General features: G+C 35.9%; 3 protein-coding genes, 1 long non-coding RNA gene and 43 other non-coding genes across 48 annotated transcripts; 45 read left to right on the top strand and 2 right to left on the bottom strand.

The window, feature by feature from the left end:
* Nucleotides 1-8,333: 8,333 nt before the first annotated feature.
* On the bottom strand, nt 8,334-9,310 carry LOC109185185. 2 transcript variants are annotated; one of them, XM_019335167.1, is made up of 2 exons: nt 8,571-9,310; nt 8,334-8,480 (listed from the first exon to the last, which is right to left on the bottom strand). In XM_019335167.1, exon 1 carries the CDS (start codon nt 9,231-9,233, stop codon nt 8,589-8,591), a length of 645 nt encoding a protein of 214 aa, XP_019190712.1. In that variant the 5' UTR covers nt 9,234-9,310; the 3' UTR covers nt 8,334-8,480; nt 8,571-8,588. The 2 variants fall into 2 exon arrangements, with proteins under 2 accessions (XP_019190712.1, XP_019190713.1); XM_019335168.1 differs by having other exon boundaries at nt 8,334-8,476.
* Nucleotides 9,311-28,333: 19,023 nt separating this feature from the next.
* Nucleotides 28,334-40,586, top strand: LOC109185189. Its single transcript, XR_002054954.1, has 3 exons — nt 28,334-28,412; nt 28,819-29,157; nt 40,576-40,586. It is a non-coding gene; the product is annotated as an uncharacterized LOC109185189 (long non-coding RNA).
* A 1,537-nt stretch (nt 40,587-42,123) lies between these two features.
* Nucleotides 42,124-42,196, top strand: TRNAA-UGC. The gene has a single exon. It is a non-coding gene; the product is annotated as a tRNA-Ala (tRNA).
* A 6,543-nt stretch (nt 42,197-48,739) lies between these two features.
* Nucleotides 48,740-48,812, top strand: TRNAA-CGC. The gene has a single exon. It is a non-coding gene; the product is annotated as a tRNA-Ala (tRNA).
* Nucleotides 48,813-49,496: 684 nt separating this feature from the next.
* On the top strand, nt 49,497-49,569 carry TRNAA-UGC. The gene has a single exon. It is a non-coding gene; the product is annotated as a tRNA-Ala (tRNA).
* Nucleotides 49,570-52,714: 3,145 nt separating this feature from the next.
* TRNAA-CGC lies at nt 52,715-52,787 on the top strand. Its single transcript has one exon. It is a non-coding gene; the product is annotated as a tRNA-Ala (tRNA).
* Nucleotides 52,788-53,472: 685 nt separating this feature from the next.
* Nucleotides 53,473-53,545, top strand: TRNAA-UGC. Its single transcript has one exon. It is a non-coding gene; the product is annotated as a tRNA-Ala (tRNA).
* Nucleotides 53,546-54,061: 516 nt separating this feature from the next.
* On the top strand, nt 54,062-54,134 carry TRNAA-CGC. The gene has a single exon. It is a non-coding gene; the product is annotated as a tRNA-Ala (tRNA).
* A 685-nt stretch (nt 54,135-54,819) lies between these two features.
* TRNAA-UGC lies at nt 54,820-54,892 on the top strand. The gene has a single exon. It is a non-coding gene; the product is annotated as a tRNA-Ala (tRNA).
* A 516-nt stretch (nt 54,893-55,408) lies between these two features.
* On the top strand, nt 55,409-55,481 carry TRNAA-CGC. The gene has a single exon. It is a non-coding gene; the product is annotated as a tRNA-Ala (tRNA).
* A 683-nt stretch (nt 55,482-56,164) lies between these two features.
* On the top strand, nt 56,165-56,237 carry TRNAA-UGC. Its single transcript has one exon. It is a non-coding gene; the product is annotated as a tRNA-Ala (tRNA).
* Nucleotides 56,238-57,445: 1,208 nt separating this feature from the next.
* On the top strand, nt 57,446-57,518 carry TRNAA-UGC. The gene has a single exon. It is a non-coding gene; the product is annotated as a tRNA-Ala (tRNA).
* Nucleotides 57,519-58,901: 1,383 nt separating this feature from the next.
* On the top strand, nt 58,902-58,974 carry TRNAA-UGC. Its single transcript has one exon. It is a non-coding gene; the product is annotated as a tRNA-Ala (tRNA).
* A 1,971-nt stretch (nt 58,975-60,945) lies between these two features.
* On the top strand, nt 60,946-61,018 carry TRNAA-CGC. Its single transcript has one exon. It is a non-coding gene; the product is annotated as a tRNA-Ala (tRNA).
* Nucleotides 61,019-62,982: 1,964 nt separating this feature from the next.
* TRNAA-UGC lies at nt 62,983-63,055 on the top strand. The gene has a single exon. It is a non-coding gene; the product is annotated as a tRNA-Ala (tRNA).
* Nucleotides 63,056-63,567: 512 nt separating this feature from the next.
* On the top strand, nt 63,568-63,639 carry TRNAA-CGC. Its single transcript has one exon. It is a non-coding gene; the product is annotated as a tRNA-Ala (tRNA).
* A 684-nt stretch (nt 63,640-64,323) lies between these two features.
* Nucleotides 64,324-64,396, top strand: TRNAA-UGC. The gene has a single exon. It is a non-coding gene; the product is annotated as a tRNA-Ala (tRNA).
* A 1,209-nt stretch (nt 64,397-65,605) lies between these two features.
* TRNAA-UGC lies at nt 65,606-65,678 on the top strand. Its single transcript has one exon. It is a non-coding gene; the product is annotated as a tRNA-Ala (tRNA).
* A 1,383-nt stretch (nt 65,679-67,061) lies between these two features.
* TRNAA-UGC lies at nt 67,062-67,134 on the top strand. The gene has a single exon. It is a non-coding gene; the product is annotated as a tRNA-Ala (tRNA).
* A 1,971-nt stretch (nt 67,135-69,105) lies between these two features.
* TRNAA-CGC lies at nt 69,106-69,178 on the top strand. The gene has a single exon. It is a non-coding gene; the product is annotated as a tRNA-Ala (tRNA).
* A 14,035-nt stretch (nt 69,179-83,213) lies between these two features.
* On the top strand, nt 83,214-83,286 carry TRNAA-UGC. Its single transcript has one exon. It is a non-coding gene; the product is annotated as a tRNA-Ala (tRNA).
* Nucleotides 83,287-83,802: 516 nt separating this feature from the next.
* Nucleotides 83,803-83,875, top strand: TRNAA-CGC. The gene has a single exon. It is a non-coding gene; the product is annotated as a tRNA-Ala (tRNA).
* A 765-nt stretch (nt 83,876-84,640) lies between these two features.
* TRNAA-UGC lies at nt 84,641-84,713 on the top strand. The gene has a single exon. It is a non-coding gene; the product is annotated as a tRNA-Ala (tRNA).
* A 520-nt stretch (nt 84,714-85,233) lies between these two features.
* TRNAA-CGC lies at nt 85,234-85,306 on the top strand. Its single transcript has one exon. It is a non-coding gene; the product is annotated as a tRNA-Ala (tRNA).
* Nucleotides 85,307-85,957: 651 nt separating this feature from the next.
* Nucleotides 85,958-86,030, top strand: TRNAA-UGC. Its single transcript has one exon. It is a non-coding gene; the product is annotated as a tRNA-Ala (tRNA).
* A 1,210-nt stretch (nt 86,031-87,240) lies between these two features.
* TRNAA-UGC lies at nt 87,241-87,313 on the top strand. The gene has a single exon. It is a non-coding gene; the product is annotated as a tRNA-Ala (tRNA).
* A 516-nt stretch (nt 87,314-87,829) lies between these two features.
* Nucleotides 87,830-87,902, top strand: TRNAA-CGC. Its single transcript has one exon. It is a non-coding gene; the product is annotated as a tRNA-Ala (tRNA).
* Nucleotides 87,903-91,082: 3,180 nt separating this feature from the next.
* Nucleotides 91,083-91,155, top strand: TRNAA-UGC. The gene has a single exon. It is a non-coding gene; the product is annotated as a tRNA-Ala (tRNA).
* A 7,295-nt stretch (nt 91,156-98,450) lies between these two features.
* Nucleotides 98,451-100,713, bottom strand: LOC109185321 (trans-resveratrol di-O-methyltransferase-like). Its single transcript, XM_019335295.1, has 2 exons — nt 99,875-100,713; nt 98,451-98,852 (listed from the first exon to the last, which is right to left on the bottom strand). Exons 1-2 carry the CDS (start codon nt 100,652-100,654, stop codon nt 98,544-98,546), a joined length of 1,089 nt encoding a protein of 362 aa, XP_019190840.1. The 5' UTR covers nt 100,655-100,713; the 3' UTR covers nt 98,451-98,543.
* A 6,704-nt stretch (nt 100,714-107,417) lies between these two features.
* Nucleotides 107,418-107,490, top strand: TRNAA-CGC. The gene has a single exon. It is a non-coding gene; the product is annotated as a tRNA-Ala (tRNA).
* A 650-nt stretch (nt 107,491-108,140) lies between these two features.
* TRNAA-UGC lies at nt 108,141-108,213 on the top strand. The gene has a single exon. It is a non-coding gene; the product is annotated as a tRNA-Ala (tRNA).
* A 1,210-nt stretch (nt 108,214-109,423) lies between these two features.
* Nucleotides 109,424-109,496, top strand: TRNAA-UGC. Its single transcript has one exon. It is a non-coding gene; the product is annotated as a tRNA-Ala (tRNA).
* Nucleotides 109,497-110,012: 516 nt separating this feature from the next.
* Nucleotides 110,013-110,085, top strand: TRNAA-CGC. The gene has a single exon. It is a non-coding gene; the product is annotated as a tRNA-Ala (tRNA).
* A 651-nt stretch (nt 110,086-110,736) lies between these two features.
* Nucleotides 110,737-110,809, top strand: TRNAA-UGC. The gene has a single exon. It is a non-coding gene; the product is annotated as a tRNA-Ala (tRNA).
* Nucleotides 110,810-111,325: 516 nt separating this feature from the next.
* On the top strand, nt 111,326-111,398 carry TRNAA-CGC. The gene has a single exon. It is a non-coding gene; the product is annotated as a tRNA-Ala (tRNA).
* A 651-nt stretch (nt 111,399-112,049) lies between these two features.
* TRNAA-UGC lies at nt 112,050-112,122 on the top strand. The gene has a single exon. It is a non-coding gene; the product is annotated as a tRNA-Ala (tRNA).
* Nucleotides 112,123-112,638: 516 nt separating this feature from the next.
* TRNAA-CGC lies at nt 112,639-112,711 on the top strand. The gene has a single exon. It is a non-coding gene; the product is annotated as a tRNA-Ala (tRNA).
* Nucleotides 112,712-113,362: 651 nt separating this feature from the next.
* TRNAA-UGC lies at nt 113,363-113,435 on the top strand. Its single transcript has one exon. It is a non-coding gene; the product is annotated as a tRNA-Ala (tRNA).
* Nucleotides 113,436-113,951: 516 nt separating this feature from the next.
* On the top strand, nt 113,952-114,024 carry TRNAA-CGC. Its single transcript has one exon. It is a non-coding gene; the product is annotated as a tRNA-Ala (tRNA).
* Nucleotides 114,025-114,675: 651 nt separating this feature from the next.
* On the top strand, nt 114,676-114,748 carry TRNAA-UGC. Its single transcript has one exon. It is a non-coding gene; the product is annotated as a tRNA-Ala (tRNA).
* Nucleotides 114,749-115,264: 516 nt separating this feature from the next.
* Nucleotides 115,265-115,337, top strand: TRNAA-CGC. Its single transcript has one exon. It is a non-coding gene; the product is annotated as a tRNA-Ala (tRNA).
* Nucleotides 115,338-115,988: 651 nt separating this feature from the next.
* TRNAA-UGC lies at nt 115,989-116,061 on the top strand. Its single transcript has one exon. It is a non-coding gene; the product is annotated as a tRNA-Ala (tRNA).
* Nucleotides 116,062-117,271: 1,210 nt separating this feature from the next.
* TRNAA-UGC lies at nt 117,272-117,344 on the top strand. Its single transcript has one exon. It is a non-coding gene; the product is annotated as a tRNA-Ala (tRNA).
* Nucleotides 117,345-117,860: 516 nt separating this feature from the next.
* Nucleotides 117,861-117,933, top strand: TRNAA-CGC. The gene has a single exon. It is a non-coding gene; the product is annotated as a tRNA-Ala (tRNA).
* Nucleotides 117,934-118,584: 651 nt separating this feature from the next.
* Nucleotides 118,585-118,657, top strand: TRNAA-UGC. The gene has a single exon. It is a non-coding gene; the product is annotated as a tRNA-Ala (tRNA).
* Nucleotides 118,658-119,173: 516 nt separating this feature from the next.
* Nucleotides 119,174-119,246, top strand: TRNAA-CGC. Its single transcript has one exon. It is a non-coding gene; the product is annotated as a tRNA-Ala (tRNA).
* Nucleotides 119,247-135,573: 16,327 nt separating this feature from the next.
* On the top strand, nt 135,574-136,833 carry LOC109185273. The gene has a single exon (XM_019335253.1). The coding sequence runs from the start codon at nt 135,574-135,576 to the stop codon at nt 136,831-136,833; it is 1,260 nt and encodes a 419-aa protein (XP_019190798.1).
* The last annotated feature ends 7,346 nt before the right edge of the window (nt 136,834-144,179 follow it).

The following is a 144,179-nucleotide window of genomic DNA, read 5'->3' as shown; positions in this document are numbered from 1 at the left end:
ACAGACAATACCCCTTCACTCCATCAGCATATCCCAAGAAAAACCATTTTTTTGATTTTGGATCAAGTTTTAATGTTTCTTGAGTGTTGTAAATCACATATGCCGGACTCCAAAATGTATGCAAGTGAGAATAACTGGATGGCTTACCAGTCCACATTTTCATTGGCATTTTCAGATCAATTGTGGTTGATGGTGACCAATTGATCACATAACAGGCGGTTTTGACTGCTTCAGCCCAAAATAAATTTGCCAAATTTGTCGTCCTCAACATTGCCATTGTTCTTTCCAATAGGGTTCTGTTCATCCGCTCTGCCACTCCATTTTGTTGTGGAGTATACGCCACAGTGAATTGCTGTTTGATACCTTCTTGCAGACAGAATTTATCAAACTCATCACTAGTATATTCTCCTCCATTATCCGACCTCAAACACTTGATCCGTTTCTCGGATTCAAGTTCCACACGCACTTTGAAGAATTTGAAAACTTCAAATACATCTGCCTTTCGCTTGATTGGATACACCCAACATCTCCTCGAGTAATCGTCTATGAAGGATACAAAACACTTTGCACCTCCCAGGGATATAACTGGTGCTTGCCAAACATCAGAGTGGATTAGCTCCAAGATAGTCTTGCTCCTTGCTTTAGAGCTATCGAACTTTAATCTATGCTGCTTAATTGTAACACAATACTCACAAAAAGGTAATGAAACCTTTTTTAACCCCAGAAGAAGATGTTGATCAGCAAGAATCTTTAGACCTCGTTCCGACATGTGGCCAAGTTTTTGATGCCACATCATTGTTGATTCCTCTATAAGATTGTCTGATGCAACATCTACTTCTCCTTGTAGTCGTTTTTCTCCTTTAAGCATGTATAGATTGGCCGCTATCTTTTCAACTTTCATCACAACAAGCGCGTCCTTGATTACTTTGATGATCCCATCCTGAATGTGAATTTTACATTCACGACTATCTAATTGTCCTAAAGACAATAGATTTTTCTTCAGGCCTTTCACGTGTCGTACCTCTTGGATAGTGCGAACCGTACCATCAAACATTTTTAGTTTGATAGTACCAATGCTAGCAATCTCTAAGGCATGATCATCTCCCATGAACACTGATCCTCCAGAGACAGGTTCATATTCATGAAACCATTCTTTCCGTGAGGTCATATGCCATGTTGCTCCTGAGTCCATTAGCCAGACATCAGCTAGACTTTTCCTACCTTCAACAATTGTTGCGGCTTCACCAATTAAAATTTCGCCTCTATCCGATGTACTCACAACACATCCTTGAGCATTTGATGTCTCAGGATTTTTGCCTTTGGCCCCATCCTTCTTGAGCTGCTGACACTCACTCTTGTAGTGCCCCTTTTTGCCACAGTGAAAACACTTGACATTCTTCTTACCCCTTGACTTTGATCTATCTCGGTTGTGACTCCCACTGGAGCCAGGCTCCGTTGATCTTCCTCTTGTCACTGTTAACGCCTGAGTTTATTGTGAGATTCCAACTTTATCTTCTTTGTTTTTGCGCCGACTTTCTTCTTCAAGAACCACATCTGCAATATCGTCGAAGATAAGTACATCCTTGTTGTTGACTAAATTGATAATGAGTTGATCATATGAATCTGGTAGACTTTGGAGTAAGATTTCAGCACGTTCATTCACTTCTATTTTATAACTCAACGCCGAGAGTTGTGAAAATAGAGTGTTGAGAGTGTTGATGTGCTCAGTTACTGAGGATGTCTCCATCATCCTGAGAGTGTATAACTTCCTCTACAAGAAGATCTTGTTGTGCAGTGATTTGGCCTCATACAAATTTACGAGTATCTCATATCTCTTTTTCCGTACCTTTTTCTGCCACACTTGACAGAACTTCATCAGCAAGTGCTAAGTGCAGATTGGCAATAGCGTTGCTATCCATTTCTGTCTACTTCGCATCATCTGTGAAGTCGGTTGGTCTTTCTTCAATTGCTGCAACGCAGTTATCTTTCCTGAGAACTGCTTTCATTCTCATTTTTCGAAACGAGAAATTGTTTCCATTGAACTTTTCAATCTCGTACTTTGCCGTCATTGTAAGTGGTGTTCTTGATCCTGAACAATATATCTAAATATTATCGTATAATAGAACACTACTGGTCATGTGAACAGTACACCAGGAAAATATTTCTAGAGAAAAGAGGTGAGTCACAAATGGACTGCTTAAATACCAAGTCTTAACCAGAGCTTTTCCTAGACATGTACAATCACTTTACCAGTATGAGTTCTAACATAAATGATACAGTACAGATATATCTATGAACCAACCTAGGGCTCTGATACCACTTGTTAGGAGCGATACTGTTCACAACACCAAAATATAACAACTTGGACCGAAAATAATGAGAATATCTCTAGTGTAAGATTTAAAATAAATCATACACACAATAAAGGTAATTTGAAGAAGGATTTTCTGTATTGACAAAATGATATTACAATAGGAATTACAAATATAACTCTCTATTCTAACTCTATATTTTTGCTATGCTAATGGGATGATTCCTGATGGAATGGGATGAGATGAGTTGAAGAGGAGTTGCCTATTTATAGCAAACCCACTCCTGCAAATTCCTCTTGCTCTTTCTCAAGAATGAGCACCTTGCTCTTTCTCAGAAATGAGCACCTTGCTCTTTCTCAAGCCTAAGAATGAGCAGGCATTTCTAGTCTGCTCTTACTTAAGCTTAAGCTTTTCTTCTTCAAGCACAAACCTTAGCTCTTAGCCCAAGTATTTGCTCCTTCAAGCACAAACCTTAGCTCTTAGCCCAAGTGTTTGCTCCTGCTCAAACTTAAGCAATCCTCCAAAACTCATCCCAAGGATTCTGCCCATTTCCACATTTGACTTTAGTATTTACAACTTGTATTGTTGTCAAGTGTATTGATGAATTTTTCCAATTACGATTCTTTTTTCATAAAGACATTTTTTTTTTAATATTGAACTCTTTCGTACCTATTTCAGTTGGTAAACTTTAAATTTGCTATACTGAGAAAATATGTTGAACCCTGACTTAGATAGTTCTGTCAACTGTAATTATGATTATATTGGATATTAATACATCCACTAGAAGACCTTAACACATAAATTAAAGTGATGGATATATTATGATCGGAGCAAACCGACCCAAAAAAGCAGAGCAAAAGAGTATGGAGTGGACCCGGGGCCTCGAGGTTGAGCCCCGTGCTCGGCCTAAGGCACCTCGGCCCTATGAACTCGACCATGCTGGACTCGGCCATGGTGAGCTCGACGATGGTAAGCTCGGCCATGTGAGCTTGGCCATATTAAGCTCGGCGCGGCTGACCTCCGGACCCGGTTCCAAGCCGAGACGCGGTCAACGCGGAAATGCAACCGCCCCCAGTTTAGATAGGGCGGTTGGGGGTTTATTTCATGTCCCATATTTTGTCCCATGAGGACACTACACATTTTTCTTACAAACTCTATCTATTTTGTCCTAATCTACAGTTATAATAGCGTTACATTCACCTTGTAATAGCTCGTTTATAGTTATTTAATACAATATCCGGTCCTTGCGACCTTACGACATCGTTTTATTCTTTTTACATATCTATTTCCTATATACGTTCTTTATCGGGTTTAGTGATTGGGATTATCCGGATAATTAAATCCATCATTAAGGTTTTCCGTTGGATAGCTCTTATACTTAGCCAAATTGATAGATCTTCTGTTGAATTGAGATTACTTGATTATTTATTGGAAATGTCCTTCTGCTGAAAGGTTCTATCGAATGATCTGTCATGTTCTACTATATATAATAATTTCTACTATTGTCTGTTTTAGGATTTTCTAGATAACTTCTATCAAAGTTAGATATCTATTGTAACAAGATCTTATGCTCATGCCTCATGGGATCTTTCGATCAAAATATCCTATAAAGAACTTTGAATGAAGATACTAAATCCTAATTTGACCTTTACAATTAATCCCATCAAAACAATATTTACAACAACAAAAAAAAAAAAAAACAATAATTGCAACAATTTTTTTTTTTTAAATACTCATAATTCTTTACAAGTTAGTATCTGTTCAACAATAATTGTAACAAAATTTTAAAATTTTAAAATACTTATCTTTACAAATTATTAACATTATTAAAATCTAAATATCATTATTCTTAACACCCTGATCCTGTTCGAGTCTTAGTGGAGGCGTTATTGGTTCTTTGTGTTTCAGTAGGTTGAGAAAGTATATGAACAGATACTACAATGTAATAGAGCCAATAGCTTTTCAAAAAAAAAAAAAAAAAAAAAAAACACCCTGACCCTGTTAACCACACCCCCAATGTTTCTCATCATCGCCAGGAAAGTCGAAGAAAACCGTAGAAAACAAATTTTAAATAAAAATAAAAAAAAACAATAAAGTAAAAGGACACGAAGCCAACTACCTCCTTCTGAATTATGATTTGGCAAGAGACAACACCCTATCTTTGGCCGGTGGTGAGAGATAAGAATAAAAGGAGAAGGAAAGCTTGTCATAGTTTCTTTTCTTGATGACTAAGGGTGTGTTTAGTTCCCATATGGGAATTGAATCTGAATCTGAATTTGAATCTGAATCAGAATGGAAATTAAATACTTGGTAATAATAATAGGTTTTGGTAAAAGTATTTTACATGTTTGGTAATAGGGATAGAATTGAAATGATTAGTAATATTGATGTTTGGTTATGTATAACTTTGGGATAAAAGTTTTGAAAATACAAAAACAAAAAATCAAGACAATTGATCATAATATAATGAAATTCAAAACACTAATAAAAACAAAAAATCAAAACAAATCCCATAATTGTGTTTTTAATTAGAGAGGAGGATTTGTCAATGTATTGGTTCTCTCGAATTGTCAGGCATTGTGCAATTTAATTAATGGGTTCTTGACTAATTTCTCCTATGTAGCTGTGTGATCAATGAGTACAAAAGTTATCAAAAACACTTTGAAGTAATGTCCTTTAATTATTATTTTTTTTAAGGATCTAAGTTTATTCCTAGATCAGTGAATAATTCTGTTCATGCTTTGACAAGGGCTGCTCGTTCTCAAACTGGTCATTCTATTTGGATTTCTTCTATTCCTTCCTGTATTGAACACTTGATTTAATGAAGTTATGGTTTTCATTTCAAAAAAAAAAAAAAAAAAAAATTAGAGAGGAATAAGATGAAATGATACCCGTTTTTAATTAGGAGATATGATTTTTAATTAAAAATGTAATCAAATCTCATAGTTGTGTTTTAAAAAATTGTCAATCAAACAATAACTATGATTTTGATTAACATTCCTGGTGTGCAAACCCATGAACCAAACACACCCTAAATATGTTTAAATATTGCATTAGTCTTTGAACTAATGCAAAATGTTTTTTATTTATTTCTAATACTAAAAAATTGGTTGCTTTAGTTCTTGACTTCTTATACTCGTATTATTAAAAGGGTGATTTTTTGTGAGATGAGTCGGGTCTAGATAAAAAGTGTAATTCTTATGATGGGAAGAGTAATACTCTTTGGAGATAAATTGATTGTTATTTATGAGATAAAATTTAATATTTTTAAATATATATATATAATACTTTTAAATCATAATATAATATTTCGGCGTTGAAGGGTTTCTTATGAGAAAAATATGTCATATTAGATATGGATAAATTGATTGATTGTTATTAAGAATGGAAAATGTAATACTAATAATAATTGAAGCATGTGTTCCATCTCAACTAAAAGCTTATATGCTCAACACGCGTGCGGGCCGTTACTTTTGATGGGCTCCAAGAAACACGTGGAACTGAGATTCGAACCCAACACGTGGAGCTAAGATTTGTTTGAACCCATGACCTTTAGCATGACTCTGATACCAAATTGAAGCATGTGCTCCATCTCAACTAAAAGCTTAAACTGATAGCTGGATTGCACATTAATGGTTATATGCTCAACAATAATGAATAAATGGATTGTTACTTATAAGAAAAAGAGTTAATCACCATTTTGGCCCCTCAATTGTTTTCCAACTGTTAATGTAGTCCATAGTTTTCAATTCCAATTAATTTGATCCTCGAATTGTTTAGAATTTCGTCAATTAAACCATTTCAGGAACCAAAATGGAGATTTCCACACTTTTAAAATTTTGTCCCTGAAAGGGTTTAATTGACGAAATTTTAAACAATTCGATGATTAAATTTGTTGAAATTGAAAACTATGGGGGATTGATAGTTGGAAAATAATTGAAAGACTAAAATGTTGATTTCCTGTGAAGAAAAATGTAATACTACTTTTGAAAAATAATGTAAAATTTTAAAATCAAAATATAATATTTAGGCTTTGAAAAGTTACTTATGAGGAAAATTGTAAAACACATCGAAGATAAATTGATTGTTACTTATGAGAAAAAAGTGCAATACTAATCACTAATAAATTAGTTGATTATTACTTGAATGGAAGATGTAATACTTACGAAAAAAAGTGTGATACTTAGAAGGATTTTGACTCATCTCACAAATGATTATCAATTATACGATTTCATAGGAGTTTTTAATTTGTCCAAATATATTAACTTACAGATTATACCAATTTTAATGTACCTTCTTTCTGATGTTACATTTATTTTTTATTAAATTCGGAATACTTGTCTAATTTTTATCCGTTGAGTATGCGCTTAATTTGGGTCAAAGTACCTACTAGGTCCATGTACTATTGCGTTTTGTTCAATTTAGTCCTTATACATTTATATTGTTCAATTTAATCCTTGTACTTTCAAAAGTGGTGCAATTAAGGACAACAGTTAACAATGTTAATATTACCGTTAACTTAGGGTATGTGGCGCTGAGGGATGTTTATATTCCTACTCATACTACTTTATAAATATTTAAAATTAATTATGTTTACCACCAATATATTAAATTAATATGTCCAAAATAAATAATTACAACCATATTTCTAAAGAGATTTGGACAATCGTCCTTAGTTTCACCACTTTTTAAAATAGAGAGACTAAATTGAACAGAACAAAGGTACAAAAACTAAATTGAACAAAACACCATTGGTACTTTGACCCTTAATTGATGATATTAGTAATCTGCTTTATTATTTAGTCTAAAATATTATAAACTAACGAATCGATTGTGTCAGCTAACCTTGGATTGCTTGTCGGATAAGGTAAAATTAAATACAAATGATATTGCCTTAACTCTCTACAAATTTATACTTGTAATCTAGACATCTAGTACTAAGTTTTTTTTTTTTTTTCTCTCTCTAAAGATAATAGCATAGAATACCATATTTAGAACTAGTTTCTTTAACAAAATAAAAGAAGAAAAGAAAAGAAAAAAAAGACAACCTCTTTTCCCCATAATAATTTAATATGAGCAGAGCTACATATTAGAATAGAGCAGCATGACAGATACAATAATCCCCACGGAAATGTATGCCTATAACTTTAAATTTTGCTTAGAAATCCACAACACGAAAATGACACTGCACTGCAAACCCCTTATCAATAGTATAGTACTCCACCCATAGCTACTCTATAATTCTTCTTTCTTCATCACTTTCAGCATCATCATTACCACAATTTTTCAAAAAATTACGGAGTATATAAAAACAAGAGATTTTTCTATCATATTTTTTTTTTGAAAAGTAAAGAGTTTATACTATTATCACGGGTGCTAATAATATTCCATAGTATGCATTGACCCAGAAAAATTTATAAAATATAATTTTATTCTCTATTGTATTAAACATAAACTGATAAAAGTACCAAGGTGAAAATTATTTTTTTTTTTAATTTTAGTTCAACTTTTTTTTTTTAAATACTACGGACTCTATTACAATGTAGTATCTGTCCATACATACTTTTTCAACCTATTGAAACACAAATAGATTTTTTAAGTTGTTCAAAAGCTCTATTATGACAGGTAGTACTGATAATACTTTGTAGTATGCATTCTATGGTCTTGAGTGGAAGTTGGAAAATGGTCAAAGTCAATCAATTGGTAGCTAGAGAATTTGTTGGGTAGAGGCCAATGGAGGTTGAAGTTTAGCGCCCTGCCTCTCGAAAATGTAATATAATGACGTAGTGATAAGCGTTTGATGATAACAATTAATACAGAAAGTCCATACAAATTAAATAATTCTATTCTTTACTTTATTAAATATAATAAAAACACTGGTGAAATTTTAGGTTTTTTATTTTATTTTATTTTTATTAATTCAACTTAATTAATATCTAATCATATAACCCTTCATTTAATTCAATTTACAAAAATGACTCTCCATCACTAAAAGGCAAAAAGTCTAAAAACATGTCCAGGTTTAATCCCAGTTCAAGCAGAATGAATTAATCAATCTGTAAACAAAATCGTCACAATAAGGTTGAAAATCAAGGAAAGAAAAAGCATGCCATACACATAAACAATATATTTATATATAGCAGATTATATATATATATATATATATATATATATATATATATATATATATATATATATATATATATATATATATATATATATATATATATATATATATATATATATATATATATATATGTTATTATTATTTGCCTGTCATGGTGATGATGAGCTGCATCCAAGCCGAAGCTCGAGATCTAGCTCCTCTACAATGGCGGGCTCTCTCCTTTGAGTCCCAAAACGGTAATTTTTGATGTTGGTGTTGTCATCGGAGACAGATGGGTGGAGAGGTGAGGTTATACGGCACGGAGGCGTCGCCGGAAAACTATTAGTCGTGAAAGGCGAAACGGAGAGAAGGCGCGGGGAAGAATTTGCGGAAGGTTTCGTGTAGGCGGGAGAGAAGGCGGCGCCGCCGTTAGGGTTTGGTGGCAAGGAGTAGAGGAGGCGGCAAAGGCCGGCGCTTGTGGTGGTGGGGAGTTGGAGGCGAGCACGTTCCCGGCGGTGGACGTTCATGTGGCCGCCGAGGGCTTGGGCGGAGCGGAACTCCCGCCGGCAAAAGGTGCAGGGGTAAGACCTCGGCGGCCATGTAGCATTGCTAGTGTCCTCTTCAAACGCTTTAATCTCCCAAGAATCGTCCTCCTCTTCCTCCTCCGCCGCCGTGTTTCTAGGGTTCCACATCCAGTATCCAACCGTCGAGGCGGAATCCGGCGGTGGCGACGGCGGCGCTGGGATGTGGTGAGATTGAGCAAAATTTTGGAGTTGGGAATGGGATAGGGAAGCAAGGCCAAGGTGAGCAGCCATAGATATGCTAATAATAGTGTTCCATTTAATGATATAGATAGGTTGCAATTGAAGGTGATGTGAAAAAATAACTTTTGCCAAAGAGGGTTAAAAAGAGGATGGGATGTGGGTAATACTGACAAAAAACCCTAGCACCTCTGGAGATATCAACAAAGTTTTCTTCAAGTACCTATTTGGATTTAAATGATGACATATTGTTATATCTTTTAAACAATATATCATAATTTTTTAAATTAAAAATACTTTTTTCTCAATTGCTCATTGTTAGCCGTTTTAGCCCTTAATTGTTTACCATTACAATACACACCACTAACTCTTCAAACAATTACAAAACGTTTGGTTCACGGAATGAATTTTGAGGTAATAGGAATATTATTCCATAAGGAATGGAATATGCAAGGAATAGAATAGGAATTCTACTCTATTGTTTGGTTCGCGGAAGGAATAGACTTTAGGAATTATATTGCAGTGTTTGGTTGACTTAAGGAATAGAAATGAAATATGTTTTAAAAGACATAAATACCCTTATAAAAATATGTGATTGTGGCGATGGTGGCGATGTTTTTTGGCTCAATTTATATGAAGTATTTCTCTATCTACCACTATTTTACAGAAATACCCTTATAAAAATATGTGATGGTGGCGATGGTGGTGGTGGTGGCGGCGGCGATGGTGGTGATGGTGGCGGTGGCGGCGGCGATTGTTGCAGTGGTGGCGATGCTGCCGGGGTAGTGGCGGTGGCGGTGGTGGTGGCTATAGTGGTAGTGGTAGTGGTAGTGGTAGTGGTGGTGGAGGCGGCGGCGACGGTGGTGGTGATGGTGGTGGTGGCGGCGGTAGTGGCGATGGTGGTGAAATAGAAAATAAATTTAATTGGAGGGTAAAATAGAAAATAGAAACTTTAGACTATTCCTGAGAACTCAGGAATAGCCTAATACCAGGGCCCCCCTAGGAATCTCTATTGCCTTGCAAGGGGAATAGGTCATTCCCGGGAACAATGTTCCTGGGAATACAAGTGGTTACCAGAGGAATAGACCTATTACTGGGAATGCTATGCCATTCCAGGCCTATTCCGTGAACCAAACAGCCCATTACAATTTTAATCCATTAGGAAACAAACTATAACTCAATTAAAATTCTATCTAGTACAAGGGTATTTTAGTACTTTTAATTTTTTTTAAATTATAATCTTCTTTAATTTAGTCTTGATATTTTATTTATAAAATAATAATAAAAAAACGATTATAACAGGTTCGTGTAGAAAAAATATGGACAATGTACCATAATTGAAGAATAAAAATTTAGAGAAGAAGGTTGTCAATTCTCTATTTTGCATATGAAATACCAAAACTGAAACCGTTATAAAGAATAAAGATAATAAAATTTTAAAATATGCATGTACTAAGTAAAATTTAATAAAGTTTAATAATTTTGTTGCTTTAGGGGTTAAAATTTATAACTTTTTTTTTTAAAGAATCACGAGTGTATATTGCAATAGTAAACAATTAGAGACTAAAATGACTAGCAAAGAACAATTTAGGGATCAAAAATTCATTTTTCTCTATAACTTTTTATAATAATTCTAGACCGTTTAATGTACAAATTACATTTTCTTTTTTCTAAACTATGATATTGTATGAATTCAATTTTTTTGGCACTAATAATTTCCTTTTCTGGGTAACAAGGAATATTTGCCGCTACTACCGATTTTTTTATTGGATGAAGCCCGCTCCTATTTAGTAGCTTTAGCCTAGAAATCACACAGGAGATGTAAATTACAGTAGGAAAACTTAATACCCCGGAGTCGACCTACAGGGACTATTGGCCAGAATCGAATTCAACTTTCTGGTACGAGTAGTTCCATTTACATATATACAAACATTTTCGTACGTGTGATGAACAAAAATCATGTCCAATAGTAAAATATTGTTAAATAAAAATAATAAAAAAGAATTAGTTCAAAATTGCATTTCACGATTCCTTAATTTGATAAATTTTGCATATAGTGGTCTGTCCAATTAAATATCATACACTCCATTTGGTAATCTCGAGTGAAATGGATACTAATATCATAACTCCATTTGGCAATCTGTAGTGAAGTTTAGATTAACAATTAAGATATATGATTCACTATTCCATGCCATCTCATACCATTTTTTCTGTCACTATATTGATGCAAAATGATTCTGATCTATAGAAAAGAAACTTTTTTTTTTTTTTTTAAATTCTCTTAGACCAAATTAAATTGACTGAATAATAACAATTCCATTCTTCATGCATTACTGTATTTTAAAGTTGTATTATATTGACTTTTAGCCACTCCATTTAATAATTTAGATTTTCAGTTGTCTTATATTTACTTTCAATTTTGCAAAAGTGATTTGTTGGAGGGTTATTGCCATCTTAACTTTATTTTCTCATCTTCAATTTTTCACCACACTCCTTTCCTCCTAAAATTTTATCATTCACTTCTCTTATTTTATAACAACAACAACAACAACAATAATAAAATGAAAAAGGATCCGTAATTCAGTGATGGATACCCAACATGGGTACCAGTCGGTACCACCTAGCATGCAACCGAGCATGACACTCGAACTCAACAGTTAACGCTTGGGATATAATCAGTCAGCCTGTCTCCCTAATTATCTTTAAATTCCATAACCTCAAATCCCATTAATTAGAACCTTAATCCCATTAATCATAGCCTTTAATCCCATAATTACAGTCTTTAATCCAATTAAATATAGTATTTAATCTCCTTTGTTATCCCAAAGGATCCGTAATTCACTTATTAATAATTAATAATAATAATAATAATAATAATAAGGTTAGCAATAAAAAGGGAAAATGAAAAAGAATCCGTAAGTCACTTTATAATAATAATAATAATAATAATAATAATAATAATAATAATAATAATAATAATAATAATAATAATAATAAGAAGAAGAAGAAGAAGAAGAAGAAGAAGAAGAAGAAGGTTAACAGTCAAAAAAAAAATGAAAAATGATCTGAAATTCGAGAAGTCATAATGTTCAGAAAAATTACTAATTAATCTAATGAATATGAATATAAGGAGGATTGTGCAAAAAAAAAAGGAAAAAATTGATTATTAATAATTTAGATTAAAATTACAAACCGTTACTTTACTATTAATCTAATGAATATAATAAGGAAGATTTTGCGAAAAAATGGAAAAGAATTGGTGATTAATAATTTATATTAAAATTACAGATACTTCCTATCCTACTACAATTCTACTTATTAGTTTACAGAATCTCCAAATTATAAAATTGATTAAAATTACACTATAAATACTTTTCTAAACTTAATACAATTCTACATGAAACATGCCATCGCAAATATAATACTTTCCTAACCTTAATATTTTCACACGTACTAATTATTTGCGCAGAGAATCTGCAAAATCATCCTTGTTTCTACAAATGATAATATTGAAATTGCACTATAAATACTCTCATAATCTTGAACAATTTTACCATTGATTATTTTCTATTCTTCTATGGTATTTATGCTATTTTTCCTTATTGTTTAGTAATTGGTGTCTATTTTCATCTCTGCTTTCAACCTATCCCCAAGACGAGCAAAAGCTCTATAAGGCTCCGCTTGATGCGTTGTTATTTGTCCAGAGAATATCAACGATTTTCAGTCAACCAACAAACAATCAAGTGCTTATTCCATGACTTCCATGTGAGTTTCTCCCTAATATATTGTTATACTTACTGATTAATAAAATATAAGTGTATCTCAAGATTTTGCAATAACTGAGAAGCAAGTAATTAAATTAATGATATATAAATGGATCAACAAGGCAAATTATCTACATATTGCATTTATAGACTTATTTTAGAACCATATCTCGCAAGCTCCGGGTTTTGTTTTAAAATTGAATTTTTGTGCATGTTCCCAATTTGTATATTTCACTCGTATTCAATGAAATCTATACCTCCTCCAAGTCTTTGGTATAAGTTATTACTAATCAGTATTTTTTATTTTTTTTGCTCCTTCTTTTGAATATAATATTGTCTATATTTGGATGGTCGTGTATATGTAAAAATGCCTAGGTAGTACGATTGTGCATTCGTGTGTGCTGATTGTGCAACCTAGTGTTGTAAGTTGTGCACCATAGGCTAGAGAGTTGTGCATTATAGCACATAGTTTAGTGCATCGTAGGACATTGAGATGTCCACTGTAGGATTGTTTGGCGGGGTTTGAATGCACAGCAATAAAGTTATCGATGCACAACACTCAGTATAGAAATGCACAACATTTTGTATAGGAATGCACATCTTTTAATAAGACTAATTTACCTTAAATTTATATATTTTAATATTTTAAAGGGATTTGTTTCTTTAATCCGTATGATTTGTTTCTTTTAATCTCAGGCATTACATCATTCTGATTTAATGGTCTAAATTAGTCCTCACGTTCTCACCTAAGATTAGATCCTCACCTGATCCGGACTATATATATATTCACACACTAAATCCCGAATTTCCTAACCTGAAATTTAACAATTGCTCTGTCTCTAATGTTTCTCTTGGGGTTGTTGAGTCTACGACGTTGTCCGACACGAATACGTATGTGAAGAGGTTTGTTTGGTTTGGACTTATTTTAGATTGAGAAATTTAAATATGTACGATTGACCTGTTGTTTAGATTTTGAAATTTAAATTATTAGTGAAAAGAAGTAGATAATTATACCTGCAAGAGAATTAGAGAATATTTACATTCTCATATTGAACCGAACCAAATCCGAACCGAAACCAATCTTTTCCAAATCGTACTAAAATTTAAAACAGAATTGTTTCCTTTTTTATTATAAACTAAAAAATCAAAACTGAATCGAGCCAAAAAAAAGTTGAACCCAAAATCGAAACGTCGACCCCAACTAAGATAACTAATCGCCATCGACAAATTTATTTATATTTATTTACGTTTTGGGCATATTTACTTGTCATGGAATGCGACTTGTTTTATGACTTTATCGTCTTTAAACATATGATGTGACAAGTTGCAATTCTAGCGGACAACGTTGCTATAAAATGTTTAATGCAAATAATGATGATATCAGTTAAATTTCTTCGATCTTCTTTTCTTTATTTTAATTTTTAATTTTTGAATAATGTTATTTTACAGCCTTACAGGCATGTTTTAACTGTCGCGGATTCCGTTCTGGTTCTTGCTCCGTTGTGCAAAAACCAGCGGACTCATCAATGCTTTTGGCTTTCTAAGACCAATTATCATTGTTTGATTCAGTTTTGATTGGGAGCTGTATACAGCAATTGTTTTTTAATATTTTATTCCAGCAATGTAAATAATGTTTAGTCTAGTGATTGTGGTGACTTCTTTAAGTTGGTGATTAAAATCCATCTATAATTAGCAACCTATTTTTTTTTTTTTTGAAATATTTATGATTCTTTACAAAGTAATGACCCTATTTGATAAAATAGTTAGCATATTAATCAATTTTAACTTATTTGACTACTATTAATTGTTTGACTTGGTTAAAAACTTAGTATAAGGCTATGTTTGGCAAAGCTAGCTGAAAAGGTAGCTGAAAGTTTAAAAGGAGCTGAAAAGCTATAAGCTAAGAGCCGAAAAGCTATAAGCTAGGAGCTGAAAACTAAAGAGCTGTTATGCTTGAAAGTGTTTGGTAAAATTAGCTTTTTGATAAGATGATAAATGTAAAAAGACAAAAAAGGATATCTTCATAAAATTTAAATTAGTTTGTTTATATATTAAACTTTAACATCAAGACTATGTGGTCTAATGGTACCTGGGTTGGACTTTCATTTAAAAGGTTGTGAGTTCGAGCCTTCAACCTTTAATAGGTTGAGAAAGTATATTATATAGAGTCTATAATATACTATTGTTTAAACAATGGGAACTGAACTATAAAATAAACATAATGAGAATTGAAAATACTAATAATATACAAAAGTCGCTAATTCAAATTTTTCATAAAAAGTAGCCACCAAACTCCATGTCCCTTGGACTTCATGCATGTGGCCACTAGAATTTCCCTAATAATATATCTTATATATTAGGTCCATAGACAATGGGAACTATAAAATAAACATAATGAGAATTGGAAATACTAATAATATTTAAAGCTAATTCAAATTTTCCATAAAAAGTAGCCACCAAACTCCATGTCCCTTGGACTTCATGCATGTGACCATTGTTCTATTATTTTCTCAATTCTTGTTCCGCATTATTCTCCCTTGGTTGCGAAGGACTCGTCCCGAGTCCTCAAAATGTAATGTTACATCCTCGGAGTAATATGTAAGAATTTCCCTAATACTAATAATATTAGGGGAAATAGACAAAAGTCTGTTTAAATAGACAATGGGAACTATAAAATAAACATAATGAGAATGAGAATTGGAAATACTAATAATATTTAAAGCTAATTCAAATTTTCCATAAAAAGTAGCCACCAAACTCCATGTCCCTTGGACTTCATGCATGTGACCATTAGAATTTCCCTAATAATATATATTATATATTATATATTAGGTCCATAGACAATGGGAACTATAAAATAAACATAATGAGAATTGGAAATACTAATAATATTTAAAGTTAATTCAAATTTTCCATAAAAAGTAGCCACCAAACTCCATGTCCCTTGGACTTCATGCATGTGACCATTGTTCTATTATTTTCTCAATTCTTGTTCCGCATTATTCTCCCTTGGTTGCGAAGGACTCGTCCCGAGTCCTCAAAATGTAATGTTACATCCTCGGAGTAATATGTAAGAATTTCCGTAATAATATATATTATATATTATATATTATATATTAGGTCCTTAATTAAGTGGTGCAAGTAGACTAGACTTATTAAGTGGTCTGGTTAGACTGTATAACTAGAAGTTGTTAGTCCACCAAAATCTGTGCCTAATATAATCCTGGATTGATGGATACAGGATGATTGATGATAGCACATTCCGTTATGGTACTCATACTGCTCAATAGACACCAATACACCATCTAAGGTTCTGAGTCAGGTATGAGGCAAATAATGGCTAACGGTCTACCGTTAAGAGGCAACACAACAGGAACATCAACTGTGGCTGGAGATCAACATGGCTACGCTTCCGCTCTTATATGAGGTCAGGTCTCTCGTATACTATTGTTCAGTATTAGTTAGATTATTTACATCTAACATAATATAAAGTCCTTATGAGGGCCTTCAACTTTTTTTTTCGAACCTTATAATAACCATATCTCCTCAAACTCAATTTGTGAAATGTTTTCGTGAACACATGATCATTATGGATAAAGACCATAACCTTTTCACCCATTTTAAATATTTTCTTATGCTGCCTTTTGTTAGCCTAGGCTTTATACCTTGCATTGGTAGCATCAAATATAGCCATAGCTTCATCCTGAGCTTCAAGAACACAGCTTTTAGATTTTACATCTCCATAATACTTTTGGAACAGCGAGATAAAGTAGTTAATAGCATGCGTAGGTTGTTTCTAATAAGTAGTAAAATTGTCTATGATCACTAATTTCTTAGTGACTTCATAAATTTGACAGAATGCATGCTCATCATTTTCTTTGGAAATCTCTATTTCGTCTTCACAATCATTTTCTTCCTCGATATTTTCATCTCCAGGATTAATAAGCCTTCGAGCCCAACCTTCATCCGAATAGTAGTTAGGTTCTTTTCTCTTCAAACATCTCTTAGTCCCAGCCTCTTGTGTGAGTGGTGGAGGTTGAGATTTATGAAAGTGAATAGCCTTGATTCTATGTGTAGGTTGGCTTTTAATCTCAACAAGTGTTCTTGTAGGAAGAAGGGAGTGTTTATTTGGAGTAACTTCAGTCAACAGATTTTCAGCTTGAAAGTTCATATTAAAAGATTTACCTTGTGTCCACAATGGAGCTACTGACATTATTAGTTGTTCTTTAACCTTGATGGCAGTCTGTTGCTTAGGAGTTTCTTGGAGTTGTTTGTAGCATGCTGGAATCTCACATGATCTCATCCATAACATGTCCTCTGCATATCTACTAACATTACGATATTTTTGAAAGAAATGTACCTGGTAATCCTTGGGCAAAAACTGTTCCATAAGAAGGTTTCTCATTTTCCTCCATGTTTTCATTGAGTGTTTACCTTGTCTTGTTATGTTGTTTTGAATAGTCTTCTACCATGCCAGAGCTCTTCCACGCAGCATATTGGCAATAAATTTTGCTTGCTTATTTTCAGGAACTTCAAACATGCCTAGGTAGTTATCAACTTCTGAACACCAATCCAAGAAGGACTCTGAATCTAAATATCCATTAAAGGTTGGTAGGTTATGCTTTGGATGTCACTGTCTTTGCAAGGGAAAATTTTGACATTGGGTTTCATTATTAGAATCATCACTATTATTATTTTGAAGTGATGGATCTGCTTGCCGACGTTGACGAAGAGGAAATCGGTTTCCATGATTTACAAGTGGGTCTCCTTCATGGTTGGTAACTTGAGGAGTTCCATTACCATTTATACGATAACTAATATCAGCAAGAAGATTGCGTATATCGAGTAGCTCACAATTTACATTTAATTTTCTTCTTGCCTTAGAAAATCTGCCCAAAAGGCATCCACTCCACGATCACCGCCGTTTAATGGTTGTTACCCTAGTTGTTGATACCGCCTTGTGCCATCTTGGGTTGTGACAAGTGGAGAGGGCTATGCCACTATCTCGGTTGTCGCCTAGGAACTTGAGGTTCTGAATACCAACTGATGTAGGACAAGGAGAACAGGAAGAACACAAACAATATAACTCAAACTCAAAGACTTTCAATTATATTCCAACTTGAACATCTCAATACAAAAGTCTGTTTAAATAGACAATTAAGAAAAACTGAAGAGTTGCAAATATTAAAACATGGGAACTATAAAATAAACATAATGAGAATTGGAAATACTAATAATATTTAAAGCTAATTCAAATTTCCGATAAAAAGTAGTCATCAATTAAACTTCATGTCTCTTGGACTTCATGCATGTGACCATTGTTCTATTATTTTCTCAATTCTTGTTCCGCATCAGTAGCGTTCCAAAATAAGTTGTTATTTTAAGCTATGAGCTTATTTTAGAAACATTACCAAACAACGCTTATAGCTTATTAGTAACTTAAAATAAGCTATAAGCTCGGCCAAATAGAGTCTAAGTGTTAGGTTATTAATTAGAATATTTTGCTTGCCAAGATTTTTTGTAATAATGTCAGTTAGTATATGAAAATAAATGTAAAGAGAGAGAGAAACACCTACTCCACTCTTATCACTTTTTAGGAGGAAATTCACTATGTATTTTGTTTCGGATACAAGAGCCTTTTTTTAAGGATCTTTCATCATGTCCCCTTGTTACTTGCCCAACTCCAATAGTACTTCAATAGTTATATCACCAAGCAATTAGTGCCAATTACCTTCACTATCTGACGTCTTCATTTTAAGGATCTTCCAACCTTATTTAATCTTATTTCTTAAATAAATTAGAAATTTTTCTACCCATAAAAACTCATTCAATAATAATTGTTGAACCAAATTACACTACTAGAAATTATTGAATTTCCGACCACCTGAAAGTGATTTTAAATCAAGTTGAAAGCCAAAAGTGGTCGGAAATAGCAACAAGGGTTTTTCCGGATACCAAAAGTGGTCGGAACAAGGCTTTCGACTTGATTTAAGATAACTTTCAGGTGGTCGGAAATTTCAGGATTTCCAGTAGTGTTAAAAGTATCTCAAGCAAAACACCTAAATGACTGGTATGCTTTTAATAATAATATGTAAATGGTAACTAGATCATTATCTTGCATAGCTACATTTAAACGCAATATTAAAAATGCCAATGTAGAGCAATAGAACATCACACTTGACGCATTAAAAAGATCTTGAGACTACAACGTTGCAAAAAATCTTACAAATCCAGAAATGAAAAAATTTCAAAAATAGCTACCTTTGCAGCATTCATTGATCCTGTATGTAAAATACTTATTGTGTATCCTTTAAATAAATATATTAGAACTAATATAAATTTACAATTCATTTCATTTTCTAGACACAATCTGATTGAATTAAAGGCAAAATCAGCATCAACGTTAGCTTAACAACAAAAACACTCTGTATTCGGACTACCTGTAGAGTCATTGTTGTTATTATCAAGTAAACAAGTTATGAAACTAGAACAAGATGTACTACTCATTAACCTTCTACAAATATAATAAATATTAATATTAATATTTGAGTTAATACTTGATTTGGTCCCTCGACTATTAAGATTTAACCATTTTAGTCATCGACTTCTGAACTTGCTCAATTTCATCCCTAACTATGCAATTGTTAACCAAAGTAGTCATAATCAGGACAATTTTGGTTTGGACGACGGACTATTTTAGATAAAAATTGTATAGTAGGTGATTAAATTGAGTAAGTTTGGAAGTCAAGGACCAAAGTGGTAAAATCCTAATAGTTGAGGGATCAAATCGAGTATTAACTCTTAATATTTTGTTCAATACTTTCACATTAGAATCTATGACACATATCTCACAATATATGAAACATGTAGGAGAAAAAATTACCACTGCCAAATATCAACAGTCACTTGCAAGATCAAGAGTTCATAGTACAACACTAGTACAGACAGTTAATCCGCAATTGTTGTAAAGAGCTTTTTGCAACTGTTGTACAATAGTCGCGGATACTAAAGAACGCAGAAAGCCTTGAACTTTTCGCAACTATTGTGAAACAGTCGTAATGTTGAGCATCCGGGACTGTTCTTTACTAAGAGTGGTCGTGGATTATTATTATTATTTTTTTAGTCGTGACTTTCTGCTTCCTTAGTTGGAACTGTCGCAGATACTCCTTAATTTTAAAAAATAAAATAAAATTACTCCGTAAAAATCGCGCACGCTCATTTCAACAAAATTCCACATTCAATCCAACATAGTCAGCAATAGAGTAGAATTAACAGCAGAGTAGAACTAGCAATAAAATTGGCAGCAGGGTAGAATTATACAGAAAAATGAACCAACAATGACTCATTCTAGCTTCTATTCTCCTCAGATTCATTTTTTGCCAGAACAATGAAGCAACAATTACCTTTTTCAGTTTCACTTTCCTTTTTTTTGCTCCCCATTTTCCGCTTCGCCATTTTTCTCTGTTGGCCTCATCTTTTTCTTCAACATCTACTTCGTTTTTCTTTACTTCACTTTATGCTCGCATTCTCTTTGCTTCACTCAGAAACATGTAGAGAGAAAATAAACACACAAGAAACCCAGGACCTATAGATAAAAAGTGAAAGGAACACCCAAAAAAATGTAGCTTTAAAGGTAGGTAGACAGAAAATAACAACACAAGAATCTTCATCACTTGAGCGGCTCTCCCTGGCGACGGTTGGATCGGTTGCGTATGTTTTTTTTTAAATATTAAGTTTCTGCGGCTGTTCTACGAGGAACTATCGCAGAAACTAATTATTTATTTATTTTTGAGTTTATTACTGGAATGGTCTCTCAACTATTGCGAAATTACTAATTTGGTCTTCGACAATTTTTTGTGCTCAATTAAATCATCGACTTTGAAAATGTTAGTCATTTTAGTCCTCCGTTTGTTTTAACGTTAGACATCCATTAACTCGGGACCGAATTGATAATTTTGTTATAGTCAAGGGGCCATTTCAGTAATTAACTTTCGGAAAAAATGGTGCATATGATGATAGAAATGGTCCACTGACTATAGCAAAATTACCAATTTGATCCCGAGTTAACGGATGTCTAACGGCAAAATAAACGGAGGACCAAATTGGTTAACATTTTCAAAGTCGAAGACTTAATTGGGCACGAAAAATTATCGAGGACCAAATTGGTAATTTCGCAATAGTCGAGAGGCTATTTCGGTAATAAACTCTTTATTTTTTTCAAAAAAATGCGAATAGTTTTCGCAACTGTTCTGTAAAGGAACAGTCTCGGAAAATCAATCGCATTTTTTCAGGCCGCGACCGTTTTATTTAGGAATGGTTGCAGATTCTTATCCAAATATTTGCGATTATGCCACCGTGATTTTTTTTTTTTAAATAACACACAACTATTCTTTTTAGAATAGTTGCTAAAAGTCCGTGTTCTTTGTTTATTTTTTACTAGTGCAACTAAGATCCAATCATATACACAACAAGAAAAATTCACAACTTTATAAAACATAATCTCATTGCATGACGCTCTCCTTTATGCTACCACCAGTAACCCAATTGCACATGACACACTACCAATAAAAAAGAAGAGTACAAGTACTGAAGATGAAGACAATGACATGGCTACTCAAAAGAGATTTAAGAAGACTTAGAAAAAATTCAATTCAAAAGTAGTATTTATTTAGACTATCATTGTAACACCCCGTGTTACGGCCTCCGTATCCGGACTAATTATGAAATTAATTCCGTTAACATATAATTAAAAAGGGATTTAATTAGACTAGAATTCTCATTAATTAATTAGTATGGTCTACAATGGATCATGGACCTTTATCCTTAATCAAGTCTTTAATTCTATAAGGAATATGAGGAATAGCAGGCCTTCACTATTCAGATTCTAGTTAGGACTCCTGAATCTATATATAGGGAATTAGAAAGCATTTAGAAACCCTACCACAATTAATCCTACCACGCGAGATATTCCCCGAGGAAACCTAGCCAAATTCTTTTTTCGGAGGCCTGCCCGCCGGCCACTCGCTGGAATGGCGGCTGCCCGCCGGCGGGTAGCTGGCGGGTGGTCCTCCACCCGCTGGAAAGTTGTTGTGGGTCGTGGTGTTTTTCCCCGTTTGACATTTCCCCGTGTCTTGATGTGTCCCGTTGTACCCCGTTGTCGTGTATGGGTCTCGTTTGATGTTTTGAATACCGTTCTAGGAATTTATGTGTAGTACGTGTCATTATCGTTATGTCTTGATTGTTATTGATTGATTATGTGTTGCTTGATTGAATGGTGATGAGTATCGTGGTCATTGCGCAATGACCGGTGTAACTGATGATGATAATGATGTTGAGATTGTGATTGGTGGAAATGAATTGTTGGCGGTTAGCACAACGAGTGCCCGGTCATTGTACTAAAGGTACAGGCCTAGCGGTTACTGTGCTAAAGGCACAAACCCACCTTCGATTAGCTTGCCGTTGAGCATGAGTCAGGTTATAAGTGCTGCGGTGTCATGTTAGGGCTATATGCGCTGGCCCCTTGATATTGGTACTAGAGGTACGGATCATGCGAATGGCACTGCGGCGCTATCTTGATAAGTTGGTGGTTGAAAGGTGGTTTGTTGGTGGGGGCATGTAGTTGCCCGGAGGAATAAGGGAGGCGATATAAGGGTAGCCTGGAGGTATAGGTTGGAACTGATATAAGGACGGAGGGGAGCTATAAGGTTGGAACTTGGTATAAGGTTGGAAGATGGATTGTGTGACTTGATGATTACTTGCTAAATGATTGTCTTGAATTCCTTTGTTGTCTCTATTTGCTATTTATATGCTTATCTGTCTATTATGTCTTGTAACGAGTTCTTAGGACACATGCTAGTCTTTATGATTATTCTATAATGTCGAGTCTGTTGTTGTGTCTTGAGTCTTGATCTTGGATTTAAATTAGTGTCTCATAAGTATATATGTATTCCAGTTTCAAAATGATTTCTTATATCTACCTATATTGTACTTAACGCGTTGGAGTGGGTTACCAGCATTATTTGCTGACGGTTGTTACACCGCTTGTTTTTCAGGAACATATTAGTAGCTTGGAGTGCGCTAGTTGGATTCCCCGAATCTAGTCTAGATAGTCTTGGATTGAGTTAGACAGCTTGCGTGCCTTGATTTGAACCCAATTATGGATATATGTTTGGTTAGTTAGTATAGCCTGTGCATCTAAGTTCTCCAGCTTAGATTTGGCATAGCACCCCGACTATTATGCTTCGTTTATGCTCTATTTGGGATTTAATATCAGATTTGCCTTTATTTTATAAGCTTTAAATATTTTAAAATTTAGGGGTGTTACAATCATTTTTAAACTAAATTTTTAGACTAGTATTATATATTACAAAGTTGCAAACATTTATTTTAGTGACAATTATTATCAATATATCTCATATATTATCTTGCATTCATATACTTTGAATTACCAATTTAAATAAACAAAGTCAACATTCAATTACTTATATATGAACATTTCTTGCATAAATTTTGCATTGTATTGATATACTTTGAAATACTTATTTAAAATAAACATTGGGTATTATCCTATTCGCGCAATGCGCGTGAAAAACTAGTGTGTGTGGGTATACTTCTGCTCAAATGAGGCCGCCCCTTAACGTGCGGATGGTGCGACCGCTTAAAAAAAAGGACCAATAGTGTTAACAAAGGCACCAATAGGGTTAGAAAAATGCACAACAATGAAATGCACAAATAAACCACAAAACGCACAACACACCCGAAAAATTCACCATACGGTTATTAATCAGGTGAGTACAAAGTGTTAGGTGTGGTTGTGAGGTCAGATTTACACCGTTAGATCATTAGGTTGTGCACGGTTGGGGTTGTGGCTGTGCAATCCCATATTTTGTGGGATTCTCGCGCTGGTTTTGGTAGGTGAATATTTGCACCGGGTTATTTGCGTAATCTTATCTTTTTTTTTTTTAAGGATCATGCGCGATATTGAGTAATGAGCCTTTAATTGCAAAGATTCCCCTGTGGGCGTTATTTCCCATCGGTCATCCGCCATCAGTCCAATGTCGACAGTACAAAATCCCTTATTTCCGTCGTTTGTGAGCCGGGGGCTTTCGATAGTTGTCGTCCGAAGACCGACATCGAGAAACAACATTGGCCGGTGGTGTGTTGTATTCGACTTGCCGCAATGTTGGCCCTCAACCGTAAGCGGACTCCGGTCACCAGTACCGCCGGCGGATCTTCCGTCCCAGGTAAGTCGTTTCCCTCTTCAATCTTCCCATATTTTCGGGCCTCAACTCGGGGGTTGTGTAATTTTGTATAGTAGTGGAAGTGTTTTAAGAGATTTTTGGTTCTGGTCTCTTAGTCTGGAGGCTGATTACAGATAGAAATCAGCGTCAGTTTAAACAATGGTTGTGTGTATTGTCCTGTTTTTATCTGTGGACATTGTGCAAATTGGTAACCACCAGTGTTGTTAGCCTCCTATTTACGGGCGTGTTAACAATTTAGTAATACTGAAATATGGTTGTCGTTTTGGATGTGTTGTGTTGTGTGTAACTGAAATAGGTATTCAGGATTGTGGTTCTATGTCAATATTTTTTTAGTTGTTTGAAGTTTGATTGCAGAGTTCGAGTTTTGGCTTGGTTTTTTATTTTTTATTTTTATTTTTTTTTATTTTAATATCTTTATTTTTTAATTGTTGTTTTTGTTGGGGAGATGTGCCTGGGGCTAGTTTTTGGCACTATAATAAATAGTTGTGGCTGTGTGGTGGATTGCGTGTGTTGTTGTGATAATGGATCTTAGTTTTTATATAACACAGATATGAACTCAATGTGTTGTGTATAGATAGATGCATTTGACCTGCTACTACAAAAATATCTGCCATAAATTCAAATAGTAAACACCCATTAAAAACCTGGGTTTCGTATAGGTGTGCAGTGTTGATGTCGAACGGGTTTTGATGGCACCACTACGGATGAGTCTTGGTCCCTAAGCTGCACATATCGTTTGAAGATAATGTAGCACGGGGTGCATCCTTATGTCCATAGGTTATAATAACACTGCTCCCACCTATTCTTGTGTGATTATTTCTATTAATTTAATATCGGTGTCATTTTTTCCCAACGACTGTGTATATAATTTTTTTTAATGCTAAATTTAGGTGAATGTTTATCCCATTTTATTTCATGCTTTATGTGATCCGTGATGCAGTGGGACAGTACAGTGAATGAAAATGTAGACTACATTTTGGGTAATACAGTGCATGAGTATAGGGTTGTGCGAAATATGGTGTGCACTTGGGTGACGTTTCTTTTCTTAACCCCACACACACCACATACTTTCTTGTCACTATCGTTGCTGATTTTACTGCTGATGGTTATTTGTGTTCACATTTCTGCATTTTGGTTACTTTTGTTATAGGGACTAAACGACTGTGCGACGGTGTTGGGGGCGATGAGTGCGTCGTTGCTCTCCCTGGTCGTAGTGATGGAAAGATAACTAGGATTTCAGATGTTGAAGCCACCCCGCGAGCTGAGGGCACGACGGAAACCACACACGTCCCTAAACTTTCCCCTTTAGAAGAAGTTAAGTTTCCGTCATTTAACACCCGATGCACACCCAAGGACCTCATCCGTGCTATGAGTGAATTCAATGTACAACAAAGACAGGCCGTATCCGACATGGGAATGGGCGGTATTTTGTGTTTGGAAGTTAATGAGATCCCATTGCGACTAGGGTGTTGGTTGGTTAGTGTGTTCAACCCTAACAAGCTCACACTAAATGTCCAGCGCGAGATAGCTCTACCAATTACAAGAGAAGATGTTAGTGCTGTTCTGGGGCTCCCATTAGGGTCAACAGAGGTAGTGTGTCGGCCTAGTCAAAAAGTGGGGCCAGAGTTGAGGGAATGGCGGGCCAAAATTGGAAAGCGAGACAGCACAATAACCTTGAAGAAGGTATGTCAGGTGATGCTAACCTGTGAGGACGGTGGGGTTTGGTTCCAACGTCACTTTTGCGTGGCTGTTGCTACTGTTTTAATTGAAAGCACACAGAATGGTTACGCCAACCAGCAGTTTTTACACCAGCTAGAAGAAGTGGACAAGATACGGGACTTAGACTGGTGTGGGTACTTGCTTAAACGGTTAGTCAAAACTCACCATGATTGGGCAGAAGACAAGATGCAACGTTTTACGGGGCCACTCTTATTCCTATTGGTCTGAGACTGTTTTTACCATTTTTTGTGTTTAATTAACTTACCTTAAACGAGCCGGTTTATGTATGTGATTTATTCTTTCCAATTTTTTCCCTTGTTTTGATTTTGCAGTTGTTCTACATAGACAGAGTAGCGTTGGGCCCTCGGGTAATTCCTAGGAGTGTTCCTGCCTTAATTGGATGGACTGGAAAGCTTTTGAAGGAGCGTGAGTCTGCTGAGATTCGAGCGGGTGGATTTGGGATTGGTTGTGTGCTTGAACCGTTGCGGGATGTGATTGAAATAGAAGAGCACGAGGCTTTGGGCGGCAGTACAAAACAGGTCAGCGTTTTAGTTGTTAAAATATGTGGTGGAGCGAACACCTGTTTGTTTGAGGTGTGACAATGTATGGTTGTCACTGTTTCTATCGGTAGTGCATATGGTCTATATCTGGGGGTTTTGTTGCTCAAATTAGACGTAGAGTGCTTTGTGTTGGTGGGCTTTGTGCAATCCCGTAGTAGTACTCACCAATTTACCAAAGACTCGCGTTTTGTTATGTTTGTATTTTCGTTCCACATGGAGATGTGTTTTCGTTGTGTTTCTTTGCCTTTGTTGGCACCTTTCCCTATTTGCCGTTGTTGTATTATGAATAATTATTGTGTTCGCTCTTATTGCAGGGGTTTTCCGAGCTTTTAAAGGCCAAATCAAAACTCATAGTTTCCACTGTGGAAGAATTGATCGCGATGGCGAAGGAAGCCCCAGATGGGACGTTCGAAAACCCACACTTTAAAGAGGCGCTTGATGCTACCGAGAAGTTGTTCGGCATGAGACGAAGCCAACAACCACTGACTATACAGACCGGCACACAAGACGATGAAGCATTATGGGTGGAGACTATCGCTGTAGCTGATGAGATTGAGGTTGGATACAAGACAACTGAGGAGGGGTTTGAACCACCTAGCTTTAGTTTAGGCTTGACACAAGAGTTTGGGGGGCCACAGTTGGGTGTCTTAATCCAGAATCCACCAGAATGCACAGGGGGTGAGAATGCTGGCAGTTTAGATATATCATCTAGTGGGGATGAATTGGGTGGTGTGGTCGGCGATGCACGTGGTGACAATAAAATCGAGGTCAGTGTGTTAGATTTCCAGAATTCTTTTTGTCTGTGGTGCTAGCTGTGGATTGATAAACGGTTGGAACATAGCAGGACCCAAACGGTGTTACCCCTCCAACGCATGGGAGGCGCGTGATTTGTCCGGAGAATAGTGGGCCAATAGTCCAGGTACTAAACTGTTGTTGCAGTATCCTTTATGTGAGTCATTATTAATTAGTCTTGGTTTTGGTGGTGACATCTCACAGGGAAAACACACCAACAGCGATGCATTACCTATTTGTATTGGTGGATCGGCACCGAGGGCGCCTTTCAAGGAATTGCGTTGTGATGCAAGGTCAGGTGCTGAGTCTTTGGGGGGTTTGAACTTATTGAATAGGTATCCTAGGGACAGACGGCGGTTGTTGCAATTCCCGATCCCGACCGGTTCTCTCTGTGGCAATGGTTCTTTCACCATCAAGACCGAAACTAGTTAGAACCATTTGCGTTATTCTACTTTCTACATACATTGCATGGCTATAACACTGAACACTTTTTTTTGTGTGCTTTTAAAAACACTTTGCAGCACCGAGGAGGTTTTTTCGTATAACGGGAGGCATGTGCAGTTGAAAGACTTCATGTCTTTACAATTCGACAATGCAGTACGCATGCCAGTGGTGGACTGTTGGACGTGTGTTTTGAATGAGTTGGAGAAGGGTAGAAAGCCGGACGCCCCTAGTAGAGTGTTTGTTACGATATACACTTTGGTATGTGATGTACGACCCTTTCTTAAAGCATTATATATGTTACCTAACTATCTATGGCTCTTTGTTTCCCCTGCCACACATTGAATAGTTGAGCAGTGTTATTTTCGCCACGGGTGACTGGGATGTACGCTTGGGGTGGTTTACTGAACGGCTGGATAAGGTGTTTGAGCGTGCACCACATATTGACTGCGCCACTGTAGACCTGGTAAAGTAACCAGTTACTAACACATTGTTTGTTTGAATTTTAAGTAAGTGGCCAATCATTTGCGTTTGACGAATTATAATGTTTGAGTGCAGTTTTTCTTCCCCATTCTGAAAGCAGCTCACTATTACGTCCTGTGTATCAACATGCGAAAGCGGAGGTTTGAAATCATTGACAACTCCCCGGTAGCTGGTAAAAACGAGGATAGATATGGCGCCATCCCACAGGAATTGGTAAGTGTATTGATGGAGAGTTGGTTAGCTTGGGTTGCAATGCCATTTGTGTGTGTGTTATAGCACTGTTAATTACAGGTTGAATTATCAGACTAGTATGCAATGAAACTACCTATGGTGTGATTTTGGCTAGGGGTGAGGGGGGTGGCTGGAGTCGTGATTACCTACGGTGTGATTTTGACCGTGGCTTCCACCGTGGTGATTGAGTGAATTTGTTTTGAGTTATGGTTGGTGGGAATGGTGATATCTGGTCTGATTAGCTGTTGTTTTGTTATGTGTTTTTTCCCTTGATTTTGTAATTTGGTTTTTATTTGTTCCCCGACGATGCACGGCTTGACCGTATGGGTAGATATGATGGGTTTTATTGCTTTTGGTGTACTGAATTCACGTTTTGTTTCCCTGCCAGCTCGATATGCTATCAGCATATCTTCATAACAAACGCCAGGGGTTACGGTCAGCCTTTGTTGACAATATGAGGGCTATACGGATGCAGATGCCGTGGCGAGATAGTAAGCACAAAGAAGATTGCGGAGTTTACACAATGAGACACATGGAGGCGTACATGGGCGAGAAGTGCAAGGATTGGGAGTGTGGCTTGCAAAAGGGTGACCGGAATGAGCTCCGCAAGTTGCGCCAGAGATACTTGCACGACATATTGTTGTCCGAAATCAATGGGCACCGGGAAGCTATTGTTGTACGTACCAAAGCATACATTCGCCGGAACAAATGATGGCGACACTGATGTGTCGGTTGGAGGTGAAAGCGTTCCGCAATGAGATGCCTAGTTTTGGATCCCTGCATAATAAGTGGCTATACATTTTGCCAGCTTAATAATGTTATTTTCCATGTCCTGCCTCTTTATGATTTTTTTTGAATTGTTAATTAATCGAGTGGGTTGTTTTCTTCCTAGTATTGACATAGTGTTGCCTACTCGTAGTTATGAGTTGCACAAGTTAAGCATCCCTACGCCTGGCTAATTGCACTGTGCTGCTCAAACTGGGTGGGTTGTCATGTTATTTATTAGACGTCAAAAGTAAAGTTGAATCTACTCTGATTAAGCACTACATAAATATTGACTTTGGAAAGCTAAAAGGCAAAAAAAAAAAAAGGGTAAAAAGATTGCGATATGATAAATGGTGGCTTGGAGGCTGCATGTAATTAAGCTAGCTGTAATATATTCTTAGGTGGCCCCTATTGCCTTGCTTTGAAATAAGTAGCAGTAGTTTTTAATTAAATTGCATGCATGTTCAATTTGTCGCATTATATTGGTGACGTGTTTGCAAATTTGCTATATTGACTTTCGATCTAATAATATGTACACACACTCACTCTCGTCTTTGAGTAGATCGAGTTTGGCGTGCACCGGCCTAGCGTACAATTAAATTTTAATAATGTGTGTTTTAATGATAAGATCTGTTAACGTGAACGGTAGTGTTTTCACTGCTTGCCCAGTACTAATCACAAGCATGCACCAACATTTAGTTTATTGCATTCAATAACACATGATTAAATATTGATAAACATCTTAGCTGCCCGTGGAATTAATATGGCTCATTATAGACACTTAAAAGGCTACTAAGCATTATTTTAATTGCACCGAAGAAATGAAATGTAAAGAGTTAAACTTGAAATCTCAAACTTGATATGTATTTTGTGCATTACTACCACATACACAGCACACGCCGTACTAGTAAATTAATAAAATCTTAACCTTGAGGTGTGGTTTGTGCATTACTACAACATATACGGCACAAGCATTAGTAGTAGATAAGAAACCATATACGCATGCATTGGCTATTGCGTGGCTAATATTTCTGTGGCAACAATTTTCTTTTGACTTAATCTGCCTCAGGTCCCGGGCCCCAACTCATTCCATGTCTGAAAGTCGGAATGCTTGAAGAAACAAAAATGAAGCATCATATGTGGTGTCATCTATTATTTCATGTCCACTGGGGGGTCTACATGGGCGTCTAAATGAGGGGATTGTTTTGCAGTGCAAGTGGATCCATGCTTCTACATTGCTTCCTTCATCCAACTAAATAATAATAATAAAAATAATAAAAATGGAAAAAAAAAGAGGACACACGGGACGAGGTACAAATCCCACATTTATTTATTGCATTAGTAACCGAGGTTCATAGTGTATTGCAATTTAAAATAGGGGCACAATGATTTCTGATAGTGATAAGCACCCATGCAAAAAAAATTATATTGCTAGTGACTATTCAACTAACAACACCATCAGCTGTGATTAGCCATCACGAGTCCCCGGACTATTCAAAGGCTTTCTCCACCCCCCCCCCCCTCCCCAATACGTGTTGCTCGAAGAACTTCACAAGTGCGACTATTGTGTCCCCCGTATTTGCCACACCCGTGACATTTCCTAACCCCCTTCAAAGACTGCTCAATGGCTTTCTCCCTTTTCCCTTTGAACCTCTTTCCACTACCTTTGTTTTTTGCAACATTTGGGGGCTTGACTGTCACTGCCAAAACCGGTTCCGACCCACAATATGATTGAATCATTGGATTATTTTTTTTGTGTTGTACTGGGCCATTGGTTTCCCCCACGAAAGAATCCTTTAGCTGGTGGATCACTTGGGTTAACCGTTCAACACGTTCTGAGCTGGTAATCGCCAACCCCACACATGCGAAGATCTCTGCCCACATTTTGTTCTCCTGAGTCTTGCTTTCATCGTCGTTGACATTTGATTGTATAGTAAGACCATCGTACTGAAACTCCGCGCGCAAACAAACCTTGCGAGTCCAGCGGTCTACTATGTATCTTGATGGGATGTTATCTACGTGGTTGTTTTTGAAAACTAAGAAAATGTGGCGGCACAACCATCCTAACCGCTGGAAAAGTGAGCACGTGCACGTTGCGCTACTGTCACTGGAGTTGTAGTGCACTTGGAACTGTTGGTTTTCACTCTCTTTTATGCCATAATTGATGACATCACCAGCACCATCAACGGACACTACCCCACACGAATAACAACCTGCATAAATTTCAGCTTGGACCTCATGGAAAATTGTGACGGTGTACACGGCCAACGCATGACGTTCCATTTTCAAGTCCGTTTGTGTCGGTGCAAAATGACCTTCACACACCGCATTTAGCATGGTATGGATCTGACGTTGTGCATCTACTGCAGATTCGAAGTGACTGTAAAACTCCACCAAACTGGAGGTATGGGTTAAATACCTTCCAAAGAAACTGTTCTCGCCCTCGGATCGGGACGTGGTTCTAACTAGCCCACTGAGTATCATATCCTTGAAATAGGCGGGGATCCAATATCGACGTGCCTCCCACAACTTTGTGAACCAATTATGATCTAACAAGCCATACTCACCAAGCAACGCTTGCCACCTAGTCTCAAACACATCGGGCTGTTGAATTTCATCCCAAACAATAGCATTTAGCTTGCCCCGAAAGACCCCATCCTTAGACAACTCCGGACCAACCTTTTCGCCTACCTTCATCATAATATGCCACATGCAAAACCGGTGCCGAGTAGTTGGGTAAACTTCTGCTAGAGCAATCCTCATAGCAGGGTCCTGGTCTGTGACAAAACATGATGGGGCATCACCCATTGCCTCCTTGTAAGTCTCCAGCACCCAAACATATGACGCGACATCCTCTTTGGTGATCAGCGCCGCACCAAAAGTAACGCACCGCTTGTGGTTATCCACACCTGTGAAGGGTACGAAAACCATTTTGTACCTGGATCATTTGAGCAGAGTTAATAAGAGGTGCATGCATGCTATTACGAGGTGCTGTCTACTATGTATTTTTATGGGGCTTGTGAGTAAATGGGTGCTGGTCAGTGTGCAAAGATTGAACAGAGAAAGTGTGAGAATCTCTGGTTTTCAATAACCAAAAACATAACTGCAAAAAGAAATTACCTCTCCCTTTTAGACAAGTTAAAGGTAAAAAATTTGATGAAGTTCTAGATAAATCAGATTGTTAAAAATAAAATATTGAGTTCACTGCTACCCAAACACACTTGAGTAGGATCATTTCTCCAAAGCTGTAGCAATTATTAGTCAATTTGCACAACTATTTATTATAGTGCCAGAAACTAGCCCCAGGCACATCTCCCCAACAAAAACAAAAATAAAAAAATAAAGATATTAAAATAAAATAAAAAAATAAAAAAAATAAAAAAACCAAGCCAAAACTCGAACTCTGCAATCAAACTTCAAACAACTAAAAAAATATTGACATAGAACCACAATCCTGAATACCTATTTCAGTTACACACAACACAACACATCCAAAACGACAACCATATTTCAGTATTACTAAATTGTTAACACGCCCGTCAATAGGAGGCTAACAACACTGGTGGTTACCAATTTGCACAATGAATGTATATGATTATTCTTATTTTCCCGTTACAACATCCTTAAATAAGTAAGTTAAAACGTACCTATTCGTCGAGTACGTTGCATCGAAGGATACAATGTCGCCAAACACCGTGTGGTTGCGACGAGCTACCGGATCAGCCCAGAACACACGTCGTAATTGGTCGTTCTCATCAATGTCATGCTTATAATAAAACGCGGCACACTTCTCATTTTTCCTCGACAACTTATCAAGTAAATACTGCGCATCACACCCCTCAATATACGCACGTAGGTCGCGTTTTGAGTTCTGGAAATCAACACTAGTTGCCCCAACATTTTCATATCCACCCACAAACTCACTTAAAAGCCTAACACCCTGACTTGTCCCCACGTTTGCCTTTGCGCAATTAGCCATGAACGCCTGGTGGCCAAAATCAAGTTTGCGGTTCACTTTCATGAACTGCCTAGACAGAGGAGTACACAACACATGAGTGTGCCTCTCCTCAAAGGAAAAGACCCAATACCCTCTGGTTTGGTCATTTTTAAATACGATCCTGGCCTTACACCCCACCCTATTGGAAACTCTACGACGCTTTTGAGTCACCGGGCGACTATCATCGTAAACCCCATGCCCCCCCGCATTGGGTGTGCCACCCGAGACAGACTTATATCCCTCGCGATTACAAAGCAAATGCCTCAAAATCACCTCCCCACCCCTATCCTTCTTCAGTGAACCACACCTAACATCAAACCCCACAAGAGCAGCATACTTTATATAGAATTCCTCACCCTCCGTTAGAGTTTTAAAAGTCTGACCTATGACTGGCTTACTCCCATCATCACATTGTGGCCACCAATACTTTGATGACCCAGGCGATACTTGTAGCCGACAACCTTCACCCACACCACTAATGTTACCAGCATGATCATCTACACCGGAGAAAAAAACCATGTTAGAAATGAATTCAAACAGAAACGAAAGCTACAGCAAACACTACAAACCTGAACACGCACTCTACCCACTACAAGTAAGAAAACAAACAACACATCGTAAATATTAAATATATTTGGCCACACAATTGATTAAATAAACTATGATGACATAGTACACATGTTTGCACCGCATATCGACTTCATAGGGAAAGGCTTTACTATCCAAATCCTAATGTAATGAATTAAAATGAGAATAAGTCAGGTTAGAAATTTAGTTAAATCAGAGACCTAAAAGGAAAACACCAATATTGGCACATTTAGATACAATGTGTTAGCGAGGTAAAGAAATTATGGACATATTAGTAGACGTCCAGCAGCACTGCACCATCAACATAAAGAATAAGACACAACTACACCGGTTTAGTTACTGCTCTATAATAATTCCCCCACCCCTACAAAAAAGAGGTGTTTGAGCCTAAACCATGCGTGCTATCAAGAACGCATAAGCATATTGGACGCAAGGCTGGAATTCCCACATCGTTTAATGTATATATATTTGTCCACACAGATGAAAGAAAAAACTAAGATGACATACCAAACAAACCATCACACCAAAATAGTAATCCTTTCTTGCCGTACTAATCTGATATGCGTTTGGTGCACCACCCTAAAGCATCCATGTTCTACAGTGGTAATACACATAGCTACTAATCCCTTAAGAATTTGTATTCCTAAACACATAGTAATCTATAATTCCAACAGCACTGGGAAAAGAGAGCTTTAAGCCCTACACCCCAAAAACTGTGAAGCAAGCATATGCAATTCTTCCAGCCGTGCAAAGTGAACAGCTTCAACATAACCATGTTAAGGAAAAAAAAACACCGAATTAGGAAAAAAAATGAGTGCACTTCTATCCAAAAACACTTGAGAAAGAATCATTTCTTCAAAGCACTACCAATTAGAAGCCAATAAAATGTAGGAAAATAAAAGAAATCAACAGGGCAGACTAGACATTCATATATGAACCTGATCCATTGAATCTCATCTGCACCCCAGGTTCAACAGAGCAGCTATGAGAATATCTTATTGAACTCCAATTTAACCAAAAAAAAAAAAAAAACCCCCCACAATCTATTACTGCCTGTCCACCCCCATCCCCCGGCCCCTTTGACTGGAAAAGAAATCACAGCAAAAAGGATTAAGAAAAGAAAAGAAGAACAAACCAGTCGCCATCTGAGATCAGAACACTTTGCACGGGCAATAACTGCTGTGGAAACGAAAAGCACGATGGGAAGAAGCGACCAATGACTAGTAGTCCGGCAAGAGGGAAGTAGCACATGACGCCTTCGGGCTAGAATTGAAACGGAGTCGTCGGAGAGAACTTAGGAAAACGCCAATCCCCTCAACTTTTGGTGCGTGCAATAAATGAAATACTGAGATTACGATACTACCCACACTAGGAATACTGTGCAATTAAAAGGTCAATCTATACAGCAAATAATAAGGCAGTGCAAAACGGTCAGTTAATATTGCACAACAAAAATTAACCGTTAGATTGCCTAAGATCAATGGCCACTAATCAACCACACAATCTCACCTAACAAATTATTCTCACCTGATTAGAATTCTATATATATATATATATATATATATATATATATATATATATATATATATATATATATATATATATATATATATATATATATAATTAAATGAGACCACCTCTCCGTGAGATCGTTCGTAAATGCACACAAGCTACTCTATGAATGCACACAGACTAGATTGTGTGCAATTCGCCCAGCATGAATGCATGCAATTTGCCTTTTGTGCATTTGTGTAGAGCTTGCAACAACACAGAGAGTAACACCAGCTGATTTGCAAAGCCTATAAAATGGAGCATCATGCCCATAGAAAAGTGCAGATGCAATCAACGTTATATTGTCACCTTGCAGATGTACTGGGCACTGTTGTTGTTGTTGCTATTGTGGTAGTTGTTGTTGCTATTTTGTTGTTTTGTTGTTGTTGTTGTTGTTGTTGCTGTTTTGTTGTTTTGTTATTGTTGTTGTTGTTTTGTTGTTCTTGTTGTTATTCTTGTTGTGGCTGTTAATGTGTGAATTTTGAAAGAGACGAGCAATTTCACTATAATTTTAAATGCCTTCGATCCTTGTTTCCTTCATGTTTTGCACCTGTACTGTGATAGAATATTTCTGAATTTGGCTTAGGTTGTATTTCGTGAAATTTTCATATTTATTTTATTTGGTTTTGTATATCTCATATAAGGGGTATTAACACATTTGCACATATTTCTTTATTTTGATTTGAATAGCATGATAATATAATAAAAAGTTATAGTATAGTGTTTTATGCATTCTTTGAGTTGACACTAATTCTGCATTGTTGGCAATAAATTTAAAAGTATATTTGAGTAAAGCTCAGTTTAATGTTTGCTTTTACTTTTAAGTTCTTTTAATTCTTTTTTAATAATGTTTTTTCTTGAGGACAAACAAATGCAGAGGTGGATATCTTGTCGAATGTCATGCTGGGCGAGATACCCGACCACTTGCTGAGAGTATGCCATAAAGAAGAGGTCCAACGATCTAGTATTGATGAGGAGCCGGCTGAACAAGTCAGATATGTTACGGGTGAGTGGTGTGACCTTGAGAAATATCCAGAACTGTATTGAATAGAAGACATTCTGAGATTCGAAGAGAAAGCTGAGTTGCCAGATGACCCGATCGAGGCCGCTCCGATCCGAAGGAGAGCTCCGTCTTATTTGATTATTGACGGACGATTGTACAAGAAATCATTTGGGGGACCATTATTGAGATGTCTTCTGTCACTTGAAGCCGACAAAGTGATGGAGGAGACACATCGCGGGATCTGTGCCACTCATCAGGGAGTTCACACTCTGGCAAGGAAACTGATTGTGCAAGGATATTATTGGCCTACCATGGTCTAAGATTGCATAGATCGGGAGACCAAGTGTGATGTCTGCCAGGCCTTTGCCAAAAAAGATACCCGGCCAGCTTCATTTTATTCCCCAAATGGGGAATCGATATCTTAGGTCCGCTTCCTCAGGCAACCGGATGTTTCCGTTTTTGTGTTGTTGCTATCGACTACTTCACCAAATGAGTCAAAGTAGAGCCATTGGTCACAATCACCGAGTATCCGTGTCGAAGATTCTTTTGTACGTATGGTTAGTGATAATGGAAAACAATTTGATTGTTATCCTTTCGCGGAATTCCGTCAACAATATTGGATTTGGCGCACCAAGGTGTCGGTCGCTTATCCGCAAGCTAATGAGCAGGCTGAGAAAATAAATTGTACTATTGTGGATGGCATATGGAGAAAATTGATCGACGTAGGTGTGAGCATATATCCGTTAATGTGTATCCAACTATCAGCTTAAGCTTTTAGTTGAGATGGAGCACATGCTTCAATTTGGTATCAGAGCCAGACCAAAGGTCATGGGTTCGAATCTCAACGCCACTCGTAAGCGATTACGGTTTACCGGTCCATGTGTTGGTTGGAATCCACCGTACACGTGAGGGGGCGTGTGAGCATATATCCGTTAATGTGTATCCAACTATCAGCTTAAGCTTTTAGTTGAGATGGAGCACATGCTTCAATTGGATAATAGCTTTTAGTTGAGATGGAGCACATGCTTCAATTGGATAATTGGGTCGAAGAGCTAGACCGAGTATTGTGGGCCTATCGGACCACCCCAAGACGAGCGACTTGTGAAACTCCTTTCTCGTTCACTTACGATTTCGAGGCAAAGGTCCCGGTTGAAATAACAGAGCCTACTTGTCGAGTCCATCAGTACTCGGACAAGGAGAATGAGGTGAGTCTCCAAATTGAAAAGAATTTCCTTGAGGAAAAAAGGGATGCCGCATATGGCCGGATGGCGGAGTACTAGCAGTCGGTCAAATGCTATCAAGAAGTGTGCGTAACCTAAGAGTTTCAAAGTGGGAGATCTTCTTTTAAGGGATAGGCAGGCCTGTCGACCGACTGAAGGAGGAAAGTTCACTATTAAGTGGGAAAGACCCTATCGAATCTCAGTAGACGTCCAGTCGGGTACTTATAAATTGGAGACTCTAGAACTCTGACTCATCGATCAGACCTGGAATGCGATCCATCTGAAAAATTTTTATCAATAGAATGTAAGTAGAGTGTTGTACCCTCTCTTTTGATTTAATGAAAGCGTGTTTTATTCCTAGCACATCTTTCAAGCGAGTCTGGGTCTAACCAGCCTCACATGGTACCTAAGCCGATCAAGGTAGAACCTCGGCTTTGGCTAGCCTTCAAATAATCTAAGGGGTTAAGGCCTCAGATTAGCCTTTGAGCATGAGTGAAGGTTCAGGGCGAACCTTTCACGCACCCAAGCAAGTGGAGGTTCAGGGTGAACCTTTCATGCATCCGAGCAAGTAGGGGTTCAGGGCAAACCCTTTGGAATGAAAAAATTAGGTTTGACTAGCCTTCTAAATAGTTGAAAGATTGAGGTCTCGGATTGACCTCCAAACAAGTGAACGATAATCGAAGCGAGCCATAGCAAGTTGTGCGAGTCCTGCGAAGATATCCGCTTGAGGCCCTCTAAGCCCACTTACAATTCCAGATCACTCCGACTGAGGGACTTAGTCGAAATGAGAAGTCTTCCTGATCCAAAAGAGGTTTAGCCTTAATTACATTAAAGTAAGTCTTTGCTTATGAAGTATCAACCAAGACAGAGGGACTCGGTCCTTATGTCATACTTAGCATTTTTTATCCATAAAGAATCTAAGATGTTCTTTTGTGGAAAGAATCGTACACATTCAAAGTATCTCAACCTGGCCAAATAACCCAGATGAGAGAACGACTGAGTATGGTACAATCGGTCAAACTCTACACTTGTGTTTTTTGCTCAAAGTTTATTTGCAGGTAAGCAGATTAGAAAGCAAGTATTAAAATGGTAAAGGTTATATGAGTTGTCGGAGTAAAGAAGAGTGCTTAAACTCAAGATTTCAAAAAGTAGGAATCTTACTCCTATTACAAGGAAATAAAAAGCAAAAAATATATATAAGCTAAGGGGGTTGGGGCATTTTATTGAGGGACTCCGTCCCCTTCACCCTCTAATGGTCCAGTAGGATGAAGAGTTGGAAGAGTCCCTTGCTGAGTACGATGTTGCAGCGAGCCCATATCTTGTTTGTCTACTTCAGCATCGCCGTGTGGAATGGCTACTCGCTCCATTCCTCTCACCGTAGTCTAACCCCCAGCAGAATCCAGGTAGGCGCGATCCATCGGAATATGCTCGTCATGAGTACCGCTTGAGAGGACCCTATCGGTCCTCTCACCCCCCTGTTCAAGTGCGGTGGTAGGAGGTTTCTGGCCATACGGGAGCATTGGCTCTGGAAGGTCCCAACCTTTAGGAGTAAAGAGGGGGTCAGGGGGCAAGCAACTTGGGATAGATATCATTTTGTATGTCGTACAACCCCTGGTGATAATCGCGCATCCCGACCTCTATGAGGTAGTCCTGCTCAGCCGTAGAAGACAACCATTCCATTGCGAGTTCCTCCAACCGAGTGCGCGCCTCAGTCATGGAATTCGCCTTGAAGGCTTCCAAGCTCTTATACCCGGCTAAGGCAATCTGCACGGCTTCCGCGGTCTTCTCCTTCTCCTCGCTCAGAAGTGACTTAAGTTGAGCAACCTAGACATCACGGTCTTCCCTCTTTTTGATAAGTTGAGCGCAGACTTTGGGAAGAGCTTCAACATCGGTCTTGAGTGGCTTGAATCTCCTCCTCAACTCAGTCTGAAGGGTAAGAGTCTGAAAAGCAAAAGATAAAGCCCTAAAACAGTTAAATATGGATCTTTGACGACTCTAAAAAGGACTCAAAGGAGGAAAAACTTACCCGGTAGGCCTAAAGAGTGATTCCTTCCATCAGTGCATCCTCAGACAGCCTCCAAAGGGGTGCGACATCCTTGGGAAAAATCACTTTATCCAGCCAAGAGTGGACTGGAAATTTTCCCTTCTAGATGTGGGTATCGGCGTCTATGTCAAATGCCAGCCAAATTTTTTTTTTCGGAGGGCGTGTCGGCCGTTGGGCAAACTGAACATTTTAAGCTAGAGGTTAGGGTTACCATAGTTGAAGCAGACGCGAAAGAGAGACGGGCTAGAGAAGAGGTGGGAGAGCCGGTCGGAGAGCTGCTGATAATTATAGGCGCAACGACGGTCAAGTTGTGTGGAGTAAGAGTGGATGCAGGTGGGGTTTGAGATCGACTCCTGGGGCGTTCGCGCATGATTGCGTAGAGGACGGCCATAGGGAAGTTGGAGGCAGAAATGAAGTCAGCCGAGTCATCTTCTTATTCAATTGTATGCGCTTCCTTTGTGGAAGTGGCGAGCTCGGTGTCTTCGTTACCTAAACAGAAAACAACGAGGAAAAAGTTAGCGGGGCACTTGCAAGAAGCCGAGATAGTTGGAGCTGACTCGATTAACCGTAAAGATATGAAGAAACAGATCCACGGTGGGGGTAAATTCAAGCCAGTGACAAAGGGTTTGGAAGAAGGAAACGAGGCGATGAGAATTGGAAACGAGCTGACCAGGCAGTATGCCAAAATAGCATAAAAAGTTGGAAAGGAAAGGATTGAGGGGAACTCGGAACCCAAATTGCACCAAGTGATAATGGATCCCGTTAAAACCCCCTACTAGAGGGTTAAAGATATCACGCTCGCGAGGAGCGTAGATTTCAACAGCCGACCCGAGAACACTTTCCATCAAATCAAGTTTTCTTGCCATATAGATGACCAACCGACACCTTGCTGGGTGCAGAAGATCCTCAAATATGTCCAAATGCCGTTAGACGCCAGCCGGCAACACATCGATTGACTGGAGAGGGGTCGAATTTAGGGGGATGGCGGATGTCGCCCCTCTCCAGGTAAAAATATGGGAAGGGGACGGGTTAGGGTTTGTGGTAACCTGAACCTGGTTACGGGGCGAAGAAGAAGATGACATAATTCGGGTAGAAATGCGGAGAAAAGAGGAGCAACCTGACGAGGAAAGCGAAGGTAAAAAGAAAGACTGATCGGAGGATGAAAGGAGATTGGACGGAGTCTTTGTCGCAGGATCGTCAGAGGCTGTTTGGAGGATTGATCGCAAAGTTTGAACGATGAATGGGCACTGAAAGTTCAGAGGTGAGGAAAGTGCAAAATGAGGCTGAATGAGGTATTTTTTTTTTTTATAGGGGAGCAAGAATGATGAGCAAATGAGGACACGTGGCAGAGATCAAATGGGGGAAGGAAGAAGTGACAGTTGATTGAAGGGATGTGAATTGTACGCAGGAAGCTAAATAAGCTTTGAAATTTTGAGTCAGCGGGAAAAGAAAGAGTTTGGACTTTTTTTAGGGTTTTCTAAAACGGAGTAATAAGGGGAGCCGTCAAAGGGGTTGGCTGAAGTCCTGAAAAAGGAGTCGGCGCTCGGTCAACCATGTGTAGGCAAAGATAATGATGGAGAAGTTCAAATCCATCGAATGGTCGACATAAGGGGGAGTCGGATGGTTTGGCCAGAGTCCTGAAAAAGGAGTCGACACTCGGTCAACCATGAGTAGGCAAAGATAATGATGATGACGTTCATATTCATCGAAGGGTCAACATTGGTTGGAGTTGATGGAGTTGGCCGGAATCATATAAAAGGAATCGGCACTTGGTCAACCGTGCCTCCTTGTAAAAAGAGTGGAGAAAAAGAAGGCATAAGGGAGAAGTCAGATGGAGTTGGCCAGAGTCCTGTAAAAAGAGTCGTCACTCAGTTAAACCGTGTCAAATTTTGTAATAAGACTAGCCTAGTCCAGTTTACAAATTATAATAAGTTATACCTTTTAAATATATTTAATTCCCCTTGAATTTATATATCATGGGGGTGTAGCTCATATGGTAGAGCGCTTGCTTTGCATGCGAGAGGAACGAGGTTTAATTTCCCGCACCTCTATTTCAATTGGGTAGTGTTCTCCCAATCAATATATTTAAATGTTCTGCTAATTTATTCAACTTTATTGTTACTTTTATATTACAGAAGATGAAGAAAAAATTAACTTATTTTTTTAGAGAATGTTGGAAGTGTCGTGCCAATATTTTATTGCTTGGTTTAACCAACCCTAATCAATCTTTTAACCGATCATTGATAAATGCAATAATTCATAACTAAAGAAATTTAATATAAAAAACTCCATTGTTTTTAAATCTTTTGGGTATGGACAAGGTCAGACAAATAAATTTATTGTCCGAGCTAACCCTATTAGACCAATAATGTAATAATATAACTAGCCTAATCCAGTTTAAATAATAACCAGACAGATGACATGCTAATTTGTCTTTTGACAACACTTAGAGAAATTGAGAGAGAACATAGTGTTTCAAAATCAATTATTTTTTAATATTAGTGCTCCATTACTTTATTATTGATGGGGGTGTAGCTCATTTGGTAGAGCGCTCGCTTTGCATGCGAGAGGCACGAGATTCAATTCCTCGCACCTCCATTTTCTGTCTTAACCAGACACCTAAACATTTATATATGGTCAATACACTCCAAAATCAATCAATCTATTTATTTTTTAGATGGTCCAACTTGCTTAAATTATCGCTAGAGCAATGGTCCAACTTGCATAAATTATCGCAAGAGCAATGGTCCAACTTGCATAAATTATCGCAAGAGCAATGGTCCAACTTGCTTAATTTATTTTATGAAATTCTAACTTATATTTACACCTAAGCTTTTAAATATGCTTGACGCTTGCTTACGTTATTATTAATTAGGTGGTGAAACTAATATGGTAGAGTGCTTACTTTGCGTGCGAGGTGCATGGGTTAAATTTCTTGTATTTCCATTTCATCAACATAAGAAGTAAGATGTGAAGTCTCTATAAATATAAATTAAAATTTATACATTTTCAAATATTATTACTGCTCGTTCACTTTTTAAATAACATAATTTTTTCCCACCTTATTATTAACGGAGGTGTAGCTCATATGGTAGAGCGCTCACCTTGCGTTATAGGAGCCACATGTTTTAATTCCCTGCACTCCCAACCTGTAACCCTTAAAGTACGATGTGATTTGGGTAGTGTTGGCCCCACCCATATACTTAGATGGATAACAAATTTATAAATTATAGTAAGTTATACCTTTTCAATATATTTAGTTCCCCTTGAATTTATTTTTCACGGGGGTGTAGCTCATATGGTAGAGCGCTCGCTTTGCATGCGAGAGGCACGCTTTGCATGCGAGAGGCACGGGGTTCGATTCCTCGCACCTCCATTTCAATTGGGTAGTGTTTCCCTAATCAATATATTAAAATGGTCTTCTAATTTATTCACAACTTTATTGTTACTTTTATATTACTATACTTCAATTGACAAATATAATAATTTTGAATTACATAAGATGAAGAAAAAATTTACTATTTTTCTTAGAGAATGTTGGAAGTGTCGTGCCAATATTTTATTGTTTGGTTTAATTTAACCAACCCTAATCAATCTTTTAATCGATCATTGATAAATGCAATAATTCATGACTAAAGAAATTTCACATAAAAAACTTTATTGTTTTTAAATCTTTTGGGTATGGACCAGGTCGGACAAATACATTTATTGTCCGAGCTAACCCTATTAGACCAATAATGTAATTATATAACTAGCCTAATCCAGTTTAAATAATAACCAGACAGATGGCATGCTAATTTGTGTTTTGACACCACTTAGAGAAATTCAGAGAGAACATAGTCTTTCAAAATGGATCATTTTTAATAATAGTGCTCCATTACTTTATTATTGATGGGGGTGTAGCTCATTTGGTAGACGCTCGCTTCGCATGCGAGAGGAATGTCTTAACCAGACACCTATAGATTTATATATGGTCAATACACTCCAAAATCAATCAATCTATTTATTTTTTAGATGGTCCAACTTGCTTAAATTATCGCTAGAGCAATGGTCCAACTTGCATAAATTATCGCAAGAGCAATGGTCCAACTTGCATAAATTATCGCAAGAGCAATGGTCCAACTTGCTTAATTTATTTTATGAAATTCTAACTTATATTTACACCTAAGCTTTTAAATATGCTTGACGCTTGCTTACGTTATTATTAATTAGGTGGTGAAACTAATATGGTAGAGTGCTTACTTTGCGTGCGAGGTGCATGGGTTAAATTTCTTGTATTTCCATTTCATCAACATAAGAAGTAAGATGTGAAGTCTCTATAAATATAAATTAAAATTTATACATTTTCAAATATTATTACTGCTCGTTCACTTTTTAAATAACATAATTTTTTCCCACCTTATTATTAACGGAGGTGTAGCTCATATGGTAGAGCGCTCACCTTGCGTTATAGGAGCCACATGTTTTAATTCCCTGCACTCCCAACCTGTAACCCTTAAAGTACGATGTGATTTGGGTAGTGTTGGCCCCACCCATATACTTAGATGGATAACAAATTTATAAATTATAGTAAGTTATACCTTTTCAATATATTTAGTTCCCCTTGAATTTATTTTTCACGGGGGTGTAGCTCATATGGTAGAGCGCTCACTTTGCATGCGAGAGGCGTGGGGTTCGATTCCTCGCACCTCCATTTCAATTGGGTAGTGTTTCCCTAATCAATATATTAAAATGGTCTTCTAATTTATTCAACTTTATTGTTACTTTTATATTACTATACTTCAATTGACAAATATAATAATTTTGAATTACATAAGATGAAGAAAAAATTTACTATTTTTCTTAGAGAATGTTGGAAGTGTCGTGCCAATATTTTATTGTTTGGTTTACTTTAACCAACCCTAATCAATCTTTTAATCGATCATTGATAAATGCAATAATTCATAACTAAAGAAATTTCACATAAAAAACTTTATTGTTTTTAAATCTTTTGGGTATGGACCAGGTCGGACAAATACATTTATTGTCCGAGCTAACCCTATTAGACCAATAATGTAATTATATAACTAGCCTAATCCAGTTTAAATAATAACCAGACAGATGGCATGCTAATTTGTGTTTTGACACCACTTAGAGAAATTGAGAGAGAACATAGTCTTTCAAAATGGATCATTTTTAATAATAGTGCTCCATTACTTTATTATTGATGGGGGTGTAGCTCATTTGGTAGACGCTCGCTTCGCATGCGAGAGGAATGTCTTAACCAGACACCTATAGATTTATATATGGTCAATACACTCCAAAATCAATCAATCTATTTATTTTTTAGATGGTCCAACTTGCTTAAATTATCGCTAGAGCAATGGTCCAACTTGCATAAATTATCGCAAGAGCAATGGTCCAACTTGCATAAATTATCGCAAGAGCAATGGTCCAACTTGCTTAATTTATTTTATGAAATTCTAACTTATATTTACACCTAAGCTTTTAAATATGCTTGACGCTTGCTTACGTTATTATTAATTAGGTGGTGAAACTAATATGGTAGAGTGCTTACTTTGCGTGCGAGGTGCATGGGTTAAATTTCTTGTATTTCCATTTCATCAACACAAGAAGTAAGATGTGAAGTCTCTATAAATATAAATTAAAATTTATACATTTTCAAATATTATTACTGCTCGTTCACTTTTTAAATAACATAATTTTTTCCCACCTTATTATTAACGGAGGTGTAGCTCATATGGTAGAGCGCTCACCTTGCGTTATAGGAGCCACATGTTTTAATTCCCTGCACTCCCAACCTGTAACCCTTAAAGTACGATGTGATTTGGGTAGTGTTGGCCCCACCCATATACTTAGATGGATAACAAATTTATAAATTATAGTAAGTTATACCTTTTCAATATATTTAGTTCCCCTTGAATTTATTTTTCACGGGGGTGTAGCTCATATGGTAGAGCGCTCGCTTTGCATGCGAGAGGCACGCTTTGCATGCGAGAGGCACGGGGTTCGATTCCTCGCACCTCCATTTCAATTGGGTAGTGTTTCCCTAATCAATATATTAAAATGGTCTTCTAATTTATTCACAACTTTATTGTTACTTTTATATTACTATACTTCAATTGACAAATATAATAATTTTGAATTACATAAGATGAAGAAAAAATTTACTATTTTTCTTAGAGAATGTTGGAAGTGTCGTGCCAATATTTTATTGTTTGGTTTAATTTAACCAACCCTAATCAATCTTTTAATCGATCATTGATAAATGCAATAATTCATGACTAAAGAAATTTCACATAAAAAACTTTATTGTTTTTAAATCTTTTGGGTATGGACCAGGTCGGACAAATACATTTATTGTCCGAGCTAACCCTATTAGACCAATAATGTAATTATATAACTAGCCTAATCCAGTTTAAATAATAACCAGACAGATGGCATGCTAATTTGTGTTTTGACACCACTTAGAGAAATTCAGAGAGAACATAGTCTTTCAAAATGGATCATTTTTAATAATAGTGCTCCATTACTTTATTATTGATGGGGGTGTAGCTCATTTGGTAGACGCTCGCTTCGCATGCGAGAGGAATGTCTTAACCAGACACCTATAGATTTATATATGGTCAATACACTCCAAAATCAATCAATCTATTTATTTTTTAGATGGTCCAACTTGCTTAAATTATCGCTAGAGCAATGGTCCAACTTGCATAAATTATCGCAAGAGCAATGGTCCAACTTGCATAAATTATCGCAAGAGCAATGGTCCAACTTGCTTAATTTATTTTATGAAATTCTAACTTATATTTACACCTAAGCTTTTAAATATGCTTGACGCTTGCTTACGTTATTATTAATTAGGTGGTGAAACTAATATGGTAGAGTGCTTACTTTGCGTGCGAGGTGCATGGGTTAAATTTCTTGTATTTCCATTTCATCAACATAAGAAGTAAGATGTGAAGTCTCTATAAATATAAATTAAAATTTATACATTTTCAAATATTATTACTGCTCGTTCACTTTTTAAATAACATAATTTTTTCCCACCTTATTATTAACGGAGGTGTAGCTCATATGGTAGAGCGCTCACCTTGCGTTATAGGAGCCACATGTTTTAATTCCCTGCACTCCCAACCTGTAACCCTTAAAGTACGATGTGATTTGGGTAGTGTTGGCCCCACCCATATACTTAGATGGATAACAAATTTATAAATTATAGTAAGTTATACCTTTTCAATATATTTAGTTCCCCTTGAATTTATTTTTCACGGGGGTGTAGCTCATATGGTAGAGCGCTCACTTTGCATGCGAGAGGCGTGGGGTTCGATTCCTCGCACCTCCATTTCAATTGGGTAGTGTTTCCCTAATCAATATATTAAAATGGTCTTCTAATTTATTCAACTTTATTGTTACTTTTATATTACTATACTTCAATTGACAAATATAATAATTTTGAATTACATAAGATGAAGAAAAAATTTACTATTTTTCTTAGAGAATGTTGGAAGTGTCGTGCCAATATTTTATTGTTTGGTTTACTTTAACCAACCCTAATCAATCTTTTAATCGATCATTGATAAATGCAATAATTCATAACTAAAGAAATTTCACATAAAAAACTTTATTGTTTTTAAATCTTTTGGGTATGGACCAGGTCGGACAAATACATTTATTGTCCGAGCTAACCCTATTAGACCAATAATGTAATTATATAACTAGCCTAATCCAGTTTAAATAATAACCAGACAGATGGCATGCTAATTTGTGTTTTGACACCACTTAGAGAAATTGAGAGAGAACATAGTCTTTCAAAATGGATCATTTTTAATAATAGTGCTCCATTACTTTATTATTGATGGGGGTGTAGCTCATTTGGTAGACGCTCGCTTCGCATGCGAGAGGAATGTCTTAACCAGACACCTATAGATTTATATATGGTCAATACACTCCAAAATCAATCAATCTATTTATTTTTTAGATGGTCCAACTTGCTTAAATTATCGCTAGAGCAATGGTCCAACTTGCATAAATTATCGCAAGAGCAATGGTCCAACTTGCTTAATTTATTTTATGAAATTCTAACTTATATTTACACCTAAGCTTTTAAATATGCTTGACGCTTGCTTACGTTATTATTAATTAGGTGGTGAAACTAATATGGTAGTGTGCTTACTTTGCATGCGAGGTGCATGGGTTAAATTTCTTGTATTTCCATTTCATCAACACAAGAAGTAAGATGTGAAGTCTCTATAAATATAAATTAAAATTTATACATTTTCAAATATTATTACTGCTCGTTCACTTTTTAAATAACATAATTTTTTCCCACCTTATTATTAACGGAGGTGTAGCTCATATGGTAGAGCGCTCACCTTGCATTATAGAGCCACATGTTTTAATTCCCTGCACTCCCAACCTGTAACCCTTAAAGTACGATGTGATTTGGGTAGTGTTGGCCCCACCCATATACTTAGATGGATAACAAATTTATAAATTATAGTAAGTTATACCTTTTCAATATATTTATTTCCCCTTGAGTTTATTTTTCACGGGGTGTAGTTCATATGGTAGAGCGCTCGCTTTGCATGCGAGAGGCACGGGGTTCGATTCCTCGCACCTCCATTTCAATTGGGTAGTGTTTCCCGAATCAATATATTTTAATGGTCTTCTAATTTATTCAACTTTATTGTTACTTTTATATTACTATACTTCAATTGACAAATATAATAATTTTGAATTGCATAAGATGAAGAAAAAATTTACTATTTTTCTTAGAGAATGTTGGATTTGTCGTGCCAATATTTTATTGTTTGGTTTAATTTAACCAACCCTAATCAATCTTTTAATCGATCATTGATAAATGCAATAATTCATAACTAAAGAAATTTCATATAAAAAACTATATTGTTTTTAAATCTTTTGGGTATGGACCAGGTCGGACAAATACATTTATTGTCCGAGCTAACCCTATTAGACCAATAATGTAATTATATAACTAGCCTAATCCAGTTTAAATAATAACCAGACAGATGGCATGCTAATTTTTGTTTTGACACCACCTAGAGAAATTGAGAGAGAACATAGTCTTTCAAAATGGATCATTTTTTAATATTAGTGCTCCATTACTTTATTATTGATGGGGGTGTAGCTCATTTGGTAGAGCGCTCGCTTCGCATGCGAGAGGTACGGGGTTCAATTCCCCGCACCTCCATTTTCTGTCTTAACCAGACACCTATACATTTATATATGGTCAATACACTCCAAAATCAATCAATCTATTTATTTTTTAGATGGTCCAACTTGCTTAAATTATCGCTAGAGCAATGGTCCAACTTGCATAAATTATCGCAAGAGCAATGGTCCAACTTGCATAAATTATCGCAAGAGCAATGGTCCAACTTGCTTAATTTATTTTATGAAATTCTAACTTATATTTACACCTAAGCTTTTAAATATGCTTGACGCTTGCTTACGTTATTATTAATTAGGTGGTGAAACTAATATGGTAGAGTGCTTACTTTGCGTGCGAGGTGCATGGGTTAAATTTCTTGTATTTCCATTTCATCAACACAAGAAGTAAGATGTGAAGTCTCTATAAATATAAATTAAAATTTATACATTTTCAAATATTATTACTGCTCGTTCACTTTTTAAATAACAAAATTTTTCCCCACCTTATTATTAACGGAGGTGTAGCTCATATGGTAGAGCGCTCACCTTGCATTATAGAGCTACATGTTTTAATTCCCTGCACTCCCAACCTGTAACCCTTAAAGTACGATGTGATTTGGGTAGTGTTGGCCCCACCCATATACTTAGATGGATAACAAATTTATAAATTATAGTAAGTTATACCTTTTGAATATATTTAGTTCCCCTTGAATTTATTTTTCACGGGGGTGTAGCTCATATGGTAGAGCGCTCGCTTTGCATGCGAGAGGCACGGGGTTCGATTCCCCGCACCTCCATTTCAATTGGGTATTGTTTTCCTAATCAATATATTTAAATGGTCTTCTAATTTATTCAACTTTATTGTTACTTTTATATTACTATACTTCAATTGACAAATATAATAATTTTGAATTACATAAGATGAAGAAACAATTTACTATTTTTCTTAGAGAATGTTGGAAGTGTCGTGCCAATATTTTATTGTTTGGTCTAATTTAACCAACCCTAATCAATCTTTTAATTGATCATTGATAAATGCAATAATTCATAACTAAAGAAATTTAATATAAAAAAACTTTATTGTTTTTAAATCTTTTGGGTTTGGACCAGGTCGGACAATTACATTTATTGTCCGAGCTAACCCTATTAGACCAATAATGTAATTATATAACTAGCCTAATCCAGTTTAAATAATAACCAGACAGATGGCATGCTAATTTGTGTTTTGACACCACTTAGAGAAATTGAGAGAGAACATAGTCTTTCAAAATGGATCATTTTTAATATTAGTGCTCCATTACTTTATTATTGATGGGGGTGTAGCTCATTTGGTAGACGCTCGCTTCGCATGCGAGAGGAATGTCTTAACCAGACACCTATACATTTATATATGGTCAATACACTCCAAAATCAATCAATCTATTTATTTTTTAGATGGTCCAACTTGCTTAAATTATCGCTAGAGCAATGGTCCAACTTGCATAAATTATCGCAAGAGCAATGGTCCAACTTGCATAAATTATCGCAAGAGCAATGGTCCAACTTGCTTAATTTATTTTATGAAATCTAACTTATATTTACACCTAAGCTTTTAAATATGCTTGACGCTTGCTTACGTTATTATTAATTAGGTGGTGAAACTAATATGGTAGAGTGCTTACTTTGCGTGCGAGGTGCATGGGTTAAATTTCTTGTATTTCCATTTCATCAACATAAGAAGTAAGATGTGAAGTCTCTATAAATATAAATTAAAATTTATACATTTTCAAATATTATTACTGCTCGTTCACTTTTTAAATAACATAATTTTTTCCCACCTTATTATTAACGGAGGTGTAGCTCATATGGTAGAGCGCTCACCTTGCATTATAGGAGCCACATGTTTTAATTCCCTGCACTCCCAACCTGTAACCCTTAAAGTACGATGTGATTTGGGTAGTGTTGGCCCCACCCATATACTTAGATGGATAACAAATTTATAAATTATAGTAAGTTATACCTTTTCAATATATTTAGTTCCCCTTGAATTTATTTTTCACGGGGGTGTAGCTCATATGGTAGAGCGCTCGCTTTGCATGCGAGAGGCATGGGGTTCGATTCCTCGCACCTCCATTTCAATTGGGTAGTGTTTCCCTAATCAATATATTAAAATGGTCTTCTAATTTATTCAACTTTATTGTTACTTTTATATTACTATACTTCAATTGACAAATATAATAATTTTGAATTACATAAGATGAAGAAAAAATTTACTATTTTTCTTAGAGAATGTTGGAAGTGTCGTGCCAATATTTTATTGTTTGGTTTAATTTAACCAACCCTAATCAATCTTTTAATCGATCATTGATAAATGCAATAATTCATAACTAAAGAAATTTCACATAAAAAACTTTATTGTTTTTACATCTTTTGGGTATGGACCAGGTCGGACAAATACATTTATTGTCCGAGCTAACCCTATTAGACCAATAATGTAATTATATAACTAGCCTAATCCAGTTTAAATAATAACCAGACAGATGGCATGCTAATTTGTGTTTTGACACCACTTAGAGAAATTGAGAGAGAACATAGTCTTTCAAAATGGATCATTTTTAATATTAGTGCTCCATTACTTTATTATTGATGGGGGTGTAGCTCATTTGGTAGACGCTCGCTTCGCATGCGAGAGGAATGTCTTAACCAGACACCTATACATTTATATATGGTCAATACACTCCAAAATCAATCAATCTATTTATTTTTTAGATGGTCCAACTTGCTTAAATTATCGCTAGAGCAATGGTCCAACTTGCATAAATTATCGCAAGAGCAATGGTCCAACTTGCATAAATTATCGCAAGAGCAATGGTCCAACTTGCTTAATTTATTTTATGAAATTCTAACTTATATTTACACCTAAGCTTTTAAATATGCTTGACGCTTGCTTACGTTATTATTAATTAGGTGGTGAAACTAATATGGTAGTGTGCTTACTTTGCATGCGAGGTGCATGGGTTAAATTTCTTGTATTTCCATTTCATCAACACAAGAAGTAAGATGTGAAGTCTCTATAAATATAAATTAAAATTTATACATTTTCAAATATTATTACTGCTCGTTCACTTTTTAAATAACATAATTTTTTCCCACCTTATTATTAACGGAGGTGTAGCTCATATGGTAGAGCGCTCACCTTGCATTATAGAGCCACATGTTTTAATTCCCTGCACTCCCAACCTGTAACCCTTAAAGTACGATGTGATTTGGGTAGTGTTGGCCCCACCCATATACTTAGATGGATAACAAATTTATAAATTATAGTAAGTTATACCTTTTCAATATATTTAGTTCCCCTTGAGTTTATTTTTCACGGGGGTGTAGTTCATATGGTAGAGCGCTCGCTTTGCATGCGAGAGGCACGGGGTTCGATTCCTCGCACCTCCATTTCAATTGGGTAGTGTTTCCCGAATCAATATATTTAAATGGTCTTCTAATTTATTCAACTTTATTGTTACTTTTATATTACTATACTTCAATTGACAAATATAATAATTTTGAATTACATAAGATGAAGAAAAAATTTACTATTTTTCTTAGAGAATGTTGGAAGTGTCGTGCCAATATTTAATTGTTTGGTTTAATTTAACCAACCCTAATCAATCTTTTAATCGATCATTGATAAATGCAATAATTCATAACTAAAGAAATTTCATATAAAAAACTATATTGTTTTTAAATCTTTTGGGTATGGACCAGGTCGGACAAATACATTTATTGTCCGAGCTAACCCTATTAGACCAATAATGTAATTATATAACTAGCCTAATCCAGTTTAAATAATAACCAGACAGATGGCATGCTAATTTTTGTTTTGACACCACCTAGAGAAATTGAGAGAGAACATAGTCTTTCAAAATGGATCATTTTTTAATATTAGTGCTCCATTACTTTATTATTGATGGGGGTGTAGCTCATTTGGTAGAGCGCTCGCTTCGCATGCGAGAGGCACGGGGTTCAATTCCCCGCACCTCCATTTTCTGTCTTAACCATACGACTATACATTTATATATGGTCAATACACTCCAAAATCAATCAATCTATTTATTTTTTAGATGGTCCAACTTGCTTAAATTATCGCAAGAGCAATGGTCCAACTTGCATAAATTATCGCAAGAGCAATGGTCCAACTTGCATAAATTATCGCAAGAGCAATGGTCCAACTTGCTTAATTTATTTTATGAAATTCTAACTTATATTTACACCTAAGCTTTTAAATATGCTTGACGCTTGCTTACGTTATTATTAATTAGGTGGTGAAACTAATATGGTAGTGTGCTTACTTTGCATGCGAGGTGCATGGGTTAAATTTCTTGTATTTCCATTTCATCAACACAAGAAGTAAGATGTGAAGTCTCTATAAATATAAATTAAAATTTATACATTTTCAAATATTATTACTCCTCGTTCACTTTTTAAATAACATAATTTTTTCCCACCTTATTATTAACGGAGGTGTAGCTCATATGGTAGAGCGCTCACCTTGCATTATAGGAGCCACATGTTTTAATTCCCTGCACTCCCAACCTGTAACCCTTAAAGTACGATGTGATTTGGGTAGTGTTGGCCCCACCCATATACTTAGATGGATAACAAATTTATAAATTATAGTAAGTTATACCTTTTCAATATATTTAGTTCCCCTTGAGTTTATTTTTCACGGGGGTGTAGCTCATATGGTAGAGCGCTCGCTTTGCATGCGAGAGGCACGGGGTTCGATTCCTCGCACCTCCATTTCAATTGGGTAGTGTTTCCCGAATCAATATATTTAAATGGTCTTCTAATTTATTCAACTTTATTGTTAGTTTTATATTACTATACTTCAATTGACAAATATAATAATTTTGAATTACATAAGATGAAGAAAAAATTTACTATTTTTCTTAGAGAATGTTGGATGTGTCGTGCCAATATTTTATTGTTTGGTTTAATTTAACCAACCCTAATCAATCTTTTAATCGATCATTGATAAATGCAATAATTCATAACTAAAGAAATTTCATATAAAAAACTATATTGTTTTTAAATCTTTTGGGTATGGACCAGGTCGGACAAATACATTTATTGTCCGAGCTAACCCTATTAGACCAATAATGTAATTATATAACTAGCCTAATCCAGTTTAAATAATAACCAGACAGATGGCATGCTAATTTTTGTTTTGACACCACCTAGAGAAATTGAGAGAGAACATAGTCTTTCAAAATGGATCATTTTTTAATATTAGTGCTCCATTACTTTATTATTGATGGGGGTGTAGATCATTTGGTAGAGCGCTCGCATCGCATGCGAGAGGTACGGGGTTCAATTCCCCGCACCTCCATTTTCTGTCTTAACCATACAACTATACACTTATATATGGTCAATACACTCCAAAATCAATCAATCTATTTATTTTTTAGATGGTCCAACTTGCTTAAATTATCGCTAGAGCAATGGTCCAACTTGCATAAATTATCGCAAGAGCAATGGTCCAACTTGCATAAATTATCGCAAGAGCAATGGTCCAACTTGCTTAATTTATTTTATGAAATTCTAACTTATATTTACACCTAAGCTTTTAAATATGCTTGACGCTTGCTTACGTTATTATTAATTAGGTGGTGAAACTAATATGGTAGAGTGCTTACTTTGCATGCGAGGTGCATGGGTTAAATTTCTTGTATTTCCATTTCATCAACACAAGAAGTAAGATGTGAAGTCTCTATAAATATAAATTAAAATTTATATATTTTCAAATATTATTACTGCTCGTTCACTTTTTAAATAACATAATTTTTTCCCACCTTATTATTAACGGAGGTGTAGCTCATATGGTAGAGCGCTCACCTTGCATTATAGGAGCCACATGTTTTAATTCCCTGCACTCCCAACCTGTAACCCTTAAAGTACGATGTGATTTGGGTAGTGTTGGCCCCACCCATATACTTAGATGGATAACAAATTTATAAATTATAGTAAGTTATACCTTTTCAATATATTTAGTTCCCCTTGAGTTTATTTTTCACGGGGGTGTAGCTCATATGGTAGAGCGCTCGCTTTGCATGCGAGAGGCACGGGGTTCGATTCCTCGCACCTCCATTTCAATTGGGTAGTGTTTCCCGAATCAATATATTTAAATGGTCTTCTAATTTATTCAACTTTATTGTTACTTTTATATTACTATACTTCAATTGACAAATATAATAATTTTGAATTACATAAGATGAAGAAAAAATTTACTATTTTTCTTAGAGAATGTTGGATGTGTCGTGCCAATATTTTATTGTTTGGTTTAATTTAACCAACCCTAATCAATCTTTTAATCGATCATTGATAAATGCAATAATTCATAACTAAAGAAATTTCATATAAAAAACTATATTGTTTTTAAATCTTTTGGGTATGGACCAGGTCGGACAAATACATTTATTGTCCGAGCTAACCCTATTAGACCAATAATGTAATTATATAACTAGCCTAATCCAGTTTAAATAATAACCAGACAGATGGCATGCTAATTTTTGTTTTGACACCACCTAGAGAAATTGAGAGAGAACATAGTCTTTCAAAATGGATCATTTTTTAATATTAGTGCTCCATTACTTTATTATTGATGGGGGTGTAGCTCATTTGGTAGAGCGCTCGCTTCGCATGCGAGAGGTACGGGGTTCAATTCCCCGCACCTCCATTTTCTGTCTTAACCATACAACTATACACTTATATATGGTCAATACACTCCAAAATCAATCAATCTATTTATTTTTAGATGGTCCAACTTGCTTAAATTATCGCTAGAGCAATGGTCCAACTTGCATAAATTATCGCAAGAGCAATGGTCCAACTTGCATAAATTATCGCAAGAGCAATGGTCCAACTTGCTTAATTTATTTTATGAAATTCTAACTTATATTTACACCTAAGCTTTTAAATATGCTTGACGCTTGCTTACGTTATTATTAATTAGGTGGTGAAACTAATATGGTAGAGTGCTTACTTTGCATGCGAGGTGCATGGGTTAAATTTCTTGTATTTCCATTTCATCAACACAAGAAGTAAGATGTGAAGTCTCTATAAATATAAATTAAAATTTATACATTTTCAAATATTATTACTGCTCGTTCACTTTTTAAATAACAAAATTTTTCCCCACCTTATTATTAACGGAGGTGTAGCTCATATGGTAGAGCGCTCACCTTGCATTATAGAGCTACATGTTTTAATTCCCTGCACTCCCAACCTGTAACCCTTAAAGTACGATGTGATTTGGGTAGTGTTGGCCCCACCCATATACTTAGATGGATAACAAATTTATAAATTATAGTAAGTTATACCTTTTGAATATATTTAGTTCCACTTGAATTTATTTTTCACGGGGGTGTAGCTCATATGGTAGAGCGCTCGCTTTGCATGCGAGAGGCACGGGGTTCGATTCCCCGCACCTCCATTTCAATTGGGTATTGTTTTCCTAATCAATATATTTAAATGGTCTTCTAATTTATTCAACTTTATTGTTACTTTTATATTACTATACTTCAATTGACAAATATAATAATTTTGAATTACATAAGATGAAGAAACAATTTACTATTTTTCTTAGAGAATGTTGGAAGTGTCGTGCCAATATTTTATTGTTTGGTCTAATTTAACCAACCCTAATCAATCTTTTAATTGATCATTGATAAATGCAATAATTCATAACTAAAGAAATTTAATATAAAAAACTTTATTGTTTTTAAATCTTTTGGGTTTGGACCAGGTCGGACAAATACATTTATTGTCTGAGCTAACCCTATTAGACCAATAATGTAATTATATAACTAGCCTAATCCAGTTTAAATAATAACCAGACAGATGGCATGCTAATTTGTGTTTTGACACCACTTAGAGAAATTGAGAGAGAACATAGTCTTTCAAAATGGATCATTTTTAATATTAGTGCTCCATTACTTTATTATTGATGGGGGTGTAGCTCATTTGGTAGACGCTCGCTTCGCATGCGAGAGGAATGTCTTAACCAGACACCTATACATTTATATATGGTCAATACACTCCAAAATCAATCAATCTATTTATTTTTAGATGGTCCAACTTGCTTAAATTATCGCTAGAGCAATGGTCCAACTTGCATAAATTATCGCAAGAGCAATGGTCCAACTTGCTTAATTTATTTTATGAAATTCTAACTTATATTTACACCTAAGCTTTTAAATATGCTTGACGCTTGCTTACGTTATTATTAATTAGGTGGTGAAACTAATATGGTAGAGTGCTTACTTTGCGTGCGAGGTGCATGGGTTAAATTTCTTGTATTTCCATTTCATCAACATAAGAAGTAAGATGTGAAGTCTCTATAAATATAAATTAAAATTTATACATTTTCAAATATTATTACTGCTCGTTCACTTTTTAAATAACATAATTTTTTCCCACCTTATTATTAACGGAGGTGTAGCTCATATGGTAGAGCGCTCACCTTGCATTATAGGAGCCACATGTTTTAATTCCCTGCACTCCCAACCTGTAACCCTTAAAGTACGATGTGATTTGGGTAGTGTTGGCCCCACCCATATACTTAGATGGATAACAAATTTATAAATTATAGTAAGTTATACCTTTTCAATATATTTAGTTCCCCTTGAATTTATTTTTCACGGGGGTGTAGCTCATATGGTAGAGCGCTCGCTTTGCATGCGAGAGGCACGGGGTTCGATTCCTCGCACCTCCATTTCAATTGGGTAGTGTTTCCCTAATCAATATATTAAAATGGTCTTCTAATTTATTCACAACTTTATTGTTACTTTTATATTACTATACTTCAATTGACAAATATAATAATTTTGAATTACATAAGATGAAGAAAAAATTTACTATTTTTCTTAGAGAATGTTGGAAGTGTCGTGCCAATATTTTATTGTTTGGTTTAATTTAACCAACCCTAATCAATCTTTTAATCGATCATTGATAAATGCAATAATTCATAACTAAAGAAATTTCACATAAAAAACTTTATTGTTTTTAAATCTATTGGGTATGGACCAGGTCGGACAAATACATTTATTGTCCGAGCTAACCCTATTAGACCAATAATGTAATTATATAACTAGCCTAATCCAGTTTAAATAATAACCAGACAGATGGCATGCTAATTTGTGTTTTGACACCACTTAGAGAAATTCAGAGAGAACATAGTCTTTCAAAATGGATCATTTTTAATATTAGTGCTCCATTACTTTATTATTGATGGGGGTGTAGCTCATTTGGTAGACGCTCGCTTCGCATGCGAGAGGAATGTCTTAACCAGACACCTATAGATTTATATATGGTCAATACACTCCAAAATCAATCAATCTATTTATTTTTTAGATGGTCCAACTTGCTTAAATTATCGCTAGAGCAATGGTCCAACTTGCATAAATTATCGCAAGAGCAATGGTCCAACTTGCATAATTTATTTTAAGAAATTCTAACTTATATTTACACCTGAGCTTTTAAATATGCTTGACGCTTGCTTACGTTATTATTAATTAGGTGGTGAAACTAATATGGTAGAGTGCTTACTTTGCATGCGAGGTGCATGGGTTAAATTTCTTGTATTTCCATTTCATCAACACAAGAAGTAAGATGTGAAGTCTCTATAAATATAAATGAAAATTTATACCAGGACTATGTGGTCCAATGGTACCCGGGTTGGACTTCCATTTGGAAGGTTGTGAGTTCAAATCTTAGTGGAGGCATTATTAGCTCTTTGTGTTTCAATAGGTTGAGAAAGTATATGAACAGATACTACAATGTAATAGAGCTAGTAGCATTCAAAAAAATTAAAATTTATACATTTTCAAATATTATTACTGCTCGTTCACTTTTTAAATAACATAATTTTTCCCCACCTTATTATTAACGGAGGTGTAGCTCATATGGTAGAGCGCTCACCTTGCATTTTTGAGCCACATGTTTTAATTCCCTGCACTCCCAACCTGTAACCCTTAAAGTACGATGTGATTTGGGTAGTGTTGGCCTCACCCATATACTTAGATGGATAACAAATTTATAAATTATAGTAAGTTATAGCTTTTGAATATATTTAGTTCCCCTTGAATTTATTTTTCACGGGGGTGTAGCTCATATGGTAGAGCGCTCGCTTTGCATGCGAGAGGCACGTGGTTCGATTCCCCGCACCTCCATTTCAATTGGGTAGTGTTTTCCTAATCAATATATTTAAATGGTCTTCTAATTTATTCAACTTTATTGTTACTTTTATATTACTATACTTCAATTGACAAATATAATAATTTTGAATTACATAAGATGAAGAAAAAATTTACTATTTTTCTTAGAGAATGTTGGAAGTGTCGTGCCAATATTTTATTGTTTGGTCTAATTTAACCAACCCTAATCATCTTTTAATCGATCATTGATAAATGCAATAATTCATAACTAAAGAAATTTAATATAAAAAACTTTATTGTTTTTAAATCTTTTGGGTTTGGACCAGGTCGGACAAATACATTTATTGTCCGAGCTAACCCTATTAGACCAATAATGTAATTATAATAACTAGCCTAATCCAGTTTAAATAATAACCAGACAGATGGCATGCTAATTTGTGTTTTGACACCACTTAGAGAATTGAGAGAGAACATAGTCTTTCAAAATGGATCATTTTTAATATTAGTGCTCTATTACTTTATTATTGATGGGGGTGTAGCTCATTTGGTAGACGCTCGCTTCGGCATGCGAGAGGAATGTCTTAACCAGACACCTATACATTTATATATGGTCAATACACTCCAAAATCAATCAATCTATTTATTTTTTTAGATGGTCCAACTTGCTTAAATTATCGCTAGAGCAATGGTCCAACTTGCATAAATTATCGCAAGAGCAATGGTCCAACTTGCTTAATTTATTTTAAGAATTTCTTACTTATATTTACACCTAAGCTTTTAAATATGCTTGACGCTTGCTTACGTTATTATTAATTAGGTGGTGAAACTAATATGGTAGAGTGCTTACTTTGCATGCGAGGTGCATGGGTTAAATTTCTTGTATTTCCATTTCATCAACACAAGAAAGTAAGATGTGAAGTCTCTATAAATATAAATTAAAATTTATACCAGGACTATGTGTCCAATGGTACCCGGGTTGGACTTCCATTTGGAATGTTGTGAGTTCAAATCTTAGTGGAGGCATTATTAGCTCTTTGTGTTCAATAGGTTGAGAAAGTATATGAACAGATACTACAATGTAATAGCGCTAGTAGCATTAAAAAAAAATTAAAATTATACATTTTCAAGTATTATTACTGCTCGTTCACTTTTTAAATAACATAATTTTTCCCCACCTTATTATTAACGGAGGTGTAGCTCATATGGTAGAGCGCTCACCTTGCATTTTTGAGCCACATGTTTTAATTCCCCTGCACTCCCAACCTGTAACCCTTAAAGTACGATGTGATTTGGGTAGTGTTGGCCTCACCCATATACTTAGATGTTTAACAAATTTATAAATTATAGTAAGTTATAGCTTTTGAATATATTTAGTTCCCCTTGAATTTATTTTTCATGGGGGTGTAGCTCATATGGTAGAGCGCTCGCTTTGCATGTGAGAGGCACGGGGTTCGATTCCTTGCACCTCCATTTCAATTGGGTTGTGTTTTCCCTAATCAATATATTTAAATGGTCTTCTAATTTATTCAACTTTATTGTTACTTTTATATTACTATACTTCAATAGACAAATATAATAATTTTGAATTACATAAGATGAAGAAAAAATTTACTATTTTTCTTAGAGAATGTTGGAAGTGTCGTGCCAATATTTTAATTGTTTGGTCTAATTTAACCAACCCTAATCAATCTTTTAATCGATCATTGATAAATGCAATAATTCATAACTAAAGAAATTTCATATAAAAAACTATATTGTTTTTAAATCTTTTGGGTATGGACCAGGTCGGACAAATACATTTATTGTCCGAGCTAACCCTATTAGACCAATAATGTAATTATATAACTAGCTAATCCAGTTTAAATAATAACCAGACAGATGGCATGCTAATTTTTGTTTTGACACCACCTAGAGAAATTGAGAGAGAACATAGTCTTTCAAAATGGATCATTTTTAATATTAGTGCTCCATTACTTTATTATTGATGGGGGTGTAGCTCATTTGGTAGAGCGCTCGCTTCGCATGCGAGAGGCACGGGGTTCTATTCCCCGCACCTCCATTTTCTGTCTTAACCATACACTATACATTTATATATGGTCAATACACTCCAAAATCAATCAATCTATTTATTTTTTAGATGGTCCAACTTGCTTAAATTATCGCTAAGAGCAATGGTCCAACTTGCATAAATTATCGCAAGAGCAATGGTCCAACTTGCATAAATTATCGCAAGAGCAATGGTCCAACTTGCTTAATTTATTTTATGAAATTCTAACTTATATTTACACCTAAGCTTTTAAATATGCTTGACGCTTGCTTACGTTATTATTAATTAGGTGGTGAAACTAATATGGTAGAGTGCTTACTTTGCATGCGAGGTGCATGGGTTAAATTTCTTGTATTTCCATTTCATCAACACAAGAAGTAAGATGTGAAGTCTCTATAAATATAAATTAAAATTTATACATTTCAAATATTATTACTGCCTCGTTCACTTTTTAAATAACATAAATTTTTCCCACCTTATTATTAACGGAGGTGTAGCTCATATGGTAGAGCGCTCACCTTGCATTATAGGAGCCACATGTTTTAATTCCCTGCACTCCCAACCTGTAACCCTTAAAGTACGATGTGATTTGGGTAGTGTTGGCCCCACCCATATACTTAGATGGATAACAAATTTATAAATTATAGTAAGTTATACCTTTTCAATATATTTAGTTCCACTTGAGTTTATTTTCACGGGGGTGTAGCTCATATGGTAGAGCGCTCGCTTTGCATGCGAGAAGGCACGGGTTCGATTCCTCGCACCTCCATTTCAATTGGTATGTTTCCCGAATCAATATATTTAAATGGTCTTCTAATTTATTCAACTTTATTGTTACTTTTATATTACTATACTTCAATTGACAATATAATAATTTTGAATTACATAAGATGAAGAAAAAATTTACTATTTTTCTTAGAGAATGTTGGAAGTGTCGTGCCAATATTTTATTGTTTGGTTAATTTAACCAACCCTAATCAATCTTTTAATCGATCATTGATAAATGCAATAATTCATAACTAAAGAAATTTAATATAAAAAACTTTATTGTTTTTAAATCTTTTGGGTTGGACCAGGTCGGACAAATACATTTATTGTCCGAGCTAACCCTATTAGACCAATAATGTAATTATATAACTAGCCTAATCCAGTTTTAAATAATAACCAGACAGATGGCATGCTAATTTGTGTTTTGACACCACTTAGAGAAATTGAGAGAGAACATAGTCTTTCAAAATGGATCATTTTTAATATTAGTGCTCCATTACTTTATTATTGATGGGGGTGTAGCTCATTTGGTAGACGCTCGCTTCGCATGCGAGAGGAATGTCTTAACCAGACACCTATACATTTATATATGGTCAATACACTCCAAAATCAATCAATCTATTTATTTTTTAGATGGTCCAACTTGCTTAAATTATCGCTAAGAGCAATGGTCCAACTTGCATAAATTATCGCAAGAGCAATGGTCCAACTTGCTTAATTTATTTTATGAAATTCTAACTTATATTTACACCTAAGCTTTTAAATATGCTTGACGCTTGCTTACGTTATTATTAATTAGGTGGTGAAACTAATATGGTAGAGTGCTTACTTTGCGTGCGAGGTGCATGGGTTAAATTTCTTGTATTTCCATTTCATCAACACAAGAAGTAAGATGTGAAGTCTCTATAAATATAAATTAAAAATTTATATATTTTCAAATATTATTACTGCTCGTTCACTTTTTAAATAACATAATTTTTTCCCACCTTATTATTAACGGAGGTGTAGCTCATATGGTTAGAGCGCTCACCTTGCATTATAGGAGCCACATGTTTTAATTCCCTGCACTCCCAACCTGTAACCCTTAAAGTACGATGTGATTTGGGTAGTGTTGGCCCCACCCATATACTTAGATGGATAACAAATTTATAAATTATAGTAAGTTATACCTTTTCAATATATTTAGTTCCCCTTGAGTTATTTTTCACGGGGGTGTAGCTCATATGGTAGAGCGCTCGCTTTGCATGCGAGAGGCACGGGGTTCGATTCCTCGCACCTCCATTTCAATTGGGTTAGTGTTTCCCCGAATCAATATATTTAAATGGTCTTCTAATTTATTCAACTTTATTGTTACTTTATATTACTAACTTCAATTGACAAATATAATAATTTTGAATTACATAAGATGAAGAAAAAATTTACTATTTTCTTAGAGAATGTTGGATGTGTCGTGCCAATATTTTAATTGTTTGGTTTAATTTAACCAACCCTAATCAATCTTTAATCGATCATTGATAAATGCAATAATTCATAACTAAAGAAATTTCATATAAAAAACTATATTGTTTTTAAATCTTTTGGTATGGACCAGGTCGGACAAATACATTTATTGTCCGAGCTAACCCTATTAGACCAATAATAATTATATAACTAGCCTAATCCAGTTTAAATAATAACCAGACAGATGGCATGCTAATTTTTGTTTTGACACCACCTAGAGAAATTGAGAGAGAACATAGTCTTTCAAAATGGATCATTTTTTAATATTAGTGCCTCCATTACTTTATTATTGATGGGGTGTAGCTCATTTGTAGAGCGCTCGCTTCGCATGCGAGAGGTACGGGGTTCAATTCCCCGCACCTCCATTTTCTGTCTTAACCATACAACTATACACTTATATATGCGTCAATACACTCCAAAATCAATCAATCTATTTATTTTTAGATGGTCCAACTTGCTTAAATTATCGCTAGAGCAATGGTCCAACTTGCATAAATTATCGCAAGAGCAATGGTCCAACTTGCATAAATTATCGCAAGAGCAATGGTCCAACTTGCTTAATTTATTTTATGAAATTCTAACTTATATTTACACCTAAGCTTTTAAATATGCTGACGCTTGCTTACGTTATTATTAATTAGGTGGTGAAACTAATATGGTTAGAGTGCTTACTTTGCATGCGAGGTGCATGGGTTAAATTTCTTGTATTTCCATTTCATCAACACAAGAAGTAAGATGTGAAGTCTCTATAAATATAAATTAAAATTTATACATTTTCAAATATTATTACTGCTCGTTCACTTTTTAAATAACAAAATTTTTCCCCACCTTATTATTAACGGAGGTGTAGCTCATATGGTAGAGCGCTCACCTTGCATTATAGAGCTACATGTTTTAATTCCCTGCACTCCCAACCTGTAACCCTTAAAGTACGATGTGATTTGGGTAGTGTTGGCCCCACCCATATACTTAGATGGATAACAAATTTATAAATTATAGTAAGTTATACCTTTTGAATATATTTAGTTCCACTTGAATTTATTTTTCACGGGGGTGTAGCTCATATGGTAGAGCGCTCGCTTTGCATGCGAGAGGCACGGGGTTCGATTCCCCGCACCTCCATTTCAATTGGGTATTGTTTTCCTAATCAATATATTTAAATGGTCTTCTAATTTATTCAACTTTATTGTTACTTTTATATTACTATACTTCAATTGACAAATATAATAATTTTGAATTACATAAGATGAAGAAACAATTTACTATTTTTCTTAGAGAATGTTGGAAGTGTCGTGCCAATATTTTATTGTTTGGTCTAATTTAACCAACCCTAATCAATCTTTTAATTGATCATTGATAAATGCAATAATTCATAACTAAAGAAATTTAATATAAAAAACTTTATTGTTTTTAAATCTTTTGGGTTTGGACCAGGTCGGACAAATACATTTATTGTCTGAGCTAACCCTATTAGACCAATAATGTAATTATATAACTAGCCTAATCCAGTTTAAATAATAACCAGACAGATGGCATGCTAATTTGTGTTTTGACACCACTTAGAGAAATTGAGAGAGAACATAGTCTTTCAAAATGGATCATTTTTAATATTAGTGCTCCATTACTTTATTATTGATGGGGGTGTAGCTCATTTGGTAGACGCTCGCTTCGCATGCGAGAGGAATGTCTTAACCAGACACCTATACATTTATATATGGTCAATACACTCCAAAATCAATCAATCTATTTATTTTTTAGATGGTCCAACTTGCTTAAATTATCGCTAGAGCAATGGTCCAACTTGCATAAATTATCGCAAGAGCAATGGTCCAACTTGCTTAATTTATTTTATGAAATTCTAACTTATATTTACACCTAAGCTTTTAAATATGCTTGACGCTTGCTTACGTTATTATTAATTAGGTGGTGAAACTAATATGGTAGAGTGCTTACTTTGCGTGCGAGGTGCATGGGTTAAATTTCTTGTATTTCCATTTCATCAACATAAGAAGTAAGATGTGAAGTCTCTATAAATATAAATTAAAATTTATACATTTTCAAATATTATTACTGCTCGTTCACTTTTTAAATAACATAATTTTTTCCCACCTTATTATTAACGGAGGTGTAGCTCATATGGTAGAGCGCTCACCTTGCATTATAGGAGCCACATGTTTTAATTCCCTGCACTCCCAACCTGTAACCCTTAAAGTACGATGTGATTTGGGTAGTGTTGGCCCCACCCATATACTTAGATGGATAACAAATTTATAAATTATAGTAAGTTATACCTTTTCAATATATTTAGTTCCCCTTGAATTTATTTTTCACGGGGGTGTAGCTCATATGGTAGAGCGCTCGCTTTGCATGCGAGAGGCACGGGGTTCGATTCCTCGCACCTCCATTTCAATTGGGTAGTGTTTCCCTAATCAATATATTAAAATGGTCTTCTAATTTATTCACAACTTTATTGTTACTTTTATATTACTATACTTCAATTGACAAATATAATAATTTTGAATTACATAAGATGAAGAAAAAATTTACTATTTTTCTTAGAGAATGTTGGAAGTGTCGTGCCAATATTTTATTGTTTGGTTTAATTTAACCAACCCTAATCAATCTTTTAATCGATCATTGATAAATGCAATAATTCATAACTAAAGAAATTTCACATAAAAAACTTTATTGTTTTTAAATCTATTGGGTATGGACCAGGTCGGACAAATACATTTATTGTCCGAGCTAACCCTATTAGACCAATAATGTAATTATATAACTAGCCTAATCCAGTTTAAATAATAACCAGACAGATGGCATGCTAATTTGTGTTTTGACACCACTTAGAGAAATTCAGAGAGAACATAGTCTTTCAAAATGGATCATTTTTAATATTAGTGCTCCATTACTTTATTATTGATGGGGGTGTAGCTCATTTGGTAGACGCTCGCTTCGCATGCGAGAGGAATGTCTTAACCAGACACCTATAGATTTATATATGGTCAATACACTCCAAAATCAATCAATCTATTTATTTTTTAGATGGTCCAACTTGCTTAAATTATCGCTAGAGCAATGGTCCAACTTGCATAAATTATCGCAAGAGCAATGGTCCAACTTGCATAATTTATTTTAAGAAATTCTAACTTATATTTACACCTGAGCTTTTAAATATGCTTGACGCTTGCTTACGTTATTATTAATTAGGTGGTGAAACTAATATGGTAGAGTGCTTACTTTGCATGCGAGGTGCATGGGTTAAATTTCTTGTATTTCCATTTCATCAACACAAGAAGTAAGATGTGAAGTCTCTATAAATATAAATGAAAATTTATACCAGGACTATGTGGTCCAATGGTACCCGGGTTGGACTTCCATTTGGAAGGTTGTGAGTTCAAATCTTAGTGGAGGCATTATTAGCTCTTTGTGTTTCAATAGGTTGAGAAAGTATATGAACAGATACTACAATGTAATAGAGCTAGTAGCATTCAAAAAAATTAAAATTTATACATTTTCAAATATTATTACTGCTCGTTCACTTTTTAAATAACATAATTTTTCCCCACCTTATTATTAACGGAGGTGTAGCTCATATGGTAGAGCGCTCACCTTGCATTTTTGAGCCACATGTTTTAATTCCCTGCACTCCCAACCTGTAACCCTTAAAGTACGATGTGATTTGGGTAGTGTTGGCCTCACCCATATACTTAGATGGATAACAAATTTATAAATTATAGTAAGTTATAGCTTTTGAATATATTTAGTTCCCCTTGAATTTATTTTTCACGGGGGTGTAGCTCATATGGTAGAGCGCTCGCTTTGCATGCGAGAGGCACGTGGTTCGATTCCCCGCACCTCCATTTCAATTGGGTAGTGTTTTCCTAATCAATATATTTAAATGGTCTTCTAATTTATTCAACTTTATTGTTACTTTTATATTACTATACTTCAATTGACAAATATAATAATTTTGAATTACATAAGATGAAGAAAAAATTTACTATTTTTCTTAGAGAATGTTGGAAGTGTCGTGCCAATATTTTATTGTTTGGTCTAATTTAACCAACCCTAATCAATCTTTTAATCGATCATTGATAAATGCAATAATTCATAACTAAAGAAATTTAATATAAAAAACTTTATTGTTTTTAAATCTTTTGGGTTTGGACCAGGTCGGACAAATACATTTATTGTCCGAGCTAACCCTATTAGACCAATAATGTAATTATATAACTAGCCTAATCCAGTTTAAATAATAACCAGACAGATGGCATGCTAATTTGTGTTTTGACACCACTTAGAGAAATTGAGAGAGAACATAGTCTTTCAAAATGGATCATTTTTAATATTAGTGCTCTATTACTTTATTATTGATGGGGGTGTAGCTCATTTGGTAGACGCTCGCTTCGCATGCGAGAGGAATGTCTTAACCAGACACCTATACATTTATATATGGTCAATACACTCCAAAATCAATCAATCTATTTATTTTTTAGATGGTCCAACTTGCTTAAATTATCGCTAGAGCAATGGTCCAACTTGCATAAATTATCGCAAGAGCAATGGTCCAACTTGCTTAATTTATTTTAAGAATTTCTTACTTATATTTACACCTAAGCTTTTAAATATGCTTGACGCTTGCTTACGTTATTATTAATTAGGTGGTGAAACTAATATGGTAGAGTGCTTACTTTGCATGCGAGGTGCATGGGTTAAATTTCTTGTATTTCCATTTCATCAACACAAGAAGTAAGATGTGAAGTCTCTATAAATATAAATTAAAATTTATACCAGGACTATGTGGTCCAATGGTACCCGGGTTGGACTTCCATTTGGAATGTTGTGAGTTCAAATCTTAGTGGAGGCATTATTAGCTCTTTGTGTTTCAATAGGTTGAGAAAGTATATGAACAGATACTACAATGTAATAGCGCTAGTAGCATTAAAAAAAAATTAAAATTTATACATTTTCAAGTATTATTACTGCTCGTTCACTTTTTAAATAACATAATTTTTCCCCACCTTATTATTAACGGAGGTGTAGCTCATATGGTAGAGCGCTCACCTTGCATTTTTGAGCCACATGTTTTAATTCCCTGCACTCCCAACCTGTAACCCTTAAAGTACGATGTGATTTGGGTAGTGTTGGCCTCACCCATATACTTAGATGTTTAACAAATTTATAAATTATAGTAAGTTATAGCTTTTGAATATATTTAGTTCCCCTTGAATTTATTTTTCATGGGGGTGTAGCTCATATGGTAGAGCGCTCGCTTTGCATGTGAGAGGCACGGGGTTCGATTCCTTGCACCTCCATTTCAATTGGGTTGTGTTTTCCTAATCAATATATTTAAATGGTCTTCTAATTTATTCAACTTTATTGTTACTTTTATATTACTATACTTCAATAGACAAATATAATAATTTTGAATTACATAAGATGAAGAAAAAATTTACTATTTTTCTTAGAGAATGTTGGAAGTGTCGTGCCAATATTTTATTGTTTGGTCTAATTTAACCAACCCTAATCAATCTTTTAATCGATCATTGATAAATGCAATAATTCATAACTAAAGAAATTTCACATAAAAAACTTTATTGTTTTTAAATCTTTTGGGTATGGACCAGGTCGGACAAATACATTTATTGTCCGAGCTAACCCTATTAGACCAATAATGTAATTATATAACTAGCATAATCCAGTTTAAATAATAACCAGACAGATGGCATGCTAATTTGTGTTTTGACACCACTTAGAGAAATTGAGAGAGAACATAGTCTTTCAAAATGGATCATTTTTTAATATTAGTGATCCATTACTTTATTATTGATGGGGGTGTAGCTCATTTGGTAGAGCGCTCGCTTCGCATGCGAGAGGCACGGGGTTCTATTCCCCGCACCTCCATTTTCTGTCTTAACTAGACACCTATACATTTATATACGGTCAATAAACTCCAAAATCAATCAATCTATTTATTTTTTAGATGGTCTAACTTGCTTAAATTATCGCTAGAGCAATGTGTTGGTCCCGATAGGGTGGTGAAAGTCTAGAGGGGGGGGGGGGGGGTGAATAGACTTTCAAGCTTTTTCAGATTAAATAACTCTTTGGTAACTTCAACTCTAAATAGAGCTAGTTTGTACTGCACAGCGGAATAATAGTAAAGAGTTATGCCCAACTGGTAAATTAAGTGTGCAGGTATAAGTAAGTTAGGTACAAATGATATGTAAAGTGACAGAGATATCTTGAATATATAGAGGAGATGGTTCACTCAATATATAATGACAATATTCAAGATTGTGAATAAATATCGTATCACGTCGAAAGTGTGACGAATGTTACATGCAACACGTCAAACTTGCTTAGAATAAATCACTATTTAAGCTTGAGAAGTTTGAGTCACATGCATACGTGAGAACACACTAAACCCGGATGATTAAGATTAACTGTGAATAGTAAACGGGTTAGTCGGATGAGATAGATAGATAAAGCAAATAAAGTAAGTGTGGTATGTAAATGAGAGAGGCAATTTATAGTGGTTCGGAAGTGGCGTAATCTTCCTAGTCCACTTTTCTCCTTTCGCGTCTAGGAGAAATTCACTATTTTCCACACACAGTTACAATAGTGAACAAGTGCTACACAGGCACTTCCTCCGGATGTCTTGCACACAGCTACACCCTACTCCGAGTGTCTCGTACACAGCTACACTCAACTCCGAGTATTTCGCACACAGCTATACTCAACGCCAACTAAGTGTCTTGCACACAGCTACACTTAGCAACTACGAGTGTTTTGCACACAGCTACACTCACTAGAGTATTTTGCACACAGCTATACTCTTTCTACAGTTTACAAATACAAGGATTTGTATTTCTCTCTCCAACTAGATTTTGAGACTATTAAGACTAAGTCTCTTTGAATATTTGAGCACTAGCACTTTTGAATTTTGCACTTGTATTCTATCTCGTTTTTCTCTGTTCTTCTCACGCTCTTTGTCTTCAAGTCTTCATGGCTTTTTATACTCAATCAAATATATCCGTTAGAGTGGGATAATTTGATATTTGAATTTTGAATCTTCATAGCCTGATATTGTTGACAGTAGATCTTCAATTTTGATTTGATTTGTCAACTTGCCTGACAAAGTAATTATTTCTAGCACAACTTTGATTTTCTAGTTGTTTCTAAAAATATTACTTTAATTGTCAATTTGAATATCCAACGAATCTTTGAAATAAATTCATCTGATAGAATTTATTTCTAGGATAAGTTTTTATATTCATGCCTTCATAAATATTTTTCCGTTCTGATCAAATGTCTTTCAGGCAATTTTGGAGTCTTGTGGCATGTGGGTGGACTTGGAGTAAATTCCTTCGAATTTATCCAATTTCTGATCATCTTGCTCTTTTGCCACATTGTGCTCCTTTGACTTGAACATCGTGCTCCTTGACTTTGAACATTTTGCTTCTTTCGATATATTGTGCTCTTCTGACAGCATTGTGCTTCTTAGACAACATTGTGCTCCTTAGCAGCTTTGTGCTTCTTAGCAGAATTGGTCACATTGTGCTCCTTTGGTGAGCATCGTGCTCCTTCGGACACATTGTGCTCTTTTGAACACATCGTGCTCCTTCGGACACATTGTGCTCTTTTGAACACATCGTGCTCCTTTAGCACACATTATGCTCTTTTGAGCACACATCGAGCTCCTTCAAAAATCTGCCTTAAAAATATAGGTCCTTGGGGGGAATCGATCTCAGGTGTGATCATTTAGAGTAAGGACCTCTACCATTTCGCCATTAGGCTCAATTGGTCATTCTTTGCAACGCCATTGCTTTATGCTTCTTTCACGGATGAATACTCGTAGGACCAAAATTAATTTCTCAAATTAATTTTGTTCTTCCTATGGTAGATTCCTTCTGATTTCAATATTCTGATTTATGATGCTTGTACTAGAGACTTAAGAACAAAGGGGATCTAAAGATACATTTGGCTCATCAAAACTTACAAAAATATTCCTATCAATTTTCTCCTTTTTTGATGACGCCAAAACCTATACTCAGTCATTTGGCTTGTCTTTTAAAACAATTATTTTTCAAAAGATTTTATTTTCATTGACATAGCCAAGATGAGTTTAACAAATGATTTTGACTCTAGGAAAGGTATTTTTAGCCACTATATTCCTATTTCGCATTTTTGGAATTTTAATGATAATGAATTTTTGCATTTTTCCAATTTATGCGATTTGATACATTCTAAGCTAAAAATATATCCTTTCAAGACAAATAAAAAATTAAGAAACAACTTAATAGCATCATAAACAGATAATTCAAATCATTTCAAATTGTTTCATGGGTTCATGTACCCGTGGACCACAAAAATTGTACCAATCATACAAATCATCTAATCACTTTGTTTCTCTTTTCCTTGAGCACATTGTTAATATGGTTCTGAACATCAATGAAATTGTCACTAATGGCAAAGTTGTTGCATACCCGCCCAACTGAATAGTAGTTGAAAGCTTCAGTGATGTTGCTCCCGGGCAGTATACCTTCCTCATACCATATGATGCACTCTTCTAGACTTTTTCCATCTTGTAGCTCGGCATCATTGACTTTGATGTAGTCCCTTAGAACCATAATCATCAAGGCTCTAGCATAGCTTTGAATTCTTCTGAAATTTTCACTTGAAACCCACATGTTTTGATCACTAGGACCACTTTTCTTCATTCCTTTTGGTAGATCATTCAAAGTCACTAACTTTGGCATTTCAACTCTACCATCTCTCGGTGTGGATTCCAAATAAAGAGCTGCACGGTTGTACCAATTTATTTGCTCAATGTTTCCCCCTGCACACACAATATCACGAAAAGAACGGTTAGTGGTATTTGCACTGCTTGATCCTCCTGGACTGCCAGCTTCACCACCACCGAACCAATACTCCAATCCTCCTTTTCTTGGTGCATTTCTTCCAGCAGATCTGCCTCCTCCACCTCTACTACTGCTTGTGCCAACATTTCTGCTAGCCATGGCAGTCATCATCATCTCAATCATGCTCTCCAAATGACTGAATCTCTCTTCCCCCTTTTTGGCGTAATCAAGAAGTGTATGAACCGATTCACGAAGAGATGAGATGGATTCGGAAATATTCTCATAAGAACCCCGAAGACAGCCCACTTTGGTGTTAACTGAGATGAGATCCATGTGGACATCACTAATCTGCTTTTCATGTTGATGAACAACATTAAGAATACTTTGGCTTTGGTTCACGGCAATTGCTTCATTTGCCTTTCCAGAATTCTTGAGGATTTGTGAAAGTTGGATATAGAACTCATTGAGTTGCCCTTTGACATTGTGATTCAAACTTCCAACTTGTCTTTCAAGTGCTTGGTGGGTATCAATCAAATGTTGTTGACTTCTCCGATTTTCATCAAAAGATGCTTCGAATTTTCCACCTTGAATATTGACAACTTGATCCACATGAGTGTAGATCCCTTGAAACATGTTCTCCATTCGGTCAACAAGGCTTAAGACAACTTTCTCCAGATTTTCTAATTTCTCATTTGTAGGTGTGCCATCAAGTACTTGCTCTTCTCGGGATGAGGGAAAACACCTTGCTCTTTCTTGAGCAAAATCGGCTTCAAGCATGTGAGATTGAGCTTGATTTTCCACTATATTTCCTTCCCTTTCCGGAGTAAGTAACACGTGAGTGTCACCATGTGCACTTTCTGCATTAATAGATTGAATTTCCTCCGTATGTTGACTAGCTTGCATGGCATTTTGGTCTTGACTTATTTCAGTGAGATTTAACACACTCACATCACATAAGCCACTATCCATTAAGTGTACACCATACGTGACATTTTCTTCAACATCCCTTGTCACAAATTCGGCCATATCAACTAAGAAATTTTCTTCAATAGGCAAATCACCTTGAACAGTGCAGTCAACAGTACCTTCGGCCAATTTGGCTTTCAATTTGTTCACAAATGCTCCATTTACCGTAGACAACAAGGTTGCATGGCAAACATCAAAATTGCCAATCCAATTTAGTGAAAACAATTCTTCTTCATGCATACTTGGTCCCTTATTCATCAACTCATCATAAGGACCAAGTCTCCATTTTCTCCAACTTAGGACTCTACGGTATTCATTCACTAATACACAGTCTAATCCTTCAACTTGATGAATCTCCTCATTCAACATTGTTTCCAATTCAGCAATTTGGGAAAAAGGATTTAAGAGACTTTGGCTTGCATTTGGGTTAAGACATGTGGTAGGATTTTGGCTTGTGGTAGGGTTAAGGCTTGAGGTAGGGTTATGGCTTGTGTTTGGATTTTGGCTTGATGTAGGGTTTTCATGGGATTGAGAGGGTAGACCAAGAATTTCTGCAACTGGTCTTTTTCTCGCTGGGATACCTCTCGGCTTCCTCTTTCTTTTGGAATTTAGATCACTAATCACTTCATGATCTTTAAACAAGATTCTATTACTCCCAAAAGGCTTCTTTGACCTCATAGTCAACCCTTTTCCTTTGATAATCTCACCAATGAGCAAACCGAACCCTAATATACGGTTGAACTTCCCATTCCTTATTTTTGCACCTTTCACAAAGTGTGCAATTCGGCTCAAGACAAGCTTACTCCAATCACCCCTAATAACATTCATGATAGCATGTACATAACCAATTCTTACGGGTGAAATATCTTCCATGCTATTTAATTTGCACAACACACATTTGTAGAGAATTTTAACAAGCATTCCATACTCCAACTTCAACTCAGATTTTTGACCGGAAAGATTTGGTTCGAGAGAGGCATTCTCATTCCGAATTTCTGTCCAAATTTCCGTATGATCATATAGGTGAACATCTAAGTCCAACAGTGGTTGTTCTGGACTAGATATGGGCAGTCCAAAGGTTGTGTGTAACACGTGTTCATCAATGGTGATGAGAGTTCCATTCACGGTGGACTCAATGGTCCATCCAACAACCTTGGCATTCATATAAAACTCTGCTACATCTTCATCATAAAATCCAGAATATGAGTAAGAACATAACCTCATTAGATTGCTTTGTTGAAGTGCATTGATGATTCTTTGTGCAAGAGGAGAGTTCTCGGCTTCTTTGAGGAATCCTTGAGGGTCAAAACTTCCTCCGGCCTTGATTCCCACTGCTAGCTTTGCAAGGTTGAGTTGTGTGGTGTGTCCTTCATTCGGTTGTGAGCTTGTATCTCCAATGGTGGCCATGATGCGATTGATATTTTTAGGAGATTTGAGGGATTGAGAGTTTTTGGAAGAAGAGGTTTGTATTTCGGCTATGGAAGATGAAAAGCTTTTGAAAATTTGAGTGTAATGGTGGCTTCTCCAACTGATTGGGTAGAAAGGAGGTGTCTTTACACAAATATCCTCACAATTAAATGTTGACTTTTAATAAGTGAGGGGTATTTTTGATATTACAATAGCTTCCAACCTTTGACCTAACTGATAGTTAGTTTAGGTTATATATTCTCCATCCAATTTGTCTGCTGATGTGGCGCCAAAAATTTAGATACTCGGACTGATTTTACCTGAAATAAAATTCAAAGAGCACTAAATCTGTTCGAAAATAATATGTATGTATCTACACGTTTTTATGGAAGAGAGAGAAATCTATTCTTTCTAGACTATTTATTGTGCACAACTACCATAAAAAGGTGTTCTCATTTAAGACATTCTATCATCACACCATCTTATCACTCTTAAATGGTAAGATTTGGCATATCTAGATGATTTCTACTTGTACAAATGTATATAGATATACGGTTAGAAGGATATATAAGCACTATGTGCTTTAACACAATTTAATAGATATAGGTGGACATTAAAAAGATGTGACAATTTTTTGCATGTGTGACACATAGGCACGAAAATTTAAATCAGATAAAGTATCGAAATATCAGATGGAAAATTGAGCTTATAAATAGAATAGAGTTTAGAAACTTAGCTCAATTCAATCATGCCCATTTCGTGTCTCAATTTCGAAAATCTTGATTCACACAGAGGCTTTGTGAGAATATCAGCTAATTGATTCTCGGTCGGGATATAGTCGATTGATAATTCCTTCTTTTCAACATGATCCCGGATAAAATGATGTCTCACATCAATGTGTTTTGTTCTTGAATGCAACACGGGATTATGTGTTATGGCAATAGCACTTGTATTGTCACACAATATATTGACATTTTCACAATTCACGCCATAATCTTTCAGCTGTTGTTTCATCCAAAGAATTTGCGCACAACAACTTCCAGCAGCTATATATTCAGCTTCGGCTGTACTTGTAGCTATGGAGTTTTGTTTTTTGCTGAACCATGAAACCAACCTTCCCCCTAAGAACTGGCACGTTCCTGAGGTACTTTTGCGATCGATTTTACATCCTGCAAAATCTGCATCTGAGAAACCAGTTAGAGTAAAGTTACCTTCTTTGGGATACCATAATCCCACATTGACTGTTCCTTTTAAGTATCGGATGATTTTCTTGGTAGCAAGAAGATGACTCTCTTTTGGCTTTGACTGGAACCTAGCACATACTCCCACTGAGTAAGATATATCTGGTCGACTTGCAGTGAGGTATAGTAATGATCCAATCATTCCTCGATATTTTGTTTCGTCAACATCCTTGCCTTCATCATCTTTATCTAATCGTAAAGATGTGCTCATCGGGATCTTGATTGAGGACTTTCCATCTTGACCGAATTTCCTTATCAGATCTTTTGTGTACTTGGCCTGATTGATGAATATTCCTTCGCTGAGTTGCTTTACTTGTAGTCCAAGAAAGTAATTCAATTCTCCCATCATGCTCATCTCAAACTTATTCTGCATGAGCTTAGAAAATTTCTCACAAAGAATTTTATTAGTACTTCCAAAGATAATATCATCAACATAAATTTGTACTAATAAAATGTAATCATTTTCTTGAATTCTAAATAAGGTTTTATCAACAAGGCCTTTTGTGAAACCATAGTTAATTAGGAACGTTGATAAGGTGTCATACCAAGCTCTCGGTGCTTGTTTTAACCCATATAACGCCTTCTTTAATCTGTAGACCTTATTAATATCACCTTTTACCTCGAAACCGGGAGGTTGCTCAACGTAGACTTCCTCTTCAAGTAATCCGTTTAAAAATGTACTTTTCACGTCCATTTGATAGACAGTGAAATTCTTGTATGCGGCATAAGCTAGAAATATTCTGATGGCTTCTAGTCTTGCAACGGGTGCAAATGTTTCATCGAAATCTATGCCTTCTTCTTGTGAATATCCTTTTGCCACTAAACGTGCTTTATTTCGAATGACGATTCCATCCTCATTAGCTTTATTCCGAAAGACCCATTTTGTTCCAATTACATTGTAATTTTCAAGTCTTGGAACTAATTCCCATACGTCATTTCTCTTAAACTGTTCAAGCTCTTCTTGCATTGCATTGATCCAATCTGGATCACTTAGTGCTTCTTCAATGCTTATGGGCTCCACCTGAGAAAGAAAACAAGAGAATAAAGAATTTATACTTGAGGACCTTGTTTTTACTCCTTCTCGTGGATCTCCAATCACTAGCTCTGGAGGGTGATTTTTGAGCCATCTCAAGTCAGGTTGTAGATTATGTGAGCTTTCCACGTTTCCCTGTTCAGTAGGTAAATTGGAGGTAGACACATTTTGCTCATCAGATTGATCTCCAATTTGTGTATTGACTTGAGAGTTTTGATTTTCCACGTGTGCATCTTCATTGGCTTCCACGTGTTCTTCACTATTGCAATCAATGTCCAATTGCTCCATACCCTGTACAATTTGATCTTTAAAAGATATGTCAGCATCATTAAATGATTTTTCAACTTGACAAATCTCCTGATCATTTTTGTTGCTTTGGGTTTCCTTCATATGAGCTTCATCAAATGTGACATGAATTGATTCTTCTACCACCATTGATTTCTTGTTCAATACTCTAAATGCTTTACTGGTAGATGAATATCCCAAAAATATTCCTTCATCTCCACGCTCATCAAAAGTCTTTAGATATGTTTTACCATTATTAAGAATAAAACATTTGATACCAAAAGTATGGAAATAGTTGAGTTTAGGTTTTCTCCCTTTCCATAATTCGTACGGAGTCTTATTGTAAGACTTATGTATCAAGCTCCGATTTTGTGTGTAGCAAGCGGTGTTGATTGCTTCAGCCCAATATCTTTTAGGTAGCTCGGCTGACGTAATCATCACTCGTGCGGCTTCCTTTAGCGTTCTATTTCTTCTTTCGGCTATACCGTTTTGTTGAGGTGTACGTGCGGCAGATAGTTGATGTAGAATTCCTTGGGAATTGCAGTAGGCTTCAATCACTTGATTCACGAACTCAGTTCCACGATCCGTTCGAATTTTTGCAATTTTCAAGTCTTTCTCATTTTGTAGTAGCTTCAGTAGCTCTGGCAACTTTTGCTCCACTTCATTTTTCTTTTTGAGAAATATTGTCCATGTGTACCTGGAAAAGTCATCAACAACAACTAGTGTATATTTCTTACCACTTAGACTTGCTGGGTCTACTGGACCAAATAGATCCATGTGTAGTAGACTTAGCGGTCTTGTTGTAGATTCTTGAGCTTTGGATTTGAAAGATGTCTTGACTTGCTTTCCTCTTTGGCAAGCATCACATATTTGATCTTTCTTGTAGACAATGTCGGGTAGACCTTCAACTAATTTGTTTCTTGCTAGCTTGTTGATAGTTTTGAAGTTTAGATGATTCAACTTCTTGTGCCATTCCCAACTTGTTGCGTGTGAGTTGTTTGCTAGTAGACACACTGATTCTTTTGTTGTGTTCCAATCCACAACGTACATATTTTTCTTTCTTATTCATTCGAGAACAACTTCTCCTGTGGAATTATTTTTCACTTGGCACTTCTCTTTGAAGAACTCTACTAGATATCCTTTGTCACAAAATTGACTTGTACTCAACAAGTTGAATTTTAGACCTTCAACAAAGGATACATCTTCGATTTTCAAACCATTTCGAAATATTGTACCGATTCCTTTTGTTATGCCGTATCGTTCATTTCCACCGAATACGACTTTTGGTCCTTCGATATTTTTAAGATTCACAAGACTTGATTTATTTCCAGTCATGTGTCTAGAACATCCACTATCGAAGTACCAAACTTCCTGCAAATGAATTAAACATTTTTAGGTACCCAACTTGACTTGGGTCCTTGGGTGTTAGTCATTTTTGGTACCCAAATCCACCTTGTACTCACTGATCTAAGTTTAGGTGATTGGTAACCATTAAACACATTATAATCATATTTAATTTTTGAAAACATTTTTTGTGCCGGTTTTTGAAAATTGACTCGATTTCTTGGCACTTGGGAAGAAGATTGTTTGAGCCTATGAAAGACATTAAATCTGGACTTAGTCCATGGTTTAATATTTCCAAACCAATCTTGTTTAGAGGGATAGAATCTTCCTGCCCCAATCCTCGGAGTTCTTCCCATTCTCCTATGAGGACTTTGTGCACTCGACTCATTGGTATGTTTCCATGTTGGAACAAACTTTTGCATTTTATTTGACTGCATTGGCGAATTAAATTGTCTTTGAGGCTTCGGCCTAGCAGTAACATTTTTGGCATTAGTTTGGTAACCAATTCCTTGTCTCATTGTGCTTTCTTGACCTTTTACAAATTTTACTACTTGGACTTTATTATTTAAAGTAGTAGTAGAATTGGTCAATTTCTCGGAGGCTTGAGAACACGATGGATCATAACCAAGTCCGGTTTTATCACTTGAGGGTTTTTGCATATTTACCATTTTGTCCATTATTTTGGATGAATGCGTAAATGTTGCTATAACCTCTCTGAGGTTGTGTTCTCTCACTTCCCTTGATTTACACTCTTCTTGAAGACAAATAATTTTATCTTTCAAGTCTTTCACTTCAAGCAGAGCATTTTGCAAATTTTCATTTAATTGATCCTTTTCAAGAATCAGATGATTATTGCGCTCTTTGAGTTGAGAGTGAGTGTCCATTACGGTTTGACGTTCTTCCATTAAGTGAAAGAGGGACTCTCTAGAAAATGAAGAATTAACAGAGTCATAAGATTTAGATGTTACCTCATTTTCTTCATGTCCATTAGCCATAAGACACATGTCCTCGTGTGGTGTATTGTTGGAGATGCTCATGCAAAACATTGCATTGTCATCCTTTGAGGTGTCACTTTCATCACTTGAAGATTCTTCTGACTCACTTATTTCAAGTGGGTCACTGATGAGTGCTTTTCTTCTTTCTTTTAATCTTTTATCTTTGGGCTTGAATTCTTCCTGTTGAGGGTTAGTAACATTTGTATACTGACTTTTACTTACCTTGGGATATGGACAACTTGCTGCAAAGTGTCCCGGTTTTCTACAGTTGTAACACAAATTTGAATCTTCCTCAATAATTTCTTTCTTCGAATTCTTCGTTGTATTCCATGATTTCCCTTGTGGATTTTTCTTGTAGTTGCTTCTCTTCATGAATTTCCTGAATTTCTTGACAAAGAGAGCAAATTGATCATTAGGCAATAATTCAACATTTTGTACTGACCTTGAGGTTGATGGTTGCTCGGCTATAAGCGTGTTGTTCTTTTCTTCATGATCTTCCTCTAATCTTGATTTCATCTCAAATTCATAAGCTTTTAGATCACTAAAGAGCTTATCGGTTGATAGGGTTTTTAGATCCCTATGATCTCTCATGGCTGTGACCTTCATGTCCCATGTAGATGGTAGACCACGTAGAATTTTGAGTGAGATTTCTTTTTGATTAATATCTTTTTCAAGATCATTAATCTCTCCTAAGATTTTGGCAAATCTTGTTTCCATGTCGGTAATATTCTCGTCGGTTAGCATTTTGAAATCCTCGAATTTCTTTAATGCTATAGTGAGTTTATTATCCTTTTCTTGTTCGTCTCCTTCACCAATTTGAATGAGCGTTTCCCATACTTCCTTCGCAGATTGACACTTTCGAACTTTTGGAAATATCGTGTCATCGATAGATTTAAACAAAATATCCTTGGCAATATTGTCCAAGTTATTTCTTGTTCTATCTTCACGAGACCATTCCACTTTCGGTTTTGGAATGTATTGTGGAGTGTCACTTGTTTGTACGGATGAAGTGTTGACTTGCAAAATCTCAATAGGACCACTTGTAACCACTTCCCACATTTCATCATGTAATGCGGATAAATGTACCTGCATACGAATTTTCCAATCATCAAATTTCTCTAGGGAAAATAATAAATTTTGGGCAAGAGCATTATCTCTTTTCATCATCTTGATTTTTCGAGATCTGTCTAGCAGTCAAAATTGACTCAAATAGACAACTGCTCTGATACCAATTGTTGGTCCCGATAGGGTGGTGAAAGTCTAGAGGGGGGGGGGGTGAATAGACTTTCAAGCTTTTTCAGATTAAATAACTCTTTGGTAACTTCAACTCTAAATAGAGCAAGTTTGTACTGCACAACGGAATAATAGTAAAGAGTTATGCCCAACTGGTAAATTAAGTGTGCAGGTATAAGTAAGTTAGGTACAAATGATATGTAAAGTGACAGAGATATCTTGAATATATAGAGGAGATGGTTCACTCAATATATAATGACAATATTCAAGATTGTGAATAAATATCGTATCACGTCGAAAGTGTGACGAATGTTACATGCAACACGTCAAACTTGCTTAGAATAAATCACTATTTAAGCTTGAGAAGTTTGAGTTACATGCATACGTGAGAACACACTAAACCCGGATGATTAAGATTAACTGTGAATAGTAAACGGGTTAGTCGGATGAGATAGATAGATATAGCAAATAAAGTAAGTGCGGTATGTAAATGAGAGAGGCAATTTATAGTGGTTCGGAAGTGGCGTAATCTTCCTAGTCCACTTTTCTCCTTTCACGTCTTGGAGAAATTCACTATTTTCCACACACAGTTACAATAGTGAACAAGTGCTACACAGGCACTTCCTCCGGATGTCTTGCACACAGCTACACCCAACTCCGAGTGTCTCGCACACAGCTACACTCAACTCCGAGTATTTCGCACACAGCTATACTCAACGCCAACTAAGTGTCTTGCACACAGCTACACTTAGCAACTACGAGTGTTTTGCACACAGCTACACTCACTAGAGTATTTTGCACACAGCTATACTCTTTCTACAGTTTACAAATACAAGGATTTGTATTTTTCCCTCCAACTAGATTTTGAGACTATTCAGACTAAGTCTCTTTGAATATTTGAGCACTAGCACTTTTGAATTTTGCACTTGTATTCTATCTCGTTTTTCTCTGTTCTTCTCACGCTCTTTGTCTTCAAGTCTTCATGGCTTTTTATACTCAATCAAATATATCCGTTAGAGTGGGATAATTTGATATTTGAATTTTGAATCTTCATAGCCTGATATTGTTGACAGTAGATCTTCAATTTTGATTTGATTTGTCAACTTGCCTGACAAAGTAATTATTTCTAGCACAACTTTGATTTTCTAGTTGTTTCTAAAAATATTACTTTAATTGTCAATTTGAATATCCAACGAATCTTTGAAATAAATTCATCTGATAGAATTTATTTCTAGGATAAGTTTTTATATTCATGCCTTCATAAATATTTTTCCGTTCTGATCAAATGTCTTTCAGGCAATTTTGGAGTCTTGTGGCATGTGGGTGGACTTGGAGTAAATTCCTTCGAATTTATCCAATTTCTGATCATCTTGCTCTTTTGCCACATTGTGCTCCTTTGACTTAAACAGCATGCTCCTTGACTTTGAACATTTTGCTTCTTTCGATACATTGTGCTCTTCTGACAGCATTGTGCTTCTTAGACAACATTGTGCTCCTTAGCAGCTTTGTGCTTCTTAGCAGAATTGGTCACATTGTGCTCCTTTGGTGAGCATCGTGCTCCTTCGGACACATTGTGCTCTTTTGATAAGCATCGTGCTCCTTCGGACACATTGTGCTCTTTTGAACACATCGTGCTCCTTTAGCACACATTGTGCTCTTTTGAGCACATCGTGCTCCTTTAGCACACATTGTGCTCTTTTGAGCACACATCGAGCTCCATCAAAAATCTGCCTTAAAAATATAGGTCCTTAGGGGGGAATCGATCTAAGGTGTGATCATTTAGAGTAAGGACCTCTACCATTTCGCCGTTAGGCTCAATTGGTCATTCTTTGCAACGCCATTGCTTTATGCTTCTTTCACGGATGAATACTCGTAGGACCAAAATTAATTTCTCAAATTAATTTTGTTCTTCCTATGGTAGATTCCTTCTGATTTCAATATTCTGATTTATGATGCTTGTACTAGAGACTTAAGAACAAAGGGGATCTAAAGATACATTTGGCTCATCAAAACTTACAAAAATATTCCTATCACAATGGTCCAACTTGCATAAATTATCGCAAGAGCAATGGTCCAACTTGCTTAATTTATTTTATGAAATCCTAACTTATATTTACTCCTAAGCTTTTAAATATGCTTGACGCTTGCTTACGTTATTATTAATTTGGTGGTGAAACTAATATGGTAGAGTGCTTACTTTGCATGCGAGGTGCATGGGTTAAATTTCTTGTATTTCCATTTCATCAACACAAGAAGTAAGATGTGAAGTCTCTATAAATATAAATTAAAATTTATACATTTTCAAATATTATTACTGCTCGTTCACTTTTTAAATAACATAATTTTCCCCCACCTTATTATTAACGGAGGTGTAGCTCATATGGTAGAGCGCTCACCTTGCATTATAGAGCCACATGTTTTAATTCCCTGCACTCCCAACCTGTAACCCTTAAAGTACGATGTGATTTGGGTAGTGTTGGCCCCACCCATATACTTAGATGGATAACAAATTTATAAATTATAGTAAGTTATACCTTTTGAATATATTTAGTTCCCCTTGAATTTATTTTTCACGGGGGTGTAGCTCATATGGTAGAGCGCTCGCTTTGCATGTGAGAGGCACGGGGTTCGATTCCCCGCACCTCCATTTCAATTGGGTAGTGTTTTCCTAATCAATATATTTAAATGGTCTTCTAATTTATTCAACTTTATTGTTACTTTTATATTACTATACTTCAATTGACAAATATAATAATTTTGAATTACATAAGATGAAGAAAAAATTTACTATTTTTCTTAGAGAATGTTGGAAGTGTCGTGCCAATGTTTTATTGTTTGGTTTAATTTAACCAACCCTAATCAATCTTTTAATCGATCATTGATAAATGCAATAATTCATAACTAAAGAAATTTAATATAAAAAACTTTATTGTTTTTAAATCTTTTGGGTATGGACCAGGTCGGACAAATACATTTATTGTCCGAGCTAACCCTATTAGACCAATAATGTAATTATATAACTAGCCTAATCCAGTTTAAATAATAACCAGACAGATGGCATGCTAATTTGTGTTTTGACACCACTTAGAGAAATTGAGAGAGAACATAGTCTTTCAAAATAGATCATTTTTTAATTATAGTGCTCCATTACTTTATTATTGATAGGGGTGTAGCTCATTTGGTAGAGCGCTCGCTTCGCATGCGAGAGGCACGGGGTTCAATTCCCCGCACCTCCATTTTCTGTCTTAACCAGACACCTATACATTTATATATGGTCAATACACTCCAAAATCAATCAATCTATTTATTTTTTAGATGGTCCAACTTGAATAAATTATCGCTAGAGCAATGGTCCAACTTGCATAAATTATCGCAAGAGCAATGGTCCAACTTGCTTAATTTAAATCAATCAATCTATTTATTTTTTAGATGGTCCAACTTGCTTAAATTATCGCTAGAGCAATGGTCCAACTTGCATAAATTATCGCAAGAGCAATGGTCCAACTTGCTTAATTTATTTTATGAAATTCTAACTTATATTTACACCTAAGCTTTTAAATATGCTTGACGCTTGCTTACGTTATTATTAATTAGGTGGTGAAACTAATATGGTAGAGTGCTTACTTTGCATGCGAGGTGCATGGGTTAAATTTCTTGTATTTCCATTTCATCAACACAAGAAGTAAGATGTGAAGTCACTATAAATATAAATTAAAATTTATACGCTTTCAAATATTATTACTGCTCGTTCACTTTTTAAATAACATAATCTTTCCCCACCTTATTATTAACGGAGGTGTAGCTCATATGGTAGAGCGCTCACCTTGCATTATAGAGCCACATGTTTTAATTCCCTGCACTCCCAACCTGTAACCCTTAAAGTACGATGTGATTTGGGTAGTGTAGGCCCCACCCATATACTTAGATGGATAACAAATTTATAAATTATAGTAAGTTATACCTTTTCAATATATTTAGTTCCCCTTGAATTTATTTTTCACGGGGGTGTAGCTCATATGGTAGAGCGCTCGCTTTGCATGCGAGAGGCACGGGGTTCGATTCCCCGCACCTCCATTTCAATTGGGTAGTGTTTTCCTAATCAATATATTTAAATGGTCTTCTAATTTATTCAAAATACTTTATTGTTACTTTTATATTACTATACTTCAATTGACAAATATAATAATTTTGAATTACACAAGATGAAGAAAAAATTTACTATTTTTCTTAGAGAATGTTGGAAGTGTCGTGCCAATATTTTATTGTTTGGTTTAATTTAACCAACCCTAATCTATCTTTTAATCGATCATTGATAAATGCAATAATTCATAACTAAAGAAATTTAATATAAAACACTTTATTATTTTTAAATCTTTTGGGTATGGACCAGGTCGGACAAATACATTTATTGTCCGAGCTAACCCTAGTAGACCAATAATGTAATTATATAACTTGCCTAATCCAGTTAAAATAATAACCAGACAGATGGCATGCTAATTTGTGTTTTGACACCACTTAGAGAAATTGAGAGAGAACATAGTCTTTCAAAATGGATCATTTTTTAATTTTAGTGCTCCATTACTTTATTATTGATGGGGGTGTAGCTCATTTGGTAGAGCGCTCGCTTCGCATGCGAGAGGCACGGGGTTCAATTCCCCGCACCTCTATTTTCTGTCTTAACCAGACACCTATACATTTATATATGGTCAATACACTCCAAAATCAATTAATCTATTTATTTTTTAGATGGTCCAACTTGCTTAAATTATCGCTAGAGCAATGGTCCAACTTGCATAAATTATCGCAAGAGCAATGGTCCAACTTGCTTAATTTATTTAATGAAATTCTAACTTATATTTACACCTAAGCTTTTAAATATGCTTGACGCTTGCTTACGTTATTATTAATTAGGTGCTGAAACTAATATGGTAGAGTGCTTACTTTGCATTCGAGGTGCATCGGTTAAATTTCTTGTATTTCCATTTCTTCAACACAAGAAGTAAAATGTGACGTCTCTATAAATATAAATTAAAATTTATACATTTTCAAATATTATTACTGCTCGTTCACTTTTTAAATAACATAATTTTTCCCCACCTTACTATTAACGGAGGTGTAGCTCATATGGTAGAGCGCTCACCTTGCATTATAGAGCCACATGATTTAATTCCCTGCACTCCCAACCTGTAACCCTTAAAGTACGATGTGATTTGGGTAGTGTTGGCCCCACCCATATACTTAGATGGATAACAAATTTATAAATTATAGTAAGTTATACCTTTTGAATATATTTAGTTCCCCTTGAATTTATTTTTCACGGGGGTGTAGCTCATATGGTAGAGCGCTCGCTTTGCATGCGAGAGGCACGGGGTTCGATTCCCCGCACCTCCATTTCAATTGGGTAGTGTTTTCCTAATCAATATATTTAAATGGTCTTCTAATTTATTCAACTTTATTGTTACTTTTGTATTACTATACTTCAATTGACAAATATAATAATTTTGAATTACATAAGATGAAGAAAAAATTTACTATTTTTCTTAGACAATGTTGGAAGTGTCGTGCCAATATTTTATTGTTTGGTCTAATTTAACCAACCGTAATCAATCTTTTAATCGATCATTGATAAATGCAATAATTCATAACTAAAGAAATTTAATATAAAAAACTTTATTGTTTTTAAATCTTTTGGGTATGGACTAGGTCGGACAAATACATTTATTGTCTGAGCTAACCCTATTCGACCAATAATGTAATTATATAACTAGCCTAATCAAGTTTAAATAATAACCAGACAGATGGCATGCTAATTTGTGTTTCGACACCACTTAGAGAAATTGAGAGAGAACATAGTCTTTCAAAATGTATCATTTTTTAATATTAGTTCTCCATTACTTTATTATTGATGGGGGTGTAGCTCATTTGGTAGAGCGCTCGCTTCGCATGCGAGAGGCATGTCTTAACCAGACACCTATACATTTATATATGGTCAATACACTCCAAAATCAATCAATCTATTTATTTTTTAGATGGTCCAACTTGCTTAAATTATCGCTAGAGCAATGGTCCAACTTGCATAAATTATCGCAAGAGCAATGGTCCAACTTGCTTAATTTATTTTAAGAAATTCTAACTTATATTTACACCTGAGCTTTTAAATATGCTTGACGCTTGCTTACGTTATTATTAATTAGGTGCTGAAACTAATATGGTAGAGTGCTTACTTTGCATGCGAGGTGCATGGGTTAAATTTCATGTATTTCCATTTCATCAACACAAGAAGTAAGATGTGAAGTCTCTATAAATATAAATTAAAATTTATACATTTTCAAATATTATTACTGCTCGTTCACTTTTTAAATAACATAATTTTTCCCCACCTTATTATTAACGGAGGTGTAACTCATATGGTAGAGCGCTCACCTTGCATTATAGAGCCACATGTTTTAATTCCCTGCACTCTCAACCTGTAACCCTTAAAGTACGATGTGATTTGGGTAGTGTTGGCCCCACCCATATACTTAGATGGATAACAAATTTATAAATTATAGTAAGTTATACCTTTTCAATATATTTAGTTCCCCTTGAATTTATTTTTCACGGGGGTGTAGCTCATATGGTAGAGCGCTCGCTTTGCATGCGAGAGGCACGGGGTTCGATTCCCCGCACCTCCATTTGAATTGTGTAGTGTTTTCCTAATCAATATATTTAAATGGTCTTCTAATTTATTCAACTTTATTGTTACTTTTATATTACTATACTTCAATTGACAAATATAATTATTTTGAATTACATAAGATGAAGAAAAAATTTACTATTTTTCTTAGAGAATGTTGGAAGTGTCGTGTCAATATTTTATTGTTTGGTTTAATTTAACTAACCCTAATCAATATTTTAATCGATCATTGATAAATGCAATAATTCATATCGAAAGAAATTTAATATAAAAAACTTTATTGTTTTTAAATCTTTTGGGTATGGACCAGGTCGGACAAATACATTTATTGTCCGAGCTAACCATATTAGACCAATAATGTAATTATATAACTAGCCTAATCCAGTTTAAATAATAACCAGATAGATGGCATGCTAATTTGTGTGTTGACACCACTTAGAGAAATTGAGAGAGAACATAGTCTTTCAAAATGGATCATTTTTTAATATTAGTGCTCCATTACTTTATTATTGATGGGGGTGTAGCTCATTTGGTAGAGCGCTCGCTTCGCATGCGAGAGGCACGGGGTTCAATTCCCTGCACCTCCATTTTCTGTCTTAACCAGACACTTATACATTTATATATGGTCAATACACTCCAAAATCAATCAATCTATTTATTTTTTAGATGGTCCAACTTGCTTATATTATCGCTAGAGCAATGGTCCAGCTTGCATAAATTATCGCAAGAGCAATGGTCCAACTTGCTTAATTTATTTTAAGAAATTCTAACTTATATTTACACCTAAGCTTTTAAATATGCTTGACGCTTGCTTACGTTATTATTAATTAGGTGGTGAAACTAATATGGTAGAGTGCTTACTTTGCATGGGAGGTGCATGGGTTAGATGTGACACCCCGAAATCCAAATTCAGTTAATGGATTAATTGAGTAATTAATCCTATTTCAATTTGTAAATTAATTCCTAAAATCCTGATTTTTAATACTTGGGGACTAGTATTTGACTAGTCAACTTCAAAGTCATGTTGTACCTTGAGCTTTGAAGGGAGTTCCCTTGTTCCTTACACTTTCTAATGTTAGTAAGGGCATTCTTGACCTTTCACCAAGTGTTAGTATTGTAACCTAACCTAGAAGACATCTTCATTTCACCCGTTACACTTTCTAAAATTTAGCTCTACCTTCTCTCTAGAAAGGTGAGTAGCTTTTCCTCCAAGCTAAGTTGAGACCTTGCCAAGACTTCAAGAGTTGCTTCCAAGATTCAACCTTTCACCTATTTGAGCATCTAGGAGGGTAAGATCTAAACCTATCTTGTGTTTTTGGTTCCATCTTAGGTGTCTTTTTCTTAAAGGTAGGATCTTTATGATCTTTTGGTTTGTTCTTGAAGTGGGTTTGGAAAGTGAACCTTGTGGGGAGCTTGTTGAGGTGCAAAGTGAAGCCTTTTAGTCTACAAGAGGTAACCCATGCTCTACAAAACCTATTTTGCTTACCTGTATGTGATTTCTTGGATTCTACTTGTGTATTGCTATGAAATGTGAGTGTTGATGCATGATCTTGTGAAAATGCATATCTAGAGCTTGTGTTTAGGGTTCTTTTGTGCCATTGCTTGGCATTTCCTTTGATTCAAGTCATTTTGTTGTATTTGGTGAGATTTGGCATGTTTTGGACTTGAATTTGAGCTTGGAGTTGAAAATCCCCGAAGGGATTGTTTTGGTACAGGACGTGTACCCGCGGGCGGGGCACCACCCGTCGCCCCACCCGCAGGTACAAGGCCTCGTGGGAGATGTTCCCGTGGGCGGAACCACAGGCGGGGCACCACCCGTGGGTCCACCCGCGGGGAACATGATGAGATGAATGGGGGATTTGTTCCCCTTGATTCTTTTGACTCGGTATTTGGTCTTTTGACTTCCCGTTGTTCTTTTGTGGAACTATTTGAGTGTCTTCTTGATGTTTCGTATGTCTAGAACTATATGGTAGGATTCCATGTAGGATTTTGGTGTCTTGAATCGTGCTAAGTGTTCAACATTGTGTTTCGTTGGACTGTGAAGTGTCTTGTGTGTTCCTCGAAACTATCTTTGGTTTCCCCGTTGATAAGCATGCTAGTTTGATGTCTAAATGCTAGCATGTGTGTTGTTTGTACCTTCCGTTTGGTTGATGATAACTTGTGTTATTCATCGTTGTTGTTGTTGGGTTGTGACTCATTCCTTGATTGAGTGTGTTTCATACCTTCGTTGTAATCCGTTGATTGATTCCTGTTGAGGTGTGGTGTGTGTGGCTTTACCTGGATTGCACGATTAGTGGTATGGGACACTAGTCACCAAGGTATTGCAGCGGTCCTCGTGGTGGCCGTGACGTGATTATGGAGTTGTGGCCTGAGTGATGGGTCCACATATTTCTTGGGAAGGCATGTGTTGCCATGTGTATGTACGGTACCTTGTGTACTATGAAATTGGTGGCTTTGTTGGTGGTTTGTTGGTGGTTTGTTGGTGGGGGACGACGGTCCCGGAGGGAAAAGGTTGGACTAAGAAGTACAGGGGTCCTGGAGGTAATGGTTGGAATGAAGATACAAGGTTGGGGGTAGCCATAAGGTTGGAACAGGGCATAAGGCAGGCATACCAACTCGTGATGGGTGATGTCACGAGGGCTATTGTAGCCGGTGTTGTGTGTTCTTCTCTTGTGACGTGTGTAGTCACAAAGGCATGTGTTGCCGGTTGTGTGAGTCTTATTCTTTCGCGTTGTACTTGTCGGGTTTTGATCTATTGAGTGATGATAGATCATGCCTTGACTCTTTTGTGAGTCGTGTTGTTCTTGTGGTCTTGGGATGTGTTCCCGTGTTGTTTGTTGAGATTGTTGAGTCTTACGTTGGCTTTGACTCTAGGTTTTACACTTATATATATATATATATATATATATATATATATATATATATATATATATATATATATATATATATATATATATATATATATATATATATATATATATATATATATATATGTATTCCGTTTCGAAAATGGTTTTACAGCTTATACCTTACTTATGTATGTTATTTCACATGTATTGGTGGGTTACCAACATTATTCGCTGACCGGGCGTCGTCCCATGTTTATCTTTGTGTTCTTACAGGTGATGTCTAGTCGAGCACGATGTCTAGTGCCCGATAGTGTAGTATCTTTCCCTTGCTTTACGGCCTGTGAGCCGATTTAGCTTTAGACTATGAGTTTTTGGATAGTTGTATACCATGCAGATTAATTTTGCCGTAGCGTTTATCGTGTTGATAAGCGTGGAATAACACCCCTGTTTTGTATTTTATGTTATCCAGTTACCTTTTATCTTCCGCTGTGCTAGTGTTTTGTTTTGTTATCTGCAAGCGTTAAGACTTTTATTATAGCCTGTTTTGAGGGGGTGTTACATGAAATTTTTTTGTATTTCCATTTCATCAACACAAAGAAGTAAGATGTGAAGTCTCTATAAATATAAATTAAAATTTATACTTTTTCAAATATTATTACTGCTCGTTCACTTTTTAAATAACATAATTTTTCCCCACCTTATTATTAACGGAGGTGTAGTTCATATGGTAGAGCGCTCACCTTGCATTATAGAGCCACATGTTTTAATTCCCTGCACTCCCAACCTGTAACCCTTAAAGTATGATGTGATTTGGGTAGTGTTGGCCCCACCCATATACTTAGATGGATAATAAATTTATAAATTATAGTAAGTTATACCTTTTGAATATATTTAGTTCCCCTTGAATTTATTTTTCACGGGGGTGTAGCTCATATGGTAGAGCGCTCGCTTTGCATGCGAGAGGCACCGGGTTCGATTCCCCGCACCTCCATTTCAATTGGGTAGTGTTTTCCTAATCAATATATTTAAATGGTCTTCTATTTTATTCTACTTTATTGTTACTTTTATACTATTATACTTCAATTGACAAATATAATAATTTTGAATTACATAAGATGAAGAAAAAATTTACTATTTTTTTTAGAGAATGTTGGAAGTGTCGTGCCAAAATTTTATTGCTTGGTTTAACCAACCCAAATCAATCTTTTAAATGATCATTGATAAATGCAATAATTCATAACTAAAGAAATTTAATATAAAAAACTCCATTGTTTTTAAATCTTTTGGGTATGGATCAGGTCGGACAAATACATTTATTGTCCGAGCTAACCCTATTAGACCAATAATGTAATAACATAACTAGTCTAATCCAGTTTAAATAATAACCAGACAGATGTCATGCTAATTTGTCTTTCGACACCACTTAGAGAAATTGAGAGAGAACATAGTGTTTCAAAATAGATCGTTTTTAATATTAGTGCTCCGTTACGTTATTATTGATGGGGGTGTAGCTCATTTGGTAGAGCGCTCGCTTTGCATGTGAGAGGCACTGGGTTTAATTCCCTGCACCTCCATTTTCTGTCTTAACCAGACACCTATACATTTATATATGGTCCAACTTGCATAATTTATTTTAAGAAATTCTAACTTATATTTACACCAAAGCTTTTAAATATGTTTGACGCATGCTTACGTTATTATTAATTAGGTGGTGAAACTAATATGGTAGAGTGCTTACTTTGCATGCGAGGTGCATGGGTTAAATTTCTTGTATTTCCATTTCATCAACACAAGAAGTAAGATGTGAAGTCTCTATAAATATAAATTAAAATTTATACTTTTTCAAATATTATTACTGCTTCTTCACTTTTTAAATAACATATTTTTTCTCCACCTTATTATTATCGGAGGTGTAGCTCATATGGTAGAGCGCTCACCTTGCATTATAGAGCCACATGTTTTAATTCCCTGCACTCCCAACCTGTAACCCTTAAAGTACGATGTGATTTGGGTAGTGTTGGCCCCACCCATATACTTAGATGGATAATAAATTTATAAATTATAGTAAGTTATACCTTTTGAGTATATTTCGTTCCCCTTGAATTTATTTTTCACGGGGGTGTAGCTCATATGGTAGAGCACTCGCTTTGCATGCGAGAGGCACGGGGTTCGATTCCTTGCACCTCCATTTCAATTGGGTAGTGTTTCCTAATCAATATATTTAAATGGTCTTCTAATTTATTCAACTTTATTGTTACTTTTATATTACTATACTTCAATTGACAAATATAATAATTTTGAATTACATAAGATGAAGAAAGAATTTACTATTTTTTTTTAGAGAATGTTGGAAGTGTCGTGCCAATATTTTATTGCTTGGTTTAACCAACCCTAATCAATCTTTTAATCGATCATTGATAAATGCAATAATTCATAACTAAAGAAATTCAATATAAAAAACTCCATTGTTTTTAAATCTTTTGGGTATGGACCAGGTCGGACAAATACATTTATTGTCCGAGCTAACCCTATTAGGTGTGGAGAGGTATGGTGATTTTTTGAGTGTGGTGTTTGTTTTGTGGTGCATTGGTGCATTTCATTGTTTTGCGCTTTTTAACACTATTGGTGCGTTTTTACATACCCAATGGTGCTGCCTCATTGACCGCACGTTAAGACATGACTGCGTTTGAAGTGACATCAATATATATATATATATATATATATATATATATATATATATATATATATATATATATATTGGGTTGCATTCACATGCAAACTTCCTTAAAATACAAACGTATGGACAAAATGTGGCCACAGGATTATGGGGTTTAGGCGGCTCAGATTTAGACAATAATCACACAACATTTACGATTAGATGGTTTATAAGGGGTAAAAAAAGACAAAGCATCCAAATTCTAATTAGCCTCTGTAACACATATGGCAGCGGATGACGACATCACCACGAGTGTCCCAAGATCGACGGGTCGACGAAAAAAAGCGGTAAGCACTTCTGACCGATTGAAGCAGTAGTGTAATTGTTACATTAGTTTGCATTGTTTATTGTAAATTCAACTTTAGAAGAGATTTAAGGTTTTAAAAATCAAGAAACTGAGGGATATGGGAAATTGAATAGTTGAACACGAGGTATGGCACTGGCCACATATAGAAAAAGGGGAAATTTCGAATTGGGTGTCATCACGGGTAAAGACCTGAATAAACGAATGCTAATTTACAAATCTGCAACTAATCGTACTGTGCACACACATAGATAGTGGAATGCACACATCTTAAACCATATCAATCTGTATGCACACAATGACCGATCTGTGTGCATGTCAAATGTGCTTCCCACTGTGTAATCGATTAATTATATGATTGAAGAAGTATTAAAGTAAAAATGGTTACGGTATGGATGTTAAGGGGTAGCTTTCAATATGTATGTATGTAGGGATCATAAATTATTTTTATTTTTATTTTTGTTATCATGTTATATTTAAATTAATTCAAAAATTATTATCAGAAAAGAAACGAGAGACAAGAAAACATCTTTGATTACGATTAAAAGGAATAATCTCAAAAACTATGATTACGATTAAAAGGAACAATCTCAAAAACTATATAAGTAATGTTTTAAAATAAACTAGACCTAACAACTTTTAAGCTTTCAGTATTAAGTTAGCTTATAAACTAGCTATACGAAACAGGGCGAAAGATATAATTCAAACTTATACCATATGTAAGAAAGTTATAATTCAAACTTATACCATATGTAAGAAAATTAGAGACTGAAATCAAAGACATTATTTATATAAACATAATACCAAATTAAAATAATATTAATAAGTGGAGTCTTGGTGGCAATTGGATTAAGATTTGTTCTAGGTTAAACTATGTCTAATATTCATGATTTTTTTTAAATTTTATTTTAGGTCAGAAAAAGTTTAATTTAATAAATTAAAAAAATTTAAATGGTTTCAATCATCTTATGATCATATAAATTACCTATATTAGTGCTTGTTTAATATAATCTAATATCTTGTGGAAATGTATATGCTCTTTTTATTAAGAATGATGAATGTTTATTCATTGGGTAAAGAATGAAGTATGATTATAAAAATACTATGCATACACTTAGACAGTGGAATGCACAGTACACATCTTAAACCATATCAAATTGTGTGCATATAGTGAACGATCTGTGTGCATGGTCAAATGTTAGTAGACAAACTAGAAAGGTCAAAGGGTATGTTGTTAGTTTTCGAATGACACAGGTCACATTAAATTGTGTAATGTGTGCGTTCATGGTCGGATATGTCACTGCTGGAAATTTTGCTATTTCCGTCCAACAATAATGTTGGTCGGTAATTTGAAAAAAATCACAACTTTCTGTCGTAAATAGGGATGGACAAAAAGTTGGATGGAATTTTCGTCCAACATTCGCGCGTTGGACGGAGGTTCCGACCGACACTAAATGTTGGACGGAAATTCCGTCCTACCGTTGCGTGATTACAAGTAATTAAGGCAGACATTTAATTGACACAATACTTTCTAGTAACAATATGATAATGATTTGTTTGGTTAGTGTGGTTCATAGGTGGCGAACAAAATGTTGGTGGGCTAGATGAATGTGTAATGGACATTTCCGCAGATGGTACAAAGCTTTGGAGACCAGAATGCGACCAAAAAATTTCAACAATTTGTTGGGCAACGTTTTGAAATAGTAGAACATGTAGTGCGTACTAAATAGACTGCAGATCTATTTGTTGAGTTATAATTGAATAAATCGAAGGAAACAGTACCTGGTAGTTGAATGTACTTGCATGCAGGAATATACAGAATTTATTACAGTTAATATTTTTAGTACATGAATAACACACTTGAGATATTGTGTGTCTGTGTGTGCACAGAGGCTACTAGGTGTGTGCGCAAGTAGTTTTAAGACCGAATAACACAACTAGAACTGAAAGACCACGTTCAGTACTAACTTTGTTTTTTTTTTTAATAAATAAAATGACTTATAATTGAATAAATTGAAGGAAACAGTACCTGGTAGTTGAAAACTACAAAATGTATTACAGTTCATATTCTTTAGTGCGTGAATAACAAACTTGAGATATTTTGTGTGCACACATGCTCCTAGGTGTGTGCACATGCAGATTTAAGAACAAAATAACACAGCTATAAGTTTTTTATCACCTGTGTGTGCACAAACAGAACTGTCATTCAGTATAGTGTACATTTTAATAATCATGTGTGTTCAGTAACAGAAATGGCATGATTTTAATATTTGGTGGTTGGGATTTCTAGGAATCACATAGTAATTCATACGGATGTGTGGTGATGTGCACACGTTTAGACAGAACACCACTAATGTCCAATACTCATAACCAACTTGTGCACATGTATATAATGAGCCAAATGATACATCCATTATTTCATAGGCATACATGAACAATATGCACCCACATAACTACATTATGTTCAAAAATGGAGACCACATACAAGTACGGGCGATGATATAATCACTGATCAAAACAAAGGAAAATAGCATTACGAATTAAATGTGCATCCAAAAGACCAAATAGATACAGTAGGTGCAATGATATTGTAACTGTCAAAAAGTTAACATCCTACGCTAACAACATGCCTAACCCAGGATCAACAAAGTTCTCCCAAAAAATGAACTAGTCAGAACTTCACCATCAAGAGCACAATTAGAAGGCCATTGTTTTATCCCAACTAGCAACTTTATGGCCTCATATATCTCTCTACACACCTCGCCGTCGAACTGCAGAAGAAACAGTGTGCGTCAGTGGGTGATACTATGTGCACGAAGAAACAGTGTGCAACAAAACTGGGAGAAACCAATCTCAACAGACAACATAAATCTTGAAAAAAAAAACAAAGGCAAATAGGTATGTGGACACCAACTTCAAAGTGTGTGCACTAACAGCCAACTAATCCAAAACAACCATTAAAAGATATATAAACAGACACCTAGAAAGGAAAAAATGTATAAAACCAACAAACAGATAGTGCACCGCAATTGAAACACAAATATGACCCCAGGAAAATTAATGATTTGTTTTTTCCTTGCTTTGACAACTAAATTAATTCTAATTAAGACATTAATTAGAATTTGTTCTCATTTGAATAACTAATGATTTGTTTTATATATATATATATATATATATATATATATATATATATATATATATATATATATATATATATATATAATAGCTTTGTTTTATAAAACAATGAATTTTGTTTTTTCCTTGCTTTGACAACTAAATTAATTCTAATTAAGACATTAATTAGAATTTGTTCTCATTTGAATAACTAATGATTTTTTTTATTTATGTATATAATATAGCTTTGTTTTATAAAACAATGAATTCTGACCTCAAGTTACTTAGTTTCAACACAATAGTAAGCAATAATATATACATATTGAATACAGTACTATTCGCAGAGATTCACTAATTACCAAATTTAATTATTATCTTAATCACAATGAAACATGCAATCCTAGGAATAGTTTAGTATTGTTTTTTTTTTAATAATATAACTTTGCACTATAAAATAATAAATTTTGACATTAGGTTACTTAGTTTCAACACAGTAGTAAGTAAAGTGCATTCATCTGAGGCATTCATGGTCCTTAGAGCAATCTAGTAGTAAGCAATATGTATATTTGGCATTCATGGAGTAATCCAATCTTAGTATTGTTTATTTGGCATTCATCTGAGGCATACCAAATTACCAAAGTACAATATGTATATGGGGAAAACAGAACATATATTTAAAATGTCGAAATCAAAACGCCAAAAAAAAAAAAAAAAAAAAAAAAAAAAACTGGACAAAAAAGACATCAGAAAAATAAATTGGCAAAATTTAACCCAATATTGACAACAGGTAAGAACAACAAATAGAAAAAAACCTATGCATACAAACTCCGATCACAACCCGGCAGGCCCACAACACCCCCACCACACACGACGACTAGGTTGCCGACATGTCTGCATAACCCAAACAAAAACAACAACACAAACACAGAACACAATAACACAAAAAAAAAAAAAAAAAAAATGCGAAAACCGCAAAAAAGAAAAAAAAAATACCTCGGCCGACACCTCCGAATAGATGATCCCCGACACTTCGCTGTACCCCAGACCCCACCGACGACCATTGCTACGTGAAGAACGATGATGGAATGCTGACCAAATGATGCGAGTGATCAACGGCGTCACCTCACCTTCTACGAAAAGAGAGCGATAAAAATAAATACAAAGCAAAAAATACGGGCGCGTGAAACTGATAGAGAAATCTGACTAGGTTACTAATTGAGTCAAATACCATAATTACCCCCTAACATAAAAACATATGAAAAGGAAATAAAACGACTCAAACCCATCAACAAATCCTAACCACCCAATCGTATCATCCAACGGCCCCATCAAATCCGCATGTTTGTATATATATGTTTGTATATATATATATATATATATATATATATATATATATATATATATATATAATATCTACGAAGTATTCAAGCTCAGCCTTTAAGAAAGCATCATCATCAATATTCAGTAGATTGTTTGCTTCAAGCACAACAGCAACATGATGTGATTCACCTTTGATCTCATTCATCGATTTATCCTTTTTGCACTATTTGATATGTCTCAACCAAGTTTATTGGGGTGGGTATGTAGATACGAGACCAATGTCCATTACAACCACACTTATAATAAATCTGTTTATGGCGAGTGATTTGTTGAAATTCAATTGATTTTTGTGCAAATGATTTAGTATCCCGTCTTTGTCCATGATCATCAACATTGTTGAAGCCTCTTCCTTTTCCTCGTCCTCGACAAGACCCACTAGTATCTCCTCGACCCCTCCCTCTACCACGTTACCTTTCACCCCCTATGAGGGGTAGCATGTGCTTCAGGCACTGCCTGTGAACCAACAAGTCTTGCATTATGATTTTTCATCAAAAGTTGGTTATGTTTTCCGGCATGTCACAAGTAATGCTAAGATATGTAAAGAATGTTTGGTATAATTTTTCACCCTATAATGTTGTTGGAATATAAGGTTACTGGCATGAAATGTTGATAGAGTTTTCCCTATCAATTCTACGAGTTTACTTACATAGTTTCAACTGTGAGTTTATCATAATATTCCCGTTAAATATATAAGAACAATTTAAGGCAACATATAAGAAATGTTTTTTGTTTCTTTTGTTTTTTTTAAACTATCATATTGAATGCCTGACAATATAATTTAGCAAACAGAATGATGAAATGCTTGATGTATGAGGCTTACAAGTTTTATTCAAACATGCACCACAATACAAAGGAACATAACATTTTATTTAGGGAAGACTTCAATGAGAGACCTTAACCCCAAGGTGGGTGTTATTTTGTAGTCACTAAAACCCGCTTCAGAAAAGAGTTTCTCCCATTGCTTCTTGTTTCTCTCTTTACTCCCATAGAGAGCCATCACTAAGAAATCCATGTAGAGCTGCGCTTTGTTGTAATAGGCGTCAGTCCGTTTTGGATCTTCCATCACCATGTCTATGATGATCACTTTCCCTCCTTCTTCCCTAATTGGAATTGCCTCCCTGCACTTCTTCAATATCTTCACACACTCTTCATCTTCCCAGTCGTGCATAATCCACTGTTTAATTATTTTTTGCATTTCAAGATCAGATCTCATTAATGATATGATATTAGGTTTATATATATGTGTTGTGCGGAGGCTGGTGATAGGCCAACTACAGCACCAGGTGGCTGGATATTGTTGGGCAGAAGTCCAAGTCTAGCACCCTACAGCTCTAAAATGTGGAGGTATAATGTAATAAAGTTGTGTATTCGATATGCGCTATACCTTTTGGTGTAGTGGTAAGTGCTCGTTCCTAACAAGTAGTTTGTCGGTGCTAGGGGGAATTGTTGTAGGCGGAGGCCAGCGAAATGTCAAGTCCAGCACCCGGTGGCTGGGGGATTGTTGGGCGGAGGCCTTTAAGGGTCAAGTCCAGCACCCAACAATGTGGAGATATAATGAAATAAAGTTGTGCATTCGCGGTGCGCTACAACTTTTGGTGTAATGATAAGCGTTTGATTCTAACAAGTGATGTAAGAGTCAGGTCACAATTCCAACAAAAGCAATTAAGGTTGACGGAATTGTTAGGCAGAAATTGGTGAAATATCATGTCCAGCACCCAGTGGTTAGAGAATTGTTGGGCATAGGCTTAAAGACCAAGAGAAATAAATTAGTAAAGGATGAGTAAAGGGAAGAAAAGGGAAGAAAAAAAGAGTTAATTACCGATTTGGTCCCTCGACTATGAGGATTCAATCTGATCCTGAACTTTCAAAATTTCTCAATTTAGTCCCTGACTATGTTTTTTTTTATCTGAAATGGTCCTAACTGTTAGACATTTGTTAACTCGCGATCAAATTGGTAATTTCACTATAGTCAAGGGACCATTTCAGTAATTAACTTTCGGAGAAAATGGTGCATATGATGACCGAAATGGTCCCTTGACTATAGCAAATTACCAATTTGGTCTCGAGTTAACAGATGTCAAATATAGTCGGGGACTAAATTATGAAATTTTAAAAGTCGAGGACCAGATTGGTGAAATCCTTAAATCCTTATAGTCGAGGGACCAAATCTGTAATTAAGTAGAAGAAAAAAAATACCTTGAGTAATACTGCATTAGCAGCAGGGATACTTTCAAACATATTTCCAGCTACAAACTCCATGTTCTCAATGTTCCCTGCAGGCACACTGGCTATGACGTGTGGGAGATCGAGGACAATGCATTTCATAGCCGGAAAACATTTGGCTATGGCTGAGGCAACCGCACCGTTGCCACCAGCTACGTCCACCAACGATTTAAGCCCATCAAACACACGTTTCGACTCGCCATTCAACAACACTTCCATGATCAATTCCGAATCTTTAGCCGTGGCTTCATTAAAAACATCATTGTACACTGGCTCATGGGAGATATAGTCCCAGATTTTCTCCCCGTGGGCAGTGCAAAACGGGCTAGGATCGTCGTTCTGGAACCAATCACCCAAGGCGTAACATGACTTCTGGAAAACATATTCATTACAAATGTTAAGGAATGCCCTTAAATTTATGGCTTCTTCTTTCACCAAAAGGCGGCCTACAGGCGTGAGTGAGTAGCACTCTTCTTGCTCTTCATCTCCTCCAGATTTTGTGACCAAAAGCACGCTGGAGTGGACCAAAAAGCGGGTGAGGCGGTGGATGTAGGGAGCCTTGGAAGGGTGGATAGGAAGGGCGGCGATAAGGTTGGAAAGAGGCATGGGTTTAGCATGGTTATGGATGGTATCTGGGATGCCTAACTGAACAGCACATTTGAGTGCTGCAGAATCTATGTAGCTCAGACTGTGGTTCCATGTATGGGCTTCGGCTTGAAGAAGCTCACCATGGAGTTTCCCATTTTCAGCCATGATAGATCTTTCTCAGCTGTATTTTTAATTTTCTACTTTATTAAACGAGTTGCTGCATGTAGAATCTATCTGCACTTCCCACCTATTTATAGTATCGACTTACCAGTTACCGTATGGAGTTAAAAGTTAGGGAAAATTGTAAAAAATGCCCCTCTATAATATGCCAATTATCAATGTCACCCTTGAATTATGAGTGGTGTAAATGTTGCCCCTCAATTATCAAAATGGTGCACATATAGCCCCTCCCGTAACGGACCTGTGGTTCCCACCGCTGTCCATCACTGGTACTTTGAATTGAGGGAGGGAAAAAATAACTAAATTACATATTTACTCCGACTTAACGATGTCGTACATTAACGGGGAACCACATGTCCGTTACGGGAGGGGCTATATGTGCACCATTTTGATAATTGAGGGGCAACATTTACACCACTCATAATTCAGGAGTGACATTGATAATTGGCATATTATAGAGGGGCATTTTTTACAATTTTCCCTAAAAGTTATTGGTCCTCTCAGTATTCTTTCAAATGCTGAACCCCAACCCTAAGGCCCCCCACACCCCGGCCCGACAGAGCATTTGGGAGGATGTAAATCATGGTGACTCAACTGAACATGAATAGGCAATTTATATCCTACACCACGGCGCGCGTTGCAATATGCGTCCAGATGCAAAACGACGTTGTTTTAATTCTTTTTTTTTTTTTTAAATTTCCCGCCCCAGTGAATGGCAGTAGTTTTTTCTTAAAAAAAAAACCCGCTGTTCAAGAATGTACATAATGTTATACTAGAATACACATAATTGTATACATGAATGTACATAATTATATAACAAAATATACATACTCTTTTTAAATATAATACACATAATCTAACATAATACATAATAAACATAAACTTTTAACATAATACACATCAACTATTAACATAATACACACAAATTTTCTGATTCGGATGTACATAATTGTATAAAAAGAATGTACATAACCTACCGCGCCTCCCAAAACGACGTCGTTTTGGGAGGCGCGCGGCACACAGTGCTATGTGCGCCGTGACATGAACCACAGAGGCTAGATCGGTGCTCACTGCGCACAAGGAGCCCCCCTCACTTTGAGAGGTTGCTTCGGAGGCTAGATCGGTGCTCACTGCGCACAAGGAGCCCCCCTCACTTTGAGAGGTTGCTTCGGATGTACATAACCTAGCGCGCCTCCCATGGGAGGCGCGCGATGCATAGTGCTATGTGGGCCGTGGTGTAGGGTATAACAATTGACATGAACCACAGAGGCTAGACCAGTGCTCACTGTGCACAAGGAGCCCCCTCACTTTGAGAGGTTGCTCCCACACTGCCGCTGGTGAGACTCGATCCCTGGTCATTCTTTCAAGGTTTCACCTCTATGACCAGTTGAGCTACCCATGCGAGCTCCTCTCAGTATTAGGGGTTTACCAGCTATGATCATCCGAATTTTAAACAACCACGAGACTTCCTTCATTGTTTTAAAAAAAAACCAGTAGTGGTCCTAATTTTTTTTAAAAAATCCGAGTTTAAAATGATCACGAGACGTCCTAAAATAACCACGAGTGATTATTTTTTAAAACATGGAGGCTGTCACGTGGTCATTTAAAACTCGGAGGATTACAACTGGTATACCCCTAATACTCGTAGGACCATTGGAGGTATTAACTCTAAAAGTTATATCCAGAAAATAGTGATTAAATACGTACTTCAAGTCGCTTGACTTAAAGGTCATGACGGGAGAACAAGTTCTTAGGAGAAAATTAAAAATCAATCTTAGTTTTACATCTGTAAAAATTGGACAGACTAGATCAGATTTAAAAATAAAAAATATGATATTTTTGTATTTATCACCAATTTTATTGTGCAAACTTGAACACTAAAATCTTCACTTTTTTAAAAATGCATTGCACTTAGCGTTGAATTACAAATGTGATAATATATAAGATGTGACTTATTTTTTAAAATAAGAGACCATTACAGGTAGATAATTTTAGGATAAATTATTCTAGCAATTTTGTCAGCTAGTCATATGAATTGAAATAGAGTAATTAGCTAGTGGCTAATATAATAATCAAAATGGTTGTTAGAGATGGAGACAAATAGCAACGCAACTAAAATAACACACAAATTTAACACTATTCTAGGATAGTTAATTTAGTGGGTAGTTGGGCTTTCACGGTCTTCCAAAAAAATATTTCTACTTTATGCATGGGTAGATCAGAGAATATTGTTTAATGAAAGTTTGATTTTCTTTGTGCAAATTGATCTCGTCCTTAATAATTGGAAAACGATGTCTAGGACCAGAAAGCACAATCACGGTGAACCCCAAAATAACATCGTTTTATTTTGTGTCAACTAATACATCTTGTTTAATAATATTATTATATACTATACTCATAATATTATTGGTTATATATGTTCATAAACTTAAACTTTAATAGACAAAATACTAAATTGCATATATATATATATATATATATATATATATATATATATATATATATATATATATATATGCGGTTAAGTGAAACAGTTGCCTTAGGTGAAAAATAGGATTAAATTATATGTGTTGATTGAGTCCAGATCAAGGGTCCAAATTGGAGATATTTATAAATAAATAAATAATGCGATGGTATTATGGTAATTTTGTTTACATAAGTTCGTTTTATTTTTCTTCTAGTGCATATTTTCCATTCTTGCAGAGCACAATGGTATGTCTTATACGCACAATGTTGTGTTCCTTCCAGAGCACCTTAATATACCTTCCAGTGCACATTGCTTTGCCTTACAGAGCACATTGTTGAGCCGGTCTCCAGAGCATATTGGTGTGTCTTCCTGAACACATTGTTGTTTCTTCCAGAGTACTATACATTGTTGTGCCTTCGAATTGTATATTGTTTTGCCTTAGTGTACATATTGTTCATCCTTCCAGAGCACATTGTTTACCCTTCGAGAGCACAATAAATTGTTGTGTCTTGTAGTGCACATTGTTGTGCCTTCCATTGTTTTGATCGTAGGCGAAAGTTGAGGTGTTTGTCATAATTACACATCTGCGACCGTACCGCTTCGCATAACCAGTCGGGGCGTAGGTGGAACCAGTTGGTAGATGCACAGGTCTCCGGCTAGGCACCGGCTCGTACAAGAGGAAAACTGTGTCAAGGCAGTCAAATCTTATCGGCACTTTTTGCTTTTTCGGATTATCGCTCGACTAAATCCAAAAAAAAAAAAAAAGTGAAGGACTGGTGATAGATACCCCAAATCGGGCTCCCGGACTAGAAAGGGCTAAGCAGCAGTCAGGCACGAGCACGGCTTAACACTTGGTGGCTTCGAGAAAGGATGCTGCACCCGGGAGACCAGGCTAGCAAGTGAGCATGCACCCAGATAGGAGCCGGCTGGCTAATAGCACAGTGATCAAGCCCAGAAACCAGCGTGTCCCCGACTGGGTTCCATCCAAGAACGGCTGGGCGAATAGGCTCAGTAGTTGGCGTGTCCTCGACTAGGTTTCCTCCGGGGACCCGGATGGGCGACCAGGCTCGGTAGTCGGCGTTCCTCGGCCGAGTTCCTTACGAAGGACCCGGACGGGCGACTAGGCTTTACGCGGCAGCGTCCTTGCTTGAGTGTCTCAGCCTTCCTAGTTGGGCTACCTCACCAGGCGAGCAGTGCGTCCCCGACCGAGTACGCACCCAGAAACGGTTAACGGTGGATTTAGCAGAGATTCTTTTCCTTATCTAAATAGCTTCCGTTTTCCAGCTTTGGCAGCTGTTACATTAATTATGGTAGATTCCATAGCCAATTTAGCTCTACTTTTTGACCTACTTTCCTTGTCGAAAGCTAGTTCTCTTGTATAAATATCCCCACAAGGTCATCATGTAAAGAGTCGAAACTCTCTTGGAATAATAACACATTACTCTCTCTCAACTACAATCGCAAAACCCTAACAGGGCGTTTGGTTGGAGGGATTTTAAATTCCCTTCCCACTTAATTCCCACCTAATTCCAAAGGCCATTAAATTCCGTAGTTTGGTTGGAGGGAATTGCAATTCCATGGAATTGCAATTCCCCCATTTTCATGGAATTAAAATCCCATGTCCCCCCCCCCCCCCCCCCCCCCCCCCCCGGTATTTTAATTCCTAGGAAAAAAAGATAGTGATGAGTCAAAATTACCCCTTCCTTTTTTAACCTAAAATTAATGTCTAACAACAATAATGGACATTTTTGACTTTATACTACTTATTCCCTTTCAATTCCCATGTATACCAAACATTGGAATTGAAATTCCCAGTAATTCTATTCCTATCAACCAAACACTGGAATTTAAATTCCCACTTTATTCCCAGTAATTCAACTCCCATGGAATTACAATTCCTTTCCCACATAATTCCCCCCCTCCAACCAAACGCCCTGTAAGCGTTTATGGTAGTGTTGTCCCGCCGAACGGCTACCCATCGGTCGTAAAACCAGCACGACGTTGTAAAATATTTCGAGTGAAAAATTTGCATGTCAATCATTATAAATCAGAAAGCTTAATAACATTTTCTTGTTGCAAATGTATCAATAATAATAATAATAATAATAATAATAATAATAATAATAATAATAATAATAATAATAATAATAATTTAATATAAAGAAATAAAATTAAAAAATTTAAAAAAAAATTAAGCACAAGGGGAGTCAGCTCGGCTCCCCTTCGTTTTGCCACTTTTTCTACATCGGTGGAAAAAGTGGCACGGGAACCTTGAGGCTCCTATAAAAGAACCTCAAAGCTCCAAGGTAAACATTAAGCTTGCCCAGTCGTTGATGGGAAAGTTGTGAGCCAGCCAAACTGGCTCTTGTATTCAATGAATTGAAATGGCTCTTACACAGTAAATGTTGGTTAAAAAATAAAATAATATAGCGGTGTTTTAGGGACAGGAAAGCCTTATCCTGAAACGCTAAGTGCAAACGCTACAAATTGCAGTGTTTGCATTTTCAGTGGTTTGGAGCAAATTGATGCTCTATATCGCTGAATAACAAAACACTTTTTTTTTTTAGTATTTTGACCAAGGTCAAAATGCTAAACTAACAGATCTGTCATAATTTTGGCAGATCCGTCATTTACCAAACATGCCCACAGCCCACAGGGTAATCTAATAATTCTTATGTTAAATTAAATTAATAAAAAAAATCCTACTTTTACAACTTCTACCCAAACTACCTGTCAAATTATTATTATATAAAATCTAATAATTATTATATATCTATACTATTAATAAAAACAAAATCATTTATTTTAACTTCCTGCGCAAAACAATCATAGACTATTCTGATTTGTGCAATATTGTAAAACAGTGTAATACAATTCTTAATAGAATTTATTGTTTCTTACTTTACTATTCGTACTACAATTCTACATTAAAATTTATATTCTAATATTATAAAATAGTGTAATACAATTCTTAATAGAATATATTGTTTTCTACTTTCCTATTCGTATAACAATTCTACATTAAAATTCCTATTCGTAATACAATTCAACAATATTAAAATTGAAAAATTAGAAAAATACTCTGTATCATGTAACTATATTAGATTGAAAATGTTATAAAATATTTGGAGTGAAAATTTTTTACATGTCAATCATTATAAACCAGAAGGCATGATAACACTTTTTTTCCAAATCTATCTATATTCATACTATTAATAAAAACAAAATCCTACTTTTTAACTTTCTGCCCAAACACTTAATAATAATAATAAGTTTAGTGCTAAAAATGGAAAAATGGAAAAGAATCAGAAATTGGAGAATATAAGGAAGATTATACGATAAAATTAAAATTTAAAAGAATCAGTAATTGGAGAATATAAGGAAGATTATGCGAAAAATAGAATAGAATCGGTAATTCAAGAAGCCCATTTGTTTTAGAATTATTTCTACGCATTATTTTTACTATTAATCTAATGAATATAACGTAGATTTTGCGTAAAAAATGAAAAGCAACCAGTTATTACAAATTTACATTAAAATTACAATACATATACTTTCATATTAATAAATGCAATTCTACTTATTATTTTATAGAATCTCCAAATAATAATCTATGATATTGTTTGGCAATCAGCGGTTAGCGGTTAGCGTTAGCGGATTATGTTAGCGGTTAGAAAATAACGGATTGTATTAGATGGCTTGACCAACAGATTATATCAGCGATTAGTAAAAAGATGTTTGGTAAAATTAGCTATTTAAGTTAGCGGTTAACATGTAAAATAATCTAAAAGGGTATACATAATAATAATAATAATAATAATAATAATAATAATAATAATAATAATAATATTAATATTAATAATAATAATTTAATAAATGAAATAAAATTAAAAAAAAAATTAAAAATAAAAATAAAGCATAAGGGGAGGCGGTTCGACTCCCCATAGTTTTGCCACTTTTCTCACATCGGTGGGAAGAGTGGTGTAAGTGTACATATTTTGTACACATTAAAAACCTATATTGGCTAATTTATTTTAATAATAGATAGACTTAGGTTAGCCAAAGGGTATGGACTAGGTCGGACAAATACATTTATTGTCTGAGCTAACCCTATTAGACCAATAATGTAATTATATAACTAGCCTAATCCAGTTTAAATAATAACCAGACAGATGGCATGCTAATTTGTGTTTTGACACCACTTAGAGAAATTGAGAGAGAACATAGTCTTTCAAAATGGACCATTTTTTAATTTTAGTGCTCCATTGCGTTATTATTGATGGGGGTGTAGCTCATTTGGTAGAGCGCTCGCTTCGCATGCGAGAGGCACGGGGTTCAATTCCCCGCACCTCCATTTTCTGTCTTAACCAGACACCTATACATTTATAAATGGTCAATACACTCCAAAATCAATCAATCTATTTATTTTTAGATGGTCCAACTTGCTTAAATTATCGCTAGAGCAATGGTCCAACTTGCATAAATTATCGCAAGAGCAATGGTCCAACTTGCTTAATTTATTTTATGAAATTCTAACTTATATTTACACCTGAGCTTTTAAATATGCTTGACGCTTGCTTACGTTATTATTAATTAGGTGGTGAAACTAATATGGTAGAGTGCTTACTTTGCATTCGAGGTGCATCGGTTAAATTTCTTGTATTTCCATTTCATCAACACAAGAAGTAAGATGTGAAGTCTCTATAAATATAAATTAAAATATATACATTTTCAAATATTATTACTGCTCGTTCACTTTTTAAATAACATAATTTTTCCCCACCTTACTATTAACGGAGGTGTAGCTCATATTGTAGAGCGCTCACCTTGCATTATAGAGCCACATGTTTTAATTCCCTGCACTCCCAACCTGTAACCCTTAAAGTACGATGTGATTTGGGTAGTGTTGGCCCCACCCATATACTTAGATGGATAACAAATTTATAAATTATAGTAAGTTATACCTTTTGAATATATTTAGTTCCCCTTGAATTTATTTTTCACGGGGGTGTAGCTCATATGGTAAAGCGCTCGCTTTGCATGCGAGAGGCACGGGGTTCGATTCCCCGCACCTCCATTTCAATTGGGTAGTATTTTCCTAATCAATATATTTAAATGGTCTTCTAATTTATTCAACTTTATTGTTACTTTTATATTACTATACTTAAATTAACAAATATAATAATTTTGAATTACATAAGATGAAGAAAAAATTTGCTATTTTTCTTAGAGAATGTTGGAAGTGTCGTGCCAATATTTTATTGTTTGGTCTAATTTAACCAACCCTAATCAATCTTTTAATCGATCATTGATAAATGCAATAATTCATAACTAGAGAAATTTAATATAAAAAACTTTATTGTTTTTAAATCTTTTGGGTATGGACCAGGTCGGACAAATACATTTATTGTCTGAGCTAACCCTATTCGACCAATAATGTAATTATATAACTAGCCTAATCCAGTTTAAATAATAACCAGACAGATGGCATGCTAATTTGTGTTTCGACACCACTTAGAGAAATTGAGAGAGAACATAGTCTTTCAAAATGTATCATTTTTTAATATTAGTGCTCCATTACTTTATTATTGATGGGGATGTAGCTCATTTGGTAGAGCGCTCGCTTCGCATGCGAGAGGCATGTCTTAACCAGACACCTATACATTTATATATGGTCAATACACTCCAAAATCAATCAATCTATTTATTTTTTAGATGGTCCAACTTGCTTAAATTATCACTAGAGCAATGGTCCAACTTGCATAAATTATCGCAAGAGCAATGGTCCAACTTTCTTAATTTATTTTAAGAAATTCTAACTTATATTTACACCTGAGCTTTTAAATATGCTTGACGCTTGCTTACGTTATTATTAATTAGGTGCTGAAACTAATATGGTAGAGTGCTTACTTTGCATGTGAGGTGCATGGGTTAAATTTCTTGTATTTCCATTTCATCAGCACAAGAAGTAAGATGTGAAGTCTCTATAAATATAAATTAAAATTTATACATTTTCAAATATTATTACTGCTCGTTCACTTTTTAAATAACATAATTTTTCCCCACCTTATTATTAACGGAGGTGTAGCTCATATGGTAGAGCGCTCACCTTGCATTATAGAGCCACATGTTTTAATTCCCTGCACTCCCAACCTGTAACCCTTAAAGTACGATGTGATTTGGGTAGTGTTGGCCCCACCCATATACTTAGATGGATAACAAATTTATAAATTATAGTAAGTTATACCTTTTGAATATATTTAGTTCCCCTTGAATTTATTTTTCACGGGGGTGTAGCTCATATGGTAGAGCGCTCGCTTTGCATGCGAGAGGCACGGGGTTCGATTCCCCGCACCTCCATTTCAATTGGGTAGTGTTTTCCTAATCAATATATTTAAATGGTCTTCTAATTTATTCAACTTTATTGTTACTTTTATATTACTATACTTCAATTGACAAATATAATAATTTTGAATTACATAAGATGAAGAAAAAATTTACTATTTTTCTTTGAGAATGTTGGAAGTGTCGTGCCAATATTTTATTGTTTGGTTTAATTTAACCAACCCTAATCTATCTTTTAATCGATCATTGATAAATGCAATAATTCATAACTAAAGAAATTTCATATAAAAAACTTTATTATTTTTAAATCTTTTGGGTATGGACCAGGTCGGACAAATACATTTATTGTCCGAGCTAACCCTAGTAGACCAATAATGTAATTATATAACTAGCCTAATCCAGTTAAAATAATAACCAGACAGATGGCATGCTAATTTGTGTTTTGACACCACTTAGAGAAATTGAGAGAGAACATAGTCTTTCAAAATGGATCATTTTTTAATTTTAGTGCTCCATTACTTTATTATTGATGGGGGTGTAGCTCATTTGGTAGAGCGCTCGCTTCGCATGCGAGAGGCACGGGGTTCAATTCCTCGCACCTCTATTTTCTGTCTTAACCAGACACCTATACATTTATATATGGTCAATACACTCCAAAATCAATTAATCTATTTATTTTTTAGATGGTCCAACTTGCTTAAATTATCGCTAGAGCAATGGTCCAACTTGCATAAATTATCGCAAGAGCAATGGTCCAACTTGCTTAATTTATTTTATGAAATTCTAACTTATATTTACACCTAAGCTTTTAAATATGCTTGACGCTTGCTTACGTTATTATTAATTAGGTGGTGAAACTAATATGGTAGAGTGCTTACTTTGCATGCGAGGTGCATGGGTTAAATTTCTTGTATTTCCATTTCATCAACACAAGAAGTAAGATGTGAAGTCACTATAAATATAAATTAAAATTTATACGCTTTCAAATATTATTACTGCTCGTTCACTTTTTAAATAACATAATCTTTCCCCACCTTATTATTAACGGAGGTGTAGCTCATATGGTAGAGCGCTCACCTTGCATTATAGAGCCACATGTTTTAATTCCCTGCACTCCCAACCTGTAACCCTTAAAGTACGATGTGATTTGGGTAGTGTTGGCCCCACCCATATACTTAGATGGATAACAAATTTATAAATTATAGTAAGTTATACCTTTTGAATATATTTAGTTCCCCTTGAATTTATTTTTCACGGGGGTGTAGCTCATATGGTAGAGCGCTCGCTTTGCATGCGAGAGGCACGGGGTTCGATTCCCCGCACCTCCATTTCAATTGGGTAGTGTTTTCCTAATCAATATATTTAAATGGTCTTCTAATTTATTCAACTTTATTGTTACTTTTATATTACTATACTTCAATTGACAAATATAATAATTTTGAATTACATAAGATGAAGAAAAAATTTACTATTTTTCTTAGAGAATGTTGGAAGTGTCGTGCCAATATTTTATTGTTTGGTTTAATTTAACCAACCCTAATCTATCTTTTAATCGATCATTGATAAATGCAATAATTCATAACTAAAGAAATTTAATATAAAAAACTTTATTATTTTTAAATCTTTTGGGTATGGACCAGGTCGGACAAATACATTTATTGTCCGAGCTAACCCTAGTAGACCAATAATGTAATTATATAACTAGCCTAATCCAGTTAAAATAATAACCAGACAGATGGCATGCTAATTTGTGTTTTGACACCACTTAGAGAAATTGAGAGAGAACATAGTCTTTCAAAATGGATCATTTTTTAATTTTAGTGCTCCATTACTTTATTATTGATGGGGGTGTAGCTCATTTGGTAGAGCGCTCGCTTCGCATGCGAGAGGCACGGGGTTCAATTCCCTGCACCTCTATTTTCTGTCTTAACCAGACACCTATACATTTATATATGGTCAATACACTCCAAAATCATTTAATCTATTTATTTTTTAGATGGTCCAACTTGCTTAAATTATCGCTAGAGCAATGGTCCAACTTGCATAAATTATCGCAAGAGCAATGGTCCAACTTGCTTAATTTATTTTATGAAATTCTAACTTATATTTACACCTAAGCTTTTAAATATGCTTGACGCTTGCTTACGTTATTATTAATTAGGTGGTGAAACTAATATGGTAGAGTGCTTACTTTGCATGCGAGGTGCATGGGTTAAATTTCTTGTATTTCCATTTCATCAACACAAGAAGTAAGATGTGAAGTCACTATAAATATAAATTAAAATTTATACGCTTTCAAATATTATTACTGCTCGTTCACTTTTTAAATAACATAATCTTTCCCCACCTTATTATTAACGGAGGTGTAGCTCATATGGTAGAGCGCTCACCTTGCATTATAGAGCCACATGTTTTAATTCCCTGCACTCCCAACCTGTAACCCTTAAAGTACGATGTGATTTGGGTAGTGTTGGCCCCACCCATATACTTAGATGGATAACAAATTTATAAATTATAGTAAGTTATACCTTTTCAATATATTTAGTTCCCCTTGAATTTATTTTTCACGGGGGTGTAGCTCATATGGTAGAGCGCTCGCTTTGCATGCGAGAGGCACGGGGTTCGATTCCCCGCACCTCCATTTCAATTGGGTAGTGTTTTCCAAATCAATATATTTAAATGGTCTTCTAATTTATTCAACTTTATTGTTACTTTTATATTACTATACTTCAATTGACAAATATAATAATTTTGAATTACATAAGATGAAGAAAAAATTTACTATTTTTCTTAGAGAATGTTGGAAGTGTCGTGCCAATATTTTATTGTTTGGTTTAATTTAACCAACCCTAATCTATCTTTTAATCGATCATTGATAAATGCAATAATTCATAACTAAAGAAATTTCATATAAAAAACTTTATTATTTTTAAATCTTTTGGGTATGGACCAGGTCGGACAAATACATTTATTGTCCGAGCTAACCCTAGTAGACCAATAATGTAATTATATAACTAGCCTAATCCAGTTAAAATAATAACCAGACAGATGGCATGCTAATTTGTGTTTTGACACCACTTAGAGAAATTGAGAGAGAACATAGTCTTTCAAAATGGATCATTTTTTAATTTTAGTGCTCCATTACTTTATTATTGATGGGGGTGTAGCTCATTTGGTAGAGCGCTCGCTTCGCATGCGAGAGGCACGGGGTTCAATTCCCCGCACCTCTATTTTCTGTCTTAACCAGACACCTATACATTTATATATGGTCAATACACTCCAAAATCAATTAATCTATTTATTTTTTAGATGGTCCAACTTGCTTAAATTATCGCTAGAGCAATGGTCCAACTTGCATAAATTATCGCAAGAGCAATGGTCCAACTTGCTTAATTTATTTTATGAAATTCTAACTTATATTTACACCTAAGCTTTTAAATATGCTTGACGCTTGCTTACGTTATTATTAATTAGGTGGTGAAACTAATATGTTAGAGTGCTTACTTTGCATGCGAGGTGCATGGGTTAAATTTCTTGTATTTCCATTTCATCAACACAAGAAGTAAGATGTGAAGTCACTATAAATATAAATTAAAATTTATACGTTTTCAAATATTATTACTGCTCGTTCACTTTTTAAATAACATAATCTTTCCCCACCTTATTATTAACGGAGGTGTAGTTCATATGGTAGAGCGCTCACCTTGCATTATAGAGCCACATGTTTTAATTCCCTGCACTCCCAACCTGTAACCCTTAAAGTACGATGTGATTTGGGTAGTGTTGGCCCCACCCATATACTTAGATGGATAACAAATTTATAAATTATAGTAAGTTATACCTTTTGAATATATTTAGTTCCCCTTGAATTTATTTTTCACGGGGGTGTAGCTCATATGGTAGAGCGCTCGCTTTGCATGCGAGAGGCACGGGGTTCGATTCCCCGCACCTCCATTTCAATTGGGTAGTGTTTTCCAAATCAATATATTTAAATGGTCTTCTAATTTATTCAACTTTATTGTTACTTTTATATTACTATACTTCAATTGACAAATATAATAATTTTGAATTACATAAGATGAAGAAAAAATTTACTATTTTTCTTAGAGAATGTTGGAAGTGTCGTGCCAATATTTTATTGTTTGGTTAAATTTAACCAACCCTAATCTATCTTTTAATCGATCATTGATAAATGCAATAATTCATAACTAAAGAAATTTCATATAAAAAACTTTATTATTTTTAAATCTTTAGGGTATGGACCAGGTCGGACAAATACATTTATTGTCCGAGCTAACCCTAGTAGACCAATAATGTAATTATATAACTAGCCTAATCCAGTTAAAATAATAACCAGACAGATGGCATGCTAATTTGTGTTTTGACACCACTTAGAGAAATTGAGAGAGAACATAGTCTTTCAAAATGGATCATTTTTTAATTTTAGTGCTCCATTACTTTATTATTGATGGGGGTGTAGCTCATTTGGTAGAGCGCTCGCTTCGCATGCGAGAGGCACGGGGTTCAATTCCCCGCACCTCTATTTTCTGTCTTAACCAGACACCTATACATTTATATATGGTCAATACACTCCAAAATCAATTAATCTATTTATTTTTTAGATGGTCCAACTTGCTTAAATTATCGCTAGAGCAATGGTCCAACTTGCATAAATTATCGCAAGAGCAATGGTCCAACTTGCTTAATTTATTTTATGAAATTCTAACTTATATTTACACCTAAGCTTTTAAATATGCTTGACGCTTGCTTACGTTATTATTAATTAGGTGGTGAAACTAATATGGTAGAGTGCTTACTTTGCATGCGAGGTGCATGGGTTAAATTTCTTGTATTTCCATTTCATCAACACAAGAAGTAAGATGTGAAGTCACTATAAATATAAATTAAAATTTATACGCTTTCAAATATTATTACTGCTCGTTCACTTTTTAAATAACATAATCTTTCCCCACCTTATTATTAACGGAGGTGTAGCTCATATGGTAGAGCGCTCACCTTGCATTATAGAGCCACATGTTTTAATTCCCTGCACTCCCAACCTGTAACCCTTAAAGTACGATGTGATTTGGGTAGTGTAGGCCCCACCCATATACTTAGATGGATAACAAATTTATAAATTATAGTAAGTTATACCATTTCAATATATTTAGTTCCCCTTGAATTTATTTTTCACGGGGGTGTAGCTCATATGGTAGAGCGCTCGCTTTGCATGCGAGAGGCACGGGGTTCGATTCCCCGCACCTCCATTTCAATTGGGTAGTGTTTTCCTAATCAATATATTTAAATGGTCTTCTAATTTATTCAACTTTATTGTTACTTTTATATTACTATACTTCAATTGACAAATATAATAATTTTGAATTACACAAGATGAAGAAAAAATTTACTATTTTTCTTAGAGAATGTTGGAAGTGTCGTGCCAATATTTTATTGTTTGGTTTAATTTAACCAACCCTAATCTATCTTTTAATCGATCATTGATAAATGCAATAATTCATAACTAAAGAAATTTAATATAAAACACTTTATTATTTTTAAATCTTTTGGGTATGGACCAGGTCGGACAAATACATTTATTGTCCGAGCTAACCCTAGTAGACCAATAATGTAATTATATAACTAGCCTAATCCAGTTAAAATAATAACCAGACAGATGGCATGCTAATTTGTGTTTTGACACCACTTAGAGAAATTGAGAGAGAACATAGTCTTTCAAAATGGATCATTTTTTAATTTTAGTGCTCCATTACTTTATTATTGATGGGGGTGTAGCTCATTTGGTAGAGCGCTCGCTTCGCATGCGAGAGGCACGGGGTTCAATTCCCCGCACCTCTATTTTCTGTCTTAACCAGACACCTATACATTTATATATGGTCAATACACTCCAAAATCAATTAATCTATTTATTTTTTAGATGGTCCAACTTGCTTAAATTATCGCTAGAGCAATGGTCCAACTTGCATAAATTATCGCAAGAGCAATGGTCCATCTTGCTTAATTTATTTAATGAAATTCTAACTTATATTTACACCTAAGCTTTTAAATATGCTTGACGCTTGCTTACGTTATTATTAATTAGGTGCTGAAACTAATATGGTAGAGTGCTTACTTTGCATTCGAGGTGCATCGGTTAAATTTCTTGTATTTCCATTTCTTCAACACAAGAAGTAAAATGTGACGTCTCTATAAATATAAATTAAAATTTATACATTTTCAAATATTATTACTGCTCGTTCACTTTTTAAATAACATAATTTTTCCCCACCTTACTATTAACGGAGGTGTAGCTCATATGGTAGAGCGCTCACCTTGCATTATAGAGCCACATGATTTAATTCCCTGCACTCCCAACCTGTAACCCTTAAAGTACGATGTGATTTGGGTAGTGTTGGCCCCACCCATATACTTAGATGGATAACAAATTTATAAATTATAGTAAGTTATACCTTTTGAATATATTTAGTTCCCCTTGAATTTATTTGTCACGGGGGTGTAGCTCATATGGTAGAGCGCTCGCTTTGCATGCGAGAGGCACGGGGTTCGATTCCCCGCACCTCCATTTCAATTGGGTAGTGTTTTCCTAATCAATATATTTAAATGGTCTTCTAATTTATTCAACTTTATTGTTACTTTTGTATTACTATACTTCAATTGACAAATATAATAATTTTGAATTACATAAGATGAAGAAAAAATTTACTATTTTTCTTAGACAATGTTGGAAGTGTCGTGCCAATATTTTATTGTTTGGTCTAATTTAACCAACCGTAATCAATCTTTTAATCGATCATTGATAAATGCAATAATTCATAACTAAAGAAATTTAATATAAAAAACTTTATTGTTTTTAAATCTTTTGGGTATGGACTAGGTCGGACAAATACATTTATTGTCTGAGCTAACCCTATTCGACCAATAATGTAATTATATAACTAGCCTAATCAAGTTTAAATAATAACCAGACAGATGGCATGCTAATTTGTGTTTCGACACCACTTAGAGAAATTGAGAGAGAACATAGTCTTTCAAAATGTATCATTTTTTAATATTAGTTCTCCATTACTTTATTATTGATGGGGGTGTAGCTCATTTGGTAGAGCGCTCGCTTCGCATGCGAGAGGCATGTCTTAACCAGACACCTATACATTTATATATGGTCAATACACTCCAAAATCAATCAATCTATTTATTTTTTAGATGGTCCAACTTGCTTAAATTATCGCTAGAGCAATGGTCCAACTTGCATAAATTATCGCAAGAGCAATGGTCCAACTTGCTTAATTTATTTTAAGAAATTCTAACTTATATTTACACCTGAGCTTTTAAATATGCTTGACGCTTGCTTACGTTATTATTAATTAGGTGCTGAAACTAATATGGTAGAGTGCTTACTTTGCATGCGAGGTGCATGGGTTAAATTTCATGTATTTCCATTTCATCAACACAAGAAGTAAGATGTGAAGTCTCTATAAATATAAATTAAAATTTATACATTTTCAAATATTATTACTGCTCGTTCACTTTTTAAATAACATAATTTTTCCCCACCTTATTATTAACGGAGGTGTAACTCATATGGTAGAGCGCTCACCTTGCATTATAGAGCCACATGTTTTAATTCCCTGCACTCTCAACCTGTAACCCTTAAAGTACGATGTGATTTGGGTAGTGTTGGCCCCACCCATATACTTAGATGGATAACAAATTTATAAATTATAGTAAGTTATACCTTTTCAATATATTTAGTTCCCCTTGAATTTATTTTTCACGGGGGTGTAGCTCATATGGTAGAGCGCTCGCTTTGCATGCGAGAGGCACGGGGTTCGATTCCCCGCACCTCCATTTGAATTGTGTAGTGTTTTCCTAATCAATATATTTAAATGGTCTTCTAATTTATTCAACTTTATTGTTACTTTTATATTACTATACTTCAATTGACAAATATAATTATTTTGAATTACATAAGATGAAGAAAAAATTTACTATTTTTCTTAGAGAATGTTGGAAGTGTCGTGTCAATATTTTATTGTTTGGTTTAATTTAACTAACCCTAATCAATATTTTAATCGATCATTGATAAATGCAATAATTCATATCGAAAGAAATTTAATATAAAAAACTTTATTGTTTTTAAATCTTTTGGGTATGGACCAGGTCGGACAAATACATTTATTGTCCGAGCTAACCATATTAGACCAATAATGTAATTATATAACTAGCCTAATCCAGTTTAAATAATAACCAGATAGATGGCATGCTAATTTGTGTGTTGACACCACTTAGAGAAATTGAGAGAGAACATAGTCTTTCAAAATGGATCATTTTTTAATATTAGTGCTCCATTACTTTATTATTGATGGGGGTGTAGCTCATTTGGTAGAGCGCTCGCTTCGCATGCGAGAGGCACGGGGTTCAATTCCCTGCACCTCTATTTTCTGTCTTAACCAGACACCTATACATTTATATATGGTCAATACACTCCAAAATCAATTAATCTATTTATTTTTTAGATGGTCCAACTTGCTTAAATTATCGCTAGAGCAATGGTCCAACTTGCATAAATTATCGCAAGAGCAATGGTCCAACTTGCTTAATTTATTTTATGAAATTCTAACTTATATTTACACCTAAGCTTTTAAATATGCTTGACGCTTGCTTACGTTATTATTAATTAGGTGGTGAAACTAATATGGTAGAGTGCTTACTTTGCATGCGAGGTGCATGGGTTAAATTTCTTGTATTTCCATTTCATCAACACAAGAAGTAAGATGTGAAGTCACTATAAATATAAATTAAAATTTATACGCTTTCAAATATTATTACTGCTCGATCACTTTTTAAATAACATAATCTTTCCCCACCTTATTATTAACGGAGGTGTAGCTCATATGGTAGAGCGCTCACCTTGCATTATAGAGCCACATGTTTTAATTCCCTGCACTCCCAACCTGTAACCCTTAAAGTACGATGTGATTTGGGTAGTGTTGGCCCCACCCATATACTTAGATGGATAACAAATTTATAAATTATAGTAAGTTATACCTTTTCAATATATTTAGTTCCCCTTGAATTTATTTTTCACGGGGGTGTAGCTCATATGGTAGAGCGCTCGCTTTGCATGCGAGAGGCACGGGGTTCGATTCCCCGCACCTCCATTTCAATTGGGTAGTGTTTTCCTAATCAATATATTTAAATGGTCTTCTAATTTATTCAACTTTATTGTTACTTTTCTATTACTATACTTCAATTGACAAATATAATAATTTTGAATTACATAAGATGAAGAAAAAATTTACTATTTTTCTTAGAGAATGTTGGAAGTGTCGTGCCAATATTTTATTGTTTGGTTTAATTTAACCAACCCTAATCTATCTTTTAATCGATCATTGATAAATGCAATAATTCATAACTAAAGAAATTTAATATAAAAAACTTTATTATTTTTAAATCTTTTGGGTATGGACCAGGTCGGACAAATACATTTATTGTCCGAGCTAACCCTAGTAGACCAATAATGTAATTATATAACTAGCCTAATCCAGTTAAAATAATAACCAGACAGATGGCATGCTAATTTGTGTTTTGACACCACTTAGAGAAATTGAGAGAGAACATAGTCTTTCAAAATGGATCATTTTTTAATTTTAGTGCTCCATTACTTTATTATTGATGGGGGTGTAGCTCATTTGGTAGAGCGCTCGCTTCGCATGCGAGAGGCACGGGGTTCAATTCCCTGCACCTCTATTTTCTGTCTTAACCAGACACCTATACATTTATATATGGTCAATACACTCCAAAATCAATTAATCTATTTATTTTTTAGATGGTCCAACTTGCTTAAATTATCGCTAGAGCAATGGTCCAACTTGCATAAATTATCGCAAGAGCAATGGTCCAACTTGCTTAATTTATTTTATGAAATTGTAACTTATATTTACACCTAAGCTTTTAAATATGCTCAGTATTCTTTCAAATGCTGAACCCCAACCCTAAGGCCCCCCACACCCCGGCCCGACAGAGCATTTGGGAGGATGTAAATCATGGTGACTCAACTGAACATGAATAGGCAATTTATATCCTACACCACGGCGCGCGTTGCAATATGCGTCCAGATGCAAAACGACGTTGTTTTAATTCTTTTTTTTTTTTTAAATTTCCCGCCCCAGTGAATGGCAGTAGTTTTTTCTTAAAAAAAAAAACCCGCTGTTCAAGAATGTACATAATGTTATACTAGAATACACATAATTGTATACATGAATGTACATAATTATATAACAAAATATACATACTCTTTTTAAATATAATACACATAATCTAACATAATACATAATAAACATAAACTTTTAACATAATACACATCAACTATTAACATAATACACACAAATTTTCTGATTCGGATGTACATAATTGTATAAAAAGAATGTACATAACCTACCGCGCCTCCCAAAACGACGTCGTTTTGGGAGGCGCGCGGCACACAGTGCTATGTGCGCCGTGACATGAACCACAGAGGCTAGATCGGTGCTCACTGCGCACAAGGAGCCCCCCTCACTTTGAGAGGTTGCTTCGGAGGCTAGATCGGTGCTCACTGCGCACAAGGAGCCCCCCTCACTTTGAGAGGTTGCTTCGGATGTACATAACCTAGCGCGCCTCCCATGGGAGGCGCGCGATGCATAGTGCTATGTGGGCCGTGGTGTAGGGTATAACAATTGACATGAACCACAGAGGCTAGACCAGTGCTCACTGTGCACAAGGAGCCCCCCTCACTTTGAGAGGTTGCTCCCACACTGCCGCTGGTGAGACTCGATCCCTGGTCATTCTTTCAAGGTTTCACCTCTATGACCAGTTGAGCTACCCATGCGAGCTCCTCTCAGTATTAGGGGTTTACCAGCTATGATCATCCGAATTTTAAACAACCACGAGACTTCCTTCATTGTTTTAAAAAAAAACCAGTAGTGGTCCTAATTTTTTTTAAAAAATCCGAGTTTAAAATGATCACGAGACGTCCTAAAATAACCACGAGTGATTATTTTTTAAAACATGGAGGCTGTCACGTGGTCATTTAAAACTCGGAGGATTACAACTGGTATACCCCTAATACTCGTAGGACCATTGGAGGTATTAACTCTAAAAGTTATATCCAGAAAATAGTGATTAAATACGTACTTCAAGTCGCTTGACTTAAAGGTCATGACGGGAGAACAAGTTCTTAGGAGAAAATTAAAAATCAATCTTAGTTTTACATCTGTAAAAATTGGACAGACTAGATCAGATTTAAAAATAAAAAATATGATATTTTTGTATTTATCACCAATTTTATTGTGCAAACTTGAACACTAAAATCTTCACTTTTTTAAAAATGCATTGCACTTAGCGTTGAATTACAAATGTGATAATATATAAGATGTGACTTATTTTTTAAAATAAGAGACCATTACAGGTAGATAATTTTAGGATAAATTATTCTAGCAATTTTGTCAGCTAGTCATATGAATTGAAATAGAGTAATTAGCTAGTGGCTAATATAATAATCAAAATGGTTGTTAGAGATGGAGACAAATAGCAACGCAACTAAAATAACACACAAATTTAACACTATTCTAGGATAGTTAATTTAGTGGGTAGTTGGGCTTTCACGGTCTTCCAAAAAAATATTTCTACTTTATGCATGGGTAGATCAGAGAATATTGTTTAATGAAAGTTTGATTTTCTTTGTGCAAATTGATCTCGTCCTTAATAATTGGAAAACGATGTCTAGGACCAGAAAGCACAATCACGGTGAACCCCAAAATAACATCGTTTTATTTTGTGTCAACTAATACATCTTGTTTAATAATATTATTATATACTATACTCATAATATTATTGGTTATATATGTTCATAAACTTAAACTTTAATAGACAAAATACTAAATTGCATATATATATATATATATATATATATATATATATATATATATATATATATATATATATATATATATATATATATATGCGGTTAAGTGAAACAGTTGCCTTAGGTGAAAAATAGGATTAAATTATATGTGTTGATTGAGTCCAGATCAAGGGTCCAAATTGGAGATATTTATAAATAAATAAATAATGCGATGGTATTATGGTAATTTTGTTTACATAAGTTCGTTTTATTTTTCTTCTAGTGCATATTTTCCATTCTTGCAGAGCACAATGGTATGTCTTATACGCACAATGTTGTGTTCCTTCCAGAGCACCTTAATATACCTTCCAGTGCACATTGCTTTGCCTTACAGAGCACATTGTTGAGCCGGTCTCCAGAGCATATTGGTGTGTCTTCCTGAACACATTGTTGTTTCTTCCAGAGTACTATACATTGTTGTGCCTTCGAATTGTATATTGTTTTGCCTTAGTGTACATATTGTTCATCCTTCCAGAGCACATTGTTTACCCTTCGAGAGCACAATAAATTGTTGTGTCTTGTAGTGCACATTGTTGTGCCTTCCATTGTTTTGATCGTAGGCGAAAGTTGAGGTGTTTGTCATAATTACACATCTGCGACCGTACCGCTTCGCATAACCAGTCGGGGCGTAGGTGGAACCAGTTGGTAGATGCACAGGTCTCCGGCTAGGCACCGGCTCGTACAAGAGGAAAACTGTGTCAAGGCAGTCAAATCTTATCGGCACTTTTTGCTTTTTCGGATTATCGCTCGACTAAATCCAAAAAAAAAAAAAAAAGTGAAGGACTGGTGATAGATACCCCAAATCGGGCTCCCGGACTAGAAAGGGCTAAGCAGCAGTCAGGCACGAGCACGGCTTAACACTTGGTGGCTTCGAGAAAGGATGCTGCACCCGGGAGACCAGGCTAGCAAGTGAGCATGCACCCAGATAGGAGCCGGCTGGCTAATAGCACAGTGATCAAGCCCAGAAACCAGCGTGTCCCCGACTGGGTTCCATCCAAGAACGGCTGGGCGAATAGGCTCAGTAGTTGGCGTGTCCTCGACTAGGTTTCCTCCGGGGACCCGGATGGGCGACCAGGCTCGGTAGTCGGCGTTCCTCGGCCGAGTTCCTTACGAAGGACCCGGACGGGCGACTAGGCTTTACGCGGCAGCGTCCTTGCTTGAGTGTCTCAGCCTTCCTAGTTGGGCTACCTCACCAGGCGAGCAGTGCGTCCCCGACCGAGTACGCACCCAGAAACGGTTAACGGTGGATTTAGCAGAGATTCTTTTCCTTATCTAAATAGCTTCCGTTTTCCAGCTTTGGCAGCTGTTACATTAATTATGGTAGATTCCATAGCCAATTTAGCTCTACTTTTTGACCTACTTTCCTTGTCGAAAGCTAGTTCTCTTGTATAAATATCCCCACAAGGTCATCATGTAAAGAGTCGAAACTCTCTTGGAATAATAACACATTACTCTCTCTCAACTACAATCGCAAAACCCTAACAGGGCGTTTGGTTGGAGGGATTTTAAATTCCCTTCCCACTTAATTCCCACCTAATTCCAAAGGCCATTAAATTCCGTAGTTTGGTTGGAGGGAATTGCAATTCCATGGAATTGCAATTCCCCCATTTTCATGGAATTAAAATCCCATGTCCCCCCCCCCCCCCCCCCCCCCCCTGGTATTTTAATTCCTAGGAAAAAAAGATAGTGATGAGTCAAAATTACCCCTTCCTTTTTTAACCTAAAATTAATGTCTAACAACAATAATGGACATTTTTGACTTTATACTACTTATTCCCTTTCAATTCCCATGTATACCAAACATTGGAATTGAAATTCCCAGTAATTCTATTCCTATCAACCAAACACTGGAATTTAAATTCCCACTTTATTCCCAGTAATTCAACTCCCATGGAATTACAATTCCTTTCCCACATAATTCCCCCCCTCCAACCAAACGCCCTGTAAGCGTTTATGGTAGTGTTGTCCCGCCGAACGGCTACCCATCGGTCGTAAAACCAGCACGACGTTGTAAAATATTTCGAGTGAAAAATTTGCATGTCAATCATTATAAATCAGAAAGCTTAATAACATTTTCTTGTTGCAAATGTATCAATAATAATAATAATAATAATAATAATAATAATAATAATAATAATAATAATAATAATAATAATAATTTAATATAAAGAAATAAAATTAAAAAATTTAAAAAAAAATTAAGCACAAGGGGAGTCAGCTCGGCTCCCCTTCGTTTTGCCACTTTTTCTACATCGGTGGAAAAAGTGGCACGGGAACCTTGAGGCTCCTATAAAAGAACCTCAAAGCTCCAAGGTAAACATTAAGCTTGCCCAGTCGTTGATGGGAAAGTTGTGAGCCAGCCAAACTGGCTCTTGTATTCAATGAATTGAAATGGCTCTTACACAGTAAATGTTGGTTAAAAAATAAAATAATATAGCGGTGTTTTAGGGACAGGAAAGCCTTATCCTGAAACGCTAAGTGCAAACGCTACAAATTGCAGTGTTTGCATTTTCAGTGGTTTGGAGCAAATTGATGCTCTATATCGCTGAATAACCAAACACTTTTTTTTTTTAGTATTTTGACCAAGGTCAAAATGCTAAACTAACAGATCTGTCATAATTTTGGCAGATCCGTCATTTACCAAACATGCCCACAGCCCACAGGGTAATCTAATAATTCTTATGTTAAATTAAATTAATAAAAAAAATCCTACTTTTACAACTTCTACCCAAACTACCTGTCAAATTATTATTATATAAAATCTAATAATTATTATATATCTATACTATTAATAAAAACAAAATCATTTATTTTAACTTCCTGCGCAAAACAATCATAGACTATTCTGATTTGTGCAATATTGTAAAACAGTGTAATACAATTCTTAATAGAATTTATTGTTTCTTACTTTACTATTCGTACTACAATTCTACATTAAAATTTATATTCTAATATTATAAAATAGTGTAATACAATTCTTAATAGAATATATTGTTTTCTACTTTCCTATTCGTATAACAATTCTACATTAAAATTCCTATTCGTAATACAATTCAACAATATTAAAATTGAAAAATTAGAAAAATACTCTGTATCATGTAACTATATTAGATTGAAAATGTTATAAAATATTTGGAGTGAAAATTTTTTACATGTCAATCATTATAAACCAGAAGGCATGATAACACTTTTTTTCCAAATCTATCTATATTCATACTATTAATAAAAACAAAATCCTACTTTTTAACTTTCTGCCCAAACACTTAATAATAATAATAAGTTTAGTGCTAAAAATGGAAAAATGGAAAAGAATCAGAAATTGGAGAATATAAGGAAGATTATACGATAAAATTAAAATTTAAAAGAATCAGTAATTGGAGAATATAAGGAAGATTATGCGAAAAATAGAATAGAATCGGTAATTCAAGAAGCCCATTTGTTTTAGAATTATTTCTACGCATTATTTTTACTATTAATCTAATGAATATAACGTAGATTTTGCGTAAAAAATGAAAAGCAACCAGTTATTACAAATTTACATTAAAATTACAATACATATACTTTCATATTAATAAATGCAATTCTACTTATTATTTTATAGAATCTCCAAATAATAATCTATGATATTGTTTGGCAATCAGCGGTTAGCGGTTAGCGTTAGCGGATTATGTTAGCGGTTAGAAAATAACGGATTGTATTAGATGGCTTGACCAACAGATTATATCAGCGATTAGTAAAAAGATGTTTGGTAAAATTAGCTATTTAAGTTAGCGGTTAACATGTAAAATAATCTAAAAGGGTATACATAATAATAATAATAATAATAATAATAATAATAATAATAATAATAATAATAATAATAATAATATTAATATTAATAATAATAATTTAATAAATGAAATAAAATTAAAAAAAAAATTAAAAATAAAAATAAAGCATAAGGGGAGGCGGTTCGACTCCCCATAGTTTTGCCACTTTTCTCACATCGGTGGGAAGAGTGGTGTAAGTGTACATATTTTGTACACATTAAAAACCTATATTGGCTAATTTATTTTTATAATAAATAGACTTAGGTTAGCCAAAGCTCTTGGACCATTTGTATCCATCATATGGTGAGTGATTAAGTGTCTCTTGTTTATTAGTGATATGAAGAGGAAAATAGCTGTCAGATTATGGTTCAAGCAAAATGTGTGGTTGTTAAACGAGTGGCTGAGAATGATTTGCTATGTTAGGAAAGCTACTTTTGTGCCTTGAGAAATTGGAAGCTTCATCACTATAAAAGGAAAGGAAGATCATTGTGGAAGTTGCCAATTTGAGATTTAATATTATTTCGAGAAGTAAACATTCTATTACTGCTAACGAATTGAATTAAATATATTATTATTCTGCTGAGCTACGGTCTATGCCTGAGTCAGTCGAAGTCTGCTGAGCTACGGTCTGCGCTTGAGTCAGTTGAAGTACTGTTCGAAGGTTATCAAGGCATACACGTCACGGTCCAGGTTGGATGTTAGGAAGGTTGTTTGTAGTATGGTAGCTAAGACTGTGATAGTCTAATGTACTGTTTTATTGTAAAACTCCTCGGTGAACATCTATAGTAGATTGGGCAGACGTGGGTTGCCCCGCAGACGTAGGAGAAGCGCTCCGAACTGCGTAACAAATCACTGTGTACTTGATTTAATTACTGCTTTTATTTTTTGTTATTTACTATCACTAAATAACAAAAATTAATCGATTAAATTTTAATATAAGTTTAAAAATCAAGTAGAAGTTTTAGGTTCGGTTAGTTTAAGGTTCACAGCATTATTTCATTTGGTATCAGAGTTAGGAGACTTAAATTACTAGTCTTTCGATGTACCTATTCCGTGTCCCTTATTTTTAAGCGTTCAGCGACTTTCAATTTTGTTCTTCCTTCTATTACTTTTGTGACACCTCGTAATCCAAATTCAGTTAAGGGATTAATTAAGAAATTAATCCTAATCCAATTGATAATTTAATTCCTTAAATTCCTGAAAATTCTAGTCGGGGACTAGTAATTGACTAGTCAACCCAAAGTCAAAAGTTGTACCTTAAGCTTTGTGAGTTGTTCTCCTGTTCCCTTACACATTTCATCTTTGTAAGGGCAAATAAGACATTTTCTTGGCAATAGTCTTTCAAGCTAACCTAGGAAGACACATTTCATTTCTTCAAACACTTTCCAAGAGAAAAATCATAAGCTCTCTCTCTTCTCTCTAAAAGCTAGTTAGCTTTCTCTCCAAGCCACACCTAGGGCTACCAAGATCTTTCAAGTTTGCCTTCAAGATTCTACCTTTCATACTTTTGAGCATCTAGGAGGGTAAGATCTAAGCTCCTCTTGTGTTTTTAGTGTTTTCTAAGGTATCTTTTTATAAAGGTGAAATCTTTATGTTGTTTTGGTGTGTTCTTGAAGTGGGTGTGGAAAGGGAACCTTGTTGAGAGCTTTGTGAAGTGTTTAAAGTGAAAGTTGAGTCTTCAAGAGGTAACCCATGCTCTACAAAATCTATTTTGCTTACCTATATGACGATTTCTTGGATTCTACATGTGATTTTGCTATGAAATGTGAGTGTTTATGCATTGTCTTGTGAAAATGCATATCTAGAGCTTGTGTTTAGGGTTCTTGTATGCCATTGTTTGGCTATTCCTTTGATTCAAGTAATTTTGTTGTATTTGGTGAGATTTGGCATGTTTTGGACTTGAATTTTAGCTTGGTGTTAAAAATCCCCGAAGGGATTAATTTTGGTACAGGTGATGTACCCGCAGGCGGAACGGTAGGTAGTGCACCACCTGCCGCCCCACCCGCGGGGTACAAGGTGGTTTGGCGTGGTGTTCCCGTGGGCGGAACCACGGGTGGGGGACCACCTGTGGGCCCACCCGCGGGGTACATATGTTGGTTGTGCGGGGATTTGTTCCCCGTGATTCTTTTGACTTGATATTTGGTCTTTTGACTTCCCGATGTTCTTTTGTAGAACTATTTGAGTGTCTTCTTGATGTTTCGTATGTCTAGAACTATATGGTAGGAATCCATGTAGGTTTTGGTGTCTTGAATCGTGCTAAGTGTTCTACATTGTGATTCGTTGAACCGTGATGAGTCTTGTGTGTTCTTCAGAACTATGTTTGGTTTACCCGTTTGATAAGCATGCTAGTTCAGTGTTTAAATGCTAGCATGTGTGTTGTTTGTACTTTCCTACTGGTTGATGATGACTTGTGTTAATCATTGTTGTTGTTGGACTGTGATCCATTCATTGATTGAGTATGGTTTCATATCTTCGTTGTGATCCGTTGATTGATTCCTGTTGTGATGTGGTGTGTGTGGTTGTACCTGGATTGCACGATTAATGGTATGAGACATTAGTCACCAAGGTACGGCAGTGGTCCTCGTGGTGGCCATGACGTGATTATGGAGTTTGTGACCTGTGTGTCGGGTTCACGTATTTCTTGGGAGGCATGTGTTGCCATGTGTGTGATCGGTACCCTCGTGTACTATGAAATTGGTGGATTTGTTGGCGGTTTGTCGGTGGATGGGGACAACGGTCCTCGGAGGGAAAAAGGTTGGACTTGGTGTACAGGGGTCCTGAAGGTAATGGTTGGAACTAGACATAAGGTTGGTGGTAGCCATAAGGTTGGAACCGGGCATAAGGAAGGCATATCAATTCGTGATGGGTGCTGTCACGAAGGCTTGTGTAGCTGTTATTGTGTATTTCTTTATTTGTGACGTGTGATGTCACAAAGGCATGTGTTGCCAATGGGTGTGTCCCTATTCTTTGTGTTATGCATGTCGGCTGTTAATCTACTGTGTGATGGTAGATTATACCTTGAGCCGTTCTTGTGAGCCGTTACTGCTTCTTGTCGTATTGGGATGTGTTTCCTTATCTTTTGTGAGTGCATAGTGTCTTGTGTTGATCTCTATCTCGGCTTTCGAAATTGATATATACTATATCCCATTTCGCAAATGCTTTTCTATACATATAAATTATCTACATATGATATTTCACATGTATTGGTGGGTTACCAGCATCATTCGCTGACCGGGCGTCATCCCATATCTTATGTGTTTCTTTCAGGTGATGAGTAGACGAGAGCGCGGTCTAGAACCTGTTAGCTTAGATCCCTTTATTTTGAGATGTTGTGGCCTGTGTGCCAATGTTAGACATTATTACTCCTGTTTCTGAATGAATTTAGATTGTGAATTTATGCAGATGTTTCGCCTGTGCGTTCACCTTCGAGTGGGCGTGGCATAGCACCCTTTATTTCCTATTCATATATTCCCTGTTTAGTTTTCCGATGTGTATGATGTTATGACTAGTTATCTGCATGTCTAATGCTTAATTTAGCATGGAAATTAGGGGGTGTTACAACTTTGTTCAATCTCACTGGTTGCTAAGTGTTTCAGAATAGAAAGGTTCAGGCCACTTCCCCAGCTTACAGGTGACAATTACGCATATTGGAAGGCTCGAACAAGAACTCACCTTAAAGCTTAAGGAGATCAGGTTTGGCGGGCGGTACTAACCGGTTGGACACCACCTACAAAACCTGGAGAAAATGACGGTGATCCACCAGTGATAAAACCTGAAACCGAGAGAGCTAAAGCTGAAATTACCATTGCTGGATATAATGATAAGGCTCTTGACACAATCTATTCTTTAATGCATGAAAATCAATTTTCTTTCGTTACAGGTATTGATTGTGCAAAAACTGCGTGGGAAATACTCGAAACCACCTATGAAGGTACAAGTTCAGTTAAACAGTCAAAGCTTCAGTTGGTAATAAAAACTGAATTTGAGGAACTTCCTATGAACGAGGACGAAGATATTGCGAGTTTTCACAAACGCATACAAGAGTCAGCAAATCGAGCAACAGTTCTTGGAAAACCTTTCTCCCAACAAAAACTTGTCAAAAAAATCCTAAGATCTTTACCTCCGAGATTCATGATGAAGGTAACCGCTATTCAAGAACATGATGGTTGGGAGAACAAATCAGTGGCTCAACTAATGGGCAACCTTCGAACCTACGAAATGGAAATTCTTACTGACCACACCAAAAAGCAAAAGACATTTGCATTTGTCGCTGAAGAACAGGATGATACCGCTAACCCAGACGAATCAGGTGATGACCCAGTTGAGTTTTTGACTAAACAGTTTTCTAATTTTTTGAAACAGGTATCTCAAAAGAGTTCACAAAACAAAAAATTTCAAAAAGGAGCAAGCTCAAACATGTCGAAAACTGGCATGTCAAACTCAAAACCTGCTGCCTCACGTCCAGCCCGCTCCAAGGAAAAATCAAACAACAAAGGAATAAAATGTTATGAGTGTGAGGGATTTGGTCATGTTCAAGCTGAATGTCTAACTTATCTTAGGCGAAAGAAGTCCATGACATCCACAACTTGGAGTGATGATGAACCTAAATCAGAAGCTGCTGACTCTGACGCAGAAGAAATGTTCGGTAATTTTGTAGCTTTTACTGCTAGAGTTGCGACATGTTTAGAACCTAGAGATGCATCTGACACAGAGGGTGGTGAATACAACTCGGCGGAAGAGCTTGAAATACCAGATTTATCTTACGAAGTAGAGTTTAACAAGTTGTATCCCAAGTGGGAAGCATTACTTAAAGCAAATCATATAGTGTCTAGTGAAGTTAGAGTATTGCAAAATGTTGTAAATGTGTTCATAGGTCAAGTAGCAGATAGGGATGCATTAATTAAAGAATACATTGACCGAGAAGATAAACTGAAATAGGAAGTCAAGGAACTGAAGCTGGAACTAAGTACTTACAAAAAGAAAATCCAAATGATGGATACCACTTCAACCCTTGATGAAATTCTTGGTTATGGGCGGCAATCCTGTGCAAGGTTTGGTATTGGCTTTACTGGAGGAACAAACAAAGACAAAACTACTTTTGTTAAGACATCTGATCCACGTCCAGAATATACTCCTGAGTCCAGCACAACTAAACAATATCATGAATCAGCACCTGCCACTGGCTCAGCAAGGCAAACACGAGGTACAGTACGTAACAAGTTTAACTATAAAGTATATAATCCCGTGTGTCACTATTGCAGGTTACGAGAACACATAAGACCTGAGTGTTATTACTTCTACAAAGAACAAAGGGCTGAAAAATATAGCCATAAGTACATTACTTCGTTTATCAAACAAGTATGGGTAAAGAAATCCGACTATATCAGTCTTGTATCCTTTCGCACTAAAAATGCAGGTAGGGATGAAAAATAGTACTTCGACAGCGGTTGCTCACGTCACATGACCGGAAATACAAAATTTCTATGTGACATAAACACAAGCAACGGTGAAGCAACCTTTGGTGATGGAGTCAAAGGACAAGTAATCGGAGTAGGTACTCTAAATGTTGCAGGTCTACCCAAGTTGAAAAAGGTGCTACTAGTAAATGGACTCCATGCCAACCTCATAAGCATTAGCCAACTTTGCGACCAAAACTGGAATGTTAGCTTCACCAAAGACAACTGCAACGTTATGGATAATGAAAAGCAATGTGTTTTGGAAGGTAAGCGATCAACAGACAGCTGCTGTATTCTAACAAACGATATCCTCTGTTGCAGGTCCAGTATAAATGAGTCTGAGTTGTGGCATCAAAAATTAGGGCGTCAGCAATCCAGCTAATTAAATTTCTTTTTGCCCGTGTTAATAAAATTTCAGGTACACTAATTCACAAATAAATATTACTTAGTGTTACTAATATTTTTTTCCTCTCGTGTGCAGATTAAGTCTTAAGGCTAAGCAGTCATAAAAGTTATCTTGAATTCACGTTTTAAAAGCCAAGTGTTCAGGTCTTATTAGTTTCTTATCTATCCACCTTCTCTTTATCTTGAATTCCCTAAAGATGATGTTTGTTTTGATATTATTGTGCGTATATCTTTTTGAACATGAATTATCCATTCTAGTTTATATATATACGTGTATCTCTAGATTCATTAAATCATGAGGTACTTTTAATCTTTCAGATTCTTTCTCTTTACTTGTTCATTTTTTTTTAAAAAAAAAAGTGTTCGTTTAATTTGCTTGGGTTATTCTTTATGTTTTGTTATTGGTTGTTTCTATGTGTTCACTAAATGTCCAATCTACGTTGTGTTGGCTGTTTTTGATATGATAATTGTTTGATTATGCCTTTTTGTTGGCGTTTCCTGTGTTAAAATATGTTTGCTTGAATGATAAATTTGGTGCAATTTGATTAATGTGTTTATTTCTCTGTGTTATTTGTTTGGTCCGGTCATGCCCGTGTGTGTTTTTGTTTGGTTGTGTGTTTTTCATGCTATCTGTTGTGATTCTGTGCCTAAATCATCTTCCTATCTTGTTTGACCAAAATTGAAAATTTCTTGAATTTTTGTGCTTCTTTGTTATTTGCTAAGTCGTTTTCAAGATTGCATGTACCTTGTTCTGTGTTTCTCTTTTCTATTTTCACTTGTGTAGGTTCATGTGGCAAAAGATTTCGTAAAAAGCAAAAAGGAATTATTATGGAGCTATTCTCTCTATTTCATCGTCAAGCAAACGTTATCTGGTATTAGTTATTGGATTCTCTTTATATGGTTTCTTTTATTGGCTTTAGTGGATATTATTGGATATCGGATTATCTTTTTGGTTGAAAATCTTCGGATTATTAGATTATCCAGGTTACCATATTATTTGGGTTATCGTATCTTTTGGATTATCATGTTATTTAGACTCTCGTGTTGTTGGTTGTGTGATAGCTTTTTATAAAGAATATCTGAATGGTTTTTCTACTATTGCGAACATGGAATGAATATGACAACACTACCTTCTTGGTGTATGGAAATTAATATTGATCAATGATAAGTGCATTTATGTCCATATTTTTACCCCTTGTGTAGACATTTTTTGAGTGACAAACACTTTGATTTTATGCAAAGAAGTGCCTTAATTCCTTTGTTTATATCTTTTGATGCATAAATTGTAGAGTGCAGACAATTGTGTACTTTTGAGGTATTTTGGATGAATTTGGAGTCAATGAGAGCCAAATATGAAGCTATGGAGATGGATGCAACACTTCCAAAGGAGTCTAGGGTGGTTCTTTCAATGGTCTTGGTCATGTGGGCAAACCAAAGCAAAAGAGAAGCAAGCGACCATGCAATTGCAATTCCCGACCTGCACGTCGATGTCATGGTTTTTGGACCATATCTCAAGCTAAAAACATCCAAATTACATGATTCTTGTCCCATTTCAAAGAAGACTCAAAGGGCTACAACTCATATTCAGACATCAAAGCCTAAAAAGGAAGCCACAGTGGTCAAAATCATCCTTGAAGTTGAAGTTCCGAACTTACAGATTTCACCCGAAACTGACCACTGTTTGGTAATTTGATCATATCTCGGCCTAGGATTGTCCAAATTAAGTGATTCTTGCGCCATTTGAAAGAAGACTCGAAGATCTACAACTTTCATGAAGACATCGAAGCCTAATTCTGAAGACAAAAGGGTCAAAGTTAGCCTGCAAGTCGAAGTTCTGTTGCAGATCAGCACTCGACGGGTCGAGAATTACTCTCGACGCGTCGAATCTTGGCAGAATGTCGCGATTTACATTCTGTAATTTCTCGACGCGTCGAGCAGCCCATCTCTGTTTCTTTTGACTGCGTTATAACTCATTTTTTGGAGAATAGAGTCATGTTAGAACCCTAGATAGCAAGAACTCGTTTTTTTTTTCATTTCCTTAGCTTAGATTAGTCTAGTATTTCATCTCTAACTCTTCTACAAAGCTTGTAATCATGGATTGGAGTGAGATTCAACCACAAAATCTTCATCTTCAATAGAGAAGCTTCTTACTCTTCTTCTTAAGCTTTTGTGCAATGTTTATGATATTTTCTTGTGCTTTGTTGTTATTTATGCTTATGAAGTGTGAGTAGTTCGTTTTTGGGCTTGGATTAGGGTGATATTGCCAACCTAGATGCTAAATAGGTGATTATTGCATAAGGGGGAAGAACCCTAACCTATGGTTCATTTGTTTGAGTTGGTTTTATGTTTAATCTTGGTAATATTTGGTACGTAACTCTTATTAGTTTGCTTTTGGATGGTTTTTCTCCACAATGAAAGTTGGGGGAAGAATTTAAGCTTCTCCTTTCTCTAAACCCATTTTCTTTTTATGAAAATAGGAAAGAATTGGGGGCCTAAATGCTTATGTGCTTTAAGAGCTAGGAATTGATACACCATGAAAGTGGGGCAATCCTTCCTCTAATCCTTGTTCTTTAGCTTATGAAAATGGCTTTAAGCTAGGATTTTTATGTGCTTTGCCCTTATGTTCCCTTGGTTGATGTTCTCCCCTAATCCCTAAGTTGTTAAAGCATCTAGAAGGCAACATCCCCTAATTTGAGCCCATCTTTTATCATTGTGATTACTTGTGTTTAAATTGCATTGTCTTAACTATATTTTTAGCCTTTAATTGTTGACATTACCCAACCATGAATTTGAATTTGCTTGGATTCTTGTGGGTTCCAATACTTTGGTGCCTAGAACTTTAGTTGTCACTCAAGTACGTGCCATAGTCCCAATCCCTTGCGGAACGACAATTTACACCCGTATACTCACCACCTCTTTCCCGTACATCAACTTTTTGGCGCCGTTGCCGGGGATTGGTTTATTTGGTTGTATTGTGTGATTGCTTTTTCTTTCTAGCATTAGAGTTAGTGAACTCGAAGGAGATCAAGTTTTTATTTTCTTTTATTTTCTTTTGTTAATTTGTTTTGAATTGTGACTAAGTGCTTCCAAAGTTGTCTTTGCTTGAGTTTGGTTGTAGGTACTCCTCTTGGTGCATGCAAACTAGGTCTAAAGGGAGCCAAGACCTTCACCCTTTCAACCAAGAACTCTCTAGGGAGCTAAGGAGACAAAGAAGAGACTTGCTCGGTTGGTTGAAGGAGTTTGAATCATTGGAGATAAACATGGAGACGGGTGACACTAGCAATCCCGGTCAAATCTCACCCAATGATACAAGCACCCAACATAGCCCGAGACAAGGGGAATTCAATGAAGCTCATGCTAATGTCTCTCAAGTGCCAATTGCTCCCGTTCAAATACCGGCACAAGACTTCATGGCAAATCCTAATGTCAATCCTTATGTTGGAGGAGGAATGGGGTTTCCACAAGCTCAATACCCATTTTATCCTAACATGAATCAAGGGGGCATTCCTCAAGGGTATGGGCAACCTCAACAACAACAAGGTCAAGGGGTTGGTATGCAAAATCTTCTTCACCAAATACACCCTAACTTTGCCAATCCTATGTTCAACATGCCTCAAAACTTCCCACAAGGAGTTCCTCCTATTTTCTATCAAGGTGTTCCACAAAGGCAACCCATGGCGGCCCATCTAGCTCCGGAGTTTGAAGAAGAGGATTGCATAGTTTACCCGGGGGTGGATGCCAATAATTTTGAACTCAAGACTTCTCTTATCCAAATGGTTCAAGCCAATCAATTTGGAGGATCAAGGGTTGAGGATCCCAAGGCTCATGTTGTTCACTTTGATCGGATTTGCCAAACAATCAAGATGAATGGGATTCTTAGTGATGCAATCAAGTTGAGGCTATTCCCTTTTTCATTGAGAGACCAAGCATTGAGTTGGCTCAATTCCTTTCCGGCCAACCACTTTACAACTTGGGAACAACTTTACAAGGCCTTCATGCAAGAGTATTGCCCTCCGTCCAAGGCCGCCAAATTGAAGAAACAAATTCAAAATTTCCAACAATTTGGAAATGAGAATTTGTATGAAGCTTGGAAAAGATTTAAGGAGTTGAGAAGACAATGTCCAAAGAATTTGCTTACTCCGGGGGATTTCATCTCATCCTTTTATGAAGGATTGTTGGATAGCTCAAAAACCATTCTTGACACATCTTCATTTGGAGGCATTTTTATTGATATGGGTCCGGAGTATGGTGAACAATTGATTGAGAGGATTACTTCTAACACGGCATATTGGTATAATGAAAGAAGTGACCCACCCAAGAAAGAAAAGACCGCCGAGATGTTTGAGGTTGAAGAAAAGATGGCCATGCAAGCTCAATTGGATTCAATTCAACACATGCTCAAGAATATGATGTAAGCTCCGAAGCAAAATGTGCAACCGGTGACTCAAACTCCTCAAGTATCTTACATGTCTACTCCGTATTCCTTGCCACAAGCTACTTGTAATCCTCCCGGTTCTCAAAGCATGGCAATGGTAGCTTGTTGTGCTATATGTGGTGCAGCTCATGCTTCTCAAGCTTGTCTATTGTTGGACCCTAGTGGCCAAAGCTCTTTACCAAACATGGAGCAAGTGGATATGATTGGGTACTCTAGACCTCAAAATCAAGGGCAAGGATATGGAAATTATGGTCAACAAGGAAGAAATCAATTTGGGCCTTCTTGGAACAATCAAGGTGTGCAAGGAAGGAATCCACCTCCGGGTTTTCAAGGAAATCAAGCAAGTAGAGGTGGAAATCAATTGAATCAACAATGGAGAGGAAATCAAGGACATGGAAACAATCAAAATCAACAAGGATCCTCTCAACCTTCTCAAGATGTGGACATGAAGACATTAATGAACATGATGATGTCTCAAATGTCACAAATTAGCAAGTTGCAATCTCAAGTGGAGAATCTACAAGCCCAAAATCAAGGAGGAGGCACTCAAGGGTCTACACTAGCCTCATCTTCTAGTGGTAGACTTCCGGCTAACACCGAAAATCCTAGAAATCATGTCAACGCCATCACCACTAGAAGTGGAAAATCTTTGAAAGATCCACCATTTCCTTCTAATGATCTTACAATTGAAGAAGATGTTGAGAAAGATGAAGATGAGGAAAGGCCAAATGAAGAGGAAATTGAAAAAAATCTTGAAAGTGAAAATGATAATGAGCCTCTAATTCAAAGAAACAAGTCAAAAGGGAAGGAGCCAATTCAAGAAGGAAACAACTCAAGTAAGAAGAATGTGAACAAGGGCAAGCAAATAGATGACTCGGTGATTCCTTGCAACTTGTTGCCATTTCCACAAAGGTTGTGGAAAACAAAAGAAACCGAGAGAGAAAACAAGTTTAAAACAATGCTTGATAAGTTGGAGATTTCTATGCCCTTTGTGGAGGCCATTACTCAAATACCTTCATACAAAAAATTCTTGAAGGATATTTTGAGTAACAAGAAGAGATTGGAGAAGAGTGCGGTGGTGGACCTTAGTGAGGGAGCTTTGACATGTGCCGTTCTCCAAAAGAATCTGCCTCCTAAGTTGAAGGATCCGGGAAGTTTTTCTATCCCTTGCATTGTTGGAGGATTTGTTGTGAGCCGTGCTTTATGTGATCTTGGGGCTAGTGTAAGCCTTATGCCCTATTCTCTATGCAAGAGGCTCAACCTTGGAGAGCCCAAGCCCACACTACCATGACACTCCAAATGGCGGACCGTTCCATCAAGCGCCCGGTGGGAGTACTTGAAGATATCCCGGTCATGATTGATCAATATTACATTCCGGGAGATTTCGTGATTCTTGACATAGAGGAGGATACCAAGGTTCCAATAATCCTTGGTAGGCCTTTTCTAGCCACCGCCGGGGCAATCATAGATGTCAAAAGAGGGAAGCTTGTGATGGAGGTAGCCGGCCATAAAATTGAGTTTGACATCTTCAAGATGGCCAAGCACCAACCTTCTTACATTGATGAGTGCAACATGGTGGAAGCCATAGAAGAATGTGTTGGAGAGGTTCTTGGGATTGGGGGAGATAACCAAGGAGGCTCTCTTGTGGGAAATTTCTTTGAAAAGTTGGGAGAGTGTACCCAAATCAAGGTAGACCTTGGCATGCAAGAGTGGAGAAGCAACTTTGAAAACATGACGGGAGCTCTTGCCATTCTTGAACCCCTTGGAGAGGAGCATGCCCCAAAGGTAGAATTAAAACCTTTACCTCCAAATCTCCGGTATGCTTTTCTTGGCTCTAACTCTACTTACCCGGTGATTATTAACTCTTCTTTGCACAATGATGAAATTGATAAATTGCTTAATGTGCTTAGAAAACATAGGAGTGTAATTGGGTACACAATTGGGGATTTGATTGGAATTGATCCTAAGTATTGCATGCATAGAATCTATTTAGAGGACAATGCCAAACCCATTGTGGAGCCCCTTAGGAGGTTGAATCCTAACTTGAAAGATGTGGTAAAGAAAGAGATTCTAAAGTTGCTTGAGGCCGGCATTATATACCCTATTTCAGATAGCAAGTGGGTTAGTCCCATACATGTTGTTCCGAAAAAAGGCGGTATAACGGTCATTGAAAATGAGAATAATGAGTTGATTCCTACTAGACTTGTTACCGGGCACCGAATGTGCATTGATTATAGAAAATTGAACAAGTCTACTAGGAAGGATCACTACCCCCTCCCATTTATTGACCAATTGCTTGAAAGAATGTCCAAAAACGAATATTTTTGCTTCTTAGATGGATTTTCAGGATATTTTCAGATTTCTATCCACCCCGAGGATCAAGAGATGACCACGTTCACATGCCAATATGGAACCTTTGCCTTTAAAAGGATGTCATTTGGTTTGTGTAACGCGCCGGCCACTTTCCAAAGATGCATGATGGCTATTTTCTCCGAGTTGGTGGAGGAGATCATGGAGGTGTTCATGGATGACTTCTCCGTTTATGGGAAGTCATTTGATGAATGTTTAATCAATCTTGACAAAGTTTTGTGTAGGTGCCAAGAGGTGAATCTCGTGCTAAATTGGGAGAAGTGCCATTTCATGGCAACCGAAGGAATAGTTCTTGGGCACAAGGTCTCGGCAAGAGGAATTGAGGTGGACCCGGCAAAGATAGAAGTCATATCAAAATTGCCACCGCCGACCACCGTTAAGGGAGTGAGAAGTTTTCTTGGGCATGCCGGGTTCTATAGAAGATTCATAAAAGACTTTTCCAAGCTTGCAAAGCCCCTTACTCATTTGCTTGCCAAAGATGTTGATTTTCATTTTGATGAGTCTTGCCTTGTAGCATTTGACAAGTTGAAGGAGGCCCTATGCCATGCTCCCATCATTCAACCCCCCGATTGGAGTCTTCCGTTTGAGTTAATGTGTGATGCAAGCGACTATGCAGTTGGGGCGGTGTTGTGCCAAAAGAGGAACCGAAGCTACCATGTGATCCACTATGCAAGTCATACGCTTGATGAAGCCCAAGTGATTTATGCAACAACCGAGAAGGAGCTTCTAGCGGTGGTGTTTGCCATGGACAAATTCCGGTCTTATCTCATGGGAAGCAAGGTGATAGTTCACACCGATCATGCGGCTTTGAAGTACTTGTTCCAAAAGAAAGATGCCAAGCCAAGGTTGATCCGTTGGGTTCTTCTTCATCAAGAATTTGATTTGGAAATAAGAGACAAAAAAGGCTCCGAGAAAGTTGTGGCGGACCACCTTTCAAGACTTGAAGGTCACAAGGAAAATGAGTTGCCCATTGATGACTCATTCATGGGAGAAACACTTTTCATTTTGAGTGAATTGGGAAGAAATTATGTGCCTTGGTTCGCGGACATTGTGAATTACCTTGTGAGCGGGTACATCCCAAAGGATTTCAATTTCAACAAGAAAAAGAGATTTTTGCATGATGTGAGAGATTACTTTTGGGATGAGCCCCTATTGTTTAAGAGATGTGCCGATGGAATTGTGAGAAGGTGCATACCGGAGGAGGAATTTTTAAGTGTTTTGAGCCATTGCCACTCTTCACCATATGGAGGACACATGAGTGCCGACCGCACGGTTCTTAAAGTGCTACAATCCGGTTTATTTTGGCCTACTTTGTTTGCTACCGCTAGAGAATTTGTGCGTAAGTGTGACAATTGCCAAAGGACCGGCAACATTGGAAGAAGACATGAGATGCCTCAAAAGGGTATACTTGAAGTGGAGTTGTTTGATGTGTGGGGGATGGACTTCATGGGCCCATTTCCTCCTTCTTTTGGGAATGAGTATATCCTTGTAGCGGTGGATTATGTGTCAAAGTGGGTAGAAGCAATTGCAACTCCGAGGAATGACTCAAAGATCGTGATAAAGTTTGTCAAGAAGAATATATTCTCCCGGTTTGGCATGCCAAGAGCTTTCATAACCGACAATGGCACACATTTTTGCAACAAGCTTTTGGAGAAACTTCTTCTCAAGTATGGTATTCATCACCGGCTCTCTACACCCTACCATTCACAAACTTGTGGGCAAGTAGAGTTGGCCAATAGGGAAATCAAATCTATTCTTGAAAAGGTGGTGAGTCCAACAAGAAAGGCTTGGTCTTTGAAGCTAGATGATGCATTATGGGCCCTAAGGACCGCATTCAAAACTCCTATTGGTGTTTCCCCGTTTAAACTTGTGTTCGGGAAGTCATGTCATTTGCTGGTTGAGTATGAACACAAGGCATATTGGGCAGTTTCAAGGTTGAATTTGGATGAGGACTCGGCAAGAGAGAAGAGGTTGTTACACTTGAATGAGCTTGAGGAGTTCCGGATGGATCCTTATGAGAATGCAAGGATCTACAAGGAAAGGACCAAGTATTTTCATGATAAGAGAATTTTGAGGAGGAACTTTGAACCGGGTGACCAAGTGTTACTATATAATTCAAGACTCAAGTTGTTTCCCGGTAAACTCAAGTCGAGGTGGTCGGGCCCTTTCCGAGTAGTGGAACATTACCCATCGGGAGCCGTTTCAATTGTGGCTAAGTCGGGAGATCCTTTTATGGTGAATGGGCAAAGGTTGAAGCTCTTCAATGAGCCGAAATTCAAAGAAAAGGAGGCTAATGTGGTTTGGGATCTCTTCTATCCCTCATATACTTGAACACCAAAGGTCAAGTCGAGCTAGCGACGTTAAACGTAGCGCTTCATGGGAGGCACCCCATGTTATCTTTCATTTTATAGCACTTTACTTTCTTCTCTATTTTTCTTTACACTTTTATTTTTGATATATCATGCTCTCACTTGTGCTTATTGTGCTACCATTTCTCCCTTGTGCTTTATTTTCTTTTACATCGAGGACGATGTAATTTCTAAGTGTGGGGGGTGGACAAAATATTGGAAAATTTTGAAATTTTGAAACTTTTTGAAACCTTGCTTGGATGAGTCATTGTGCATAATGTTGGGTAAATTTCTCATCTTTGCTTGAAGTTGTGATCACTCCCTCTTTGTTGGTTTGTGGTTTGATTTGGTGGTGCTTGTTGCGATGCAATTTGTGATTGATGATTTGAGGTATAACACATGATTGATCTATTCTCTTGCCAATTGCCTTGTTAACCACTTAATAAATGAATAAATTCTTGATCTTGTGTGTTATGCTTTGCTAGTGAAGGCTTATGTGAGATTCCGGTCATGGTTGTTTTGCTAGAACTTGCCTCATTACTCTCCAAGTGAAGTCTAAAATTTGCATGTTTAGAAATGATTTAGGCCATTTTTGTTTAGCCCGAGCCTTTCAAGCCTACCCTTTACACATGTGTTTACCACTAGTTGTCCCCGTTGAGCCTTTTGTGTTTGTTCAATAAGTGCTAAGCACTTGTCCCTTCATTGTGATTGTTTTTCCTTGTGTTAACCCTCTTCATTTAACCCTTAACCCCTATCCAAAATGTTTCCCTCCACCCTTGAGAGAATAGAGCATTTATTCTTTTTCTTTGAGAGATCTTTATTGGAGCTTGTTTTGTTAGCAATCCTCTTGATAATTTTGTCTAAGTGTGGGGGTATTGGTTCATGGAATAAGTTTGTTTATTGTTTTGCAATGAAAGAAAAGAAAAGAAAAAAAAATAATGATGAGAAAAAAGTCTTGAAAAAGAGATGAAATGAGAAAAATGAAAAGAAAAGAAGAAGAATAAAAGTTTGAAGATTGATTCTAGTTTGTGTTGAAAGTTGTACTCAACCCCCACTACTTTAGAGTGTTGCTTTATGTTCCATTGTAAATTGCTCCTTTGTTTATAAATGTCATATCTCTTCTAGCCTCAATTGTGAATAAATGTGAAGTTCTCTCCTTTGTTTATTTCCATACCCCTTCTTTGTTAGCCATTCACCCTTAGCCCCATTACAAGCCTAATAAAGACCTATTTGATCTTAGCATGCAATCTTGGAGTTGAACTAGTGGGAGTATGAAGGGCAAGCCTATGGAATCTCATTCAAAGCCAAGTTTTGCATAATCTCAACTTAGTATTGTGCACACTTGATCCTCACACACTTTAATAATTTTGGTGCTTGGTTATTGGCTTGAGAATGGAACTTGTGTGGGATGCTAAAATGATTCTTGAAAGAAGTTGTGTTATAGCAAGTCGGTTTGTGGATTGATAAGTTGTGCAAGTTGGGAGTGTGATCAATTTCATTGCTTGGATGGTAATTTGTCTTGTCTTTGCTTGAGGACAAGCAAATGTTTAAGTGTGGGGGAGTTGATAAGTGCATTTATGTCCATATTTTTACCCCTTGTATAGACATTTTTTGAGTGACAAACACTTTGATTTTATGCAAAGAAGTGCCTTAATTCCTTTGTTTATATCTTTTGATGCATAAATTGTAGAGTGCAGGCAATTATGTACTTTTGAGGTATTTTGGATGAATTTGGAGTCAATGAGAGCCAAATATGAAGCTATGGAGATGGATGCAACACTTCCAAAGGAGTCTAGGGTGGTTCTTTCAATGGTCTTGGTCATGTGGGCAAACCAAAGCAAAAGAGAAGCAAGCGACCATGCAATTGCAATTCCCGACCTGCACGTCGATGTCATGGTTTTTGGACCATATCTCAAGCTAAAAACATCCAAATTACATGATTCTTGTCCCATTTCAAAGAAGACTCAAAGGGCTACAACTCATATTCAGACATCAAAGCCTAAAAAGGAAGCCACAGTGGTCAAAATCATCCTTGAAGTTGAAGTTCCGAACTTACAGATTTCACCCGAAACTGATCACTGTTTGGTAATTTGATCATATCTCGGCCTAGGATTGTCCAAATTAAGTGATTCTTGCGCCATTTGAAAGAAGACTCGAAGATCTACAACTTTCATGAAGACATCGAAGCCTAATTCTGAAGACAAAAGGGTCAAAGTTAGCCTGCAAGTCGAAGTTCTGTTGCAGATCAGCACTCGACGGGTCGAGAATTACTCTCGACGCGTCGAATCTTGGCAGAATGTCGCGATTTACATTCTGTAATTTCTCGACGCGTCGAGCAGCCCATCTCTGTTTCTTTTGACTGCGTTATAACTCATTTTTTGGAGAATAGAGTCATGTTAGAACCCTAGATAGCAAGAACTCGTTTTCTTTTCATTTCCTTAGCTTAGATTAGTCTAGTATTTCATCTCTAACTCTTCTACAAAGCTTGTAATCAGGATTGGAGTGAGATTCAACCACAAAATTTTCATCTTCAATAGAGAAGCTTCTTACTCTTCTTCTTAAGCTTTTGTGCAATGTTTATGATATTTTCTTGTGCTTTGTTGTTATTTATGCTTATGAAGTGTGAGTAGTTCGTTTTTGGGCTTGGATTAGGGTGATATTGCCAACCTAGATGCTAAATAGGTGATTATTGCATAAGGGGGAAGAACCCTAACCTAGGGTTCATTTGTTTGAGTTGGTTTTATGTTTAATCTTGCTAATATTTGGTACGTAACTCTTATTAGTTTGCTTTTGGATAGTTTTTCTCCACAATGAAAGTTGGGGGAAGAATTTAAGCCTCTCCTTTCTCTAAACCCATTTTCTTTCTATGAAAATAGGGAAGAATTGGGGGCCTAAATGCTTATGTGCTTTAAGAGCTAGGAATTGATACACCATGAAAGTGGGGCAATCCTTCCTCTAATCCTTGTTCTTTAGCTTATGAAAATGGCTTTAAGCTAGGATTTTTATGTGCTTTGCCCTTATGTTCCCTTTGTTGATGTTCTCCCCTAATCCCTAAGTTGTTAAAGCATCTAGAAGGCAACATCCCCTAATTTGAGCCCATATTTTATCATTGTGATTACTTGTGTTTAAATTGCATTGTCTTAACTAGATTTTTAGCCTTTAATTGTTGACATTACCCAACCATGAATTTGAATTTGCTTGGATTCTTGTGGGTTCCAATACTTTGGTGCCTAGAACTTTAGTTGTCACTCAAGTACGTGCCATAGTCCCAATCCCTTGCGGAACGACAATTTACACCCGTATACTCACCACCTCTTTCCCGTACATCAATCAATATGGATGATTGTTGGATAAGTTTCTTGCTATTTTATAGGAAAGGGGGTCGGGCACCCCGTCAACTCACTAGTCTAATCCACTGATTTGATGTTCACCGATCCTTTTTGTCACTTATTTGGCAAAAAAGGGGGAGTAATAGAAATGAGGAGTTTGTGAAGAAAGGTGGAGTTTTATTTGGCTGACTATTTTGGAATATGAAATAAAGGAAGATGCAAGAAAGGGGAAGTAGTAGGAAAGCATGATGACTGCAACATATGGTATTTTTTTTAGTATGGCTTGTCTACTACTCTATTATGCTGCACTTTTTTTTTTTGTGTAATCTCTGACTTATATATCTCTTCAGTTTATGGCTATTATTATCAGTTACTGGTTATTATTATCTAAACAGAGAACTTATTGTTATTGGATGATCAGCTTTTATTTAGCTAATCTATCTATTGGTGATCAGTTATTCTATCTATGAGTTCATGGATACATGGTCTACAAGAGCTTTTTGTTGTTTTTTCTCTTACCTTAGGTAATTGTATGACACTTATTCTAAGGGCTTTTTTCTAATAAAATTTTTTTAATTGTTGTTTGCCCA

Source organism: Ipomoea nil, unplaced genomic scaffold (assembly GCF_001879475.1).
Source record: "Ipomoea nil cultivar Tokyo-kokei standard unplaced genomic scaffold, Asagao_1.1 scaffold1317, whole genome shotgun sequence".
Taxonomy (NCBI): domain Eukaryota; kingdom Viridiplantae; phylum Streptophyta; class Magnoliopsida; order Solanales; family Convolvulaceae; genus Ipomoea; species Ipomoea nil.
Note: the sequence above shows the minus strand (reverse complement) of the source record. Positions and strands in the feature narration are given on the sequence as shown.

Coding starts and splice junctions, on each gene's coding strand:
- LOC109185321 (XM_019335295.1), bottom strand. CDS start 100,654: ATGGCTGAAAATGGGAAACTCCATGGTGAGCTTCTTCAAGCCGAAGCC. Junction 98,853..99,874: donor CTAATGCAGTATTACTCAAG/GTATTTTTTTTC, acceptor ATAATTAAACAG/TGGATTATGCACGACTGGGA.
- LOC109185273 (XM_019335253.1), top strand. CDS start 135,574: ATGTCTACTCCGTATTCCTTGCCACAAGCTACTTGTAATCCTCCCGGT.
- LOC109185185 (XM_019335167.1), bottom strand. CDS start 9,233: ATGGCTGCTCACCTTGGCCTTGCTTCCCTATCCCATTCCCAACTCCAA.